Consider the following 121,896-nt stretch of genomic DNA (forward strand, 5'->3'; position numbering starts at 1 on the left):
TTGCCTTTCTTTGGGACTGGAATGAAAACTGACCTTTCCCAGTCCTGTGGCCACTGCTGAGTTTTCCAAATTTACTGGCCCAGTGAGTTTACTGTACAAAATCGACAGAAGCAGAGAAAGAATACACTGCTGTGGGAGGCAAGGCCAAGGACATCAGCTAGAGCAAGAGTCTTGCAGAACCGTTCTCGGCACTCAAGCTGGCCACCCTGGCCAGGAATTCCCAGGCTCTTCAGAAATCACTGGGCTCCACAGGGTAGGGGGCTGTGTGAGTTCTGCCTTCCTTTGGGGCCCATCTTTCATCTCCTAGATTTTACAAAAGAAACAAAGACCCACCACCACCACCACCACCACCACCACCAGTTCCCACCCTGGAAAAGCCTTGGGCAAGTCTGAGCACCGAGAGACCCCAGGAAAAGAGTCATTAGGGGGCAGCATCAGAGGGGGCTGGGCTGATAAACACATATAATCGGCTGATAAACGGCTCTGCAAGCGGGAGCAGGAGACGCCACACCAGCAAAGGAACTGATGATGCATGTGACGAGTGAACAGTCTTCCTTGGGCATTGAGTCATTTTATTAGTGTAAAACAGCAAGTGTACACACAGCAGTGGAAAAGAACCCACACAGGCAGGAAACGCCAAAATGACCCAAATTTGGGCCTGAATGGGTTGAAAGATTAAACAACACAATCAAATATCCTAGCGTTTATTTGTTAATGAGGGTTCTCTGTAAACTTGGGCTTCGCCCAGCTATCTTGTCATCAGTTCTTTGCAGTATATTTGTTTCCTGCCGTGATGTGTGGTTTGTGAGCAAAGGAAGATCTCAGAAGGACAAGGCATGGAGCACAGGAAGGAGAAGAAAAGCTGGTGATGGAGACTTTAGGGGAAAGAAATGGACCGAAGAGCGTGAAGTAGCCTCACCAGCAGGAGAGGGCACGCCCTCCACAGCTCCTGTGTGGAGCCGGGCGCTCACCTAGTGGCAGCATTGCTGCTGGCAGCAGCTCTTCTGCTGGCAACAGCCCTTCCCACACGAGTGGCAGCTGCAGGTGCGGCGGTGGCAGCAGACCACGGGGACGCTGCAGCAGCCCCCACAGCAGCCACGACAGCAGGGGCAGCAGCTGCTGCAGCAGCCCACCCGGTAGCATCTGCAGCTGTTGCAGCTGCCACAGCCACCACCACAGCCACCACCACAGCCGCCGCCGCAGCCGCCGCCGCAGCCGCCGCCGCAGCCGCCGCCACAGCCACCACAACTTCCACAACCACAGCAGCCCATGGTGTCAGTAGAGAGGACTCAGGAGAGGTGAGGAGGGAGACTCAGGAGGGCAGGGAGGTCAGATGTCACCTTCTGCCGGAGGGGACCCTTATATACCAGCCCTGGGACAGGAGAAGGCAGACACGTGACCACTTCCTTGCAATTGTTTGTTTCCTTTTCTCTAGGAAAACCTCTTGCTCCTCCTGCTCATTTTCCTTCTAGACACCATCTGTCTCATTAAGTCACATCTCTTCAGTTTAGTTAAATTTACCTTTGTTTCACCCAATGGGAGCATTTAGCAAAGGACCTGTCCCTGTTTTCAAATACAGCCAGTGTTAGCAAAGGTGAACTGGGAATACCTTCCTACTCACTAGCATTTTCCTAAGTCACTAATATTTTCCCAGGGGAACCATGTATTTCCCGTCACCTCTCCAGAGAAAACTCCTAGGGGTCTTTTCAGCAGGAGAAAGAGTGTACAGAACCTTAAATAAAGAAGGTAACTTTCAACATGGCTGTTGCCATCATCGGTCTGAAAGCCATAGATCCACACATATATAAACTAGCGGATATGTCTGTTTCTCTAACCTGGGACAGAAGCTCTGATTGCAAACGGTGAACTCGCTCAGCAAATTATAAAAATCACCCTCTCTGTGGGGAAGCCCAGATCCATCTACAGGACCTCCTAACCCTCACATTTCTGTCTTGTAATTAATACTTCTTGCATGAGTCACATATGTAGGTCCAGTCTTAATCATAGAGCAGGTGACAAGACAACCATGAGATGAGAGATCACAAGCCCTAGGAAACTCCTCTGTCCCCCAAAAGACCTCCTCCTCTGATGGCTGACTTCAGCAGTGTCAGCTCAGGACTCACATTAGATCCTTGGCTAGAGAAGGGCTATACTCAATGTTGAAATAAGAAAGTGAAAGTGTTAGTCGCTCAGTCCTGTCTGTCTCTTTGCGACCCTGTGGACTGTGGCCTGCCAGGCTCCTCTGTCCATGGGATTCTCCAGTCAAGAATACTGGAGTGGGTTGCCATTTCCTTCTCCAGGGGATCTTCCTGACCCTGGGATCCACCCTATGTCTCCTGCATTGCAGGCAGATTCTTTACGGTCTGAGACACCAGGGAAGATCCTATACTCAACACTGGATTTCCCAAAATGTGTCTGGTAGAACACTAGTTCCACAGGATGTTAAAACTTACAACAACACAAAAAAAGATTCAGTTATGTTTGAAAAGCAATCCTTTTAAATAAAGCTAACCAATGTTTTGACTGTAGATCTTCTCAGAGCTCCAATGGGTCCTGTGACTCTCAGCAGAGCAAACCTACTAGGCCACAGAGCCTTCTCTCAGCTAGAAAGCTCTGCTTTCCTTCACTCCTCAGGTGAGAGAGCTCCCAGGACAGGCCCAAGTTCAGATTCTTATGGTGAATTTAGAAAAACGCTGACCACAGGGAATGGAAAGGGTACAACAGCGGTTCTCAAACTTTTTGGTCTTGGGACCCATTACGCTGTTAAAAAGTACTTATGACCCCAAAGAGCTCTTGTTGTATGACTGGTTTCTATTGCTACTTACTATATTAGAAATTAATACTAAGACATTGTTAATACTGAATTCATTTTATTTTATTTTTTATTATTTTTTTTTATGAATTCATTTTAAAATAGCAATACAATCCCATTACTTGCTCACATAAAATAACACATTTTGGGGACAAAAACACTTTCCAAACAAAGAAAAGTATTTGTTGAGCACAGTGGCATTTGTTTTACATTTTTGCTGATCTCTTTTATGTCTGGCTTAAAAGATGGCTTAGAGTTGGCTGGGGGTCACATCTACTTCTGTGTTGACTCCATCGTACTATGTTGTTCTTGTTGAAGCAAATAAAGAAAACTCAGTCTCACACAGACAGGCAGTTGAAAAAGGAAGATAAGCCAAGGATCCTAGAATCACACTTCGAGGACTGCTAGAGCAAAGATTCAGAAACTTAGTTCCCTATGGAAACAACCTATGTAAAAATGTTCCCAACATTTCACTTCATCAAGGATACATCTTTATGCCACTTTATGGAATTTTAATGCTTCTATATTAAAATAGTTACCACATGCTGCCATATTTTCTAACAGCATTTCTAACAGTATTTTCTAATGCATTTCCCACTCAATAATCCTGTGACTGTCTTTGTCTTTAAAATAAAGCTGAAACTCACCAGCAGAGCATTCAATGCCCTCAACAATCTGGTTTCAATTGACCCTTACAGCCTAATCCTCTGTCCAGAGTTCCAGGGGCATCCAAGACTATCAAAAAAGAGAGGCTGGAAATTAATACCATTACTAACAGGCTTCCTCGGTAGCTCAGTTGGTAAAGAATCTGCCTGCAATGCAGGAGATCCTGGTTCGATTCCTAGGTCGGGAAGACCCGCTGGAGAAGGGATAGGCTACCCACTCCAGTATTTTTGGGCTTCCCTTGTAGCTCAGCTGGTAAAGAATCCACCACGATGTGGGAGACCTGGGTTTGCTCCCTGGGTTGGGAAGATCCCCTGGAAAAGGGAAAGGCTACCCACTCCAGTATTCTAACCTGGAGAATTCCATGGAGTACATGGGGTCGCAAAGAGTCAGACAAGACTAAGTGACTTTCATTCACTCACTCCCTGGAGTAATAGTTAATCTTCATGGTACAAGCACTAGGTACTGAACACAGTACTAAGCACTTATAAATGTAACTGAGCAGGTTCTTAAGGCTTCCTGGAACAGACCCCCACCCCATGTCCTCCACCTGTCTCTTGTATATAGAAAAGCTGTAGTCTCCCAGGCCTTCAGGAGTTAATGGGTCAGGAGAACTGGTGACAATTTGAACAGTAGATCAGCCATATCACAGAGTCACAGAATCTTTAGTTCCTACCTGAAGGACGTAGATAAGAGGGTCTGATGCACATACCTGAGTTCTGCAGACACTAAAACTACCACCAGAGGGAAAAGGCTAACTTCATGATGCCCAGACTGTAGCCATGACATAAGCTGCTCCATCTTGAGCAGTACGGAATCTGAGGCTTGCACAGTTCCAAGAACTGGCCTCAAGGAAATGGACACAGACCAACCTTGGAGTTAAAGATCAATTGCACTTAAAACAAGCAAGATGATGCTGACCATCACGCGAGTTTCAGGATGACTGTTGGAGCTGACCATGCTGTTCTGCATGTAGCTCCTCCCCACACTCCCCTGAAACTTCCTGATTTTCCCTTTTCCCCCTGATGGGGAATTTGAAGATGGTTTGGAGAACACTAGTGTGCTAGTCGGACACGACTGAGTGACTGAACTGAACTGAACTGAGTGCAACATCTCTCCAGGGTTGCCTACTTCCTAAATAAAGCATCTCTCTTTTTCCATCAATGCTTGTCTCTTGAACATTGAGTCTGGAGCAGAGCAGCCAAGCTTGAGTTTGATTCCAACTGCAGCCAGTGACGGAAATGAAACAGAGACAAAAGCAATGAAGCAGGCAGGACTCAGGCAGTAACACACATGAAGGAAAGTGTCAGCAGAGCAAAGACGGCGAAAGCAGGGCAACACTAGGTCACGCCTGTGATGCAGACCTTTCTTCTCCCATGAAAGCAACACCCCAGCCACATGGTCACACCTTGAACTTTTATACTCCTGTACCTCCCTTGCGGCTGTGCTTTTAGCTGAAAATGCCTTCCTCCACCATCAAAATTCTACTCATATTTAAAGATGCCCACTAAGATGGCGGAGGAATAGGACGGGACGACCACTTTCTCCCTCACAAATTCCTCAAAAGAACATTTCAACGCTGAGTAAACTCCACAAAACAACTTCTGTAGGCTGGCAGAGGACATCAGGCAACCAGAAAAGCAGACCATTGTCTTCAAAAACAGTGAACCTCTCTGGGTGTCCCTCAATGTGGAGAAACTTTTCATCTTTAACCTAGATGTTTTATCATCAGTGCTGTATAGATGGAGAAGTCTAGAGGCTACTGTAAAAATAAAACTGAAAACCAGAAGCAGGAGGCTTAAGTCCAAAGCCTGAAAACATCAGAGAACTCCTGAATTCAGGGAACATTAAGCAACAGGAACTCATCAAATGCCTCCATACCTACACTGAAACCAAGCTCCACCCAAAGGGCCAACAAGTTCCAGAACAAGACATACCATGCAAATTCTCCAGGAACACAGGAACACACCCCTGAGCTTCAATATACAGGCAGCTCAAAGTTACTCCAAAACCTTTGATGCCTCATAACCCATTACTGGTCACTCCACTGCACTCCAGAGAGAAGAAACCCAGCTCCACCCACCAGAACTCCAACACAAGCCTCCCTAACCAGGAAACCTTGACAAGCCACTGATACAACCCCACCCACAGTGAGGAAGCTCCATAATAAAGAGAACTCCACAAATTACCAGAACATAAAAAGGCCACCCCAAACGCAGCAATATAACCAAGATGAAGAGACAGAGGAATACTCAGCAGGTAAAGGAACAGGAGAGTTGCCCACCAAACCAAACAAAAGAGGAAGAGGTAGGGAATCTACCTGACAAAGAATTCCGAATATTGATAGCGAAAATGATCCAAAATCTTGAAATCAAAATGGAATCACAGATAAATAGCCTAGAGACAAGGATTGAGAAGATGCAAGAAAGGTTTAACAAGGACCTAGAAGAAATAAAAAAGAGTCAATATATAATGAATAACACAATAAATGAGATCAGAAACACTCTGGAGGCAACAAATAGTAGAATAATGGAGGCAGAAGATAGGATTAGTGAAATAGAAGATAGAATGGTAGAAATAAATGAATCAGAGAGGAAAAAAGAAAAACAAATTAAGAGAAATGAGGACAATCTCAGAGACCTCCAGGACAATATGAAATGCTCCAACATTCGAATTATAGGAGTCCCAGAAGAAGAAGACAAAAAGAAAGACCATGAGAAAATCCTTGAGGAGATAATAGTTGAAAACTTCCCTAAAATGGGGAAGGAAATAATCACCCAAGTCCAAGAAACACAGAGAGTTCCAAATAGGATAAACCCAAGGCAAAACACCCCAAGACACATATTAATCAAATTAACAAAGATCAAACACAAAGAACAAATATTAAAAGCAGCAAGGGAAAAACAACAAATAACACACAAGGGGATTCCCATAAGGATAACAGCTGATCTTTCAATAGAAACTCTTCAGGCCAGGAGGGAATGGCAAGACATACTTAAAGTGATGAAAGACAATAACCTACAGCCCAGATTACTATACCCAGCATGGATCTCATTCAAATACGAAGGAGAAATCAAAAGCTTTACAGACAAGCAAAAGCTGAGAGAATTCAGCACCACCAAACCAGCTCTCCAACAAATTCTAAAGGATCTTCTCTAGACAGGAAACACAAAAAGGGTGTATAAACCTGAACCCAAAACAATAAAGTAAATGGCAACGGGATCATACTTATCAATAATTACCTTAAACGTAAATGGGCTGAATGCCCCAACCAAAAGACAAAGACTGGCCAAATGGATACAAAAACAACACCCCTCTATATGCTGCTTACAAGAGACCCACCTCCAAACAAGGGACACATACAGACTGAAAGTGAAGGGCTGGAAAAAGATATACCACGCAAATAGAGACCAAAAGAAAGCAGGAGTGGCAATACTCATATCTGATAAAATAGACTTTAAAACAAAGGCTGTGAAAAGAGACAAAGAAGGCCACTACATAATGATCAAAGGATCAATCCGAGAAGAAGATATAACAATTATAAATATATATGCACCCAATATAGGAGCACCACAATATGTAAGACAAATGCTAACAAGTATTTGGGGAAATCAACAATAACACAATAATAGAGGGAGACTTTAATACCCCACTCACACCTATGGACAGATCAACTAAACAGAAAATTAACAAAGAAACGCAAACTTTAAATAATACATTAGACCAGTTAGACCTAATTGATATCTATAGGACATTTCACCCCAAAACAATGAATTTCACCTTTTTCTCAAGTGCTCATGGAACCTTCTCCAGGATAGATCACATCCTGGGCCATAAATCTAACCTTGATAAATTTAAAAAAATCAAAATCATTCCAAGCATCTTTTCTGACCATAATGCATTAAGATTAGATCTCAGTTACAGGAGAAAAATGATTAAAAATTCCAACATATGGAGGTTGAACAACACACTTCTGAATAACCAACAAATCACAGAAGAAATCAAAAAAGAAATAAAAATATGCATAAAAACTAATGAAAATGAAAACACAACAACCCAAAACCTGTGGGACACTATAAAAGCAGTGCTAAGAGGAAAGTTCATAGCAATACAGGCATACCTCAAGAAACAAGAAAAAAGTCAAATAAATAACCTAACTCTACATCTAAACCAACTAGAAAAGGAAGAATTGGAGAACCCCAGAGTTAGTAGAAGGAAAGAAATCTTAAAAATTAGGGCAGAAATAAATGCAAAAGAAACAAAAGAGACCATAGCAAAAATCAACAAAGCCAAAAGCTGGTTCTTTGAAAGGATAAATAAAATTGACAAACCATTAGCCAGACTCATCAAGAAGCAAAGAGAGAAAAATCAAATCAATAAAATTAGAAATGAAAATGGAGAGATCACAACAGACAACACAGAAATACAAAGGATCATAAGAGACTACTATCAGCAATTATATGCCAACAAAATGGACAACGTGGAAGAAATGGACAAATTCTTAGAAAAGTACAATTTTCCAAAACTGAACCAGGAAGAAATAGAAAATCTTAACAGACCCATCACAAGCACGGAAATTGAAACTGTAATCAGAAATCTCCCAGCAAACAAAAGCCCAGGTCCAGACAGCTTCACAGCTGAATTCTACCAAAAATTTCGAGAAGAGCTAACACCATACTACTCAAACTCTTCCAGAAAATTGCAGAGGAAGGTAAACTTCCAAACTCATTCTATGAGGCCACCATCACCCTAATACCAAAACCTGACAAAGATACTACAAAAAAAGAAAACTACAGGCCAATATCACTGATGAACATAGATACAAAAATCCTCAACAAAATTATAGCAATCAGAATCCAACAACACATTAAAAAGATCATACACCATGACCAAGTGGGCTTTATCCCAGGGATGCAAGGATTCTTCAATATCTGCCAATCAATCAATGCAATTCACCACATTAACAAATTGAAAAATAAAAACCATATGATTATCTCAATAGACGCAGAGAAGGCCTTTGACAAAATTCAACATCCATTTATGATAAAAACTCTCCAGAAAGCAGGACTAGAAGGAACATACCTCAACATAATAAAAGCTATATATGACAAACCCACATCACACATTATCCTCAATGGTGAAAAATTGAAAGCATTTCCCCTAAAGTCAGGAACAAGACAAGGGTGTCCACTTTCACCGCTACTATTCAACATAGTTCTGGAAGTTTTGGCCACAGCAATCAGAGCAGAAAAAGAATTAAAAGGAATCCAAATTGGAAAAGAAGAAGTAAAACTTTCACTGTTTGCAGATGACATGATCCTCTACATAGAAAACCCTAAAGACTCCACCAGAAAATTACTAGAGCTCATCAATGAATATAGTAAAGTTGCAGGATATAAAATTAACATTCAGAAACCCCTTGCATTCCTGTACACTAATAATGAGAAAGTAGAAAAAGAAATCAAGGAAACAATTCCATTCACCATTGCAACGAAAAGAATAAAATACTTAGGAATATATCTACCTAAAGAAACTAAAGACCTATATATAGAAAACTATAAAACACTGATGAAAGAAATCAAAGAGGACACTAATAGATGGAGAAATATACCATGTTCATGGATCGGAAGAATCAATATAGTGAAAATGAGTATACTACCCAAAGCAATTTCCAAATTCAATGCAATCCCTATCAAGCTACCAGCCATATTTTTCACAGAACTAGAACAAATAATTTCAAGATTTGTATGGAAATACAAAAAACCTCGAATAGCCAAAGCAATCTTGAGAAAGAAGAATGGAACTGGAGGAATCAACTTGCCTGACTTCAGGCTCTACTACGAAGCCACAGTCATCAAGACAGTATGGTACTGGCACAAAGACAGAAATATAGATCAATGGAACAAAATAGAAAGCCCAGAGATAAATCCACACACATATGGACACCTTATCTTTGACAAAGGAGGCAAGAATATACAATAAAGACAATCTCTTTAACAAGTGGTGCTGGGAAAACTGGTCAACCACTTGTAAAAGAATGAAACTAGATCACTTTCTAACACCGCACACAAAAATAAACTCAAAATGGATTAAAGATCTAAATGTAAGACCAGAAACTATAAAACTCCTAGAGGAGAACATAGGCAAAACACTCTCTGACATAAATCACAGCAGGATCCTCTATGATCCACCTCCCAGAATTCTGGAAATAAAAGCAAAAATGAACAAATGGGATCTAATTAAAATTAAAAGCTTCTGCACAACAAAGGAAAATATAAGCAAGGTGAAAAGACAGCCATCTGAATGGGAGAAAATAATAGCAAATGAAGCAACTGACAAACAACTAATCTCAAAAATATAAAAGCAACTTATGCAGCTCAATTCCAGAAAAATAAACGACCCAATCAAAAAATGGGCCAAAGAACTAAATAGACATTTCTCCAAAGAAAACATACGGATGGCTAACAAACACATGAAAAGATGCTCAACATCACTCATTATTAGAGAAATGCAAATCAAAACCACAATGAGGTACAACTTCACACCAGTCAGAATGGCTGCAATCCAAAAATCTGCAAGCAATAAATGCTGGAGAGGGTGTGGAGAAAAGGGAACCGTCTTACACTGTTGGTGGGAATGCAAACTAGTGCAGCCACTATGGAGAACAGTGTGGAGATTCCTTAAAAAACTGCAAATAGAACTGCCTTATGACCCAGCAATCCCACTGCTGGGCATACACACCGAGGAAACCAGAATTGAAAGAGACACATGTACCCCAATGTTCATCGCAGCACTGTTTATAATAGCCAGGACATGGAAACAACCTAGATGCCCGTCAGCAGATGAATGGATAAGAAAGCTGTGGTACATATACACAATGGAGTATTACTCAGCCGTTAAAAAGAATACATTTGAATCAGTTCTGATGAGATGGATGAAACTGGAGCCGATTATACAGAGTGAAGTAAGCCAGAAAGAAAAACACCAATACAGTATACTAACACATATATGGAATTTAGAAAGATGGCAATGATGACCCTGTATGCAAGACAACAAAAAAGACACAGATGTGTATAACGGATTTTTGGACTCAGAGGGAGAGGGAGAGGGTGGGATGATTTGGGAGAATGGCATTGAAACATGTATACTATCATGTAAGAATCGAATCGCCAGTCTATGTCCGACGCAGGATACAGCATGCTTGGGGCTGATGCACGGTGATGACCCAGAGAGATGTTATGGGGAGGGGAGTGGGAGGGGGATTCATGTTTGGGAACGCATGTACACCCGTGGTGGATTCAAGTCAATGTATGGCAAAACCAATACAGTATTGTAAAGTAAAATAAAGTAAATAAATAAATAAATAAAGATTCCCTTTTTGTCCCACCTGTTTTGGTTGTACCTCCATTATATTCTAATAAAGGAAGGGAAGAATGAGAGCAGGGAAAATAGGAGGAAATGCTGTTGCCACAGGAGATGAAGGAGAGACAGGAGTTAAGGCTATTAGTACCACTGCCACCATGAATGGCATTCACAATACACACGCACACAAGGTAACTATGCAAAGTGATGGATGTATTAATTAACTTAATTATGGTAATCATTCCATAATATATGCACATAGTAAATCATCACATCATATACCTTAACTATAAATAACAACTGATTTTTTAATTATACCTCAATAAAGCTAGAAAAAATATTTGTTCCAAGGAGATAGATATGTTAGGGAAAGATTTGAGTATAATGCAACTTTTACATTTATGTGGGATTCTGTGCCTGAAAAACACCAGGTAAATGCAAAAAGCTGCACTCAGCTAACACGTGTGCACACACACACTTCAAACAACCACCAGCTACCTGTGTGTCCTATGGGTTAAGAGCATCACTCATCCACACCTGCAAATACAACTTTCCCTCCCATTTAGGATACATCCTCTTGCACCACTTGACAACAACACAAGCTGCAACCTTTCTCAGGGCCATTTTCAAAACCAAACTTTAGGTCTTTTTCAAGGTAAAGTACCATATTTATTGTGCTTTCCTCGTGGCTCAGCAGTAAAGAATCTGCCTGCAATTCAGGAGATGTGGGCTTGATCCCTGAGTCGGGAAGATCCCCTGAAGAAGGGAATAGCAACCCACTCCAGTATTCTTGCCTGGAGAATCCTATGGAAAGAGAATCCTGGTGGGCTGCAATTCATGGGGTCACAAAAGAGTCAGACATGACTTACTGACTAAACAGACAAAAGACCAGTTTATTACAGGATTTATACTTTTTAAACATATAATGTGTAAAACTGTGCACAATTTTTATTGTTTCAACTCTAAACAAGTCACTGATGAAGTTTTTGTGTGCTCTTCCCCAATCCCATAGCCCTGTGGTTTTTACTGCATGATCTTGTAGAGTGCCATGTTGTGTAAGAACACCTATGTTGTGTTATAGCTGAACTGTGAGTACCAAAAACCATCTCAACAGTGAGCACACCTAGCACCTAGATCTTGGATTCTAAATACCAATCTCTAATAAAAGAGACAGATTTTTTGGAGAAATGACTGATTTCAGATCTGAGGCTGGGAAGGGATGAAACAAACTTTGAACATCTTGTGCCGGACCCTAAGTCAGTGCTCAAAAACTAGCGGAGATACTTTTAAAAGCTACAGGGGCCAGCTTGCAGGTATGGCCAGATACGCAGATGACACCACCCTTATGGGAGAAAGTGAAGAAGAACTAAAGAGCCTCTTGATGAAAGTGAAAGAGGAGAGTGAAAAAGTTGGCTTAAAGCTCAACATTCAGAAAGCTAAGATCATGGCATCTGGTCCGATCACTTCACAGCAAATAGATGGGGAAACGGTGGAAACAGTGACAGACTTTATTTTGGGGGGCTCCAAAATCACTTCAGATGGTGACCACAGCAATGAAATTAAAAGATGCTTGCTCCTTGAAAGAAAAGTTATGACCAACCTAGACAGTATATTAAAAAGCAGAGACATTACTTTGTCAACAAAGGTCTGTCTAGTCAAGGCTATGGTTTTTCCAGTGGTCATGTACGGATGTGAGTTCAACTAAAAAGAAAGCTGAGCGCCAAAGAATTGATGCTTTTGAACTGTGGTGTTGGAGAAGACTCTTGAGAGTCCCTTGGACTGCAAGGAGATCCAACCAGTACATCCTAAAGGAGATCAGTCCTGGGTGTTCACTGGAAGCACTGATGCTAAAGCTGAAATTCCAATACTTTGGCCACCTGATACGAACTGACTCAGTGGAAAAGACCCTGATGCTGGGAAAGATTGAAGATGGGAGGAGAAGGGGATGACAGAGAATGAGATGGTTGGATGGCATCACCGACTTGATGGACATGAGTTTGAGTAAACTCCGGGAGTTGGTGATGGACAGGGGTGCTTGGCGTGCTGCATTCCATGGTTTTGCAGAGTCAGACACGACTGAGTGACTGAATTGAATTGAACTGAACGGAGATGAGCTTCTATGTCAAGTTTTGTTCTCCTTGTACTTTATCTATACATCTGTTAACCTATCACTTCCCCTAAAATATCTGTATCTATATTTGTCTTTTCATCTCTCTCTCTGCATGTGTATACACACACACATATGCGCAGACACACATTATGAGGATGTGTGCATGCTCAGTCACTTAGTCATGTCTCACTCTGCAACCCCATGAGTCGTAGCCTGCCAGGCTCCTTTGTATAGGGGATTCTCCAGGCAAGAATACTGGAGTGGGCTGCCATTTCCTCCAGGGGATCTTCCCAACCTAGGGACCCAATCCACGCCTCCTGCATTGGCAGGTGGATTCTTTACCACTGAGCCACTGGCAAGCCCTAACCATGAGGATGGATCTTCTTTATTCAGTCTACTGATTCAAATACAATTCTTTTCTAGAAATTCCCTCACAAATATAGCCAGAAACAATGTTCTACCAGATATACGGGCATCCCTTAGACCAGGCAAGATGGTTAAAATGTCTTTTGTCTGTTGAGACTTTCCATTCATAAGCCTATTTTTCTCTTCATTTAATTTTTTGTGTGCTTCAACATTTAATAAATTCCTCCATAAAGACCCTTGCATATCATTAGATTTATTCACTGTTATATTACAATTTTTGTTGCTCTTCGGAAGGTGTTCATTTTTAAATTACATTTTCTATTCTATGAGTAAGAAATTTCTTTATTGCTGAATACTAATATTTTTAAGGGCTTTTTTCCCTCCAGGAGTTCTTATTACTTCTGGGATGCTTTGTCAATCTCCCAAATGGAGACATAATATATAGCATTTCCTAGGCTTATTTGACTAAAAACTCCATTTTAACTGACTCTATAGATCTAATTTACTGTTTGTTAAGGGTGAGTGGATGACATAATGTCCATAAAATGTATCTAAGTACAGCAGACTAAAAATGGATCAGATTAGAACCGATTTCTTTCCTCTGTACGGCTCTTACCATTTTGTGCAAGCAAAGGGAAAGCTTGGCTGGCCTTGACTTAGACCGTCTAACACTCAGCAGGAGAGCTGCATGCTCAGGCAGTCATACTGGGAAAACACAGTGTCTTATTAAATATTGCAGTGCTGATTCCATTTGTGAAGTAGAAGTAAATTTTGCTAAAACTGGAAAACAATCAAGTTCCATGTATCCACAGAGGTATTAACAGGAAATAAGCATCTGCCATAAAAACTGGTCAAAAGAACAAGGAAGTGACTGCATACCATGTGCCAAGCCCCCAGATGGACTCTTTAATGGCCCCTTAGCAGAGCCAAGCATGAGACCTCCCTCTTCTCTCGAGTCTTCTCTACTGATATCTGTGGTTGTAGAAGTTGTGGCCGGGATAGTGGCTGCAATGATGAGAAGGGCTGTTGCCAGCAGAAGCCAGAAACAATGCTGCTGCTAGGGGGACCAGCCCGGCTGCTGGTAGCATTTGCTGGAACTGGGCTTGTCTGTTGGTAAGTCTTTTCTACAACCCTCCTCGTCTCTTTCTGTGACCCAGAAGTCACTGGTGTGCACTCAAGGGCTGTAACTGGATCTTTTCCTTTCTATCACATCACAAACTGTTTAATTTCATAAGACCCTACAGCAGAGGTGAAAGAAAGAACTGAGCCAACAAGACACCCCAGCCACTGCAGACAATCCACATATTGAACAAACTTGAAAACTGAATCATGGTCACAAATGCTTCTGCTTTTCCGAAATTCTTTGACATAACTTCAGGGCCTGCCCCTGTTCTTTTTGTGCTCATACATGACATGCCATTTCTTCTGAATTCTTCTGCCCACCAGTGCTGTACTGCTGAAAATGAAACCATAAACAGAATAAGGCATTATATATTGATGTTTAAATATTTTTTTTAACTTTTATTAATTGTCTTGCTATGAAAGGACCTTCTCTAGTCTATAAATTCGGGCAAGCCAAATAAAGAAAGCCTTGTTGGGAAGAATTTCCCAGTTGTCAGATTCATTTCTTTTACAATCACAGTTACCCTGAGATGCACTATGGCAGAATCACAAGCAGGTCTCAGAGCAGCCTGACTTGTCCACATTCCGTCTCCTGATACCATCGTGACACCTCATTTCTTTGAAGTCAGTAAAAGTGAACGTGGCAGTCACTAAGTCATGTCTGACCCTCTGTGACCCCACAGACCGTAGCCCGCCAGGCTCCTCTGTCCATAGAATTCTCCAGGAAAGGATACTGGAGTGGGTAGCCTCTCCCTTCTCCAGGGGATCCTCCCAACCCAGGGATCCAACCCGGGTCTCCTGCTTTGCAGGCGGATTCTTTACCATCTGAGCCACCAGGGAACCCAGTCAAGTCCTTGGGGATGTTACTCTTCTTTCCAAGAATGCCTCCCTCTCACCTTGGTTTGAAGGAACATGAACCCACCTTGAGTTGCTGCCACTCCAGAAAAACAGATGTTTCACCTAAATCAGCCAACCCGATCCCTGAGGACATTCTTAAGACAAATGTCATACGTTTCCAAATCTGCCTTAAGTCTTTCCTTTTCAAATCTCAATTGGAAGTATATGGCTTTTGACATAAGAGGCTATCACAGAGAGTTGTTTTTGGAAGAGGTACTGAACAGCTCAGGCAGATAGCCAGGCATCTGGCTCTTAGGTGGCAACGGCCTGATGACAGGGTGTGTTGAGATGGATTAGGAGCAGGTGTTTTCAGATGCGTTCAAAGCTCACTGACCCCAGGTTAGGCCTCCCCCTGAAGATTTAGGTCCTACTCTGTTTTCATTCTGGTACTATTCTTGGGAATGGTGAACATGTTTTCATTTTGTATTTGACAGTTTCTGAAAGCGATTCTTCACCCCATTCTTATGAGAAGGATAAATACAGTCAGTGGGCCAGATAGAACCAAGATGTTGATTAAGGACCCACTCTCCTACTCTATGTCTGCACATTAATGTGCAAAAGGATGAAGATTTTTCAAATCTCTGTGTGATACAGGTGCAAAAAGTCCCTGCATGAGTCTTTGCCAAGCCACACCAGGAACATACTATGAGTACCTGACTGGCAAGACCCACGAAAATTCTCCTTGCGTGTAACTAAGGGAATGCAGGTCTAACAGAGACAGAAAATGTCTATAAAATCAAAGGATTCAATGACTATACTTAGGTTTAGAAATGGGGGAGAATTCATCTACACTGACTTTGTGCCAAATCCTAAATTTTTAGAAACTTAATCATCTACCTTGAAACAGGAAACTTTCAATTCAGAGCGAAGAATGTCCTTTGGTCTTTAGAAGGACTCCCAGTATAGAAAACCCATGCTCTCCACTGTTGGCTTATCCCACTGTAGCATCATCCTGGTTCTTCATGTCTCCCACATGTACAACTGGAATCTCCGCTGCTTTCTCTGCTTTTGTGTTTCTCCTTGTCCACTGTAGACCTAAAAGTAACATCCAGGAGTCTGCTCATCAAAACCCTTAATAGATCGGAGGACAGTCTTCAGTTGTTGTTGTTGTTGTTGTTGTTGTTGTTTGCAATAACCAACGACCTCAATTTTCTTAGCCTTCAGTAGAGTTACAATACACTGGTCTAGTTCAAGGTGTAACTCCTGAGTCAGCAGCATTGGAATCACATGGGAACTTGTTACAAGTTCAAATTCTCAAGACAATCAGAGGGTGAAGCCACTCATCTGTGTTCTAACAAATCCTCCAGGAGATCCTGGTGCAGGCATGAATTTGAGATCTTTGGACTGAATCAGTATAGGGGAAGATGATTTTTTCCACCTAGATTTGGAGAACTATCTCATATTAATTGGAATCTAGTCAACTATTTCTATCTCATTTTTCCAGTGAATATGTTTTTAATGCAGAAGAAAATCTTTGGAAACCAAGGCTTGATGAAGAGTTCTTAGACTGGACACAAAAAACAAGAACAGCAAAATTTTAAAAATTCAGTTCAGTTCAGTCGCTCAGTCGTGTCTGACTCTTTGTGACTCCATGAATCGCAGCACACCAGGCCTCCCTATCCATCACCAACTCCCAGAGTTCACCTAAACTCATGTGCATCGAGTCAGTGATGCCATCCAGCCACCTCATCCTCTGTCCCCTTCTCCTCCTTCTCCCAATCCCTCCCAGCATCAGAGTCTTTTCCAATGAGTCAACTCTTCGCATGAGGTGGCCAAAGTATTGGAGTTTCAGCTTTAGCATCATTCCTTCCAAAGAACACCCAGGACTGATCTCCTTCAGAATGGACTGGTTGGAACTCCTTGCAGTCCAAGGGACTTGCAAGAGTCTTCTCCAGCACCACAGTTCAAAAGCATCAATTCTTTGGCACTCAGCTTTCTCCACAGTTCAATTTTCACATTCATACATGACCACTGGAAAAACCATAGCCTTGAATAGACAGATCTTTGTTGGCAAAGTAGTATCTTTTCTTTTCAATATGCTATCTAGGTTGGTCATAAATTTCCTTCCAAGGAGTAAGCGTCTTTTAATTTCATGACTGCAGTCACCATCTGCAGTGATTTGGGAGCCCCCCAAAATAAAGTCTGACACTGTTTCTACTGTTTCCCCATCTATTTCCCATGAAGTGATGGGACCAGATGCCATGATCTTCGTTTTCTGAATGTTGAGCTTTAAGCCAACTTTTTCACTCTCCTCTTTCACTTTCAAGAGGCTTTTTAGCTCCTCTTCACTTTCTGCCATAAGGGTGGTGTCATCCCATATCTGAGGTTATTGATATTTCTCCCGGCAATCTTGATTCCAGCTTGTGCTTCTTCCAGCCTAGCATTTCTCATGATGTACTCTGCATAGAAGTTAAATAAGCAGGGTGACAATATACAGCCTTGATGTACTCCTTTTCCTATTTGGAACTAGTCTGTTGTTCCATGTCCAGTTCTGACTGTTACTTCCTGACCTGCATAGGTTTCTCAAGAGGCAGGTGAGGTGGTCTGGTATTCCCATCTCTTTCAGAATTTTCCACAGTTTATTGTGATCCACACAGTCAAAAGCTTTGGCATAGTCAATAAAGCAGAAATAGATATTTTTCTGGAACTCTCTTAGAGAAGTTCAAATCAAAACTGCAATGAGATATACTTACCAGAATGACCAAAATAAAGAATAGTGACAACCCCAAAGCTGGCAAGGAAACCAGTTCAGAGCAGAGAAACCAAGTCATTGGTAGCAATTATATAAAATAGTATAGGTATTCTGGAAAAGTATATGTTATAAAACCAAATATATGTTTACAATACAATTCAGCAATTGTACTCTCAGACATGTAGTACAGAAAAATGAAAACTTAAGGCTCACCAAAAAAACAAACAAACAAACAAACAAATCTATACATAAATGTTTATGGTAGCTTTATTCATAATAACCCAAAACTGAAAACAGCTCAAAAGTCTTTCAACAAGTCAAGGGTTAAACAAGCTATGGTAACAATACATCCATCCCCAGAACAGCACTCAGCCATAAAGGAGATTGATACATGTAAAACTTGGATGATCTCAGTGGAATAATGCTGTATGCAAAAGCCTATATCAAAAGGATGTATACTGTATAATTCCATTTATATAACATCCTTTTTATTGGTGTATAATTGCTCTACAATGTTGTGTTAGTTTCTGCTATATAACAAAGTGTTTCAGCTATATACATATATCTCCTCCCTTTTGTACCTCCCTCCTACACCCCATCCCACCCAACAAGGTCATTATAGAGCACTAAGCTGGCTAGCAGGAACCTGCTACATAACATTCTTGAGATAAGAAAAGTACAGCGATGGAGAACAGATTAGTGGTTACTAGGCGTCAGAGCGGAGAAGGCAATGGCAACCCACTCTAGTACTCTTGCTTGGAGAATCCCAGGGACGGGGGAGCCTGGTAGGCTACTGTCTATGAGGTCACACAGAGTTGGACACGACTGAAGTGACTTAGCAGCAGCAGCAGGAGTCAGAGAGGAAGAGTGGGAAGGGAGTGTGACTGTAAAAGGGTGATGTGAGGGGTCCTGGTGACAGGATTGTCGTGTCTTCACCGCTGTGGTCACACACATCTACCCATGCAATAACAAAGCATAGAAATAAGTGCATGCAAATAAGTGCCCGTAAAACTGGTGAAACCCAAACACAGCCAATGTCATGTTAGTTTCTCAGATGTGATTCTGTACTATGTAGCTATGCAAGATGTTCCTGTTGGGGAAAACTGGGTGAAGGCTGCTAGGACCTCTCCGCATTACTTCTTAAAACTGTGTGTGAACCTACAACTTTCTCCAAAAAAAAGCTTAAAAAATAAATATCACTCAGTTGTGTCCAACTCTTTGCAACCCTGTGGACTGCAGCACACCAAGCTTCCTTGCCCTTCACTATCTCCCAGAGTTTGCTATGTTCATGAGTCAGTAATGCCATCCAACCATCTCATCCTCTGCCATCCCCTTCTCCTCCTGCTCTTGATCTTTCCCAGCATCAGGGTCTTTTCCAGTGAATCAGTTCTTCACATGAGGTGGCCAAGTATTGGAGCTTCAGCTTCAGCATCAGTCTTTTCAATGAATATTCAGGACTGACTTCCTTTAGGTTGGACTGGTTGGATCTCCTTGCAGTCCAAGGGACTCTCAAGAGTCTTCTCCAACACCAGTTTGAAAACATCAATTCTTTGGTGCTCAGCTTTCTTTATGGTCCAACTCTCACATCCATACACAACTACTGGAAAAACCATAGCTTTAACTATATGGATCTTTGTCAGCAAAGCAAAATTAAGCTGCAAAGGACATGTCTAGATCAAAATGGCACCTGGTTTGAGACCCCCAAAGCTCTCCTTTCCAGCTTCTCCCTGGCAACTCCATTTGCTCATCCTCAGCCAGACTATGAAGATTATGATCTTTCCATACTCACCCCTGCGCCTGGATTGTCCTGTTTTCACCTTGTGTACTTGGTGAATTCCTCTGTCAACAACATCCAATTCTTTCTCCAGCACGATCAACCTTGGGACTAGCCACCATCTCTTTTCTGAACTACTGGTGTAAACTCCCTATTACTCTCCAAGTTTCACCCTTATCACCAGTAAATTGTTTTGCACGCTGCATCTAGGGTTCGAACCACATCATGCCAGAGCTGACAATCCACGAATGGCTCCCTTCATGCTCTGAATTTGTTTTAATCCCTTACCCCAGCCCACAGGCTCTACCTGATTGACCCCTAATCCACTTCCGTTATGCTCACCCACTTGCCACACTCGCTTTCTTTCCGTTTGTCAAACACATACAGCATATGCCAGTTTGCACACTTCTGTCCTAGCTGTCTTCTATGCCTGGAGAAAAGTTTTCCAAATCTTTGCATGATTGATTCCTGCTTAACTTTCAGGCCTAAAATTAAATCTCACCTCCACAGAGTGACCTTCTCTGATCACTCAATCTGAAGTAACCCTTAAGGTATGGTTTATAAACAAGAGCATTTTGCTTCTCCGTTGGCCCTTATTTATTGTTTTTCTCTCTCCCCCCATGACAGCTGAGTCTTATCTGCCTACCTACTCACACAGTGCTGTGTGCCTGGTGTCCGCAAAAATGCTGGGCACAACCTCAGTAAACACCCACTTAAAGAAACAAAGCTCTGGAGGCTTTTTATGCCTTCCTCTGATCACTCAGGGAGTCAATTACTCCCTCGCCTGTGCGAGCAGCTGCCTTTTACAGGATCCCACTGGAACACCGACACAATCGTGCACATGCCTGTTTACAAGACCTTGAAGTTCTATGAAGGCAGGAACCATGCATTTTGAAGTCCCAGGTACTTTCACAGTATAAGTCCTCAGTTAATATGTGATGAACAAATGACCTCACCCTCTTTTCAGGGGATGACAGCAGGTGGTCACATCCCCAAGAATACATTTAAAGCCATTTACAAGGCCAGTGATGATGGGTATTGAACAGAGTCTCACATGAGGCATGAGGGTCAGACCCAGATCGACACTTTCCTTCTCACTAAGTATGCAGTTCAGCCATGCCCTTAAGCTTCTGGCCAAAGACATTCTTCACAGAAAGCTCACAAACTAAAGCAGCAAAGCTGAAAACCAAAAGCACAAATGCATTTTCTAGAAAGATTTTGGGCTTCCCCGATAACTCAGTTGGTAAAGAATCCACCTGCAATGCAGGAGACCCCAGTTCGATTCCTGGGTTGGGACGATCTGCTGGAGAAGGGATAGGCTACCCACTCCAGTATTCTGGCCTCGGGAATTCCGTGGAATGTATAATCCATGGGGTTGCAAAGAGTCAGACACGACTGAGAGACTTTTACTTTTTTTAGAAAGATTTTAAATTGGAACGCTTTTTAAAAAAGCAAATTATCTAAACACCAGGGAAAGGAAAACTCCATAATAACAATACAACACAATTAAATCACTGATTTTCATAAGGGATGCCCTAGTGACCTTGCTTCTGGGGGGGTCACCAGAGAAGATGCTGGAAACTCAGAGGTTAAAGTCAACTTGGAAGCAAGTATTCCTTTTTTAATTCATGCTAATATAAGATCATGCTAAAGTCCTTTTTGTTGCCTGTACAAAGAAGTGTAGTAATTAGATACAAGCAAAACTGACCAATATATAGGCCCCATAGCTGGACAAGAAAAAACCTTTGGAATGAGGTACCTAAAGTGTCCAGTCTAGGTGGATACTTCATAACATCCACCATCTAAGTGTCTCAGTGGTTTTCCAACAGGCCAGAAACACAGCTTCCCTAGGGAAGACTTAACCTGGATGCCTCCCACTTGAGGACCATGCTGCACCCAGCTCCCCTCGCCCTAGCCCCCGGGGGTAGGGCCTTTGTTCAGTTTAATCACCAGCCTCTCAAGGTGGCTCAGATGGTAAAGAATCCGCTTGCAATGAAGGAGACCCAGGGTTGATCCCTGGGTTGGGAAGATCCCCTTGAGAAAGGAATGGCTGCCCACTCCAGTATTCTTGCCTGGAGAATTCCATGGACAGAGGAGACTGGTGAGCTACAGTCCATGGGGTCACAAAGAGTTGGACATGACCGAACAACTAACATTTTCACAATCTTGGAGTAAATCAAGGCAAGAACAGAGATACGCCTAATTCCCTGGGACCCACGATCTTCAAAATGGCCATTTTGACTGTTTATCAAGAAGGGTGTTCATGGATATTCCTTTCCCTATGAGCTATTCTGACACAGAAAAAAGAATTAGAAACTAAGAGCCACTGAGGGGAACATAAGAGGTGTCTGGAACACATCATTAACCCACCAGGAGCCAGCTGTTCTTGTTGTTCAGTCACTAAGTCATGTCTGACTCTTTGCGACCACATGGACTGCAGCACATCAGGCTTCCCTGTCCACTATCTCCTGGAGTTTGCTCAAACTCATGTCCATTCAGTTGGTGACGCCATCCAATCATCTCATGCTCTGCCGCCCCCTTCTCCTGCTCTGTCTTTTCCAATGAGTCAGCTCTTCACACCAGGTGGCCAAAGTATTGGAGCAGGAGGTAAGACTAAAATCTTCACCAAACACTTCTCAATAAAAGCCACAGAAATACGGGACTGAGTATTTTCACCCAGGAAATAATTTCACCCAGCTCTGTAATTGTTCATAAAACTCTGGGAATACAACGTGGGAGGCTGTTAATTACCACTGATGGCTCTGTGATGCCTTTTAAACTTGAGGTCAGAATACAGCCTGAGTGCTGTAAGGTTGATGGGCTAGGATGGGTTGGGAGGCTGTGAAAGATGGAAGATGTATATTGATTGAACTTGGTGAGCTCAAACAGGTAACTGAAGGGATAATACCAGGTAAGACCTGAAGGGCAAGTGACCAGCATCACTAGTCGTCTTTTTCTTAAAACAGGAATTGGTATCTTGGAATGAGCACTGACTGGGAAGGATGGGCAGTGCTATCTGGTTTTGTCCACATCACAAGGCAGCTGTTTGCCTGTCTACATAAGTAAGTCACTAAACCTCTCTAAACAACAGTTTTTTCCCTCTTGTAATCACTGAGCTCAGACCCTCCCAAGGGTCCTTCCAGCTCTTAATTCATCAATGAGTTTAATAAAACAGAATGATCCATTAAAACTAAAAGGTATTCTGTAAGTATATGCTCACAAAGGGAATTATTGATTTATCTAAAGAGGGCAGAAGTGATTTTTATTTGATGTGGGTTCAAAGTTTCATTTTTTAAACTTGTATACAACTAATTGTGAGGAGATTTCAGTCAAATTTACACGATGAGAGGTTAAACAGATAATGCTAGAACTGTGATTTAAATTAATACAAGCATATAAGCCCACATTTTCTTAAAAATTAAGCCTCACCTAAAAGAAATTTAGACTCTGAACAAATAAAAAACAGAAAACAAAACCCATGATGCTAACAAAGAAGATACAATAATCGTCACCACTTACAGATGGCTTACATACAGCCATCAGTCTAACTTAATTCTGGTGGTAATCCTGGAGGGTCAATACCTTGAACCACCTTTTCAAAGGGAAAAGTTAATGTTTCTCAGAAAGCTGCCCAAGGTGCAAGGCTTTCTAAGATGTAGAGCTGGAATCTGAATCCAGATTTGAGAGCTTCAATAGGTGGCTGCTAGACAAACTAGGGCAAATCATGACCAGATGCCTTCATGTATTTTAGCAGTAACTGCCAGCAATGTTCATTCTTTCTGGACAATTTATTGGGACAACTAAATTCTTTCTTGATGTGAGCTGTGCCTAATGCCCTGTCACATTAAAAGCAGCAGAGAAACCTAAATATCAGGTTCTTTCCAAGCTGAGGACAGGATGATTTTCCCTTTGTACCTTGGCCAGTCCACCCCTTGCTTTTCTCACCCACTCACAGCTTCGCTTTCACCTCCCATGCTGCCTTAACCCACTAGGGGCCTGGTAAAAGTCATCAGCTATTTCATCACAGACACAATCCACCTCGTCTTCATCCATGTTATCATAGAATCCTTTAAGAAATCTGAGAATACTCGTCAATACAGTGTGGAAACAATTATGACCAGACTGCTCATCACATCACTTGAGTAAGTGGATGATATTTGCTAAGTGGTTGATGGCAAAAATCATTCCAGGAAGGGAAGCAGTGGAACCATCAGCCACATCATCAGCAGGAAATGAGACACAGAGACACATTTCATCACTCCTAGGACATGAGTTGAAAGAATTCAATTTAGGATGACATATGTACTTAGTTCACTTGTTGAATTGCTCCAAAAAAAAAAACAAAAACAAAAAAAACACCCACAAAATCCTACCACTTGCTAGCACTGGTGGTTTGGTGCAAGAGATTCAGAGGAAGTCCCCATAGTCCAAGTAGGAGAGAGTAAATTTTTTAATAACTGATGCATACAGTCCTTTTATTCTCGCATTTTCAATTGTGATGTCATTCACAGAAACTATACATTTTTCCTTCTGTGTATAATTCAATAATTTTTGGTATATTCACAAAATTCTCTATTGTAGAACATTTTTTCACACCCCAAAGAAACCCTATGCCCATTAGCGGTCACTTATTCTTCCTCCATCCCAAGCCCTGGGAAGCACTCTTCTGTCTCAGTGGACCTGCCTGTTTTGAACACTTCATATAAATGGAATCATACATATATGGTCTTTCATATCTGGCTTATTTCATTTAGCATGTTTGCAAGGTTCATCCATGTTACAGCACGCATCAGTACTTCCCTCCCTTTTAATGGCTGAAAATTGCTCCTTTGTATGGTTATACCACATTCAATTCATCCATCTACCAGTTGATGGACATTTGGGTTGTTTCCACTTTTCTATTATGGAAATGCTGAAACGAACATTTATGTACAAGTTTTTGTGTAGACATGTTTTTATTTCTCTTGGGTATATAATGAACAGTAAAATTGCTGAGTCATATGGTAACTCTATGTTGAACTTTTTAAGGAACTGCCAAAGTGTTTTCCAAAGCAACTGCATCGTTTTAAATTCACAGCAGCAACGTATGAGGGTTCCAGCTACATCCTCACTAACACTTGTTATTGTCTGTCTTTTTTCTATAGCCATCCCAGTAGGTGTAAAGTGATATCCACTGCCTTTTTGATTTGTTTATCCTTAATGACTAATGATGCTGAACATTTTTCATTTGTTTATTGGTCATAAATTTTTTAACAGAAGAATGTCTACTCAGATCTTTTGCACACTTTCTGGTTGGGTCATTTGTCTTTTTATTACTTAGCTAAGAGTTGCTTCAAATAGTTAAGACTACAAAAAGGAATGTATTACACTCACGTTATGCCAAATTTGAAATACATGTTTAAACAAATTCATATGTAGTCATATTTTGCTTGCAATTTAAGTAATTTTTATGAATATTTAGAAAATTAAGTTCTATTGTTATAATAAAAAAGGAAAATGTAAGAAGTACCAAAAGCTCTACCAACTCTTAAACAGACAGTAACAAAAAGTACCAAGTAAATTTAGATTTTATTATAGGAAAATAATTTCAATACTTGATATATTAATATTATTAAGTCATATATTAAGCTCTTCTTTTGTAGACTGGCCACATAATTTTTTCCAATGACAAGAAAAATTATCAATAGTTGCCAGATGTCCATCAATAATTGTCTTCACGTAATCTGAACCACAGACTTGTTCCAAGTCAAATTTAGTAACACTTTGTTATGTCAAGATTCAAAGAGAAATGTCATGTGCATTTATTATATTTCTTACCATTAAAATGTCTCATCAGGAATGTGACAATTCCTAAAAAGATAGAAAGTCTTCCTTGCATATAATTTTCAACCTTTTATTATTTCAGAGATTGTCCTATCTTGGAATCTTAGCAGAAATCATTTCAAGGTTTTAAGATGGTACTTCTTTCTCAAGTACCTCAAATAGTATTTTTAAATGTTTTATTCTATAGATAATTCCTAATTCCCCATTATGGTTGAGTTTTATGCATCATATCCACTACCCAGGTCCTGGTTTCAAAGTGAGTCCAGACAAAATATAAGGCAGAGGCTACCCACTGGGTGAACACAGCGATTCTTTTCAGGGTCCAGTCAGATGCGACAAGAATTTGCTCCAAGAGTCCTTGGAGATGCACTAAACCAAAGACAACACATCTGGCAGGAAGCCAAGATCAAAGCCAAAACAGAACGCACAGTGTGCCCAACTAAGAGCGTCAGGTGAAGATGGAAAGTGGATGGAGAGCTTCACTCTCACTAGCGTAAATTCCACGAACACAGGGGTCTTACTTTTCATCTACCTCCACACATAGTATCATGTAGGCATGCTGCAAATAATCTACTATTTGCTAAACTTATGAGTGAAAGTAAAGTTTGGAGCTTTATGTTCAGGGGCTGAAAGAACACTGAGTTCTCCCCTGTGTGTGCTGAGGGCCCTGGGGAGGAGTGGCCAAGAGCCCAGTCCACATGTGCTGAGATCAGTACAAGCAAGAACACCAAAATGAGTGGAGAATAAACAATTCATCAATGAACATGAAGCTACGTCTGAAAGAACTGCCAGTCTTCCTCTGGTTGACATGCTGTCGACATTTCTCAAGCACAGTTCAAATTTTCGTACTTCTTTATGTATATCAGGGGTTGGCAAGCTATGAGCTGCTGGTCAGATCTGGGAGGTAGTCTGTTTAATCAAGTTGTATAGGAATATAACTATGTGTACAGTTTGCATATTATTTATGGCTGTTTTCATAATACAAGGGCTGCCCTCATCAGCCTTGCACATACATAATTCAATCAGATATATAATTATTTCTGAGTTGGTCACATAGGAATTATTAAAAATGGAAGTTCTTTCCCACATTTACTTCTAAATGCTATGAATGTTTGGACTCAAGGCTGTATCTCCAGCTGAGACCTTTCACTTGAGTCTCTGAAACAACCTATAGGTTTTATCTGCATATTGGACTCTCAGTTTATATAAACTGACCTCAACAACTTTTCATCCAACTACTTCAGCAAATGTCACTCCCATTCATCCAACTGTCTGAGCCAGAACAATCATCTGGGTTGTTCTCTTACCCCTAGAATTTATACCATCTCCCCATTATGCTGGCTCAGGTCACCATCACTTGTCACATAAATTACTAAAAACCTTTTGATTGTCTCCCTGCTTCTACTTCCATCTCTTCAATAAATTCATTCTTCACACTGCAGGCTAAGCAATATTTCTAAGCAAGTCTGATCACATCAATCATTTCCTTAAATCTCTTAACATCTAAACACTCTTGTCCTCAACTTCTAAAGTCAAAACCCCTAAGATGGCACGTTAGGTGTGTGCATACTCAGTTGTGACCCCATGGACTGTAGCCCACCAGGCTCTTCTCTCCATAGGATTTTCCAGGCAAGAATGCTGGAGTGGACTGGCATTTGCTCCTCCAGGGGATCTTCCCGACCCAGGGATCCAACCATTTCCTGTGCCTCCTGCATTAGAAGGCAGATTCGTTACCACTGAATCACCAGGGAAGCCAATCTAAAACAGCAGAAGCAGCTCTTCAAGACCTGGCTTCTGTCTTTGCCATCTGAGCTCTCATCATTTTGACTCATCTCTGTACTCCCTTTGAGATTCTCTAGCATTTCCCAAGATTTTTTGCACTAGATTATCTCAGTGCCTGCATTTCTCTAGGCAATAAGCTAGATGATTCTTCCTCTTCAAGTCTCTGTGGGTTATTTTCATAGAAAACCTTCCTCAGTGCTCTAGTTTGTTAGGTGTTTCTCCTATAACCACAGCACCTGACTCTATCTACTTATTTTATTGAGCATTTGTGTCTACATCCCCCACTGCACTGTAATTTTTATTACACTATAATTCTAAGTTTCCCTCTAAACTTCAGGACAAACACTGTTCCTTCCTGTTTAATCCCAGTATCTTACTTGGTTCCTGGTTCACAGTCCATACTTTATACATGTTGATGAATCCTCAAAAGGTATGGAGCAGAATTTTTTTAAAGCATTATTATCTTACCCGTGCCAACTCTTATCTTCTCAGAAGTTGATCCAAGAAACTCTCATTCATCCAAGCAACATTTATTGAATGCTTAGCATGTGCCCAGCCCAGCAGTGGTTATAGTTATTCAGAGGTAACTGAGACAGAGCTATTGCTAGCGAACAGTTCAGTGCCTAATAGGGACTCAAGTGAATAAAGGAGTGATAAACATCATGCTAAAGCAGAAGCACACGTTAGACACAGGAGAAACCTTGCTGATGGTAACAGAGACATCAGGCATCAGCTTTTGGAGGATGGTTTCCAAATAGCTAAAAAGTTTCATTTACTAACCAATTAAGAAAACAGGCTAAGGACACGTCTAGGCAACCTCCTCCCAGCACGACCCCTCCCTCCTGGCTGCAACGCCAAAACACTGACCAAGCAAGTAACTCCTGGGAAAAAGAGTCTGCTTCCACGGCAAGTTAACTATTTACAATGCAGAAAATGAGATACTGACTTTTTGCTTATGATAATAATGCCTAAGACTTCTCACAAGTCCCATATCAGTAAGGATCACGCAAAATAAACATTTACATCCTGATGATGGGAGTATGAACTTAGTAAAATTTCTTCAGAAGGCAATTTGGCAATGGAAATACTTAGAAAAGACCAATCCCCAAAAACCTACTCCTGGAAATTAAACTTTCAAATAGTAACATTATATAATATACAAACAGATATATGGATAAGAATTTTAAAAATATTATTTACCGTAATGCCAATGGAGTGTTGGGGCATTACTTCAGCCTACAGTACACCAGGTTTCCCTGTCCTTCCCGATCTCCCGGAGTTTGCTCAAATTCATGTCCTTTGAGTCAGGCAAGAGTGTAAGAAAACAATTTTAGACACGAGTTCTTTAAAATCACCATACACTATCCCTCTTCAGTCAGCTTCCTGCAACCTGGGCCATAACTCAGCCAGCAGGGGATGTAACATGCATGCATCTTCGTCCTCTGAGCCACTATCCTTCTGAGTCACACACTCAATCCAAACTGGACTGGCATAGTACAATTACTGGCACCAAGAGATACTCTGATGTCCCTGGGTGTCCCTGTTCTGTCTATAGAGCTGTCTCCTCTTTTCCAGTGATTGGTTTCATGGTGACAGTGAAACCTGTGCTCTTCAAATTCATCCTTCATCTTATAGCATCAACCAACGACTTTATGTGCTATGAGATCAATACTGGTATGTTTCTTTACTAATCCTTCTTCATGAATAGCCTCCACACTGACTCCTAACTCCTAAAAACATTTAACCTGAACATTCTTAAGAAGGAACTTAATTCAGAAGTGCTTCTACATAATTTCTTTTGATGAGCTTTTAGTGTACCTTTTAAGATTCTTTAGAGCAATTTTTCCAAAACAGATGGACTTTCGTAAAGATTTAAAAAGCTAAAACAAAAATAACTTATCTAACATAGCGTGCTGTGGTTCATGGGATTGGAAAGAGTTGGACACAACTGAGCGACTGGTCTGAACTGAACACAGTACCTAAACCAGTGCTTCTCGATCTTGAATATGCTTACAATTCACCTGAGGTTCATTAAAATGCAGATTGTGATTACTATCCTGGGATGAGAATTGACATGGCTAACAAGAGTCCAGGCAACGTCCAGGCTGTAGCTCCTCAGACCAAACTTTTGAGTAGCAAGTGATCATAATCATCTTTAATGGAAAAAAAGCTGAAATATATATGTTTCAGAGGATTCCAAACTAATACCATTTTACAATAACTTTAAATACAGTTACTGTTATTGACTCCTACTCTGCTTTCCATGTTCTTTCTGCCCTAGGAACCTGGAAGTATTTGCAACAAGTATTCTTACACACATACACACAATATTCTTTATTCAAATGTTGATGACAAACCTGTACAAAATACTGTAAATAGCTGCTTCTCCAATATGGAGTCCCCACAACACATGCTTATGAATTGTGGTGCTGGAGAAGACTCCTGAAAGTCCCTTGGACAGCAAGAACAAACCAGTCAATCCTAAAGGAAATTAACCCTGAATATTGACTGGAAGACTGATGCTGAAGCTCCAATACTTTGGCCACCTGATGCAAAGAGCTGACTCACTGGAAAAGATCCAGATGCAAGGAAAGATTGAGGGCAGGAGAAGGGGGTGAGAGAGGATGAGATGGTTGGATGGCATCACCGACTTGACAAACTTGAGTTTGTGCAAACTCCAGGAGATAGTGAAGGACAGGGAAGACTGGCGTGCTGCAGTGCATGGGGTTGCAAAGAGTCAGACATGACTGACTGACTGATCATTCAGGTATAACCTAAATCAAATCCCTTATGATTACAGAATGGAAGTGACCAACAGATTCAAAGGATTAGATTTGATAGAGTGCCTGAAAAACTATGGACAGGCGTTTGTACCACTGTATAGGAGGCAGTAACCAAAACCATTAGAAAGAAAAAGAAATGCAAGAAGGCAAAATGGTTGTCTGAGGAGGCCTTACAAATGGCTAAGAAAAGGAGACATGAAAAGCAAAGAAAGAACAGAAAGATAAACCCAACTGAATGTAAAGTTCCAGAGAATAGCAAAGAGAGATAAGAAATCCTTAAGTGAACAATGCAAAGAAATATTAGAGGAAAAAACAGAATGGGAAAGACTAGAGATCTCATGAAGAAAATCAGAGATACCAAGGGAACATTTCATGCAAAGATGGGCACAATAAAGGATAGAAACAGTAAAAGGACCTAACAGAAGCAGAAGAAATTAACAGGTGGCAAGAATACAAAGAAGTGTACAAAAAATGTCTAAATGGCCCGGATAACCATGATGGTGTGGTCACTCACCTAGAGTCAGACATCTGGAGTGTGAAGTCAAGTGGGCCTTAGGAAGCATTACTACAAACAAAGCTAGTGGAGCTGATGGAATTCCAGTTGAGCTATTTCAGTCCTAAAAGATGATGCTGTGAAAGTGCTGCACTCAATATGCCAGCAAATTAGGAAAACTCAGCAGTGGTCACAGGACTGGAAAAGGTCAGTTTTCACACCAATCCTAAAGGAAAGCGATGCCAAAGATGTTCAATCTACCATAAAATTGTGCCCATTTAACATGCTACCAAGGTAATGCTCAAAATTCTTCAAGCCAGGCTTCAATAGTATGTGAATTGAGAACATTTAGATGTTCAAGCTTGACTTAGAAAGGGCAGAGGAACCAGGGATCAAATTACCAACTTCCACTGGATCACAGAACAAGCAAGAGAATTTCAGACAAACATCTACTTCAGCTTTATTGACTACGCTAAAGCCTTTGACTGTGTGGATCACAAAAAAACTGGAAAATTCTTAGAGAGATGGGCATACCAAACCACCTTACCTGCCTCGTTAGAAACCTGTATGAAGGTCAAGAAGCAACAGTTAAAACGACAAAGAACAATGGACCAGTGTAAAATTGGGAAAGGAGAAAGTCAAGGCTGTATACTGACACTTTGCTTACTTAACTTATAACTTGGCCACCTGATGTGAAGAGCCTACTCACTGGAAAAGACCCTGATGCTGGCAAAGATTGAGGGCAAGAGGAGAAGGGGGCGACAGAAGATGAGATAGTTGGGTGGCATCACCGACTCAATGGATGTAAGTTTGAGCAAACTCCGGAAGATAGTGAAGGACAGGAAAGCCTGGTGTTCTGCAGTCCACAGGGTTGCAGAGTCGGATAAAACTTAGCGACTAAACAACAACACATAAAAGCAGGTCAGACAGCACAGTGGTAAAGAGTCCGCCCGCCAATCAAGAGACAAGGTCCAATCCTTGGGTCAGGAAGATCCCCTGGAGAAGGAAATGGCAACCCACTCCAGTATTCTTGCCTGGAAAACTTCACGGACAGAGACTGGTGGGCTACGGCCCATGGGGTCACAAAGAATCAACACCACTAAGCTTCTGAATAAACGTAAACTCCTCTCCCTCCCGTTTCAGTTCAGGTTTAGTCCTCAGTCTTAACATTTTATTCCTTCAAGGCTGACACTCCTTTATCAGTCTGTTGTACACAGGACTGAGATCTCTCCTAGTCTCCAGAGCCCTTTCCTCTGCCCTTGATTTGCAGATTATCACCCTTCCCCCATCAGTTGCTCCAAGGAACCAGGGTGGAGTGGTTCTGAATGTCCTTTGACAGCTGAGTTTAAAACTCAGTCCTGCTGCTTAAATTCCTTGAGCCAAGTAAAACACCACCTAGTCTGTTTCATCTGGTAAAATAAAAGTCATTTCTACATATAAGATTATGAGAATAACAGGAAATGTTTAAAAAATATTCAGCAATGTGGCACCAAATTAATACAGATTAAATGGAAGATATTACGACACTGATATACAGCATTCAGCACAATTTCCTTCACCTGAGAAATCCTCGACCATTACTTAAAAAGTCAAAATTTTCTGCATTTAAAAAGATAGCTCTGAATAATAGAAACTGAAAATAGTGGCCATAATATGAAACTATATGGTGGTGGTGTTACTATGAAACTATATGGTGGTGGTGTTACCTGTACTTTCAATCTAGAAAATACGATAGTTTATGCTCAACCTAACAGCTATTCTTATGAAATGTCCAATTCCAGTTTCCAAAGCTAATTATTCTCTAAACATATATTCCAAATGGCTGATGGGAATCATGTTTTACCATTTGGAAGAGATTTCTCTTTAAAGCTGGGGAACTGGCATCTAAATTACCTGCTCATTGAATGCCGGTTAACGCAGAATTTAAAACTGAAACATAGGACACTGGACTCTGGGTCAGTACCTTTCAATCCTCAAGTTCAGTTTTAATTTTAAAAACGTTAGCATATGACTTAAAAAAAAAAAAAGAATTTGAATCTTTCTTCGCCTAATAAGACTAAACTTTAGTCTCCCTCTAGATGGAGGGGAGGGGTGAGAAGAGTAGTGGTAGCTGCTGATTCAGAGGAAAATAAATTTTCTTCTGGGTTTTGATGATTACTGAAAGTAATTTAAACAACAAAAATGTACAGAATTGGGACACAAAAAATAATGTTACTACCAGGAAATAAAATTAGATGTATGAAGAACCAAAGATAGTTTACTATGTGCCTTTTAAATTTCAATAGGTAGTAGAGAAATTAAAATCTAATTGCAAAAACCATTATCTTAAAAATCAAGCTAGAACAATATGAATTTCAAGAAAAAAATGTCATCCTCTGGGGATGGGGAATCAGTACTGGAAACTCAGTAATAAATAAGTGCTTTTAAAAAACAGATGCTTTGTAATTTAAAAAGCAAAGAGAAACTGACAAAAGTTGCTCTTAATATACAACCAATGGAACAAAGAAATTAAGGTTGGAAGTAGATGCATCATGTGCTTGGCAGGAACAAACATGCATGACAAAAGGGAAAAAATGTTATTCTTCAGTGTTCCAGATGTCTTGTTATGTTCTGTGATCAAAGGAAAAAGGCTACTACTTTCAAATGGTACATAAATTCAGGAGTCTTTATTTTTAAAAATTTATTCCAACAAGGTTTCACAATGAACAGCAAATCAAATATATCTACCATATATTTGAAAGGAAAATTGAAATCAACCTGTTTTTGTCTAATACCTAAGACCACCTCTTGCAATTAAGACTGGTCTTCATAAATCTTGTCATATCAAAACATCTTCCAAAATATGCCCTGCTGACTAAAAGGGCCTCATTCTTTCTTTCAGATTTCTCAGTTATCTCATTCCCTATTCTTAAGCCTTAAGTGCTGATATCATTTCTCATGAACGATTCCAGAAACAAAGACTTGTCCTTGACTAACGATAAACACAAATAAAGAAATTCTCAACTCTATAATCTTGTGAGGAATGAGAACTGGAACTTTCAGTTATTACCCAAGTCTTTTCTAAGGCAAAGGGAGTTAACTTTGGAGAAGTAATAAATAAAACATGTGGTTGTGCCAAAAGATTTTGCCAAATTAAATTCTATGTTCTCATCTCAAAAATAAGGTATATTCTAAGCTAATGTAGATAAGGAAAGGCACAATACCAACAAGTAGTAATAGAAAATAGTTCCAAACCTTGAACGTTTAGAAACGTCAAGGGTCATGGAAAAATTAAAATTAAGGTGCTAAATAGATGTGAACTTGCACAATCTTCAATGAACTAACTGAAGGCCTTCACAGTTCAATTAAAAATATGAGATTTTTCAAACATATTATTTTAAGACAGTCATACTGAATCTGCAGGTGAGATTCAAAATTGAATGATGTCTATTTTATTGAGTTTAGAGTCAGGCAGATTCATGACTAACCTTCATATATGCATAAGGATATTCTCATTTTAACAATGTTTTTAAGTAGAAAAACTCTATAAACAAATATTCTTCAAAAGGGGCATCCACATAATGAAATCTTGGAGCTCCAAAGAGATAATGAATTAGAGTTGGATGTAGTAATATGGAAAAATAACCAAGTTAAACAAAGAGAATCAAGTTATAAAACCATACATTTAAAACAACAGAGGACAGCAAGAGGCATATATATATATAGAGAGAAAGAAGTATATAAAATAAATGATAACATTTCTGAAAGACTATACAAAAACACAAGTAACTGTATTTCTCTGGGATGTGGGAATAGAGTCACAGGAAGGAGACACACTTTTCCACTTTATACCTCTTTATATATTGCATAATTTTTAAACATCATAAACATGTATTATATTTTGGTAACATATAAAAAACCTTTAAAGTCTTTAAAAAACCTGATTGCACCCACGGCATTCTATGAAACACTGGGTAACATTAATTCACAATCCTTTCCTGCCTTTTACTTAATGATTATTTAGTCAAAATTAGAAGGCTTCTGGGTTGTTTGCTTTCTCTGTCCCTCAAGATTAAGGAAAAAAGGTGAGAATTCAAGTTTTAAGTCTCACTGGTTAAACTATAATTTGGATAATATCTATTTAAGATTCCAGAGAACCAATTAAGAAATTAACCAATGAACATCTGAATCACCAATTAAAATATTTTATCTAGGATCACTTTTCCTGGTTACAAAAGCCTGAATCTTTTAACTCCATAGCCCTGTGAGTTTAACGACCCTAGATTTCAAAAATACAGTTAAGTATGTTGAACTTTCCTCTATTAGCATAAAATAAGCAAAATACATAGAGGCTATCGAGTTTGAAAGGAAATACATTTTTGGCATGAGTCTTCACCAGAAAATAGCATCATAAATTCAAATCCTACAGAACTGACTCCAAAATCAGAACAGTTAAGAGCTGGCATAAGAGGATCCCTTTTATGTCTACTCAGAATTTGCCAATTCAAAGGCCTTAAAACGTTTTTGAACGTTTGAGGCCCAGAAAATTTATAGTAGGCTAGTGGCCACCTTGAGAGTACAAACACCCTTCAAACTACACAAAATTCAAGTTTTTAAAACACTGTGATGGTCAAACAAAACACAACTGCAGAGAAAATTCAGAGTAAATGCCATAAATGTGCAACCTCTACATTAGAACAATAATTGGACTTTTTAAACCAGGGTTTTCACAACACTTGGGGGTCTTTCCAGATTAAATACTTCAGTGCCCACTAGACTTCTAAGTAATTACTATGTTTAGTCATTCAGTCATGTCCAATTCTTTGTGACGCCATGGACTGTGGATGGCCAGACTCCTCTATCCACGGGATTCTCTAGGCAAGAATGCTGGAATGGGTTGCCATGCCCTTCTCCAGGGATCTTCCCAACCCAGGGATCAAACCCAGGTCTCCCACGTTGCAGGCAGATTCTTTACTGTCAGAGCTACCAGGAAAGCCCTAAGTAAACCAGTGTTCAAATGCTTACTGAATTAACAACACAAAAGGCTCTTCAAATACTACATACAATCACCTAATAGCCAATAAATTTAATGAACTGGGTTGTGGAATTACCCATCTGTGCCCTGCTGGAGCTGGCCTGCAAAGTGAGACCGGTGTGTCTAACTCCAAGTTTAATTTAATTAACATCAGACTAATAGCTGAAATCAGCCATGGTGAGAGTATTAATATCACATATATCAGTAAGTACTATAGAACAGGACACTTTTTCATGAGAGAAAAGCATTCACCAGCACAGCATATGACCAGCACATCTTGGTTGTATATTCATTTGTTCATAAATACCACATAAAATTTTTAATGAATGACATGTTTTAAAATACACAAGGAAAAAGTTAACTAATAAATATAAACTCAATACAATAACACATTTTAGTAACAGCACCCTTTCAAAAGTAATTTTACTACTGTTTAGGGCACAGACTTAACAGTTGGAATGTTTCACAAAATAGGAGTTACTGTGATACTTCAAATGTCTCTTTATTTTAAAACCGGACCCACTATTTACCCCCATGAATTTACTTGTAAAGTTTAAATAAAACCCTAGAGAATACACTACTAATTTCAGCAAATTCTGAATGGAATCCAAATTAAAAATGATTTTTATTAGGTATATAGGATATAGAAAGAGATTCTCTTAGAATTTCATGATTTTTAAAAAATCTGCTTACACATAAATGTGAGAGCATCTTAATCCAACAATAAAATAACTGCTCCCCAGAGCAAAAGCCCTGTCATTAGCCGAATGCCTTGCTTCTTTCATCCTTAGTATGAGCCCACTTTAAGGACCATATGAGATAATACATGAAAAGCATTTAGCAAGTCTCTGATACACTAAAAGAGCTTAATAAACCACACTCTGTAATACCGTCACCATTATTACTTTCAAGTCATATCTTTAAAGAAATACATCTTTACAGGGTCCCGCAGAGATTAACTTTCTGATATAAACCTGAGACTGCAAGTGGAGGCCAAAGATGAGATGAGTCATTCTGAATGTGAGTTTGGAGCAGGAGCACAAACATACGAACAAAGAGGCCCAAGAAGCAAGGCACAGGCCGGCCTGAGGACAGCAGCACGTTTTACTGTATGCCAAGCGCAGCATCGAGAGGTGAATGACTATGTATCATAAACTACCTTTTACAAAGTCACAATGTCTTCAAAAGAATTTTAAAACATTCTGTTTAAATGAGAAACAACAAGTGTTCTCTCTAAAAATGGACAAGGTATAAAAAACCACTGAGGGGAAAACCCAGAGCAAATTTCTTTCTTAAGAAGTAAACACACTCCTTTAACTGTAGCTGATGTCGTGGAAGGTTAGAGAAATCCTATTTTCATTCCCCCAATATATATATGCACATACATAGACAAAGTTAAAATTCTTTGTTAACTATAAACACAGGAGAGATAAGAAATTATTCTTCATCTTTGAACTTTCTTTAGCAAGGTGTAATTTTAAAATAGCTATCTGACACTCTCCCAAAAGAATACCACAATTTCAAAGTGGTCAAAAGAGTAAATGATTCTAAAACAATTACTAATATACAAGAGCCAGAACTTGGAATATTCCTTTTAAAAATGAGATATTCACCAATTTCATCATTACTGAAACACATTCACATAAAAATCAAAGGAAGAAAATCCAGAAAACAACATTTAAAAAGTTTGCCATTTCAACTGAAATTTAAATTTTTCTCATCAAGCCAACAAAAACACTCAGAAGTTCAGGGAGCAGTATATTTACACTACAACTAAACATCGTTGTCACAGAAAAATACAAATTTAAAGTGTTATGCAGTGGTTCTCAAACCACTGCAGTCTGAGAAACCCCGAGGGTCCCCCCTAAACCCAAAGTCAAAACTATTTTCAGCATACTAAAATGCTGTCTGTTTCACTCGTGGTTTCACAAGTGCATGGTAGAGTTTTCCAGTGCCTACACACTATGTCACTTAAAAGAACTGCAATGTGAAAGTAGTATGAGAATCCCACTGATTCTATTGGGCCAGATTTTCTAAGAGATGTGCAAAATGTAAAACAATGGTCTTCTGTTTGTGAAAAACAGTTATTTGCCATCAAAAATGGTATTTATGTTAATGTGTAATGAGTTTATTATTGTTACGTTTAAATGAATAAATATGTTTTAAAACTATCTCAGTACTAATTTCTAATACAGCAAATACTGATCAATACAAGCTACATAAACAAAAGCTTTTTGGAGATCTTCAATAACTAAAAAGAGTTAATAGTGCTGAGGACAAAATGTTTGGAAAGCAGCCAGTTAAGTTATTCTCTTCATTCTACCAATTTACAGGAACTGTACCAACCAGGATGTATGTTGGGAGCTGGGGCAACTCAAAAGTAAAGCAAGCACTGATGTGCTTCTTCAAATTTACAGAAAGAATTATTCTGCAGAAGCAAGTGACTACTTGATCTCTATCTTCACAAAAATAAGAGTAAAATATACCTTTAAAGTAATCAATAAAGCTTGTCACCCTAAAAGAAAATTTTCTTTCCTGAGCAAACACAAAAGGAGAGAAGATGACTCAACCAGTAAGTCAGGAAACTGCGTCTTCATGTTGCTACCACTGAGTATTTTCTCCTCTTCACTGTTCAACACAGTTCTGATAGTCCATGTAAAACCAGAAGCAAATCTGAATATGAAAGTGTGAGGATTCAAATCCACATTAAAGCTGGATCACTTCTTACACTAAGCATTTTGATTTTATAGCATTCAAAGTCAACAAGAGTTTCCACTTAATTACAAACCTCAAGGTTTACCCAGAAAAAAAATAGTCTTTAAAATTATTTTAATAACAACTGTTTAATTTACTTATTTCTTAGATGGAAAGCCTGGTAGGTTAACTGGGTAGTGGCTTTCAATGGTATAGCATAACTTGGTACAAGAGTTGATTGGGACCCAATACAATCTAAAACATAGGAATTCAAAGACATCTCTTAAGTATTCCCTCCATGAGGGGGCTGGAAGGTGACTCCAAAAATTTGGAGAAATTTCAAGTATACACCAACACACACCCAGACCTTTGCAGCATTCATTTAATTCTAAGAGAAGAGGCATACTGCTCAGAAAGGGGGCAGAGACTTCCCAGTCTGATCAAAGTAGTTCAGACAACTATACATTCAGCTAGATATGCATTGGACAGCAATGCTTCAAGAAGTTTAAAACTCAACACAGATTTTAATATACTATGAAAACAACTCCTGTAGTCACCATTTGAAAAGGTATTCAGCACGAATAATGTTTGAGGAAACTGATGTTCACCTCTTTTAATACCAAAGCTTTAAAAACAATTTTAAGTATTGTAAGAAAACTTTTCAAACATGTATTACATATTTACATATGTAATTTCACCTTTTCTTGATGACACAGAGTCACAGTAATAGGCAATTTTCAGAAGATGGTGTATATAGTGATGCCCTCTCAACTGGGCTGGCTGTCCCTACACTAACTAGTCTTGGATAGTGTATGCTTGTCATACATTCTATCTCCTTCATTTCAAGCCATAACTTCTGAACTGTTAATATGCCACGGTCTGGGAAATCTAATAATTAAAATTTCACATAAAAACATGAACTCTAACATATGGACTTTGTGACTTCTGTGGGGTGCTCAAAGGCATTAAAAAAAAACAACTATTACAAATTTTTCAGTTGTGTTCTGTTTTGATGAGATTGCCAGATTATCACTGGATGAATCAGGCATTATATAAATATTTAATTAAGTTCACTTGAATATTAACATAAAGATATAACTAAACATTAGTATCATTGCCTTTTTAAACAAAGTATTCTATAACTTTAAGGTAACATTGGGTTCCAGTTTCTTCCCCTAGAAATGAACATAAACAAATGTCCTATTAATATCAGTTTGTTCAAAGAAAAAAAACTGAGGTGCAATCATGTCACAGTTAATGCATGTCTGCTTCCAATACATTCAAAGACAATATTAAAAAAAAAAAATCAATAGTTAAAATAAGCCTTTTGCAGTCTGAGAATTCAAGATACTTAAAAAAATTTGTAAATACACATACATGCAAATTCTTCATATATACAAATTTTCACAAAATTAAGAAGTTGCAAAGAAATTAGAAGGATTACAGTGAATCTAACAAGCTACATTAAATGCTTTACCACTGACATATTCCTAAACATAGCAGTCATAGTAGTTTTAATAAATTTTCTACATGGCCTTTTTATAAAATTTGCTTTTAGACATAAAAGTTAGTCACTAGAAGTCTTCTGAAACTCTAATTTAAGAATTCAAGATGTTCTCAATTCACTACTGATATTTAAGGCCACTTTGGTAAAGGCATTGCAGCAAGAACACAAAACAATAGCATATTTTCTAGTATTTATTTTTTTCACCTGCAAACTGTTGCAAAACATGATCAGCTTTATTATGCAGACAGGTATCCCTCTACATTTTTAAAGAATTTAGGCATGTATAAACAGAAGAGCTCTTCAGAAAGGAAAAATTCAAGAATGACTAAAACCTTCCAATTTTGACTTTAACTTTCCAGTAGCAATGGTTAAAGTGATTTTAGGTCATTCATTTCCAGATATAAGACAGCACCTTAAAAGTGGCTGATCTATTTCCCCAGTAACATTTCTCACATAACAATGTGTTAAAGTTACAAATACTGATATGCACAAATAGCTAATTTCTAAGAAAAATATGTACAGTACTGCAGCATAATGAATGTGGCATCTGCAATAACTTAATATTAGCCAATTTTTAATATACATGATACCGCTACTTTTTTTTTTGCCAATTCACAGGTTAAAAGTTGTTACTGGAGCCCTCTGTTTCGCACATATTACCTGGTGTTTAATACACAATGCAGGCTTTTTAAAGACTTCTCTTGTGTTTAAAGCTAAGATCAGTGAAACAAGACAACAGTGCAAGAGGCGGAGAGATGTAATGTGACCATGTAAAAGTTCGTTCCAGTAAAGTGTCTATATAAGGCTATAAGAAAGGATTGGTTGATGAGCTTCCTGTTGGAAATTGTCCTGTTGGTGCACCAGTCTAAAGGAAAACATAAGACAAAATAAACAGACAGACAAGAGTGTGTGGGAAAATAAGAAAATAATAATATTTTTTAATTAATAGTATTTAGATTAAGTATTATTAAGTGAAGTCACTCAGTCATGTCTGACTCTTTGCAACCCCATGGACTGTAGCCTACCAGGCTCCTCCATCCATGGGATTTTCCAGGCAAGAGTAGTGGAGTGGGTCGCCATTGCCTTCTCCAATTTAGATTAGGGTTTTATAATTACTGGCAACCATATTTATTCATTCCTATTATTAAGGCAGGAGAAGGAGGCAACAAATGATGGGATGGTTGGATGGCATCACCGACTCAATGGACGGGAGTTTGAGCAAACTCCAAGAGACCATGAAGGTCAGGAAGCCTGACATGCTGCAGTCAGTGGGGTCACAAAGTTAGAACATGACTTACTGACTGAACAACAATTACTATTATTAGCAACATACTGTAACACAACTATAGGTTTCCAGGCACTGTGTTGTGTCTTTTATATCCATTACTTCACATAATTCTGTTAACAGATTCCAAGAAGGGATTGGTCCTAAAATATACATTTACAACTCAAACCAAATGACTCCAGGATTCCCTTTGCACATTGATCACTAATCGGCAGCCTCTCATAAAGCAGAATTTTGATAAGAAAGCATACAAGTTTCATGCCTACAATAGTTTACTGTCAATGTTTTGCTTTCAAGCTGATTAATGTGTTTTCTTAAATCAACAAACGATTGTGCACAATGGCTGCCTCGATTTGTACAATCTTGCATCTGGGAAGAATCACATCCTGCTTTTCCCTATTCTGAAAACAACGCAACGACTTACAAAGTGCTTAAAACTGCATCTCACTTACCATAAAAGGATTACTAGACACTCCAGCAGTTGCAACTTGACCAAAAGGGGTTACCACTGGCTTTGTTTGTCCAAATGCTGCAAAACCTGCACCTTGTTTAAAAAAAAAAAAAATTATAACCTATACCTTTGAGCAACAATCAAGGAGTTTCAGAAAAATCCCCACCAGAGCAACAATAATTTAAAAAATCAATGTTAACTTGTTGAGTCTCATGTTCTTCAAAGTAAGTTAAAAATTTCAGTGGCACGTCTTAAAGAGTTTACATCAACTCCCCAGAAATGGTTAATTCCAGTCTGTCCCAGCTATGTAAGTTGCTGACAAAGGATTTAATCAAAAGATGAGTTTGTTGACTATTTAAGAGGGGATGTGATCCAGGGATTTCAAACTTCAGCAAATGAACAGCCAAAAAACAAGCAAAATCCACCCAAAACAAAAAAGACTACAACAAAAACAGAAACAAAAACTGAAAACTTTCTCTAGTGAATCTTCCTGAAAACAAGTAACAAACTTGAACTACAATACAGTTACCTTTAGTCTATGTCATCACCACCACCAACAAACAACAAAATATATACAATAAATGGAACAAAATAAACAGTTCTCAAATGCAAAGCAAACACTCCAGGTCTATAAAGTTTCCTTTTAGAATCAAGAAGCATATTATAACACAGAACATACAAGAAAGATACTGGAGATCCTGAGAAAGAAGAGGTACTCTTTAGTCTCAGATTACTCCCAAATCTGTAATCTGATCATAAAGACTTACTAAATCACTCTATTTTCTGTGGCCTAACTCACCAAAGGCTTCTACATCTGTGTAATAAACACTCACCAGATAACACTAGAGCATTCTTTAGATAAATCTTTTTGTCCAAACATTCAAATTATGATAAATAAAGGATACATACGATGAACTTGGCACCAGCCAAATGTTAGCTCTTACCATTGGGCTGTTGAGAAAAAGCTGTCTGTTGAGGAAAAGCTGCTTGCGCTGGGAAGGCTGGCTGCTGGAAGCTGCCACTAAAGCTGGTGGGAAGACTATAGGGAGCTGGAGTCCCGAAGCCCGCAGGCATGCTCATGGATGCAGTGCCAAAGGTCGCCGCTGGCGGGAGAAGGAAAGGCTGATCACTTAACAAACAAAAAAGGAGGTTGTCTATACTCATACTCAGCAATGTAAAATAGACATCATTTACCTTAAAAACATGTATTTTAAATCCCCAAACCACAACAAACTTAATAGCAAGTTTTAGTGCCATATAGTTTAATGTAAGCTATAAAGCTAGCATTCGAAATCATAAGTAAACCTCTCAAAGTAATTATATAAATTTGAGTCTAAATAGCAGTCTACTTTTAAAGTCCATCATCATGCAATTCACATGTATACTAGTATATACATTTTAAGTTTTGCTTTGTTATACAGGGTAAAATAGTGAAACATTTATATCTAGTGAACTGTCTGCTATAATGTAGTACATGTATTCCTGGAAAAACCTCTGCAAAATAGTTCACTTAAAAATAAAACTTTCAAGAGAAATAGGGTCTGCGGCAGGCCACTCAAAACCTACGCAGCTTTGTAACCATAGTCAAAAAATGGATGGGGGATAATCCTAATAAAAACATTAACACAATTAAACTATATGGACTCCCATTCCTTTTTTAAAAAGTATAAATAAACAAAGACTTCTTTGCATAAGAGGTATAAGGAAGATAATATTAGGACCAAAGAGTTATAGAAACTGGGGCAAAGTACACAAAAACTGAACAGAAAGTGAAATAGGCATTCTTAAAAGAGGCAAAGAATGTAGGGATTAATGACACTGTACCCAATAACTACCATGGCCTGCCATATCTAGTCACTATAACTTCATGGAATGAAGCATTCATTCACAGGTTGGGGAAATCTGTGTGTGAACTACAGCTATATATATATACACATACACATACACACACACACATATGGTATGTTGCCATCACCCCCCACTTACAATGAGTTATGAATTCACATTATTATATTACTCATATAAAAACACACATAGTAACAGAACAATATAGTACTTTTTGCTAATGATTCAAAATAGAACCTTTCAACTATATGTTCTAGGAAAGAAGAGCCAACAATGTTGCTTTTAATACAGAACACTAGCAATTACATAGTGAAGCATTTTAGGCATTGTTATCAAACGTAATTCATTGCATTTTCTGATTCTAAGAAAAAAAATTACCAACTTGAATGCTGACTTAAGGCACTGAAATTAACACTACACGTGCTATATAGAATTATCTTTAATTAAAAAATTAAAAATCTGTTATGGATGTTGCTCAAAGTAATTCTCATAATCCTAATATTTGTTAACAGTGCAATTCTCCTCAGTGAACCTAACTAGATCATAAAATTTTAAATATTACTTTTTATTATTCATAAGAAAAAGGAAACTAAGCCACTGGGAAGCAAGTGAATTAAAGAATAATAAGCACACTGCAAGGGAAACAGAAGGGTTTCAGAACAGACAACAATACACTGACATAACTTTGACAGCTCACTTTTTAAGAAAGCAGTATAAAGCAAAAGTTGGCTACAGTTAAGCAAAGCCAAACTCCATGGAATAATGTGGTAAAATGGTTTGGTACATAGAAAAGGTGTGTCACTCAAAGTATTATGAATTCAAACTTAAGAAAAATAATCAAAAAAGCTATTAACATTCTAATGTGACCATGGAGGTAAGCAATATGCTTTTCAATATTAAAACAAATTACCACAGGAGATTTTCATGTAACTTTAAAATATAAGTTATTCCCAATGCCACACATCCATGCCCACTCCATTTTAAAACATGGAAAAAACTTAACTTCACATGCAGGGATCCAGAACACTAGCAGAAGCTTCCACAAGCAGGTAGACAAATTGCCACACAAACCTAGATATTAGCTGTGGCCACCTACCAAAATGAGCGTGAGGAAACACTTGAGAATGCATTGCTCCAGAAAGGCCTTATGGAAAGCCATAAAGAGACCAATGTCAATTAACTTATGAGTAACTATTGTCAAAATAAAAGTAAATTTGTTTCATTAAAAAATTCTAAAATTAGAATACACTTACAAAGGAGATAGCATAAGAATACATAATAAAAATGCACCCACAGTCTTTACTTCAACTATATTCATGATATTAGTATTTACAGTATTTGAAACAAAGAGATTAGAATAATACCAGAAAAACAAATATCAAACAAAGAAACATTTAGGAAATACAGCTTTTAAGTAAACACTAACACTTTTTTTTTTTCACGTGAAGATGGAACAATATACATAAAATGATTTTCTAGGCCTCAGTAGTTACACCCAAAAATGCTATTCATAGAATCATCTAAAATGATCTAGTATCTACATTTTAGCATTTAAAAAGTCAAATCTCAGAAAAAGCACCTGAATAATGTTTGTTTTATTTTCAACTCCATATATTAACTAGAAACTAGTAAAGATAACTCAAGGGAACAAATTATTCAGGGAAAATTAGTCAGTGGACTCCATTAGAAAGGTGAGCAGCACTTTCAGTTTACAATATGATGGCTAAAAAGAGAGAGAAAAGAGAAATTCATCCCATGCAGATCTTAACCTGTGTGACTGAGGTCAGACAGGGTTACACGTAAAGAAAAGTATTCAACAGAGATCAAATTTAGATTAAGTACTAGAACCACTGTTTGAACTATCCGGAGTAGGACTGTTTCTAAAAATACATGTCCATACATTTTAAATAAGCATACTTAACTAACTGAATTTTGGGGAAAACAACAACTGAGATGTGAAAGTGGTTCTGAGTCTTGGTTCTGTTGTTTTCTAATTACAGGACACCACAACTTCTTTAAGCCTCAGTTTCCTCCTTTGAAAACAAGGGATGGAGAGGCAGATACAGTAATACCTAATTTACAAAGCTGCTGTGATTAAAAGTACTACAGGGTAAATATTCAATGAATCTGTTCTTTTTTCTTGCTAACTTAAAAGATGCTGTTTATAGCTTCTTATAAATTCAACAAAAGGTTGACTGAGGTAGAAGGGTTCTGCGATAAACAAGCTTGGTCACTTTATGTTTAGCTCCTTTCTTAGAGCATGTTACAAGCTCTGAGAAATCGTGCATTAATAATACTGGTTCAATTCTGTGTTATTAACTCAGCACTTCCCATATGCTTTGGGGCACAGAACCCCTTCCCACGAAGCACTGTGTTAACATCACCTCAGGAGACATGTTCTACATAATACGCTTTGGTAAAACCTGACTTTTAGTCAACAATGACTGTTAACTAGTATTAACTACAATACTCAACCTGTAACACTGATGCCTAGTCCTGGGCTGCTATCAAAATATTTTAGACTTGTTTTTAACAAGCTTTTTGAGATATAATTCATATATCATACAATTTGTCAACTTAAAGGGTAAAATTCAGTGTTCTGTTCTTTTTTAAAAACACATTCACCAGGTGTACAACCATCATCACAATTTAATTTTAGAACATTTTCACATCCCCCTCACTAAAAGAAATTCCACACCTATCAGCTCTCCATTTTGCCCCATCTCTTTTCTGTCTCTATAGGTTTGTCCATTCTGGACAGATTATAAATAGAATCACACATTATATGACATTTTGTGACTAGTATCCTTTATTTTCCCTGCTGTTTTCTAGATTCATCCATGCTGCACCATATATCAGTACATATCATTACTTTTCACTTTTTATTATCAAAAAAACTCCACTGTACAGCTATACACATTTGCTTTATCCATTCATCAGTGGATGGTCACCTGCGATGTTTCCGTGTTCAGTTGTGTCCAACTCTTTTGAGACCCCCATGAACTGGAGCCTGCTAGGCTTCTCTGTCATTGGGATTTCCCAGACAAGAATACTGGAGTGGGTTGCCATTTCCAACTCCAGGGGATCTTCCTGACCCAGGGATCAAATCCTCGTCTCCTGCACTGCACTGCGGATTACACTGAGCCACCTCAGCTGAGCCAAGACTGTTTCCACCTTTGACTACCAGGAATAATGCTGCTGTAAATACTTGTATACAAGTTCTTGTGTAGACATATATTTCATTTACTTTCCTGTAAGTGAAATGAGTGGAACCAGTGGAAATAGTGCTGATTTAGAAGCACTCTGGGACTAATGCTGCTGCTGCTAAGTCGCTTCAGTCGTGTCTGACTCTGTGCGACCCCATAGACGGCAGCCCACCAGGCTCCCATGTCCCTGGGATTCTCCAGGCAAGAACGCTGGAGTGGGTTGCCATTTCCTTCTCCAGTGCATGAAAGTGAAACTGAAGTCGCTCAGTCGTGTCCGACTCTTGGTGACCCCATGGACTGCAGCCCACCAGGCTCCTCTGTCCGTGGGGTTTTCCAGGCCAAGAGTACTGGAGTGGGGTGCCATTGACTAATACTAGTCATTAGTTAATCAGGTAAATCCATCTAATTGGGCTCCACCTAAGTAATAAAATGATGATGCTTGGCTAGATACCACCATGATTCTTTTGGTTCTACATTTATACAAGTTTATTTCTTGGCTGGGGGAGGTTGGGGGTTTGGGGGTGGCGCGGGGAGACACGGGACACTTAAAATCATTCAATCATTCATTCATTCATTCATTCATTCAATGAATATCAGAAAATAAAGGGTACTCATTCAGGGGCAAAGGAGAGATTTAAGAGTTTTAAGAGAATGTCCTAATAACTGAAAACCATAAAATTATATTAACTTCATTAATTAAAGGGTTCAAGGGCTCTAGAAAAATAGAATGCTAAATATTATAGAATCCTAAAAAAAAAAGTCTTAGGCCACATTGGCCAGTCTTTTTGAAGGTTTCTATATAATGTGGTAAAACAAGGCCCCAAAGCTATTAAATGCAGGAAAAAAAATTATTATTAAAATGTGTATTTTAAGAATGAAATGTATCAGCAAAACTTTATAAATAGTTTGCACAGAACTATTATTTAATACCTCTTTCAAAAGCTACCTCAAATGGATTTAACAATACTAATATGAACTAATATTAAGTTTGATGATATAAAACACTGTTGTTTATATTTCAGCTTCAAGAGAAACATATTACATAGGTAACATTTACTTTGACTCAGTCAATTCAATAAGATGATCAATGTGATAAATCAAAATGGTTTACAACAGAAAAGATATTTTACCTTGAAATAAAAATTTGGGGACATACTAGATTCACCTTTCAATAAATTTTGCTTAGACTAATATTAAAACTACTTTATATTATCTGAACAAGCTTTTTGAGATATAATTTGTACACTTTACATTATTTCACATCTTATATAGAACCTTAACTTTAAGGACTTTTGTACTCTAAATAACAGTGGGGGTGGGGGTGATAATCCTTAACTCTAATAACAGAACCAGTCTGGAGGTACAATCACCAAAAAAAAATAATAATAACAGGAATGATTTACCAAGCATATGGGCTTCCCAAGTGGCACTAGTGGTAAAGAACCTGCCTGCCAACGCAAGAGATGTAAGAAATGCGGCTTCAATTCCTGGGTTGGGAAGATCCCCTGGAAGAGGCCATGATAACTATAGTATTCTTGCCTGGAGAATTCCATTGACAGAGGAGCCTGGCAGGCTACAGTCCATAGGGTCAAAAAGAGTCAGACACAATTGAACAACTAAACACACAAACACACCCCAACTCTATACAATAATGCAAAGACGATACAAGGTAATCTGCATCATCTAATTCTCACAATATCCCTGACAGAGAATACTGTTCACATTCTACAGAAAAAGATAATAAAGCTCAGAGGAGTTAGATCAACGTGATCTTGGTCAAGGTATAATATGTTTCCATCCTTCAGTTTAAATGGGGTTAAATAGCTTTAAACATCTCAACAGTTATTATTATTACTGCAAATAATGTATTTTCCTATCACTTTTTCTCCATTCATTAAAAAAATAATATACAGAAAGCATTTTTAGGATTACCTAGTAAGTAAATACTAAACCAGGATTTGAACACAAATCTGGCTGTATCCAAAACATATGCACTTAACTTCCCTGAGCCTCAGTCATCTCAGCTGTTAAGACTGATTAAAACATCTGATGAGAGTTAAGAGGACTAAATGAGACAATGTACAAAATACCACGTCATGAGACATTTTAAAAATTCATTCCATGAAGTCAAAATTCTATGCTCAGAAACAGAAATATTATATACATCATCAGTGATGAATAGTATATTTTGTCCGAAACACAACAGAAATCTGAAATAATCACTGATTATGTTTAAGCATAGTGCATTTATATGTTTTTGAATGAAAATAAATCATTAAAAATTATGTGCAAAATTCAAATACTTATACAACATGTATTCTGTGAGATAGCAACAGTTTATGAATGAAAACATTATATGAGAATGGAAGTTATGGTTTAAACTTCCAATATTACAGTTCTCAACCTTGCCAATGACAAAATGATGTGCTAGTAATTAGTAGTTCTTAATGGTGCAAATTTATTGTGATATTATAAGCACCTTACTCTCTCAAAATATCACATCAACATATGCTATAAGTCAAGTTTAAGGCTTTAGTTCTAAAGTTATTTAAATCTAAAAACCGACAAATTCAGCTTAATGGGTACTGGGTCATACCACATGCACCTGCCAACATTCCAAGGTACTGGCAAATATCTCTGGTGTTCAGGGTAATAAGACAAAAATCAAAGAGGCAAAATATAAGAAATATGTGGCTAGCTTACAATATGAATCAAAAAGAAAAAAGAGGGGGAGGGATAAAGAGGAGTTTTTTAAAAAATTATAAAAAGAGAAAATATTCAAATTATTATATCCCAAATTAAACCAGTTTCAACAACCCCTCAAAAAATGTTAACAACCCTAAAAGAGATACACATTGGAAAAATACCTCATTATCAAGATCTCATTTATCAATAATAAAATCCATCCATTCCTTGCAATCCCAAGCAAAGGAAAAAACATGACACATATTTTCAATTGAGTTATAATCAATAATTATGAAACCTGATCAACAAATAAGTCATAATTATAATGTTCAAGTACCACCTCTGTCATGAACCGGCAGTGGGGAGTTAAGGCTTTAACTCTCATCTCTATGCTTGATTCCACACCCAAAAAATGAAACCTTTCAGTGGTGAGTGCTAGGTAACTTCCATGGTCCATTTTCAACTATTAGGTTCCAGGATTCTATAAACTTTCAGCTAGCATTTGTTTTCATAGACGAAACTAATCCACTTCACAGGCAATTCAGTAAGAAGGGCACCTTATTTTCTAATGTTCTTCACATAGTGCCTTTGTGGTATATACCTTTCCCAAAGTTTACTGTTCTGTAATTTACATTTCTTACCTGTTGCTCCTCTGGCATTGGTCTGAAATGGATTTGTAGAAGATGCCACAGAAGGACCAGCAGCAGCAACAAATGGATTTGTGGAAGGTGTAGCTTTAAAAAATTATAAGATACACTATAAAATCCTAATGCATTTGTATTCAATTACTTAAAATATTTGTTCATATATTTATGAAGATAGAAAATTAGAGCTTTCTGACAATAAACTGGTGCTTTGATCGTCTTCTGGTATCCCTAAGAAAATGCAATACAATATATACATATATTTGGACTCCATATAAAAACCAATACATATACCAGAAACACATACCTCCAAATGGAGCAGGCACACTTGAAGACGCAGGCTGTGTCTGTGCAGAAGCACCCACTGGCACCGTTCCAAAAACATTACTGAAAACAAGTATTGAAAGAATTCATATTTTGAGAGGGGGAAAAGAGCAAAGGTAATCCAAGAGCAAAGGTAATCTAACAACAGGGTTGCCATAAAATGTGGAAAAAATAATACTGAACATATCATGCATCACATCAGCTTTCAAACTTTTAAGTCTTAGAATTCATTTACATTCTAAAAAAAACAAGAACCCCAAAGAGCTTCGATGCTATATCTACCAATATATAGTACATCAATTAAAACAGAAATTTAAGAATTTTTAATACATTTGAAAATAACAATATTATCTGATACTTTTACAAATCTCTTTAATGGCTGGCTTAATAGATGATCAATCTGTTGTGATAATGTTGTTTAGCTTGGTGCATATGAAGAAAAAACTGGCCTCATGTGGCATCACAGTTGAACAAAACAGAATTTTAACACCTTTTCCAGATAACTATGTATATCTTGCTTGATATCATTCCAGAAACAACAGTTACAGTTTCCTAAAGGTTAGCTGCAATATGGTCCAACTCTCATATCTGTATAGGAGGAGACGGGAAGGACAGAGGATGAGATGGTTGGATAGTATCATCAACGCAATGGACATGGGTTTGAGCAAACTCCTGGAGACGGTGAAGGACACGGAAGCCTGGCATGCTGCACTTCATGCGGTTTCAAAGGTGGACACAACTTTGCAACTCGACAACAGCTGTGATATGGAATCTGAAACCCTATCAATGAACTCTGATGCACTCTTAAAGTAACATCCAGTAGTCTATCTTACACTTTAAATGAATCTTTTACTACTTTCGTATCATTCGGAAAATACTTGACGCCAATCTTCAAAATGTCAATATATTTCCGTATGCAAAATAAAATAACAACCATTAATATCACCATCCATGTCATCAGAAAAGCAATAGGAAGCTTAATATTAAGCTCATGGTGGTTAATAAATTTTCCGAAATTCTACTTAGTTGCTTGAGACTGTGTATTTTAGCCATTGTTTTCCCTAAAGTGACAGACTTAAAAATTTCATTTTTGAGAAAATGTCTAACAAATATCCAAATCTCAATAACCATGGTTTGTTTAGCAATCATACTTCCAAGAAAAAAATGGTGTTCCATAAAACAAGTAGCTGGTTCATTCCACAACTCAAAAAACCACATAAGTTGATTTTCCTCAAGACAGCTTTATACTTCAGTATACGGCAGAACTACTCGATGCATACCATACTTCAATACAGAGAAAATTAAGACATGTTTCAGGGTCTAGACTTAATAAAATCAAATTCCTTTACACTGCTTCATCAAGCATATTCATAATAAAAACTGAATCAAAAATATTCCTAAGTAAAACAATGTGTGGTAGCAAGGAATGACTATTAGATGACTGCTGGTACAGCTTGGCACTGGAGCCATAATTCAATGCTAAGTCACCATCAAGTCTTAACCTATTAAAGAGTTTCTATACCATGAATACAAATGTCAATTAATGAAAACACAAACAACCACTCAGAATTATTATGAATTTAGTTTTAACCTCACAAACCTTTGGAATGGGTCTTAGGTACTTCAAATATTCCATGCATTATACTCTGGGGACCACTTATTATGAGTATAATGTAATATCAATAAACCATTTCATTACATATACCTCTGTTTCCAGACTTTATGGCCACCTTGCTATAGTTCACTATTTTATATGTCTAATGTAGTCAATATTAGTAAAGCAAAAATACAGAAATATTGTGAATTTTATTCTTTGGATTCAATCTTTCCCATCTGCCATACAGAAAATGTGTTACTGGAGAATAAGCCCAACTAACTAGTGTTGCAATCCTATCATTTTTTTCTGGAAAAGGTGCTAAAAGGAAAAAAAAAGTTACTCGGATAAAAGAGACAATCTGTAGGAATGGAAAATCAAGGGTAAGACATTGTACAGATAAGTCACCTATACTTCTGGGTCTGCTTCCTTGACCCAAAAAGAAGTCAAAAAACTAGAAGAGTTTTTAAAGATCAAATGTTTTTAAAATGTGGTAGACTCTCTTCTGCCAAGAATTCCTTACACCATACATACACAAACACTGTAACAGATACATCTATTTATAAATACCAGTGTGACAGAAAAGATACAGGACTAATCTTGGGTTCTGGTGCAAATCTTTCTAAAACTTTACTTACAACTCAGGCTACAACATGTTACTTTCAGTGTTTAATCTTCATGACTAAAAACTGTACCTTAAAAGTAAGTAATTCTGTAAACAGATTCTCTGAGTATAATTAAATTTGTATTTAACAATTTAACACATCCATTTCAAGATGCGTATATACTCTAAATTATATTTCAGCATTCAAGGAGAAAAAGTACTTTTGATTAAATAAAAAATATAAAACGATGGTAAATCCCCTATGGTAATTACTCAAAGAGTATATTTTAACTAAAAAATGTAAACTCGTAACTTTCTTCAAACTTAGGAAAATATTCAAGAATCTTTTAAATTAAGCCCCAAATAGTGATTACTTAACAACATAATTATTCAAAGTTGAAAAAAAGCTTAAATATAAAACACAAGACAATGACAAGCTACCTGCTAGCATTACTTGTGGAAGTATACGCGTTACTGGAGGTGGCAGCAGAGCTGAAAACACTGTCCAGTTCTGCCAGGGCTGCATACTTGTCTGAAGATGCACTTGACTGACTGGGAACTGAAACCACAGAACCAACAGGAGCTTTACCTGTGGTCCCAAACCCACTACCCTGATCACCACCTATGAACAAACAAAAACAAATTAAATCAAAGATTTTAACTTATGCTTATCCTTTCAACTTACCAACAGCATTTGCCATGATGTGTGAATTTAAAACTGATTTGGAGCTTAGCAAATAAATGGACATGATTCTAGAGTCTTACCTAATAAATAAATACTCCAGAAAATACTGGACAAGTTTGGTGCTATACATTCCACTCTGATAAAAATAAAATACTCTGTCTGAAATAAAAACTAAGACCTGGTACCAATGACATGTCTAGGTTACATATAAGAAGAAAATTCTCAAACTGCTACATTAAATCTGCAAGATGGGGACAACTCAATCAAGCACACATATACACTCATCTAATGCTGGACCTATGAGAACTCAATCTATTAATAGTATCATCTTCCCAGGGTTGTTTACCAAAAAATTAAGAGACAGTCATAAGATAAGTAAGTAATAAGATAAGTAATAAGTAACACTTACTATGCGCCAGACGCTGTTCTAAATACCTCTCACGCAGTAACACATACAACACAACTTTTTAAGTTGAATGCTATTTCTATTGCTCTTGGTGGGGAGATGAGAAATCATGCTCAGAGATCAGAATCCAGCCTGAAAGCAGACCCCAGCTGTTCTCCTTACTACACTATGCACTTTGAGAGGCAAAAATACTAGCCTTACGACCATAACTGGGTATAAAAATACACTGCAAATAGGCTTTATTTCTTTTTAAATAAATATTAAAATAGTCATAGGAAATAGTTCAAAATTAATACATCATAGAAACCACCAAATAATCCTGTAGTCATCTCTTGGCCCTTTTGGCCTTTAGAACAATAAAGCACACTAAGACAAAATTAAATTTTTGTCAATTATTTTCTTTTAAATCTAGAAGTTTACAAACTAGTTTCTAGGCTTTCTACCGTGTGGTTATTTCAGATCCAAAATGGGCTAAATAGTCACGAAAATTTAGTGTAGATAAAACCTATACACAATGAAGAAAAGCATCCTCAGAATTTAATAAATAGAACCAAATGTAGAAGACTGCTTAATACACAAATTTGTATTCTTTTCTTTAAAGCTTGATACCTTGCCCAGCACTGAAGATATTGTCTAAATTAGCAAGTGCCGCATATTTGTCTGTTGTCTGTAGACCAGCTTTGTTCGCTGAAACTTTACTAACAGCTGAAGCTGTTTGATGACTCTGGGATGTATTGAAGGTTCCAAAATCAGCACTGGAGGATTTGGGGAAGTTATCAAAATGAGCAAAATTAGCATTTACTGATCCAGCACTTCCACCTGTAATGGAATAGACAGAAAACTTGAAACTGCTAGACTTTCCCAATATCCTTTGATAGATTATATGATCATTTCTTCTTAAACTAAGGTTCCTATAAGCAATCCTAAAATCTTAAAAGTAAGAATTGGCAAATGGCATTCAACTTGAATCATCTACACATGACCATGCACAGTCTACAAAACTAGACTTTCAAAGCTCCTGACAACATATAGGGCAACAAGTTCCTATGGCGTAATTGTGTAATTACCTATCCCGGAATGAACAAAATAATTCACCGGAGAGTCTCCATGCTACTCAGTTTTATTGTACTTGAAGAGCTACTACTCAATTCCACATAATTTAATGTACACAGAACACTACAATGTCTTCAGTAAAATTATGCTAACATATTTCAAGGAAAAAATAAGAGCACTTAATAAATAAATAATATAAATGATACATCAATTTTATTCTACTAAGATTTTAAAGACTGTTCTATATTCTAGAATCTTCCCTAACGTACTACCAAAATATTAAAAACCAGTAAATATTCATTCTATGCTTCTGATGCAATACTTTTGATGTTTGTTCTTTATACTTACACATTAGTTTCAGCAATCAAGATAGTAGATATAGATACATGTATATACAGTTATAGATTAAACTGAGAGCAACACACACTTAAAGGTATTTCAGAAACAGAGACATTACACCCTATTTAAAAAAAAAAAAACACTTTCCATCAATCAGTTTTTTATACATTCTAAAACAAATACATGTCTTACAGAAATTAAACTCTGTTTTTGATTAAAACTAAATAATGTCTGTATTTAAAAGACTGTGATCTGTTACAAGGAACCGGTGAACAAAGCACATACTAAGTTTTTAAAATCTGTATGAAGAAAGTTATTTCAAATTAATAAAAACAATTATTAAAGAAACTGTTACTGTACACTATTGTGTTCTTCGAGTTTAGCAATAGTGAGAAGAGTAAAAGTGCGAATTTATGGAGAATTATCATGAAAGGATGATTAAAATTCTATAACTGAAACACCTATAAAATATACCATTAAACATACAAATTAGTAAAAGATGCCTACTTGACAACAGAACTTACTGTTGGAAGCCTGGAGAGGAAAAGCTGAAGTAAATTCACCAAAACTGCAGCTAGATGAAAGCATTCTAAATGCTGGACAGCCAGAAATTATGTAAATGATGAAATTTAAAGAAAAAAAAAGAAAGTTGAAGGAAAAGGCTTTAAGACAATACAGAGTTAAAAGTTGAAAGAAAAGCAATCAGCCAAAGATCTAAACAAAGGTTCAATGAGTTTCTGAAAATAATACAGTTTATGGGTAAGTATTCAATGTTTAAAGACCAATTCCTGCACAGAAAACTATTTGAAGTTTATCAAAGTGATTATTAAATAATCTACTCAACCAATTATTTTCTGAAGCTTGCTGCCCTGAAAAGTACTTACATTTTTAGTTCTATGGAAATAATTAACTAGCTTCTTTTATTTAGAGCCTAAATTAAATCAAAACGTATTTTGTGAACCTAAAACACTATTACTACTTCAATGTCTCCGTGCGTAAGAAATTTAAGAAAGATTCTTGTGCAGGAAAAGGAAAACAGATATGAATTAGACAAAACACTAGTGTCCAGAAAAACAAATAAAGAAAAATATAAAGATTTCAGGTTTCCCCAGAGCTTTGTAAAACAGAACTATTTTAAAACCAGATAATCACAGAATTTAAGTTTAGAATAAGTTTCCAAAACTATGTCTACAGAGTTGTATTCTATTTTTTAAAGTAAAAACATTTAATCATAATGCTGGAGAGGCTCTACCTGTGGTTTGGGGCTGAAAAGAAGAGTGACTTGCTGTGGGGAAACCTCCAAAATTACTCGAACCACTAGACTGTCCAAATGCATCAAAGTCTGCAAAATCTGCATTTGCAGAATTCTGAGCTGTAAATGGTAAGGAATAATACATGTTAATGAATATGAAAACTGTAAATAAAAAATATGATAAATGAGTTTAAGAATTTTATGAAAGTTTCCATGTTTCATAACTTAAAGAAAAATTCATTTAGAAATCAGATTTTAAGTTCTACAAATGTTTATTTCACCCAACCGCAAGCAATTCATCAAAGGGCATCCAGTACAATGATAAATTTGTACACAAATAGCCTTTGAGTGGCATCACGAATAGTACTATAAAGTGACTCTATTAAAGGAATCTCTGAATTAACAGCACTAAACATAAGTTTCAGTAAAGCAGAGAGATGTGGGATACAGGATACATTTGGAAAATTGAGATGAATCATATGAAAATGGCTTGATTACATTAAAAATTTTTGTTGTTTTTAACCTTGCAACTATGTTACATCATAGCATACTTTAAAAAAAGCAAAAAGTTGGACATGATCATCAAATAAACTGAAGAAACTCATATTTTATTAGGAGCTTATCATATTAAAACACATATTAACTTAAACAATAAAAACTAGTAAAAATTATACCATAAATACACCTCAAACCTACTGAAAAAGACCAACTGGCATTTCCCAACTGGTAACCAATCTAACAGCAAAGTCCTAAGCTTCTATAAAATCAATACGTAAGGTAAAACAAAAGATTTTTTAAAAGGCCAAAACAGATGCTGGATAAGATTTTTACAGAGGATAAGATAAGAATAAGAAGTGGTTGATATGCAGGAAAGTGAATGCTAAATGGTAAGAGTGAAAAGGATGTCCAACAAAGTGAGTGAGCCACTTTAAATTCCTTGGCAGGCAATTCTATTTCTAGACAGTTTTTGTAAGACTACTACAAATGAGCATACAGCTAATTCTAATAGCTAAACAATGTATTTTTTATAATAATGAAAAATCAGAAAATTACTTAATTAAAGAACATTACACGATGGAATATAATGTAGCCATTAAGAAATATATCATGTAAAGAGTATTTAGCTTTATACAAAAATACTTATAGCAAAGTAAACAAGATAAATAGGTTAATAAATTCCAGATATATCTTCATGTGGTAACTTCGTTAAACATGATATCATGTGCATACAAAATCTGCGTTTTAGTTAAATGGGAAGTAGTGAGATTTCAGGTAGGTATCATGTCCTGAGCTTGCCTTTTTCAGTGAGTCTGTACTCTACTTGGGCTTCCCTGGTGGCTCAGAGGTAACAAGCCAAAAGAAGTCACTAAGCAAAAAAAATTGTCCATTAAAGTAAAACATTATTCTAGGAAGAAAATCAGCAAAACTTACAGCATTTCCTGTAACTGCTCTTTTTTTTTTTAATCTAACTGGGTATGATAATGAGCAGGGGGACATGTACATAAAGAAGATCAGACCCCCTTTTCCTACACATCTGCGCCAACCTACCACTTCTGACATGTGGAGTGCTATCCCACTTTGCTCTTGAAAACCTTTTTAAAACCAATTGTCTTGGCCCTCAAATACCACACAGAAGTACCTAAATTAAAAGGCTGCTTACTGCTTAACAACATAAATTCTGTATTTTCTTGACTCCCTACATTATTTTGTCTGTTTTTATTTAATAGATAAAATTCAACTTTACAGGCTGAAACTTTACTTTCCCCAAAATACATATAATAGAAGAAATACTAATAGATTAAAAAATGTTTTAATTAATTTCTCAAAAAATATTTTGAAACAAGTATCTATACCAGTTTAAATTATATATAAGGTTAAACGCAGTTTACTGGCACATTGCTGACAACACCATAAGTGCAGTTTAATGAAAAGGGAATCTAAGATAAGAGTCAGACAACTCCATCTTAACATGAGAAACTGTAAACCCTTGGATTAGTCCCTCATTGTTCTTTCTTACTAACAATATGAGAAGATTCATTAGATGGCCTCTACTAATAAAACCAACACTATGATTCTACAACTTATAAAAAAATAGGAATAATTTCTTATCAGCTTTAAAATGCTAATCCAAAGAAAATTCTAAAAGACAAAGTAAGTTTCTTAAGGCGAAAACAGATAATACAACTGTAAACCAAATGAAAAGAGAGTATGATATATGAAGTTCTCAAATTCAGAGTAGATTATATTTCAAAAGGCAAGTTTCCAAGTTTTTGGAACCCTTAGCTGTACGGTTGAGAACAACAAATGAAATACATCTGTCCCTTGTAGAAACAGGAATGGGTCCCTAAGCTAGTCTGTGGCTTATAACCTGAAATATATATGACTATGTAGTCTATAATAATATATACTGAACATTTAACTTATATTTAGAACATCATATGGGAAAAACTTACATTTAACATGTTTTAAACATAAGGAAAAAAAATTAGTTCAATGCAATCCATTTTGCTTATCAAGTCTATTTTATCATATCTATAATTTTCCAACCAGAGCACCAAACAAACTAATCAAATACCTATTCATTACAACAAAACAGGATTTTGTAATACTTCTATCAGTTCTTATTTATAGATACTGAATCCACTCACTGTTTTCAACAACTTTTTACAGTACATTTTGAAAATTATACGTGCTATGGAATGAAACTCTGATAAACACAACTTTGGAATTAAACACTAATAATACATTTTAAAAAACCTACTATCTAGAACCTCAAACAACTTCTACACAAAGAAATCCAGACTAAAAAGAATGTGACAAAATAGTAAAGAATGCTCTTTATATAATCTTATTCAAAAAGTACAAAAGAGTCAACTCAGTTTAGAATTTAAGGTACCAAGTCAATGAGCCTGAATCTTGCCCTGAGCTGTCTTTACACTTCAGTGAGCAATAGATACTCATGTAAAAGGAAAAAAAAAAAAAAATGTAGAGACCAGAGGATAGCAGCCAGCAACTCTCATCAAATCCAGATAACAGACTTCATTCCATCTATACAATATTTTAGATTATTTTCATCAATTCCTAACATTTAAAGAGAGCATTTCAACAAGATTTCTTGCCTCTCTTAAAAGAATCAATATATTAGGAACCCTGAGCCCGCATTTCCATGTGGCAACAGGAGATTACAGAACATCTGCCTCTGAAAGGGGCACTGTGGTCCCTTCCACAGTGCATTACACCACTCATCTGTGTTAATTGGGTGGCAAGGCGATTGAGTTTGACATCCCTCATATAAGATGTGACAATAATCAATGACAGTTTACAGTTTTTGTGATATGTTTATTACCAGGTAAGATAACTATTACATTCCATAGTAAATTATGTTTCTAACGGCCATGTATATTTCTATAGAAGATGACTTTTCCTGAACATAATACTGACCCCATCATCGACACACATCTACACACACTAACTCGGCCAGAATGTTCAAACAAAGAAGGGTAAAGACTTCTGGTTTTTAAGCCATTAAATTGTCTGTGAAAGAACAGGTTTTCCTATAAAATAATGCTAGCCAGATTGGCTTATCTGAATAATTACTGTCTGCCATTAAAGGTTCCATTTGTCACATCAATCTGTTGAGGAGAAAGTTTTCACCCATTATTTTCTTTTGACATGAGAATTTCAGGGCAAGAATTCAGCCATCAATGACTTTAAATCTGCGAACCATGTATGAAAAAGTATAAATGTATAAAAAGTATAAATTCAGAGTGCGTCACAAAGGTTCTGGGAAAAGACATTTCAGATTGAACCAAGACATTGGCTTACACTTAAAAACTACATAAGGTAAAAAGTAAAAGATGGCATCAGCTATACTAGAAGGGAAAATAAATAAGTAATTTTATTAGCTTTTTCTTGCAATATCCGTATATATTTTTTATGCCCCTAGAATCAAATGAGGTAAGAAAAGAGTAATCTGAGTAGTCCTTTGTAAAAACAAAAGAACTTTAGGCTAAAAAATTATTACTCTCAGGCAACCTGACTTATTAAACTACTTCCTCACAGACATATCTGTCCTCTACTATATTTCTGTCATATGTGGAAAAGAGACAACAATATTTAATATCTTCAGTCAATCTGATAAAATCATACATTGCTATTTTTTAACATTTATATGTCACAATTAAATAATGACAATTATTTTCAAAAAGCATTTTAAGGGAGTTATTGAAAATATAAAGGTAATCATGGTACAAATCAGTCTGTGGAGCACACTGACTTGTCTATTTTTTTGCTAATATGGCTACATAGAAAAGTGTAACATTAATCCCCTGACCTGCAAATATTCACAAATTGCATTCAGAGACCAAACACACACACATGAAACATGAAATAAGCTAAAAATTTATAAGAGTTTGGCAGCTATTTATCTATCATTTCAAATTATATCTCAATAAGCCTAAAATTGAGATAAGTAGAATATTCATAAATTACAGAAGCTTCACTCTCTATTCATTGATTCTTCCACCAACTCTTTTGACCATCATTCAAAAAGCAAGAGGTGAGAACAGAGAGCTGGAGCTCCTGTCTGCTCAGAGAAGAAACAACTGGCTTCCCGCCTGGAAGATGAAGGGGAAAGATTTTATTCAGTCTCCTGGACTTCTGCTACTTGGCTAATGTAAGAATTGGAAAACCTACCACAGTCCCAACAACTTATGCTTCCTGATTTCTTACCCTTCTCCGTAAAATCTCTTGAAAGAAATCTTCACCCTAGGATCTCTTTTTAAAGTAAACACATACAGACACAAACATACATAAATCACACCACAACTTCATTCTGTAGCATAGTCTTAGAAAATGTTTTTATTGATATTCAAAACAAAAATTCCTTTAATACTTGATAGAAATGTGGCTGAAGGTTTTCTATAATTTTCCAAATTATCTCAAACAACATATTTTTTGATACATATACATAAAATAATTTGTACCATTATTATCCAACTATAAGCCAGGACATGAAACTGAAAGGAAAAAAAGGGCAGAGAGCATCACAATTTCACAGGTGAATAGAAGAAGGTAAAATAAGTCCCAAAATAAAACAGGAAACCAATTCAGTAAGTACTGGCTTTTGTCATATTTATAAAACAGTGAAATACATACAGGCAAAAATATGTCTCAAATTATCATATAAAACTGCTTCAAAATGACCAAATGAATTCTTAATTTAGTACTCCACATTTAATTTGATGATTATTCAAACACTGGCAAAAGCTGCTAGGAAAAAACACTTACCTGCATGACTGTTGAAATGTGCAAAATTAGCAAAATTGGCTGTAGCTGTTGACTGAGGTGCTGGAGCAGCAAAGATGTCTGAGCCAAGATCACTTAAAAGGTCAAACTGCTTCTTTTCCTGCTGCTGCCCTTGGGAGCGACCTACAACAGGGGACTATAATCCACATATTAACTACAAAGAGCTTCCAGTTAGATTTGCTAAACGTTTATAAAACTTCCAATTCACCAAGCTTAAAACAGTTTAAAGATTATATAATCTACTTGTAGAGTTTTGAATAAACAAAGGTAAAGTGAAGTAGCTCAGCTATGTCTGACTCTTTGCGATCCCATGGACTGTAGCCTACCAGGCTTCTTCGTCCATGGGATTTTCCAGGCAAGAGTACTGGAGTGGGTTGCCATTTCCTTCTCCAGATGATCTTCCCAACCCAGGGATCGAAGCCGGGTGTGCCACATTGCAGGCAGACGCTTTTACCATCTGAGCCATGTTTTCTGAAAAGCACAAATTTTCAACATCTATGCCCATAATTATCTTTTAAGTACAGAGTCAAAAGCAATGAAGTATAATTACAGCAGGTGTTATACCTCAAGACACAAAACAGACTTATTGCTAAGAGTATGATGATAAGGCTTTCACAGAACAAATCTTTTATCCAAGGGGAAGAGTTACAATATACTGACTTTACCCTTCTCTTCATTTTTTATTCAAAGCTTTGGTGAAAATGAGCAATTTATCTAGTTGCCCTAGTATATGCATTTTTTTTAAGGGTGGAATCCTAGTATATGCGTTTTTTAAAAGGGTGGAATTTAATTCAAATAATAACATGCTTCAGAATCATTCTTATGTAAGACAGACATAATGCCACACAGTAACAGATTTGTCATAACTCATCTGACTGTCATGAAGTATAGAAGCATAAACTCTAGACACCAACTGCTGAAAAGACTTCAGTCTACTCAGTTTTTTAGAATAAGTTATGTAATGCAAAGCTACCTGCGTTTCAATGATAAACATGTTTCACCATCAGGATGGGGAAAAAATTCTGTGCTTGAGAAATCCTTTCCTGTAAAAGTGTATCACAAAGGCTATACTGTTCTAAATAACTCTGATGGTCACCACAGATTCATGTTTTACCACTACATGTTACATCTATGACATTGCTCCTGAATACCTTTACAAACTCATATTCGCAATAGCAAAAACCACAAAAACAGACACACTGCAACCACTTAACCAAGTATCTTTTAAGGTATTATAAACCATTAGGACATAGTGGTACTGGTATACAAGTAGCATTATGCAACTGTCTTAATTCCCAAATTCATTGTACTCAATCCTCCTTACGTAGAAGCTTCTAAAAAGACTTAAAAATGACTCACCTGACTAGGCGTGCCCTTATTTAAGTGCAGTGCTGGTGCTGAATCTCCTAAAAGAGATTTCAGTGGTTTGACCTCAGGTGTGCTGCTCGTGCTACTGGCAGAGGACCCTGAAATAGATGCATGGACTGACGCCACCACTTTGGCTTGTTCTGGTGGGACATACCTAAAACATGTGAAAAGTTGAAGAGGCAGTTACCTAAGGAAGCGGTAGGGAATACTAAGCTCAAAAAGCTTAACTCTATAATTCTGTACAAGACTGCTTTGATATTAATCTTATGTCAAGAATTGATACCATAAGAGTACACTTAATTAAAATATTCAGAGAAAAGGTAATAAAACAGCAACCACAAAACTTGCTCCAATTATTTACTTACAGTCTTTCTAAGATAACAATATTAACTGCTTTTTTTTTAAAAAAGAAGACTTCTAGTTCATCAAGTACTGTAAGATCATAACATTTGAAAACTGAGCAAAAGGTAGGAAAAATATTTATGTTACAGTTAACAGCCCAAAATATAAAGGTCTATTACAAATCTATAAGAATAAGATTAACTATTCAATTTTTACATGGACAGAAGCAATTCACCGAGAGAGACACAGAAATGAAAACATTTTTATGTAAATTAAAATAACATACATTTGGTCTGAGTATAAACTTTACAAATTTTGTTCCTCTCTATTAAAATACTGTGCCCCAGAAGTACCATTTCCAGTCATCTACCCTTAGGCAATAATTGGGTTAAGTGTAAATAAATGTATGTTACCACAGCACTCTTTTAGATTTCAAAAAAAACAATAAACCAAAATCCATCAGGAGAAAAATGCTTGAAAGGGTTATGCTAGTCTCTATATTAATACACAGCTGCTCTGTCTTGACATGGAAAGATGTTCATAAGACTTCACAAGTCTTTTAGGTTTAACTCCAGTCATGTAAGGATTCATGGGGTGAAAGGAATAAAGAAAAGAGAGAGGGGAAGTGAGAACACAGTGCCCATATATTGGCAGTGCTATCTCCAGGGCTGGCATTCTTTGAGAGCTCTTGCTCACAGAATTTCTGGGTTTGGTTCTAACTACCCTCCTTCCCCACATCACACAGATGGGAGAAGCAGAAAAGCAGAGTTTCTCTACTGTGTTCCACATGTGTGTGCATTGTGCTCAGTTGTGTCTGACTCTTCGTGGCCCCATGGACTATAGCCTGCCAGGGTCCTCTGTCTATGCTCCAAAATCAGAGTTCTAATCCTAGCTCCATCACTCAACAGATGTGAAACCCAGGGCAAACAACTTCAGCACTTTGTGCCTCTGCATTTTCTTCTAAAACACTATGGTTACTATGAGGTATAAACAAATTAACATTTACAAAGTACTTATACAGTGTTCTGGTACACAAGCATTGGCTATTATCAAATTATATAATAATCACAAACAATAAAACTTTGGTTTTTTCAGTATATGGAAGAGATGAAAACAGGAAGTTACATTTTCCCAGTTTGGCTTATCAGTAGTGATGCCAATTTCTGAGAATAGCCAAGCCTTTTTAAAGCATAAAATCAGGTAAGAATCTTTGGCTCAAAGGCTTATGTAGCTACAAGTAAAAAAGCTAACTAAACATGTACAGCATAGGAAATGAGTTCAAAGCTTGTTAACAGAATAATTTCAGAAACCCTTTAGATGACAGCACCAGCCTCAATGTCTTAAGTGTAGCTGCCCACATTGAGGGTTTTTAGAGAGACTGCATTTGGATAATGCTTATGTTGCAGAGAAGGAAATGGCAATCTACTCCAGTACTCTTGCCCGGAAAATACCATGGAGCCTGGTAGGCTCCTCCGTCCATGGGGTCACAGAGAGTTGGACACGACTGAGCGACTTCGCTTTCACTTATGTCGCATCACAAACCCACTGCACCACCCACTATGTACATGTCACAGGTGTGCAGGAGCATGAGTTTAAAATGGAAAAGTCCCAGCCTACCTAAATGTTAGTCACTCCCTCTCCCCTACCCACCAATTGAAGTTTGTATTTGTCTTACTCTTATTAATATTCTGTTTTCTCAGGACAAAAAAGATAACACAAATTATAATTATTTGAGGTTTACAATTATTTGGTTACGGTTTGAATAAATAATTTTTATTATTTTATTTTGTGGCTATTATCACTAATGCAGGGAGAAGGGACTTCCGGTTTTAATTCTATCAACTCATTCACACATGCTTTCCTCTTATCAGCTGAAGCTAAAGCATTTGAAAACCCAGCTCAGTTCTATTTAAACTAACTCTGAGCTGGTAAAAGCGAAACTTTGGAAAATGAAAAATTAGGCCAAGGCTATCAAGGAGAAAGGTCTTAACTACAGGATAAAAGGCCTGGGAAATTTAGAACTAAAATGATAAAAAGATAATTATATACTTCATTTTAAGAGAATTATTTATGGCAGCATGTTTTTGCTATCACCTCATCTTGTAAAGTTTTTTTTTTTTTTCCTTTCCTGAACTAAAATCTTGCTGTTATTTTTTCTTCTATATTCATACCTAATGTTTCCAGTAATGCTGAATATGGCCCTGGCAAAAATTAGTCTCCTCCAGAGAACAGTAAGAATACAAAGTTCACAGAACATACAAATTAGAGCCACTTCTTTCTACTATGCTCACCCAGTGCAAGTGGAGATATCTCACTCATAACCACAGCAAGTATTCCCTCAACTAGAACAGTGTTTTGAAGATATTCTCTGGGTTAAAATACAGTTCCTCTGGCAAACAAGAGGCCATTTACTTCATTATCCCTCTATTTATGATTCTCTCTCATCTTTTTAACCTCTCAAGAAGGAAAATACACACTACTAAAACTAAAATACATACACTAAAGAAATAACCAAGAATTCATCACTAATGAGTCTTAGTAAGCTAATTTAAATTGTTCTCATACAGCTAAAATGAAGAGCTCAAAGTAGCTGAACATTAGTTCTACGAATATACCCTTGCTAAGTTGCTTCAGTTGTGTCCGACTCTGTGCGACCCCATGGACGGCAGCCCACCAGGCTCCCCCATCCCTGGGATTCTCCAAGCAAGAACACTGGAGTGGGCTGCCATTTCCTTCTCCAATGCATGAAAGTGAAAAGTGAAAGTGAAGCCGCTCAGTCGTGCCCGACTCTTGGCGACCCCATGACTGCAGCCCACCAGGCTCCTCTGTCCACGGGATTTTCCAGGCAAGAGTACTAGAGTGGGGTGCCATCGCCTTCTCCACAAATATACCTTTGCTCTGCTTTAGAACACTTCACTAGCCACACGTACATCTGTTTTAACTCCTTTTCAAAAATTAACATCTGACAGGTTTAGCTTTAAAAGTATAAACACTTCCTTCTTAACAAGGTAGAAAAATGACTTCTTGGGTGGGTAGTTTGAGCAAAGAGGGGTATTTTGAGCAAAAAATTATTGCAACCTGCAATTAAGTGAATAGACTGCTTCATGAGTGCTTTAGCGCAGTGCTTACTATATAAAAGAAACTAAAGAAACACTTGCTAAACAAAGATTTTTAAGAAAGGAGGTTTTACATGACTACAATGTCTAGAGAAGCTAACAGGGATAGTAAAGGTCTACAAGGAAGAATCCCCAACTTCCCAAAAAAGGGTAAGAGGCCTGGTGGTGACAAAAAGGCTACTGCCAGGCACAGATGAGTTAGGACAAAGCAGAAGTAAAGATTTTTGGAAATCAAATCCAATAAAAGCCAAAGTATAATGAGTTATCTATTTCCTTATTTCCTGTCTAGCTACTTATTTCCTTCCTTCCTGTTATACTAATCTTACCCGTAATTAATGCAATCTGGGGAGCCTTTGCTCTAAATAGAAACTATTCACTCACCATCTTTTCTTTTCATATTTTTCTTGTAGGAACTCTTTCACTTTTTGTGGATCCCTGAAGTCTGGAATTGCTGAAGATCTATCATCAAATAATCCTAGCCAAATCTGTTTACAGACCTTTGGAAAGAATTACAAAAACAAAAGTTGTTAAATTCAACATTTTAATGAAATTTTAAGATAATTAAGATTCATTTAGAAAGCTAACCTACTTTAATTTTAATAATATTGCTTTCAATAGGATATTAATCACAATGAGCAATGAAGAAGCAACAAATGAAGGAACTAAATTTATTTTACTGTTATAGCATGCAGTAAAGTCTTATCAATAGCATCACAAAGACCAGCTCCTCAAAGGGAAATAAGTAGTGAAACGGGATCTAAGAGGACCTCAGATTGTTTGATCTTAGAATAATCATAAACTGTAAACCATTAGCAAAGTCATGTAACCTTTATGAATCTCAGTTCCTTCACCCCATAAAACAAAGGAATTTGATCAGCAATCTCTTAATCCTTGACAGGTTTAAAAATCAACCAAAAAGAACAAATAAAAAGTACTAGAATCATACACAATTTGTTTTTAAAGTATAATATAAGAAAAATACAAGGCAGCTACAACTCTAGCTTTATAACTGCCTCCTATACTTTTTGCCCCCTAATGGCTAAAAAATGAGAGATTATCTAACTTTTTAGTAAAAATCAAAGAAACAAAATGATGCAGTACTCAAATAGGATACAAAGTATAAAGAGAACTGTACAGAAAAAGTTGATAAGGTGTGCTTCATCAAAATTTAAAACTGCTTCTCTTCAGATAAGGCAAGCCACCAACTGATAAAAGGAAGTTACAATATGTTGAAGAGTGGATAGAAAATTTGAACAAACACTTCATCAGAGAAGATACACAGACGGCAAATAAGCAGCCCAAGATCACAGTCCATGTAGAAAATGTAAATTAAAACAATATTGGGCCCCACTACACAGACACCCATACAAACCACCAGAATGGCCAAACAAAAAGACTAAAGCAAGGCAAAGCGAGGCTTTTTTCATGAACTGTATCAATCAGAAATGTAATGGAGCATAAGTTCCTGCATTTGGGACCCGCACCAAAAAAGTAGTAATGGAGAAAATGCTTTATGAAGCTTCCCCTAGAAGAATTTTCCTTTTCTCCTCTACAGACCATTGTTTAACTCTCTTGTGCCAGTAAGTTTTTTGATACAGAAGAGTTATTTCTGGACGTTCTTATAAATAAGTGTATTATTATTGAAATAGTTGGTGTTTTGACAAGTATTTATTATAATAATCCAGAAATAACTACTCTACCCACCTCAAGCTACAGAGAATGCTTATTTCTGAAATAACAAGGGTTCTAGCCACACAAACACACACACACACACACAAAAGACTGGCCATATCATATGCTGGTGAGATGTGGAACTAGAACGCTCAAGAATGTAAAAATGGTACAATCAGTTTGGGAGATAGTTGGCAGTTTCTTAAAAGTTAAACATATACCTACCATGTAACCCAACCATCCCATTTCTAAGTAAGTACTTAAGAAACATAAAGGTACATGTCCATGCTCAGATTTGTACATAAATGTTCACAGAAGCTTCATTAACCCCAAACAGAAAACAACCCCAATATCCATTAACAGGTAAGTGAATTAATAATTTTGGAATATTCGAGTTAGATACTATTTGGCAATAAAAATGAACAAATTATTGACACAAGATACTACGTGAATAAACCCTCAGTTATGCTGATTGAAAGACATCAGAACCCACCCCCCCCAACAAAGTATACATAGTTAGTATGTATACATGCATAGTATACATATTATGTAATTCCATTCATTTAAAATTTGAGGAAATGTAAACTTATCTATGGTGATGGAATGCAGATCAGGGGATGCACTACAAAGGAGCACAACAATATTTTGGGGGATGATGAAAATGTATGTTATCATGTTACTATAATGATGGTTCACATATGTCAAAGCTCATTAAATTGTACATTTTAAATATATACAATTATAATTACTTACTCTTTAGTAAAACTCTAAAAAACAAGTCCACAAGTTTCCAAAATTATATTACTTTAAAGAACAACACTGTAAAAAGAACACAGTATATAACTTCCAGAGCTTGACAAAATTTTGAGAAATCAGAGATGGAAAAGCAGTATCCTTCTCTAGCTTACCTGCATGCTCACTGAAGTAGATGCAGGACAAATAAGACAGGAAAAAAGGAGTCACCCTTCTCCTCTCCTCCCATGTACCCCAAACATGTTTCAGAACAGCATTTCTTGTGGTTCCTTACTACTCTGGTCTCAATACAAATACTATAAAGTCATTAATTAAGGCAGTACACAACAAACACAAAGGTAGTCTTATTATAAAAACATTTCAGTGGAAAAGCCCAAGAAGTGCAAGCACCCAGGAATGGTAATGCAACTTATAGCACAAATACTATATAAACCCTATTAGAGGACCAGCTTCTCTAATAAATACTTAGCTACTAAAAAAAAAAAAAAAAAACATGATCCAAAAGGGTACCTGCACCCCAACGTTCACTGCAGCAGTGTTTACAATAGCGAAGACATGGAAACAACCTCCACGCCCATCAACAGAGGAATGGATGAAGATGTGGTGCATATGTATAAAATGGGACACTATTCAGCCACACAAAGAATGAAATAATGCCATCTGCAGCAGTATCAATGGACCTAGAAATTATCATACTAAGTGAGGTAAGTCAGAGAAAGACAAATATGATATGATATCACTCATATGTACAATCTAATTTTTTTAAAAAAGACATAAATGAACTTTTTCACAAAATAGAAACAGACTTACAGATACTGAAAACAAATTTATGGTTACCAAAGGGGAAATTGTAGGGGAAGGAGGAAAAAATCAGGAGCTTGGGATGAAGACACACACACTACTATATACACGATAACCAACAAGGATCTACTGTATAGCACAGAGAACTCTACACAGTATTCTGTGACAACCTATGTGAGAAAATAAATGTGAGAATCTAAGAAAAGAAAAATACCTGTGTTTGTGTGTATAGAACTGAATCATTTTACTGTACACATGAAACTAACACTGTTGTAAGTCAAGTATACACCAAAAAAAGTTAATATTTTTTTAAAAAGTCCACACAAGACTCTTCTCAACCAGAAACCTATAATTCTCCGAAAATGTAATTTTAAAAAGATTCTATGGCTTTAAAATTATATTCATAAAGAAATAACTGGTAGCTCCTAATTCTTTTATTTAAAAAATTTCAAGTGAGAAAACAAGACATTTGCTCAAAGACTTATTAAAGTGTAATTGAAAGCATTAGCTTAGGATAATTTATGACATTTAGTCTTTGTATTCCAAAACACCTATTAACTAATGTATACAGTTTTTTAAACTAAAAACAATTAATGAATAGCAAATAATAAAAATACAAACAAAAAGGAGACGGGTTAAAGACAGATCATATAGTTACTGTCTTGGCACTCATCATGGTAATACAGAGCAAAGATGGATTGCCTAGTTCTATAGATACCTGAATTACCAGCCTGTCACTCAGGGCTTCCCAGGTGGCAATAGTGGTAAAGAATCAGCCTGCCAATGCAGGAGACATAAGAGATGAGAGGTTTGATCCTGGGCCAGGAAGATCCCCTGAAGGAGGGTATGGCAACCCACTCCAGTATTGCTGCCTGGGGAAACCCATGGACAGAGGAGCCTGGCGGGCTGTAATCCATAGGGTCGCAAAGAGTCAGACTCAACTAAAGTGCCTTAGCACACACGCATGCACAAGTTACTCAAAATTTCATACTAACTGCTGGAGGGTCTGTTCTTTCTCCCTGACAGGTCAAACTGGTAGGCAAAATCATGAAAACTCACTGCCTCAGTCCACCACAAACTCATGCTATCTTACTATCAAAGCTCCATGGTGGTGTTGTGTGTCACTCAGTCGTGTCCGACTCCTTGCAGTTCGGACAGGCTCCTCCGTCCACGGGATTTTCCAGACAAGAAAATGGGAGTGGGTTGCCATTTCCTTTTACAGGGGATCTTCCGGACCCAGGGAATGAACTTGGGCCTCCCGCATTACAGGCAGACTCTTAACCGTCTGAGCCACCAGGGAATCCCTTGACACTGATGATGTTGTTAGTCAGCTCTTATTTCTGACTCTGCTTCCCTGCAAAGGCTATTTCCTGTATTGCTCAAAATTCTAGCTATACCTGCCACTCATGGCAGTTGATTTCTTATTCAAGTGAAGTGACTCTCAAAATGGGATCCCCCAATCTCTTGGACTTGGCAGCATCAGCATCACCTAAAAACTCGTAAATGCAAATTTTTAGGAGCCACCCAAGACCTGTGAAATCAGAACCTCTGGAGGTGGTATGCAGCAATCTGTGTCTTAGCAAGCCCTTCCAGCGATTGTGAAATAGGCCAAAGTTTGAAAAACAACTCTTTAGCAAAATCTAGGCCAGCAGATGGAAACTTCCTTCCATACGAATACTATATATAGTTTTCAGCATTTCTCAAATTTACTTAGCCATTACATCTTTTCTTGGACAAGATTCATGAAACAAAGACAGTATTCCAGAGATACAACTGGGAAAATGTCACAGTCCTATCTCCTTTTGATCCATTCACATTTTAATCCCTGAAAAAGTGGCTTCTGCTCCTATCGTTCTCCTGGAAACTGCTATTTCAGGTTTGCAGATCTTCTAATCGTGAACCTACTGTTAAGTTGCTCAGTAGTGTCCGACTCTTTGTGACCCCATGGACTGTAGCCTACCAGGCTCCTCCATCCATGGAATTTTCTAGGCCAGAGTACTGGAGTGGGTTGCCATTTCCTTCTCCAGAGGATCTTCCCTACCCAGGGATCGAACCCGGGTCTCCCACATTGCAGGCAGACACTTTACCGTCTGAGCCACCAAGGAATCAAAACCCTGCACACAAAGTTCTCTTTTCTCCATGTTTGTTTTGGCTTTTTTTTTTTAAGAGTAAAATAATAAACACCATCAACTGAAAAGAGAGGGTTTCTGAGTTGAAGGAAAAATGAGAAAGAGTGAATAAACTAAAACTATCAGACGGTTAAGAGCACTAAGGTTTTAAGGTACGGGTATTTAAAGTGAAATTAGTCAAAACAATTTTGTGTTTTCCTCCAGGCTCATTTGGCTGTTTAGGTACAAAGTAGGTAGAGCGCTGGCTTTAACCAGGTGAAATACAACAGGTGTTAAGTGAGTGGTTATAACAATAGACCTATAGAGCATGGAATCAAAGCTAGATTAAGAAAAATGGAAACATGGTAAGAATGATGCACAACAAAGAAATTTAGCATCAGTGGACTGGAGGTCTTAATGGTTATCCCAGAACTGTTGGAGTCAGAAATTAGAGGGCATGAGATGGGAATAGAGGAGCAGTGGTGATCAGAAAACAGGGCACTTACACTTGAAATCTAAGAATACAGTTACTGATACCTAAACTAGAACAAAGGATTCCTGGACATAAATAGCCAAAGAATTCAGGAGGCTGAGGTATCTTATGTGGACACTGGGACTGCCAGAAACAATTAATAGAAAAAAAAAATTCCTCATGTGAAGTGGTAAAACATATTACTGAATGAGAGGGGCTGACTGATATGACAGAGCATGTGATATGACAATAACATGGGGCTGGGGGCCTTGAAACATCACTGAGGACAAGGAGGACACGTGAAAGCCATCATTTAAAAGGCTTCATGATGAAATTCGTTTTGATGATCTCTTTGGGGAGATGGATCATTAGTTTTAATTACAGAATAATATGGTAGGTGTGGCAGTTACGAGCCTAGTTGAGGAAACCAGACTGCCTTAATGTGAATTCCAACTCAGTTGGGTAAGAGAACCTGCTTCATTGAGATGCTGGAAGAGTTAAATGAGTTAATATGTTTTCCACTCAGAACAGGTATATACAAGTGGATTTTAAATGGCATTAGCTATTATTACTTTGGTGCCCAGTCTCTTATGTGGTTTGTAGTGGAGTGTTATGGAGTGACAAAGTAAGCAAGGATTGGAAAGCAGAGGTCTTACCAGAAACGCAGCAAACTGTGGGTCTCTCATTCCTGCTGCAGACAGAATCAAAGTGGTCTTAATGGAACAATCACCCTCTCTGAACTTCTAGAACACTTTATACCTCTCACATGAAACTTGCAACAAACTGCGCTATATTAGGATTACTATGTGTCTCATCTACTTTTGAATTCCCCATTATGCTGAAACAATGGGTTGTGCCATACTAAGGGTTCAGTAGCCAGGTTGATAATACTTAAAACCAGACCTTATGGAGGAATTAAAAATAAAATCACACATCAACCAACAGAATAAATTCGCGAAATTGTCAGAATAATTTTCCCCGTTATTCTACTGCTAATCCACTTTAGAATTGCAATCACGATAACCACTGAAAGAATCTAGAATATTTCAACATATATTTATCACTCAGGGTAGGCCTTAGGAAACAGATGACACACTCAATTTGGATAATCTGAGAACTGCAACAGAGACTGTTTAAAGCCGAGGTAGGCTGTAAGGAAATCACCAGTGACAATATAGTGTCTCAGGGTTATTAGCAATAGCAGGGCCTGCCTATCACCACCTACTGGCAGCAAAGCGAGGAGGAGAGGAAGTGGTCACAACCTTAACTTGATGGGAGCTTTGACCTTCAATGAAAGGAGGCAGCCAGGCTACAGAATTCCCACACTAAATAAGTTAAGAAAGTAAATCTCCTAACCTTTCCCTTCTTCCTTTCTTTTATCTGCTAACAATGTTCTCCATCAGTTAAACCCTTCCAGGAGGCAAGAAAACTCATTTGTGTACCCCGACAAACCAGGTGCCTGGAGACATAAAAGGGTGAAAAACTAAGGCTAGAAGGGCAAATGAAAGATATGCAGCACTGCACGTAAATCACGTAATAAATACATGCAGTGCAAGCAATTTAACAAACAATTCTGAAAATCAAAAATAGGGACCATCTATACTAATTCTCAATTACTCACATAAAAGAGTTAAGAAAACAGTGTTGCATCAGGCAAATAGATATGACATGTTATAGTTTTATAATCCCCTCAAGGACAACAAAATAGAGAAACCTGCTGCAATGGATACTGACCTTTATTCAGACAACCACAATATTTTCATAAAATAGATACAAAGAATAAACAATGTGACATGACTCTACCTGTAACCTCTAGGTCCAAAGATACAAAATAAGGAAAATACAGGAAGATGTTCTGGAATTACAGAAACTTTTGTCATTAAGCCAATCTACACTTATCAACTAGAGTTCAGATTTCTTTTTTTTTTTTTTTTTTACCTTTCTCTCCTCAGTAAAGAGAGGATTATTGCCTCCTTCTGTTAAGATCGGGCTTCCCTGGTGGCTCAGACAGTAAAGCATCTGTCTGCAATGCAGGAGACCCGGGTTCGATCCCTGGGTCAGGAAGATCCCCTGGAGAAGGAAATGCCAGCCCACTCCAGTACTCTTGCCTGGAAAATCCCATGGATGGAGGAGCCTGGTAGGCTACAGTCCATGGGGTCACAAAGAGTCGAACACGACTGAGCTGAGGGGGTGTCTATTAAGATACGACTACAGCAATTAACAATATTGCCTATAAAATACAGGAACAAATAATAGGAGACAAAGAATTGAAAAATTCATAAGCGTAATACCCACTTTTGAGGAGCAGAAAGAAAAGATTAACAGAAAAAATTATGAACAGGTAACATTAGAAACTCTCTAGTGAGTTATCATGGATCTACACAAATTCTGTCAGCAACACATCATTTTGCCCTAAAAGGGACAGACAATAAGGGTTTTGGGGGCCTTAGTTTGTCCTAAAAACTCACAATCAGAAAAAATATACTTCAAATATGTGTCATGACTTAAGTTAAATACTGGGGGAAAAAAGTACAGTATTAAAACTTCCTATACTCACCCATACTAAATGAGCATGACTATGCTAATATTTCTAGGCCATCAGCTAACGGGTATTTCTCAGTGATGGCCTATCTATAAAGGATTTATACAAACTAATAATGCTTAAAGAAATAACACTATCCATATGCCTTATGCAAAGATACAGATAGTCCTGCATTTATATACATCCTTTTAGGATCATGTGGTATATTCCATCTTAAAATTTGGTTTTAAAAAATCTTTTAGCAAGAATTAGAACATATATAGCTGAGTCGCTGAAAACAGGCACACACAAGCTCTATGTGCAGACCACCAGGACACGAGACTTCTGAACCAGATATCTAAATGGGTAGATTGAAGGAGTATCAGATTAAAGACATCAAACCCAATTTATTTAATCCCAGTTTGTTGCTATTTTTTAATTTAAGCAAAAACTACCTTATAATGGCTTCCTTAGCGTAGGAATCAAATTCATTACCACCTATTTATGTCCCAAAGGATCTAACCCCTGATTAACCCTCTAAACTCATCTTACATCATCACTCTCTCCAGCCATAAAGTCTTTCCTGACCACGAAAGGGGCAAATTCCCCACACCAAAACACATATAATAGTATCACAATGTATTATTTATTTCATACCCTTTATCTAACTTTTAAATGTAAATTTCACGTGGCAGGTGCCTTCTCTCCAATTCATCACTATTTGTTTGTACTATAAGTGACTGCCAAACACAGAGTAGCCACTGAATAAATATCTGGTGCATGAATGAAAGCAACCTCCTAAGAGCCATGAAATATATGTACAGTAGAATTCTTTTTCCCTTTGTTCCATCTGAAATACACATGCTGACCTAGAACATTTAGCTTACCAACATATGAATAAGTAATAAATTCACCAAACCAAATTCTCAAATCAAATTTAGGCTAGATGTTAACAAACTATACCTCTCTGGCTAAATCTGGCCTATAGCCTGCATTAACAGCTGAAGTTTCATTGGAACACAGACATATCTGCTTGTTTATCTATTGTCTAGGGCTGTTTTGCTCGGTAGTTGCAACAGGCACTGCATGATCCAAAAGCCTAACATTTACTATCTGGCTCTTTAAAGAAAACGTCTGCTGATCCCTGAACTACTTGCAAGACCCCTGGACTTACTTTGATACTACCCCCAGTATCCAAGAATAATAAAGATTTAAATAAGACAATAAATAAAAGCCTGTTTTTGAGGTATGAGTTAATGTACATGGGGAATAACAGAGATGAAAATAAAAGAAGTCTTTCCCTGGAGGAAGCACTTTCGAAGAGTGAGGACTATCTAAGGGCCAATTTATTATATACACCCATTCACTTGAGAATAACAGAGAGACTAATGGGTATTTCACACTTATTCTCAAAATAACTGAAAATCACAAAGAAACAGAAAAAAGAAGCAAATACTAGGACACTAGAGAGAAATCAGATGAAGTAGAAAGACCAATAAAACTTAATTCCAAGTGTCTGTGGGTTGTGAAGGAGACCAAGAGCTCTCATTCAGACACCTACAGTGGAGACTAAGTAAGTAAGTCAGTGTACAAACCTCAGAGCACAGTCCATGCCCTGTTTCATTTAATGTTTCAAATGTCAGAACCGCATTCCAGGTAGGCTGTGAAGAACCAAAACTCATCCACATTTGATCAGATAAAACAAGTTTACTCAAAGTGAACAGTCTCTCTTAAAAACTGTATGGGAGCCTGGGCTGCAAACAGGAAGTTATCTGGGGCCTAGGCAGTCTGATTACCTGTTTCCTAAGGAAAGTGAAAAAGTTGGCTTAAAACTCAACATTCAGGAAACTAAGATCATGGCATCCGGTCTCATCACTTCATGGCAAACAGATGGGGAAACAGTGGAAACAGTGTCAGATTTTATTTTGGGGGGCTCCAAAATCACTGCAGGTGGTGACTGCAGCTATGAAATTAAAAGATGTTTACTCCTGGAAAGGAAAGTTATGACCAACCTAGACAGCATATTAAAAAGCAGACAACAAAGGTCCATCTAGTCAAGTCTATGGTTTTTCCAGTAGTCATGTATGGATGTGAGAGTTGGACTGCAAAGAAAGCTGAGCACCGAAGAATTGATGCTTTTGAACTGTAGTGTTGGAGAAGACTCTTCAGAATCCCTGGGCTGCAAGGTGAGATCCACCCAGTCCATCCTAAAGGAGATCAGTCCTGGGTGTTCATTGGAAGGACTGATGTTGAAGCTGAAACTCTAATACTTTGGCCACCTGATGTGAAGAGTTGACTCATTTGAAAAGACCCTGATGCTGAGAAACATTAAGGGCAGTGGGGAAAGGGACGACACAGGATGAGATGATTGGATGGCATCACCGACTCAATGGACATGGGTTTGGATGGACTCCGGGAGTTGGTGATGGACAGGGAGGCCTGGCGTGCTGCAGTCCATGGGGTTGCAAAGAGTCGGACACAACTGAGTAACTAAACTGAACTGAAGCCCTTTTCCACTCTCCCACTCCCTACAAACACATAGTTTACACACACGTCTCTTCCCTGCTCCTGTTTAACTCAGTACAATTTTTTTTTCCTGTTTACTTGTTAAGATTGCACATGGCCCAAATACATACTGCCTTTTTGGTTAAGTGACTTATCTTTTCAGTCCAGCCTCTGTGAACCTTAATTCAATTTCATGAGAGGATCTGATTAGTCCCTAGTCCCTAGGCTTAGGCATCCAATCAGTTGTGTGTTTTGTGGCTTTCCCAGCAGAGGGAGCCTTCCCCCATTTCTTCATTCAGTAAGGGCAGTATGAGCTTGGTAAGCAGGCCCTACCTTCTAAACCCAAGTTTATTCATAAATGTAATTTGTAAACTATAAACAGCTTTATAAATGTAAGATTCACTATATTAGCCAAGGACAGTAGTCTGGAGAAAGATTATCAACTTCCCTATTTTATCAAACTAAGATGACATATGTAACTTATCCTGTATGTGTAACAAACACTCACCTGTCTTTTTTTATATGTGTTTAATAAGCTTCCATGTTTTAGCTAGTTAAATTTATCAATTTTACTTTTATTTCTTCCATTGCTTTTAGTCTATAAATTCCTCATACATTTAAATGTTAAAATATGTAGTCAGTTATTTTTTATTAACTTTACAGTAATAACTGCTTTTGTTTTTTGATGTTACCTACAAGTGTATACATCCTTAAACACTATCATTTAGTTTATTAGTTATGAAATAGTCTGTTCTACAGAGAAGTGGCAATTGTGGTAGAAAGAAATCCCATACATGCTATTTACCCAGAGTCTAACATCTGCTTTATCATTCCTCTCTCCGAAAAAATTTTTGAAGCCAATTAAATTATAGATGTAAACCTTTTACCTCGAAATGTGTATCTCCTTATAAAAAAAAAAAAAGGACATTCTTTTATATACCCATAACACAATTATCAAAATCAGGAAACCAACACTTCGTAATATTATCTAATCCACAGACTAACCAATTACCATGAAAGAGGAGAGCGAAAAAGTTGGCTTGAAGCTCAACATTCAGGAAACGAAGATCATGACACCCAGTCCCATCACTTCATGGGACACAGATGGGGAAACAGTGTCAGACTTTATTTTTGGGGGCTCCAAAATCACTGCAGATGGTGACTGCAGCCAGGAAATTAAAAGACGCTTACTCCTTGGAAGAAAAGTTATGACCAACCTAGATAGTATACTCAAAAGCAGAGACATTACTTTGCCGACTAAGGTCTGTCTAGTCAAGGCTATGGTTAAGCTGAGCACCGAAGAATTGATGCTTCTGAACTGTGGTGTTGGAGAAGACTCTTGAGAGTCCCTTGGACTGCAAGGAGATCCAACCAGTCCATTCTGAAGGAGATCAGCCCTGGGATTTCTTTGGAGGGAATGATGCTGAAGCCAGTACTTTGGCCACCTCATGCGAAGAGTTGACTCATTGGAAAAGACTCTGATGCTGAGAGGGATTGGGGGCAGGAGGAAAAGGGGACGACAGAAGATGAGATGGCTGGATGGCATCACCGACTCGATGGACGTGAGTCTGAGTGAACTCCGGGAGATGGTGATGGACAGGGAGGCCTGGTGTGCTGCGATTCATGGGGTTGCAAAGAGTCGGACATGACTGAGCGACTGAACTGAACTGAACTGAACTGATTCTTAATAGCAAATGGGAAAAGTTCTCCTAGTACAGTATCCGTAACTGTCTTGTTTCATTAGTCTCCTTTAATCAGGAACAGTTTCTTAGCCTGTTTTTGTCTTTAATGACCTTGACATCTGTGAACAGTATAAGCCAGTTATTTTATGTTTCATGTTATGCATTTTGGGAAGGAATACCACATCAGTGATGTTGTTTCCTTCCCAGTGCATCATATCAGGAAACATATGATTTGTCCCATTCCTGGTGACGCTAACTTTAACCATTTGCTTGAAATGATGCAGGCCATGGGACTTCCCTGGTGGTCCAGTGACTAAAACTGCACTCCCACTGCAGGGAGTGTAGAGTCCATCTCTGCTCAGGGAACTAAGACTCCACGTGCCACGCAGTGTGGCCAAAGAACAACTGCAAGACCAAAACAACAAAAAAAGATATAGCCTAGATTTTTCCACAGTAAAGTCACTAGTTTTCCCTTTAATAAGTATCTTGTAGGGAAATACTCTGAGACTACTATTTGCATTTTTATGGCTTGCTTTATGGCTTAACTAAAATTTTTCTGAAATTTATTTTGGCATACCATGTCAGTTAACATTTTAACTGACTCTGCATTAACTGAATAACCAACTCCTTTCACACAAGACTGAATTTTGTAACTTCATATACATATTTACTATATATTAAGACTATAGTATATCTCAGGATCTGTTTTTACAGGTCTAGTCTACCACGCCTTGCATTAGTTTCAGATTGCTGTAATTAATGATTTCGTTTTATATTGCAAATTACTTCCTATAAACAGAGCTATATCTAGTATCTACTAGAGCCAATCCTATTTACTCTTCACTTCATAAATTCTTTCCTGCTAGTTTTACTTTTTTGACATTTTGAATAAATTTTAGAATCATTTTCTTAAAAAGGTAAAAGAAAAAAAAATTCCCACCAATGTTTTGGTTCCATTTGTTCTAAACTTAATTTCTGAAGGCTCTTACAGCAAAGCATTCTTATTCCCTAAGACAGTATGAATCTGATAAGCAAGCTTGCCAAGAAGGAAAAATTACCAAAGGTTTATGTTTCTCTCTCTACAGAGCAAGTTTTACATTTTTTACATTCCTAAAATATAACAAGAACACAGAGGTAAGCAAGGGAGTAGAATGGGCAAGACGATCTGATATTTCATTTAAAACTGAATATTAAAGTTTTATTCACTTGTCCTATGAAGTAAGAACTCTTACAGCACCAGCACCAGAGGGCTACCTCCAGCATGAACACGACTCACCCATTGTTCAGCTTCATCTAAGGCTCAATGATAGCGATTGATTTAGATGGACACTCTATTGTCTGGTTGTCCTGGTGACTGAAGGCATGCATTTGCCAGGCAGCTGACTAAGGTTGGGAATGTAGCCGTTGGCAAAGGAACAGAGAGATGAACTGGGCCAAATGCAGAACAAGTCTCTGAAGTAAGCTTGATCTGTACCATATTCTACATAAATCAATCATGAGAAGAAGAAATATTTAGTTTTCTTGGAATATTTGCAAATAGATGGTTCACAGGTTAATTAATATAAAAAGAGGAAAAGGAATATTTAGACAAAGTCCTTCTAAGTAAAAATGGGATCTGCAGAAGTGGTATAAGTTATAAGTAGGTTTCCAAGAAGATTACCTAACTGTCCAAAGGGGACAACTGAACATCAAGAATAATTGCTACTGACCAAAATAAATAATTTCACAGTGATACACACACACAAACACCAGCTACTTATTGTTACAGATGTTACAGAACTAACTCATTTTGAAAACAGTTAAATATTGAGGGGGCTTCCCAGGTAGCGCAGTGGTAAAGAATTCGCCTGCCAATGCAGGAGACATAGGAGTCAGGGGTTCAATCCCTGGGTAAGAAAGATCCCCTGAAGTAAGAAATGGCAATGAACTCCACTATTCTTGCCTGGAAAATTCCACGGACAGAAGAGTCTGGTGGGCTACAATCCATGGAGTAGCAAAAAGTCAGACATGACTGAGCAACTAAGCACAAGCAAGCAAATACTGAGGACCACAAATGGCTTTATTTATGTGTACTGTATCTACTGATATTTGTAAGAAATAGTTTTAATGTATTTATTTTGACTCCTCAAAAGCTTTACTGAGATACCATATAATTCACCTATTTGTACCATTTAATGTTTTTAGTATACTCACAGGAGTTGTGACACTATCACAACCAAATTTTAGAACATTTACTATCACCGGAAGAAGCCCCACACCCATTAGCAGTTGTGCGATACTAACCCCATGTCTTAGGCAATATTATTTTTCAGACACTCAGTTGTGTCTGACTCCGTGACCCATGGACAGCAGCATGTCAAGTTTCCCAGTGCTTCACCACCTCCCAGAGCTTGCTCAAACTCATGTCCACTGAGTCAGTGATGCCATCCAACCATCTTGTTCCCTGTCACAATATTAATATACTTTTAATAACAATAAAACTACTGTATGCTAATGTAACCAACTTGTAATTGTAAAAATAGCTATATTTTCTAAAAAATAAGAGTGGCACTGCTATACATTTTTACAAATTTCATTAGTACCTGGTTAAACAGAAGGAAGTTGATTTCTCATCAGCTGCTGCATTTTCATGTTATGCAGCTTCTGGAAAACTCCACTGTATATTCAGACTGGGAGTAAACACCACAAATCAAGTCTGAGAATTATTATTTAAAAAATCTTGACCTTACAGAAACCCTGTAAAGGTCTCAAGGATTCCCCTCTCACAGGATCCTAGACTAAGTTATCACCATTTTACCATTCCTACTAAATGGATATAGACAGAGTATTAGTCACCCCACCCCAACATATACACAAGCACAAAAATGTCTCTACAAAAGAACACAACACCCAACCTATGAGACACCGAGTCTTCTCCCTTCCCTCATTAAATGTAAATCTTAGGAATCTACTAGATCTGACTATCAATTTACAGGTAACTGAGATGACAGAGGAACACTGACACATCATGGGTGGAATCAGCAAAATCCTGACAGTGGGAAACTACTGAACAAACTACTGAGCTGACGGGAGGAGAAGGCGGAGAGAAGAAAACAGAAGGCGGAGTGGAAAACAGAAACATATAGAATGGGGAAACCTACAGAATGAAGAAGACTTGAAAGACAAGCAGAGCCGATTCCACTTCCAATAATGTCAGAGTGGCTCATTAAAAAAAAAAAAAAACCTCCCAGAAATTAACAACTATAAATTCAGCAAACATTATACAATTTATCAGAAAACATTAGAAAACAACCACAAGTAAACAGAATCTGGAGAGGAGTCAACACCTGGAAGAAACAGCTCAAGGTATTTGCCTTTTTTAAGGATCATCATTTGAAAGCAGGCCTCTGCCAAGCAGAGCTGTCAAAACTCAAGGAGAAATCCCCAAACCTTAAAGCTTAAAGACAGAGTTCACAACCACAGCATCCAGAAAGTGGGGGTATGTCCAAAAAGACTAGAGCTACAAGATTTGCATAACGACGTTGCCCGAAACTCTGGCTCACCCTTGACCTTGGCATCCTCAAGAATGATTCAAAGCAGTTCAATTAAGGACTGAAAGAACTGAGCAGAGATTTCAACTGGCTCCCACCAGGAGAGGTAAAGTTTGCTAAAGCAAAATGCGAACAAAACTAACAAACAAACCAATACTTTCTGAACAAACAAAACAGAATCCAGAGGCTCTACAACCAACATTTCCAGTGGTCTACATATAATCCAAAACCACTACATATCCCAAAAGAAACAAGAGTGTGATCCATATTCAAAATAAAAGGCAATAAGTAGGTCTTTGTTGATTATCTATTTTAAATACTGTAGTGTATATACGTAAATCTCAAATTCTTAATTTGTCCCTCCCCACCACCTTTCCCCTTTGGTAACCATAAATTTGTTTTCCAAGGCCGTGAGTCTGGTTCTGCTTTGTAAAAAGTTCATTTGTATCATTTTTTTTTTTTAGATTCTACGTGTAAGTGATATCCCATGATAAACCTTTCCGATTTATTTCACTTAGCACTATAATCTCTAGGTCCATCCATGTTGCTACAAATGGCGTTATTTCCTTCTTTTTTATGGTGGAGTAGTATTCCACTGTGTATATGTACCAAATCTTCTTCATCCATTCATCTACCAATTGATACCTAGGCTGTTTCCATGTCTTCACTATTGTGAATAGTGCTGCTATGAGCAGAGGAGAGCTGTATCTTTTTGAATTATAGTTTTGTCAGAATATGTGTCTAGGAGAGAACTGCTGGATCATATGGCAACTCTACTTATAGGTTTCTGAGGACCTCCTACAGATTTCCAAAGTGACTGCACCAATTTACATTTCTACCAACAGTGTAGGAGGGTTCCCTTTTCTCCATACCCTTTTCAGTATTTGTTACTTGTAGAACAAAAAAAGCACATTCTAATTTTATTACATGAGTATGAACAAAAATCAAAACAGTGGTTGCCTCTGGAAAGGGGAGGGACTGAATAGGAAGAGATATCAGGAGAATTTTGGGGATAATGGTCATGTTCATATCTTCACAGGACTCTGGGTCACCAAACTGGATACTCTTTCAAAGTGACATGTAAGACTTTTACATTCACTGTAAGTCAATTATACCTCAAAAAAACCTTACTGAATTTTAATTAATGATATACAAAAGATTTTAAGAGTGATATGAACTAATTTTGCAACCTACTGTGAAATGCAAGAAAAATGTTAAGACAGGTGGACAAATGGAGATACAGATATATTTGCTAGTGCAAATATGGCAGTGTTCAATGTATCTGCACAATTTTAAGTTTTATGAATTTCTCATAATTAAACATTGGGAGGTGTGGGGCAGAAGACAGGCAAACACTGCCACTGTGCTATGGCTTGAAGCAGCCTCTGCTAGGGAAAAGACCTTGCTATGCCCACCCATGAGAGAGGGTTCTAAAGACAATGTAGCAGATAGGCAAGCAGCCCCCTACTAAACAGAGCAGTTGCTGCCCTCACACTGCCAGAAGACTTAGCTCACCCTCAGTAAGACTTAAAAGCTGCATTATGCGGCACAATGCAGGTCAAGTTCTGCCAGAGATGATGGCTCAGAGCCACCCCCACACTTGGAAAAATCCTAGCATCACAGGCCAGTATGAGGTCATCCTTAGGGAACTGGTGCAGTCCATGGTCCAAGAGAACACTGATGAAAGGTATTACCCTAAAGCTCCATTAAATTCCTACTGGGCATGACCTCTGGCTTCTTCTACAAAAGCTGATCTTGCCTGTTACAGGATGGCTTGAATTTCATAAAACAGAACCAAAAAAATCTTCAATGTCATCACCAATTCCTCAAAAATCTATGGCCCCAGAGTTTAAGATCCTTCTTATCAGCTTATAAGGCACCCCATATCCAGATGGCATCCTCTGTTGCCAAGATGAATGCCTAGCAACCAACTAGCATCCCTGCTCTCTAGCAAGAATTCAACATCAATTTTCAGGAGTCTGGTTAGCAGGTGATGCTGGAGCAATGGAAGATTCACATGAAAGACAACAACTCAATGTGAACTAAGGGAATGTATACTGCAAGTCTGACTGCAAGGCTTAGAACTCACCTCAACTGCTATGTTTCCCAGGGACTTGAGCTGGCAGGGCCCCTGGTTCAGGGTATCCGGCCCCAGAGTAACCACCTGGCCTGAGGTTCCCACTGTCCTGGCACAAACCTGGCTCTATCCCACAGACAGAGGCTGGATGGCATCACGGACTCGATGGACATGAGTCTGAGTGAACTCCGGGAGATGGTGATGGACAGGGAGGCCTGGCGTGCTGCAATTCATGGGGTCGCAAAGAGTCGGACATGACTGAGCGACTGAACTGAACTGAACTGATCCCAGAGACCAAGTGGTACAGGTCCCAGGAAGCTGCCTGGTTCCAGCCAGAACTATGCAAGCCCAACTCTGACCCATCTAGCCTCCAATACTTTGTCAGAGTTTCAAAAACCGTATTAACCACTCATTAACATGTGAGCGTTACTTGAACCTCTATTTAAACATACGTTTAAGGGAAGAGAAAAAATGAAAATTATGAAATAAAAGGAAATATGCACACTGGCTAGATAATTGAAAGTGAAAGCTGCTCAATAGTGTCTGACTCTTTGTAACCCCATGGACTATACAGTCCGTGGAATTCTCCAGGCCAGAATACTGGAGTGGGTAACCCTTTCCTTCTCCAGGGGATCTTCCCAACCCAGGGACTGAACCCAGGTCTCCCATGCTGCAGTCGGATTCTTTACCAGCTGAGCCACAAAGGAAGCCTAGATAATCAGATTACCATTAATTTTTACGGATGTGAAAACGGTATGGAGTTATATATTTTTTAAAGTCTTTCTTCAAAGATAACATCTAGTTTATGAATTTAGAGAGGAAATTGTACGTCTCAGACCTATTTCACATAATAAAAAAGGAACAGGAGTTTGTTGTATTATTTTGTCTACTTGTGTAGCTATATGGGAATCTCCCTAACAAAAGTTTTTTTTAAAAAAGGAATAATGTATATTTTTAATTGGATTCAAACAAATCTGTTTTCTTTTTTTAAGTAACATATTTATGGCAAAAAAGAAATTAACAAGAAAAGCTGGGAGACAGATGACAGGAAGCGAGAATGACTGAAGCAGTCAGAAGCAAATAAATAATATAACCTGGGATACCAAGGCAATAAAGAGCGAAATAAACAGTCAGAGTAGTTACATAAACTATCATCAATCTCCTTCTACAGTACCCTTTGGGCTTTCAGTAATCATTCAAAAAGATCCACATGTTACAGTACATACAAATATATCATTTCCTACATTCTTTTTGTTAATTAGCATTAGATATTTCTCTGAAAGCCAACAACTAATACCAAAGAATGCACTGTGACTATTTAAAGATTACTATGTCACTACCGATTTGATACAGAATTTTAAGAAACTCTTAACACCTCGCCTTTCTTTGAAAATAAAAGCTAGATTTAAAATGTTTCTTCACAAATATGTAGAAACTGAAAAAAATAGCCTATTAAATCATAGCATGTGTTTCAATATTTTAGCTGGATGGTTTTAAACCTCAAGTATCTCACTAGAAAGCCATTCTCCCAAATAATTCCATTTTTAGTCTAAAATTGTCTGAAATGTTACTATTATTACTGAATTAGCTTTCCATACTGATCAATACCATCATATTGACTACAGTTCTGCAAAAATCTGCCTACACTAAACTAACTGAATTCAGTTCAAAGCACATCATTTTTCTACATGGTACCCCCTACCACCTCACCCTGAGCTTAGAAATCAATGAGAAAGTGTATTTGCACTTAAACTGACATCTTTTATCTACATAGTACATTGGTTTTCAAAATGTTTTCACGTATACTACCTCCAAATCAACCTCATGCAATAGGCAGCACAGGTACTTCTCATGGAGTACAAAGGAAAATGAAACTCAGGGAAAAGCAGTTCCCAGTACTCTTGCCTGGAAAATCCCATGGACAGAGGAGCCTGGTGGGCTGCAGTCCATGGGTCGCTAAGAGTTGGACACGACTGAGAGACTTCACTTTCATGCACTGGAGAAGGAAATGGCAACCCACTCCAGTGTTCTTGCCTGGAGGATCCCAGGGACAGGGAGCCTGGTGGGCTGCCGTCTATGGGGTAGCGCAGAGTCGGACACGACTGAAGCGACTTAGCAGTAGCAGCAAGGTAACAAGGCTTATCAATTGGTGGTGCTGAAACTTGACTACAGATTATTTTGAGTCTAGACTCAATGGAACCTTCAGTTATTATACTGGTACTCTCAAAAGATGGTCTACAGCATCAACAACAGGATTACATGGGGCTTCTGGCTGAAAAAGCAGACACTCCTATATCCCACACCCAGGGTCAGAATCTCCAATGGACTAAAGCCCAGGAATTTTTATAAAAATTACATAATACATATACACACACACACACACAAAAAAAATACACACACATAAAATACACACACATACATACTCACAGCTCTAGATGTAATGATACAGTATTTAAGATTATGCCATGGAATTATCTTATGTTTTGAGGGTAGTAAGATCAATATAGAAGAAACTATGAGAGCAATAAAAAAACTGTGTAAAATCTTATAGTCAAATATATTTTTTAAAAAGTTTAAAGTATGAGGGGGTAGTTTGGTACCTGTGTGCTAAAATACTCCTGAAAGACTTGATGGAAGGGTAAAAACCAACAGGTCTTGGAACAAAGATGAATGACAAATGAACAACTTGAGCAAAATGTCAAGAAAACTGGGATATAAACAGCATATATAAGAAACAAACCAGAAATCACTGGGGTTTAAACATTTCTATTGTTAACGAAGAAAGTTAACTAGGAAAAGAAGCAAGGTTATAAAAGAATTTACAATGAGGACTGGAATTTCATAAATCAGGAGTCTTGAATCAACTACCTGCAGAACAAATTGGGCCATTGGCCTGTTTTTGTACTGCCCCTGATCATTTGGTTTATGTATGTTTAAAGGGCAACATTTTTAATTTTTTTTAGGGCTACATTTTTTTTTAAAGTTTTTTTTCAAATAAGAATATACTACAAGCAGTTGACCTATAAAACCTACAATATTTACTATCTGTGCCAACCTCTGCACAGGCAGTTAGGTAACTGTAAACCCTGGAGTAATGAGAATGTAACTAAACTCTGCCACTCAATAAAGACATTCAATATGTCATTATTAAAATAACTACCAAATTTTACTAATATTATTTAGGCTCAGCAAATAGTTAAAATGCTCCAAGAGTTTAAATACTCAACCTAAATATTAATGTAACTGATGAAAAGACTCTGATGCTGGGAGGGATTGGGGGCAGGAGGAGAAGGGGACAACAGAGGATGAGATGGTTGGATGGCATCACCGACTCGATGTATGTGAATTTGAGTGAACTCCAGGAGTTGGTGATGGACAGGGAGGCCTGGCATGCTGCAATTCACGAGGTTGCCAAGAGTTGGACACAACTGAGCAACTGAACTGAACTGATATACTACCATATTCTAAGAAAACTGAAAAATTCTCCAAAAAAAAACCACTTTGAGCAAGAAGTGAAAAAAAAAAATAGTTAATCTCCCTGTAACTTCTACTACCTCAAGTTCTGATTCAATAGACATTTGAATATCATTCTACAAGAAGTATGCTGGGAAATTTCATGGTTGCTTGAGCTCAAAGCATTCCACCCTTTCTATAGTAAGATACTGTCACTATTTTACACTTGTAGAAATTGAGGCTCAGAGGTAACCTGACCAATGTTCTCAACCTTCCAACTTCAAAACCAACCCTTTCTGCACAAGACCACTGAACATCAAGTAACATTTAACAAGTCTAGTCCAAATTTTATCAAGTTCTGTACAGAGTTGCAGTTTGGGATAGATTGGTTTTTAATCACACTTAATGTAACACTTTGAAGCTACATAATAGTTCCATGCCCTGGTTCAGGATTCATTCAAAAGTCCACTGTCTTTACTCTGACAATGGCCTACAGGTTCTTTCAGATACTGGCCTTCTACTTTACAGAGTCCACTATTCTGTACTGAGAGTGACCATCTCTTATTACAGTTTATAAGACAAGATGATTTAGGAAATAACCACTAGTGTCCTGTTTAACATTATAATAGATTGAGTCTAATACTATAAAATGATATCTGAATATTCCAGCAAAATTGTCACAGCATGTGAATTTGAAATTTAAAATGTTTTTAAGGTATCAGAATACTTTTCTTTGCAGCAGTGCTTATTTCTGATTATAAAATAGCTCCAATCTTTCCCAAAGATGCAATTCAACTACCCAAAAGGCCTGAAGTGCTGTCTCATAAAATAAGGCCTATTTAAGCCACAAGTATGTCTTAAAAAAAATACTGTCTCCATAATCCCAAGCATCTACAATTCCAAACTGAAGCCCTTTCTCACTCTTACCCAAGAATAGAACTGGGGGGAATAAAAAGATTTTTATTGTCTCTCTCTCTCCCCCACTAGACTGAAAACTTTACAGGAGGGCAGGAATCATAGGCAGTACCCCTAGTACTCAAAGACAATCCCAGACACAACAACAGGTGATTAATAAATCTCTGCTTCAGGAATGAAGAATGAGATGATCATGAATATTGACTAGGGAAAAGCACAACTTACCTTATGGGCCTACCACTTTAGAAGGATTTTTTTCAAAAGCTTTAGTTTCTGGTTTGAGGGTTATGTTTTGAATCTAACATAAAGATAACCAAATACTGTCAATCAACGCATGATTTTATTTCTACATGTGGAGTGCATGCCTGTGAAGCATCAGCAGTAACCCTTTTACTCAGTCCTGAAATCTAATTAGGAGGGTTAATTTATTACTAGGAAAAAAAAACTGTATGGCTCAAAATAAAATTATTCCTACATTTCCCTTTTACTGAGTTAGCTATATAGCACTGGTACCCAGTCTTCTTTCCATTAAGTCTGATAATCAGACGTTAACCCAATAGTGAAATTCCTTTGATTGACCCACAATACCATAAAAGAGGGCATATGAAGTAAATCACTAAAGACTTTTTTTAAAAATAACATATGATACAAAAGAAAGCATTATGTGATGTGCCAAAAACAGTGGACAATTCTTAAGTTCTGAATGAAAAGTAAAATCTTTCCCAGATATACAAATGCGTTAAGTCACTGCACTGATTGTGTCAATGAATGGCTTCCTCTGTCCAAGCCCTCTGCCCTATAACTTGTGGTCCTCTCCCACACTTGATTCTAGACTTGGCAGCATGACTTTCTCTGACAATAAGTTGTTCACAACTGTAATGAAAGCATGTAAAACAGATTTAAGTTCTACATGCAGACTGACTGTAAAAAGGTTTCTCCCACATATAAATGTCTGGAGGAAAATTCAAAGCATGTGGAATACAAGATGATTTAAAAATCAACACCTTGTGAGTCATCCACCATGGTGCTTGCCTGATGCAAATAATGACAACCAACAAGCCCCTCAGAACGTTAAAACTCTCTCATGGGGGTAGAAGACCCACAACTTCTGCCAGTTAATATACATTTTGATCTTTATGTTCAGACATGAACCACTCATTCACTAGGCATATGACAATACCTTCTTTTAACCCAACATTTACATGACTGAGTATGTTCCTTTCCAGACAATGGAGAGATTTAATGCACTGTTCAAATATGGCAACATCATTTGAAATAAAAAATAAACATCTGCAAATTTTCTCTATGCATGTTATACTTAGGATTTAAGTGTATAAGATAAACTGATAATTAGGCACTTGCACTTGAAGTCTATACAATTTTTTACCAAGCTGTATCAATCTTCCTGCATTTCATAGTATCAATCCTCACCTTCTACACACCTCATAAAACTTTTAAGAATGGAAATTCTGCTAATAGTGTAAGGAACTAAATATACCTACTCCAATATTTTGGTTATAAGATGTTTTTAGGGACACAAGAAAGTAAGTTTGTCTCCCTTAACAAGTAATTAGGTAGTTGGTAAACTTTCTAGCAGTAAGAACGGTTGGAAATTTCTCTGTATGCACTGTTTACTCTGCCTCTAGAATCTTTTCCTGTTAGCCTGAGTCCTGCTGCTGCTGCTGCTGCTGCTAAGTTGCTTCAGTCGTGTCTGACTCTGTGCAATCCATAGACGGTGGTACTCACCCTCAAAAGCCAGTAAATGCCTCCTCTATGAAATCTTCCCAATCCTCTCCTTTCCACATTACTTCTGAAAATTCTTATTCTTATCATTAATTATTAACAGTGTTACAATTATTTGTTATGTATCCACCTCCTACCTAGACCATGAGCTCTAAGTCTATTGTACCCAAGTACTAGCACAGTAACTGTAACAGTGAGGGTTTTAAATGGACTATTAATTTGCATGACTCTTCTTAGAATTTAAGATTCATAAATCCATTCCAGTCATCTCTATTGCTTATATTCTGTTTCCATTATTTGATATAAAGAGTTATCTAAGATTTCCTTTCATATATTCTAAATTTATCTTGATATTACAGTCATAAAAACTATTCCTTCAGAAATCCTATCATACGCAACATGGATGAACCTTGTGAACATTATGCCAAGTGAAATAAGCCAGTCACAGACCAGCAAATACTGTATGATTCCCCTTAAGATGAGATACTTCAAACAGTCAAACCCACCGAAGCAGAAAATATAATGGTGGCTGCTACGAAGTTCAGTTATGCAAGAAGAGTAAGTCCTAACACTTTGCCTATAGCTAACAATACCACATTTTACACTTTAAAATATTTTAAGAGAGTAAATCTCATGTTAAGTGTCCTCACCACAATTTCAGGAAAAATGTTTTTAAAAAGGGTCCTTCAACTGTATTACTTTGGGACCAATTTCCATTGACTCTTATCTACTGACAGGTTTGAATGTTTTTTTACTTACTTCTCCAATGGATTGTTACTTTTACAGTTCTACTACTATAATTTTATCTACAGTTATTAGATTTTTAACATAAGAATAGATGATATTCTTTCATTTCTGACTCCATTCTGATGTCCAAAATTTCCAAAATTCTAAGAAAATAATTTAAATTTGCACTGGTAGGCTAATCTCAAACTTTATACAAACTGTTCAAATTGTCTTTTAATCAAAATACATTTCTACACTTACTGTCATTACACACCTCTGCCTTTTCATCCTGCTTCAGATTTCCCTGTAATATAGAAGCTGATTACTCAAGATAATTTTTTATTGGCAAACTTTGGAAACTTAAAAATGTGTGCTTACTTCTCTAAATCATGTATTTTAAAAATTTCATAATCTTTACTACTTTAGAACCAAATACACACATGCATCAAAAGTTGGAAAGCAAGTTTAAGCCATTACTATAGAAGTGTTAGGGAAAAAAAGAAGCCATGTACGAAATGCTTGCATACATCTGAGGTGAAAAAGAAGGGTGAACTAATAAAATTTGAAGTCTTCTTTTCTATTATCAAAAACGTGCAAAAAAACAAAACAAAATATGCAACCACTGTAGTACAACTAAAGTAATACTTCCTTTCTAGGAAGTGATTAAACTGTCTTATTAAATAATGGCAATTACTAACCAACTGGGTTGACTGGTTCATCCATGCCCCAAGATTATAAAACATGCTGGCTTTCTGTTAATTTTACAGTTTTTTGTATTTGTTTTAAATAGCAGACCACCACTCTTAATAATAGCAAAATATGGAACTAAAACAAGATAGCAAGCCAAGAGAACAGAATTCCTGGAAGCCCATTGAAGCAGAGTAAAAAGAAAAGGTTCCCCTACAAATCTTGACTCTGTTGGGTTCCTCATGCTGCTAGGCTGCCCACTCAGAACTGATTATCTCCTCCCTACTGAGCACCTACTTAACACTGTTGTGCTGTGTGCTTATTCACTCAGTCGTGTTCAACTCTTTGCGACCCCATGGACTGCAGCCCGCCAGGCTCCTCTGTCCACAAGGATTCTCCAGGTAAAAACACTGGAGTAGGTTGCCATGCCCTCCTCCAGAGGATCTTCCCAACCCAGGGACTGAACTGGGGTCTCCTGCATTGCAGGCTGAGGTACCAGGGAAGCAGCTCAACATTAAGCATCACATATACATCTAAAGTTAAAAATGTAAAAAGGAAGGAGGGGACTGTCAAATGAAAGCTGATCATATAACAGCCTAACAAAAGTTTACTACACTACCACAATGATAATTCTCTTTCTCCCTTTTTTTGTCATTTAAAGCCAAAACTAAGTTACTCCAATAATGCTGCTGCTGCTGCTAAGTCGCTTCAATCATGTCCGACTCTACGCGACCCCATAGACGGCAGCCCACCAGGCTCCCCTGTCCCTGGGATTCTCCAGGCAAGGACACTGGAGTGGGTTGCCATTTCCTTCTCCAATGCATGAAAGTGAAAAGTGAAAGTGAAGTCGCTCAGTCGTGTCCAACTCTTAGCGACCCCATGGAATGCAGCCTACCAGGCTTCTCCGGCCATGGGATTTTCCAGGCAAAAGCACTGGAGTGGGGTGCCATTGCCTTCTCCAATACAAGATGTCCTCTAAAAATGCCTTTTACATTCAATACTGACAAAGCCTAAATACAGGTTTCATCCCAAGTTTAAGGGAAAATATTTATGTAGCAGACATTAATTCCAAACACTTTGCTAGATGAGTACATTCTGAAACACCTAAATACAGAATACAAAAATACCTTCATTACAATGAGAATTTCTTATCATTCTAAACAACTCAAAATTTTTAAAAGGACTAAAACACTTACTTCATTTCCATGTTTTTGAAGGAATTCAATTTCCTGTTGTGTGAATGTTGTCATGGAGATGGATTTCACCCTGTGTGGTGGATTTAACCCTCGCCTAAAAGATAAAAGAAAATACCATTACAAACTATAGTATTTCAAAAATTATGTCAATGAAAAACATTTTAATTAGCACATTTAAACTTAGAACTGTTTTTTATGCTATAAGCTAAATAAAAAAATATTTTAAACTATTAATCTCCACAATAGATATATCAAGGTGAGTTTGTTCAGACCAACACTAATTTATTTAAAGATAAATTTATCTAAACAGTTAGTTAGAAATACACAGTACCTGTAATACATTAGTTTATTGGGAATACAAATACTGCTTTAGTGTAAGTCTGATGGAAAGGGGATTCATCTATATATATATGATAGGCTCAATGGTAAAAGAAAGTTATTACTTAAACATTTTCATATTTTCTAAGAAAGTGATGATGATAAGTCAGGTATGGAAACATACAAATACTCAAATAGCTACCATCTTTAAGACTGACTTAGGAAACTGAAAACTAATCCAAGGAACCTTGAAGGTATTGATGGATGAGAAAAAAGTTCCATCTCTCCATCAATTCAAATAAGTGTTGATAATGAAGAACATCTTCAACCACCTCAGGAGGCCCTAAGTATTCAAGAAGAAATTAAAGGGACGTGACAGGATTCAAGAAATACCTGCATATATATGAATACTTTTAAGGTCCTTCACCACTTTGAATCTTTTCTGTTTCTTTATATTTTTTCATGCACGTGAAAAACTGAACAGAGATGCACTCAGAGAGAGTAAGAACTGCTGAGTTCTGTCCAGCTACCACTCAGTGGCCTACTCAACCACAAGAATGAGGAGTTAAATAATCTATGCAAAATAACAAGTTATCTATGCATTTTCATCAAATCAGTTTGCAGTCATATCCTCTGACAAAGACTTCATCTGAAATACAGGTTCTAGGACAGATCAATAGTTTTACAGAATTTGCCATACTCATTTTGCAACCAACCATGATAATTAAATAAGAGTTAACAATGACTCAAAGTAACAAAAAAAAACTTTCAAAAATATTCTAAAAACATTTCTGAATAATTAAATATGGTACGCAATGTTCTAGAAATATAAAATATTTTAACATAATAATTTAGAATTAACAGAAGCTCAATTGTTATACACTCCTGCTTCTTTCTCTACCTTCTGTCAGACATAGACGGCACATACTTCAGCTCACACTTTGAATTAAATCAAGTTGCACTTTATCTGCTTCACATTTCCAGGTGGAGAAACAATAAATCGATTTTGTTGTTTTGCTTTAAGTTTTAAACTAATAAATTATTTTTCTTTCAGCTCTTGGTAAGTCATGAAATACAGAAATGAAAATTGCACAGTAGGACAAATTGAAACACAGCCATTTCATCCTAGTAAAACTTTGAAACTTAACTATGAAGAAACAACCACCGTACGAATTACTTCAAGTATCTTTACAACTGGTGACCACAAATTAAATTATGCTTTAAAGATATCTAAATTCCCAAAAATGAAAATTTAGAAAAGTCATTATCACTCCTTTAAAGCAGGACATTTTATTTTTCAATTCACCTGTATTATGAAAATAAGACTAACTTCATCATTTTCACAGCTTATTCATTTATATTTATTTGTATTCTATCCTGTTCCAAACAATTTTAAAAGGTAACTTATTATTGTTCTCAAATTTCCCCCGGCTCTCCTCCTCACACTTAGCAACTCTGTCTCTCCTATTCCCTAATACTTCCTCCTTGTTCCAGACAACCCTCTCCATTCCCACCTCCCTTATAGTAAAGTAAGTTAAGGTGAAGTCGTTCAGTCGTGTCCGACTCTTTGCCACCCCGTGGATTGTAACCTACTAGGCTTCTCCATCCATGGGATTCTCCAGGCAAGAATACTGGAGTGGATTGCCATTTCCTTCTCCAGGGGATCTTCCCGACCCAGGGATCGAACCCGGGTCTCCCGCATTGGAGGCAGACGCTTTAACCTCTGAGCCTCCCTTATAGTACACTATCTAAAAAAAAAAAGCAAAGGCATAACTTCCTAACAAGGAAATGTCACAACACTGCTACAAGGGTGTGTATATTTTAGATAAGAAATTAGGGAGTAATGGATTATATCCCTATACTCTCGAATCATCAAATAAGGGAAGCCCCTGACTCTGCAATCTCATGAAAGCACTGTACTGTATAGCTTATTCCATCAATGCTCTACCACACCAGAGTCAATTTTTGCATAGAGAAGGTATTCATATTAATTAACTTAAAGTGAACAAAAATTTGCACTTACGAAACAAAACCATAATATTCAGTTCAGTTCAGTTCAGTTCAGTCCCTCAGTCATGACCGACTTTACAACCCCATGAACCACAGCACGGCAGGCCTCCCTGTCCATCACCAACACCCGGAGTTCACCAAAACCCATGTCCATTGAGTCGGTGATGCCATCCAACCATCTCATCTCTGTCATCCCCTTCTCCTGCCCTCAATCATTCCCAGCATCAGGGTCTTTTCCAATGAATCAACTCTTCGCATCAGGTGGCCAAAGTACTGGAGTTTCAGTTTCAGAATCAGTTCTTCCAATGAATATTCAGGACTGATTTCCTTTAGGATGGACTGGTTGGATCTCCTTGCAGTCCAAGGGACTCTCAAGAGTCTTCTCCAACACCACAGTTCAAAAGCATCAATTCTTCGGTGCTCAGCTTTCTTCACAGTCCAACTCTCATATCCATACATGACTACTGGACAAACCATAGTCTTGACTAGATGGACCTTTGTTGGCAAAGTGATGCTTTCTAAGGCCCACTTGACTTCACCTTCATCTTCCAGGATGTCTGGCTCTAAATGAGTGATCACACCATCATGACTATCTGGGTCGTGAAGATCTTTTTTGTGCAGTTCTTCTGTGTATTCTTGTCACCTCTTCTTAATATCTTCTGCTTCTGTTAGGTCCATACCATTCCTGTCCTTTATCGAGCCCATCTTTGCATGAAATGTTCCCTTGGTATCTCTAATTTTCTTGAAGAGATCTCTAGTCTTTCCCATTCTGTTCTTTTCCTCTATTTCTTTGCACTGATCACTGAGGAAGGCTTTCTTATCTCTTCTTGCTATTCTTTGCAACTCTGCATTCAGATGTTTGTATCTTTCCTTTTCTCCTTTGCTTTTTGCGTCTCTTCTTTTCACAGCTATTTGTAAGGCCTCCCCAGACAGCCATTTTGCTCTTTTGCATTCCCTTTCCATGGGGATGGTCTTGATCTTGAATGAGGTTCGGGGCCATGCTCAGTAAATCTTTAATCCAATTTTCTGTTGATGGGCAGAGCTGTGTTCCCACCCTGTTGTTTGGCCTGAGGCCAAACTATGGTTAGGGTAAAGCAGTCCATGGGGTCTCAAAGAGCTGGATAGGACTGAGCAACTGAATTGAAATGAAAGAAGGTAATGGCGACCTCTTTCAAAAGGACTTGTGCATGTACTGTTATATTCAGAGCCCCTGATCATGCAGCAGGCCACTGTCGACCCATGCCTCTGTCGGACACTCCTGGACACTCACAAGCAAGTCTGGCTCAGTCTCTTGTGGGGACACCGCTGCTCCTTTCTCCTGGCTCTTCGAGTGCACAAGGTTTTGTCTGTGTCCTCCAAGAGTCTGTTTCCCCAGTCCTGTGCAAGTCCTGTCATCAAATCCCACTGGCCTCCAAAGTCAAATTCCCCAAGGGTCCTCAATCTCTTTGATGAATCCCCAGGTTGGGAAATCTGTTGTGAGTTCCAGAACCTTCTTACAGTGTGAGAATTTCTTTGGTATAATTGTTCTGCAGTTTGTGGGTCATCTGCTCAGCGGCTCTTTGGTGGGGCTAATAGCACCTTCCTCCAAGAGGGCTTAATGTCACATGCTGCGTGACCCAGGTCTGTTGCAGCCAGAGCCCCAGTCCCCGCGGCAGGCCACTGCTGACCCGTGCCTCCACAGGAGACACTCAAACACTCATAGGCAGGTCTGGTTCAGTCTGTGTAGGGTCTGGCTCCTGGTGCACACAAGGTTTTGTTTGTGCCCTCCGAACGTCTCTGGTGGGTATGGGGTTTGGTTCTAAATGTGATTTCATCCCTCCTACCATCTTGTTGGGGCTTCTCCTTTGCCGATGGATGTGGGGTATCTTTTTTTGGTGCAATCCAACAGTCTCCTGTCAACGGTTATTCAGCAGCAAGTTGCAATTTTGGAGTTCTCGCAAGAGAAGATGAGCCTGTGTCCTTCTACTCCACCATCTTGTTAGAATGTAAGCAGCTTAGCATCATCAAAACAAACAACCCAATCAAAAAAGCGTAGAGGTAAATAGACATTTCTCCAAAGAGAACACACAGATGACCAAGACACACATGAAAAGATGTTGACACTGCTAATTATTAGAGAAATACAAATCAGAACTACAATGAGATATCACCTCACACCAGTCAAAATGGTTATCATCAAAGAAATCTGGAAATGACAAATGCTGGAGATGTTGTAGACAGAAAGGAACCCTTCTACACTACTGGTGGGAATGTAAATTGGTACAGCTACTGTGGAGAACAGTATGGAGGATCCTTAAAAATCTAAATATAGAACTACCATATAACCCTATACTCCCACTCTTGGGCATCTATCAGGAAAGAAAAATATGGTCTGAAAGGATACATGCACCCCAATGTTCACTGCAGCACTGTTTACAACAGCCAAGACCTGGAAGCTACCTACATGCCCATTGACTGAGGAATGGATGAAGATGATGTGGCATGCACAAGACAACACTTTACTCAGCCACTGAAAAGAATAATGTCATTTGCAGCAACATGGATGGATCTAAAGATTGTCATTCTGGGTGAAGTAAGTCAGAGGAAGATCATATGGTTATGCATATATGGAATCTATACAGAATCTAAACAGAAATGATACAAATGAACCTATTTACAAAACAGAATCAGACTCACAAATTTAGAGAAGAACCTATGCTGACCAAGGGGAAGGGTGGGTGGGAGGGAGAGTTAGGGAGTTTGGGACTGACATGTACACACTGCTACATTTAAAATGGATAACCAACATAGTCCTACTGTATATTGCAGGAAACTCTGCTCATTATTATGTAACAACCTAAATGGGAAGCTCTTGAACTGTGGTGTTGGAGAAGACTCTTGAGACTCCCTTGGACTGCAAGGAGATCCAACCAGTCCATCCTAAAGGAGATCAGTCCTGGGTGTTCACTGGAAGGACTGATGTTGAAGCTGAAACACCAATACTTTGGCCACCTGATGTGAAGAGCTGACTCATTGGAAAAGACCCTGATGCTGGGAATGACTGAGGGCAGGAGGGGAAGGGGACGACAGAGATGAGATGGTTGGATGACATCACCGACTCAATGGACATGGGTTTGGGTGAACTCCAGGAGTTGGTGATGGACAGGGAGGCCTGGCGTGCTGCAGTTCATGGGTCGCAAAGAGTTGCACACTGACCTGAACTGAAATGGGAAGAGAATTTGAAAAAGAATAGATACATGTATATGTATAACTGAATCACTTGCTGTATACCAGAAACTATCACAACATTATTAATTTACTTCAATATAAAATAAAGTTAAAAAAACACTTCATTATCAAAGGGGAAACGGTTAAGTGACAGTGTTGTTATTGTTTAGTTGCTAAGCTGTAGCTGACTCTTTTTGATACTATGGATTGTAGCCCAACAGGCTCCTCTCTCCATGGGATTTCCCAGGCAAGAATACTGGAGTGGGTTGCCATTTCTTACTCCAGGGGATCTTCTGGCCCCAGGGACAGAACCTGCATCTCCTGCATTGGCAGCGGGACTCTTTACTGCTGAACCACCAGGGAAGTCCTAAGTGGCAATAAAACTGTAGAACTATACAGTATTCTCAAAACTATATTAAAAACATCTACAAAGAAAACAAACTAAATACTCTAAAATATTAATATTCTTTGTTTATAGATTATGAAATTGAATGGGGTTTTTTCCCTATATATAATTTTCAATTCTCTCCAAGTTTTCCACAATGAATCTGTATTATTCTGTACTAGGGAAAAAAAAAAAAAAAACACAGCAGAAAATAGTAAACAATTCAATTAACTAGTAGTAGTCAAAATATTTGTACTTTTAGTATTGACTTTATGGATGTCAATGTCTGTGCTGAAGAATTACCGAAAAAAAAAAAAAAGGCAAGAACAGTTTTCCTTCTTAAGGCAATCTTTCAGTTTTTCTAAAATACCTGGAAAACTCTCCTCCCAAATACAGCTACGAGCATCAACAATTTATGTTCACCTCACTTCTCTGCAGCTGGTGTGAGCTGTAAAGAACCTACTTGCCTGCCAGTGCAGGAAATAAAAGAAATGTGGGTTTGATTCTTGGGTCAGGAAGATCCTCTGGAAAAAGGAATGGCAACCCACTCCAGTAGTCTTGTTTATGGACAGGGAAGCCTGGTGGGCTCAGTCCATGGGGTCGCAAAAGAGTTGAACATGACTGAAGCAACTGAGCATGCACTTCTCTAAATCAGGCACTATTGACATTTCAGGCCAGAGAACCATCACGAGGCACATAAGGCACATCACCCTGTGCCCTACAGGATGTAGGGGCAGTATCCCTGGCCTCTACCCACTATAGGCCAGTAGGACCCCCAACCCAGTAAGAGTAATGAAAAATGTTTCAGGATACTGCCAAATGTCCCCTGAGGGTGCAAGGGGTGGAACTGCAGAGTACTACTCAAGAACCACTACTCTAAATATACTAAATGTGCTAATCACCAAGTAAAGAAAGAAGTAGAGTTTCTTTGGATCACTACTGATATATAAATTATACCTAGGTTCAATCGTCTACAAAACATTCTACACATTCACCATTCATGTTGTTGCTGTTGTTTTAGTCACTGAGTCATGTTCAACTCCTTTGCAATACCACAGACTGTAGCCTGCCAGGCTCCTCTGTCTATGGAATTTTCCAGGCAAGAATATTGGAGTGGGTTGCCATTTCCTTCTTCAGTCACCTCATATTCAACAATAATTTTAATTTTCACATAAATTTACTATTTCCAGCATAACAAAAAATAAAATCCTTAAAAGATTAAGCGAAGTGTCCACAAAAATATATATATATTAAGTACATTTATACAAATTAAGAGGTGAAAAAAACTTAATAAAACAGAAGGAAATTAATATCTATAATGTTCCAAGACTGGCATGCACTTTGCACGTCTAATCTCATTAATTTCTATTTATAACAGTATGGCAGATATTTATGAAAAGGTTCCTCTGCTAAAATATGATAACTTTATACACTACTTAAAAAAAAGAAGAAAAACCCTAATTGCTAATATTTCTAGAAAAATCCTAATTGTTAACACTTTTAATAAATCTCAAGTACTCCCCCTTTACAAAAGAAAAAAACAAAGATAAAAAGTTAACTGAAATTAGAAGAGTGGCCTATGTTATACAAAAAATTCCGTATTGCTCAGAAGGCAAATATAACAATAGCTAAGACAATGTACTTTGGCCACCTCATGCGAAGAGTTGACTCATTGGAAAAGACTCTGATGCTGTGAGGGATTGGGGGCAGGAGGAAAAGGGGATGACAGAGGATGAGATGGCTGGATGGCATCACTGACTCGATGGATGTGAGTTTGAGTAAACTCCGGGAGATGGTGATGGACAGGGAGGCCTGGCGTGCTGCGATTCATGGGGTCACAAAGAGTTGACACAACTGAGCGACTGAACTGAACTGAACTGAAGACAATGTGAGAGGTAATCCTGAGCTATTCCTATTAAACCCAGGACTTTGGATGAAGAATTAAGCAGCTTCAGGGTGGCAATATCCCTAGATCCAAACAGTAGAATATGCAAATCCTCTCAAGAAAAATGCATTTATAATTTACAAATTATGCTATGAGGATTTGGAAATATTAAGTTCAATAAAAGATGAGACTACAATAAAAATCATTACATAAGAGCAAATCATTACTGAGCTTGAGACAGTAGAACACAGATTTATGCCATCTCTTCCCATGACTTTAGCTACGGGATTTATCAAATAAAAAATATAAAGTAAACATAGCATGTAGGAAATGTTAAGTGGTGGAATAAAAATGAACAGGAAATATGAAATTATCAAAATAAACTGGTAAATCTAAAAGTCAGAGCTTTTAGAAATGAAAATTTATAAATGTGGAAATTAAAAACTTAAGAAACTAGTTATTAAAGAGCAAATTAAACATACCAGAAGAGAGATTTGGGGAATGAGAAAACAGAAAAAATAGCCCAGAAGGCAGCACAGATGCATAAGGAGATAGAAAAGACAAGGATTTAAAAAAAAAAACAAAAAACAGGGTGGGGGACACTATTAAAAGGTGTCATCAGTATTCCTGCTTTCGCAAGAAAGAATTCAAAGAATGAAGGACAAGCAATATTAAAGAGCTAATAGCTGAGGTTTTTACAATCCAATGAAAGTCATGCATCTACAAATATAGGAAGCACAGCTTATGAAAATCAGCACAAATAAAATTCATACTTAGAAACATCTGGGTAAAACTTCAAAGATAAAGAGAACATCTTAAAATCAATCAGAAAGAAAAGACAAAGGAAATGAAATCTGACTGAAAAGACTTCTCACTGAAAACCAGAAAATAGTGGAATATTGTCTTTAGGAAGTTTTTTAAAAACTAAAAATTAACAGTTGTGAATCCAGCAAAAATATCTTTGAGGTGTAAGACAAAATAACAATTTCAGATTAAAAAACTGAAGTTTACCCCCAGGAGATCTTCACTAAAGAAACATACAGTTGGCCTTCTGTGTCCCTGGGTTCTACAACCAGGTACTCAACCAGCTGCAGATCAAAAATATGGAAAAAAAAATTCCACGAAGTTCCAAAAAGCAAAATTGGAATTTGCAATGTGCCCAGCAACTATTTGGGTGGTGCTAGTGTTAAGAATCTGCCTCCCAATGCAGGAGACCTAAGAGACATAGGTTTGATTCCTGAGTCAGGAAAATCCCCTGGAGGAGGGTATGGCAGCCCACTCTAGTATTCTTTCCTGGAGAATCCCACAGACAGAGGAATCTGGTGGGCTATAGTCCATAGGGTCACAACTGGGCATGCACACACCATTCCATGTTCTGCTTGTGGTGGCAGTCACATGCATCTATACAGATGTTAAGACGCCCAGAACTACACAACAAAAAAGTTGCTTTTAATGTACACCAACTTAAGATGCCATGTTCCTATTTACAGTAACCACAATTTTCACACAAACTAAAATTTTTCACTGGCAGACCACCTTTCCTTCTCCATCTACCAAATCTGATTATTTATTTAAATGAATGAAATCCTCAAGTAACCAAAACTGAATTATTCATTTATCTAGTTATTTTCAGGATACACTCCTGAAAGCTGGTGCCATTTCCCCATTTTTTGCTACGCCAAGTCTAGCTATCATGTGAATCCAGAGTTTATAAAACACTTTACTGTAATGACATTTGTCATAACTATTAGATCAAAGTGTTACGCAAATAAACCACATCATTTTTACAGTGCCAATACTGAAGTACTACCCATTCTGGATCCTAAAATACACATTTTTAAGTCTCCAGTTTAGTGCCCCCCCCCAAAAAAGATTAAATAGTGACTCATTTAATAATAGCAGTATTGATATTTTGAAAGCATGTTTGCCACTTAACTGGCTTCAAGAAGTTTCAAAGTCATCTTCTGGTGGAGCCCAATATGTTTTTGCAGCATAATTAAGTCATATGCAGATCCCCAGGAGTTTCAGTTTTAAGGACCACCACCCAGGTATGACTGCAACCAGATGGTGTGACTCATTCCATATGTCCACCAGTATGTTACTCTTAACTATGCCTCAAACAATCTTGCAAATAGCCATTTGTTCAACTCAAAAAACAATGTGTGCTGGCTGAATAAGTAAGAAAGCTTATTTAGCTAGTTTTATTCACTGCTTTTCTCCTGCTGGAGGAAAAGCTGGTTCAAATATTTCATTAGGCTGTGGAAATTTAAGTGGTTTGCTAATGCTGGCATTAAGTAAGAACGCCAATTTGACATTTAAATCTATCCCAATCTTATGGAGTAAAAATATTGTATATAAATGTTCTGTATTATGTAAATTATACATTTAAAATCTACAACAAATAGAAGATGCCTTTAACAGGTTACCAAAAATCTACAGATTTCTGATACCAAGATCTGTATTTATTAGATAGTCCAGATATTAGTTTATCCAGAACTCAACTTTAAAACACTGAAAATACATACACACACACACCCATGGTGTGAACCATTATTTCTATTTGGGGTTTTTATTTTTAAAAGCCAGCAACACTACACTGAAAGGTCCTTGTAACATTTAGGGCAAGAACCTAAAAAAATAGTACTCGGGTAACAATTTAAACCTAATTAATGCATTCCTGTTAAAAGTGGACAAAACCCAAGAATGTCTTTACTACCTCTCTAAACCCTAATGAAAAGATAGCAAAGGAATAAAAAGTCATTAATCCACAAAGAGAGGAATAGAGAACAAGGAGGGAACCCAAAGGCATAGCAAAAATATAGAAAATACAATACCAGCAGTAATCGACTATGCAGAGTAAAGAAAGAAACGAAGCTCCTGTAGAGGTGGGAGAAGCCAACCAGAAGATGACTCCTACCACAGAACCCTAAAAGAGTCACAAAAGCAATCAAGCCACAAGTTGGGGGATTTATGCAGGCTCAAAATTAGATTTCCAATTTCCCTACTTCGAAAAGACTACTCCCCAGTGGCTCAGCAGGTAAGAATCTGCCTGCAATGCAAGAGATCCAGGTTTGATGCCTGGGTCAGGAAGATCCCCTGGAGAAGGGAATGGCAACCCACTCCAGGATACTTGCCTGGAGAACCCCATGGACAGAGAAGCCTGGCAAGCTACAGTCTATAAGGTTTCAAAGAGTCAGACACGACTGAAGCAACTGAGCACACACATGTACCAAATCCTAGGTAGGAAAATTTAATCTGCAATGGTGGTTGTTGTAGTTCAGTCGTTAAATTGTTTGACTCTTCGCAACCCCGTAGTCTGCAGCAGTAACCAGTAACGCTGAAGAAGCTGAAGTTGAACAGTTCTGTGAAGACTTACAAGACCTTTTAGAAGTAACACCCAAAAAAGATGTCCTTTTCATTATAGGGGACTGGAATGCAAATGTAGGAAGTCAAGAAACACCTGGAGTAACAGGCAGATTTGGCCTGGGAATGCGGAATGAAGCAGGGCAAAGACTAATAGAGTTTTGCCAAGAAAATGCACTGGTCATAGCAAACACCCTCTTCCAACAACACAAAAGAAGACTCTACACATGGACATCACCAGATGGTCAACACCGAAATCAGATTGATTATATTCTTTGCAGACAAAGATGGAGAAGCTCTATACAGTCAACAAAAACAAGACCGGGAGCTGACTGTGGCTCAGATCATGAACTCCTTATTACCAAATTCAGACTTAAATTGAAGAAAGGAGGGAAAACCGCTAGACCATTCGGGTATGACCTAAATCAAATCCCTTATGATTATACAGTGGAAGTGAGAAATAAATTTAACGACCTAGATCTGATAGATAGAGTGCCTGATGAACTATGGAACAAGGTTAGTGACATTGTACAGGAGGCAGGGATCAAGACCATCCCCATGGAAAAGAAATGCAAAAAAGCAAAATGGCTGTCTGGGGAGGCCTTACAAACAGCTGCGAAAAGAAGAGAGGCGAAAAACAAAGGAGAAAAGGAAAGATATAAGCATCTGAATGCAGAGTTGCAAAGAATAGCAAGAAGAGATAAGAAAGCCTTCTTCAGCGATCAATGCAAAGAAATAGAGGGAAAGAACAGAATGGGAAAGACTAGAGATCTCTTCAAGAAAATTAGAGATACCAAGGGAACATTTCATGCAAAGATGGGCTCGATAAAGGACAGAAATGGTATGGACCTAACAGAAGCAGAAGATATTAAGAAGAGGTGGCAAGAATACACAGAAGAACTGTACAAAAAAGATCTTCACGATCCAGATAATCACGATGGTGTGATCACTCATCTAGAGCCAGACATTCTGGAAGGTGAAGGTGAAGTCAAGTGGGCCTCAGAAAGCATCACTACGGACAAAGCTAGTGGAGGTGATGGGAATTCCAGTAGAGCTATTTCAAATCCTGAAAGATGACGTGGTGAAAGTGCTGCACTCAAGATGCCAGCAAATTTGGAAAATTCAGCAGTGGCCACAGGACTGGAAAAGGTCAGTTTTCATTCCAATCCCAAAGAAAGGCAATGCAAAAGAATGCTCAAACTACCGCACAATTGCACTCACCTCACATGCTAGTAAAGTAATGCTCAAAATTCTCCAAACCAGGCTTCAGCAATACGTGAACCGTGAACTTCCTGATGTTCAAGCTCGTTTTAGAAAAGGCAGAGGAACCAGAGATCAAATTGCCAACATTTGCTGGATCATGGAAAAAGCAAGAGAGTTCCAGAAAAACATCTATATCTGCTTTCTTAACTATGCCAAAGCCTTTGACTGTGTGGATCACAATAAACTGTGGAAAATTCTGAAAGAGATGGGAATACCAGACCATCTGACCTGCCTCTTGAGAAATCTGTACACAGGTGAGGTAGCAACAGTTAGAACTGGACATGGAACAACAGACTGGTTCCAAATAGGAAAAGGAGTACGTCAAGGCTGTATATTGTCACCCTACTTATTTAACTTCTACGCAGAGTACATCATGAGAAACGCTGGACTGGAACAAACATTTACAAGCTGGAAACAAGATTGCTGGGAGAAATATCAATAACCTCAGATATGCAGATGACACCACCCTTATGGCAAAAAGTGAAGAGAAACTAAAAAGCCTCTTGATGAAAGTGAATGTGGAGAGTGAAAAAGTTGGCTTAAAGCTCAACATTCAGAAAACAAAGATTATGGCATCTGGTCCCATCACTTCATGGGGAAATAGGGAAACAGTGTCAGACTATTTTTGGGGGTTCCAAAATCACTGCAGATGGTGACTGCAGCCATGAAATTAAAAGATGCTTACTCCTTGGAAGAAAAGTTATGACCAACCTAGATAGCATATTGAAAAGCAGAGACATTACTTTGCCAACTAAGGTCCGTCTAGTCAAGGCTATGGTTTTTCCCGTGGTCATGTACGGATATGAGAGTTGGACTGTGAAGAAGGCTGAGCGCCGAAGAATTGATGCTTTTGAACCGTGGTGTTGGAGAAGACTCTTGAGAGTCCCTTGGACTGCAAGGAGATCCAACCAGTGCAATTTGAAGGAGATCAGCCCCAGGATTTCTTTGGAAGGAATGATGCTAAAGCTGAAACTCCAGTACTTTGGCTACCTCACGTGAAGAGTTGACTCATTGGAAAAGACTCTGATGCTGGGAGGTATTGGGGGCAGGAGGAGAAGGGGACGACAGAGGATGAGATGGCTGGATGGCATCACTGACTCAATGGACGCGAGTCTGAGTGAACTCCGGGAGTTGGTGATGGACAGGGAGGCCTGGTGTGCTGCGATTCATGGGGTCGCAAAGAGTCGGACACGACTGAGCGACTGAACTGAACTGAGTCTGCAGCACACCAGGTTCCTCCATCCTCCCCTACCTCTCGGAGTTTGCTCAAATTTCATGTCCATTGAGTCAGTAATGCTTTCTAACTGCTTATTTAATCTGGAGAGCCTATACCAAATACACTCTGGCACAGCTGAGGACTGCCACTTGGTATTATGCCAAAACTTGGAGGCTTATCTGAGACTCTACACACTAAACAATAATAGATTCTATGTCCCCATCCCTTCCCTCAACCTGGCACTTAGAATGACAGTCAGACTTTTTTATTCCCCAAAAAGACTGGAGAAAAAAAAAATCTATGAACTAGAAAAAAGCATGGATAGAAAGATCATATATACTCCCAAAGAGGGAGTAGAAAATGGGGCACAGAGAATGACTAGTAAGAACAGCATCAAACTTCTCAACAGCAATACTGAAGGTTTAAAGACAATGAAGCAATGTCTTAAAAACTGCAAGGGTATTTTCACCTTCGGGAATGTACACAAAGTATTAATTTTAACATGAGAGCAGATCAGCAACGCAGATCTCAAAAATTATCTCCCATTAACCTTTAATCAAGAGGTTAATGGAAATGTGGGTATGCTGGAAAAAGAGGTTTCAATACAGGTTAGGCTAAGGTAGAAGAAGAAAGTCCAAACACAACAGCTGCACAGCAGGCCTAGAGCGCATTATCTCCAGACCGAAATGACAGAAGCACCCAGCATCTGACACATCTGATCATCCTATAAAAAGGTGCATACCGTAGCCAGAGATAATTTCACGTGGGGAAATATTAATGAAATCCACATGGAAAACAAAGCAAATGAAGAAACCTAGACAATTATAAACTTCAGGGAGTAAAGTTTATAAAAGAAAGAAAATGTAGTAGTAACATATTATAGGACTTAGCTGAGACAGTATGTAGGAGAAGGCAATGGCACCCCACTCCAGTACTCTTGCCTGGAGAATCCCATGGATGGAGGAGCCTGGTGCGCTACAGTCCATGGGGTCGCTAAGGTCGGACACAACTGAGCGACTTCACTTTCATTCACTGGAGAAGGAAATGGCAACCCACTCCAGTGTTCTTGCGTAGAGTATCCAAGGGACGGCGGAGCCTGGTGGGCTGCCATCTATGGGGTCGCAAAGAGTCAGACATGACTGAAGTGACTTAGCAGCAGCAGCAGAGACAGTATGTACATAATAGTAACATACTGTAGGACTTAGCTGAGACAGTATGTATGTAATAGTAACAAACTGTATGACTTAGTTGAGACAGTATGCACATAATGCAATAAGATAAATACTTAGTGATTTAACCAAAACTGTGATAGTCTATTGAAGGAGTAGCTGCAGAGTACACATGGAAAGTGAGAGGAGTGTTAAGAGGGCCAAAGCCTTATCTTCACTCTTGCACAGAGAAGCCAAATTTGAAAAAAAAAGCTATATGCATGTTAGTTAGAAATACAAAGGTAAAAAAGAGAAGGAAACAGACTGTCCATGATAAACAGAAATGGGGAAAGGGAAGAGGTGACTGCTGTTGCTCATTATAAGCCTTTTTAAACTATGTGCAAGTATTTTTTTAATTAAAATTAAATTTAAAAATAAACATAAAATATGGAAAATAAATGATTCTTTCCCTTCAAAATGAAATTTGACACATACACACGCTGTATTCTTTAACTGCTGTATTCTTTAACTGAAGAAAAAACATTTCCGGAAAATATGAGGAATTTTTTAAAATTTCAAATTTCTCATATTTCAAAAATATCAAGACTCTACTACACATCAGCAATTTCTTTTATAGAAGTACCTCTGAACACAAATGTTCCAAGTCAGAGCCACCAAGATTCATTAAGAGATAAAGACTTGAAGAGAGAAATGAGGAAGTTTTCCCATCTTCCCACATTATTAGTTCTGCTGACTTTCTTACTTTCCCCATCAAAGATGTTGCAAAATTTAACACAGAAATGGGTCAAGAATAAGAATTTCTAGAACCTAACACTACAAGAAAAATCCCTCTTCTTTTCCTAAACATGTATGTTTCACTATGACTTCCATACCTGGTCTTGTATCTCCCTCTACAGAACCTAGACAGCATATTAAAAAGCAGAGACATTACTTTGGCAACAAAGGTCTGTCTAGTCAAGGCTATGGTTTTCCCAGTAATCACGTATGGATGTGAGAGTTGGACTATAAAGAAAGCTGAGCACCGAAGAATTGACGCTTTGTGGTGTTGGAGACGACTCTTGAGACTCCCTTAGACTGCAAGGAGATCCAACCAGTCCATCCTAAAGGAAATCAGTCCTGGGTGTTCACTGGAAGGACTGATGTTGAAGCTGAAACTCCAATACTTTGACCATGTGATGTGAAGAGCTGACTCATTTGAAAAGCTCCTGATGCTGGGAAAGATTGACGACAGGAGGAGAAGGGGACGACAGAGGATGAGATGGTTGGATGGCATCACGGACTCAAGGGACATGAGTTTGAGTTGAGTAAACTCCAGGAGTTGGTGATGGACAGGGAGGCCTGGCATGCTGTGGTTCATGGGGTCGCAAAGAGTCGGACACAACTGAATGACTGAACTGAACTGAACTGAACTACAGAATAAAACCTATTACCTTTTCTGCACAAAAAGTGAAAGTGGCTCAGCCCTGTTCAACTCTTTGCAACCCCATGGACTATACAGTCCATGGAATTCTCCAAGTCAGGATACTGGAATGGGTAGCTTTTCCCTTCTCCAGGGGATCCTTCCAACCCAGGGATTGAACCCAGGTGTCCAGCATTGCAGGATTCTTTATCAGCTGAGTAACAACAGAAGCCCAAGAATATTAGAGTGGGTAGCCTATCCCTTCTCCAGCAGATATTCCCAACCCAGGAATCGAACCGGGGTCTCCTGCATTGCAGGCAGATTCTTTACCAACTGAGGTATCAGGGAAGCTCTTCTGCATAAAGGTCTTAAATTACTCAAAGATAGTGACCTCATGTACAGCTCCATACCCCCACTGCCTAGTTTTTTCTTCTTTAAGCTAATATACTTCTGGTCCCTGGAGATATTCCGCTCATTCAGAATTTCAAATCTCCTTATCATCCTAACCAATTTTCTTACACCATGCTCCAATTTGTTAATTCATCTCTTAAGCTAAGTAACTAGAATAAAAGCAAAGAGTAATTATGACTTCCTTCCCTGTAAAAGACAGTTATGATACCAATCAAAAGGAGACCATGTCTTACGCAGGATTCTTTGGAAAAACACATTCTAACTTAAAAACAAACAAAAAATTCATTCCCCATATATAGAACAATTCAAATAAGGTCCCACCCCTCCTCTAAGTTAATAAATTTCATTCTCGTCATGTCCAAGCAGGTGTTTTTAGGGCAACAGCTCTCATAAGTGAGGCTGAAAAGGATGTCTGGAGGAACCTATTCAACAAAGTACCCAAAGTTATGAACGATTTATCTTTTTTATATACAGTAGAGGAATCCAAGGTGTGTATTCCTAGACAACCATCAATTTGATCAGGTGGACCTGGGAAATGCATTACTGAGTGGGGAAAAAAAACAAAATAATGGCACCTAGTACTGAATAGCTCCACAGAAGCTTCTTAAGGATGCAAGCATTATACATGTTGTACAGAAAAGACAGAAAATTATCACTTTCAGTATCTGCTTATTTTCCAAAGAGTGTACTGAAACTAGATACACAAGTTTCTAAAGAGGCAAAATATTTAAATTGAGGTCCAGAAGTCCGCAAGTTCCTTAAAAGAATGCTTTAATTCTTTTTATTTGTAATACAACTCACTAATAATATTTAAAATTTTAATATAAATTTACTTAGATAAATGATACAATCACTACTTCAAAACTGATTAAAGGTCAAGGTGCTTACAAGCACACTGAACCAAATTCACAGACTAATGAAAGAAGAACATAGACAAACAATATAAAAATGCTGTGGTAGCAAGTTAAGGTCAAATGATGTCACCATCCCTTGGGTGCCAAAGGACACCAAGACAGGAGGTGCTCACAACACTTAAGAAGGGTCTCTCTCAATCAGTTTGCTGAATGAATCCACGTTTATCTTTCCTGCTAAAAAACCTACAGCAAACGTCTATTCCACAATGAACATTCATGCTAGAAGGTCCTATCTCTTGCTCCTTTCAACTGAGTCTTATGCTTATCTAGAGTTGTTTCATATACTACTAAACTATATTTACTTGGTATAGTATTTGGCAGGTTTTTGTTGTTGTTCAGTTGCTAAGTCATCTCCAACTCTGAGAACCCATGGACCTTCCATTCAGGCTCTTCTGCCAGGCTCCTTCTCTGCACTGATTTCTCAGGCAAGAATATATGGAATAGGTTGCCATTTCCTTCTCCAAGAGATCTTCCCACCCAGGGAAAGAATCTGAATCTCCTGCATTGGCAGGTGGTTGGTCTAACAGGGAAGCTTTATTTGATAGATATACAGTTTAATTAAACATTATATAAAACAATCACACGAGTAAGAACTGTTTCCATGAAAATGAAGTATTTTAAAAACTCCACCAAATAGTCACTATGAAAAGCTGTTACTCAACTGTAGACAAGAAATGTAAAACATCTAAACTGAAAAGAGATCTAGAGCAATTCAGCACTCAAACTGCTTTAAAAGCAGCTCAAAATTCTAAAAATCTTTTATAACACAAAGTGAGTCTAAGTTATATCAAAGGGACAAAAATCTCATCAGTGAAACCATATTCAAGGAAAAGCCCTAGGTGTTACATAATGCTCTGGCAAATCAACAATTACATGCTAAAATTCAAAACCTAAATTTTACCTGTGTGTATGTTTTTTAATGATTGTCTTTTTTGATAAACCTAAAGACTATCACTGTCCTTTTTCACTGCCTTTTTGGATAAAGCTAACCACTATCAATCCTGAACACATGGGATGAGGGGTTTTAATTACAGTTCAAACACAGAAAATAGCAGAATAATTAATTCCTGACAGGACAGACATGCCAAATTGAAAAGAATCAATATCAGAACCAATCACACCAGAACTCATCACACTCACAACACATAACAATAGTTTCTGAAGAAATTCAAAGAGCAGACATTCGAAGCTAGCTAAAACTACTAAAGAAAAGCATGACATAAGTCTAAAACACAAAAATACACAATACATTAATAAACTACCTGTCCTGCCCTTTAATATCCAATGAAGTAAAATCCACCATTTAAATCCCCCAAATACAGAATTCACAACAATTTATAATAAGCATTAGAGGATAAGCTAACTTTACAATTTAAAGTTGTTAAGGATTACACTACTTTTCTTTATGACTGTTACTAGAATAACGCCTGACACAAGAGTACTTAGTAATTCTAGCTAGTAATTATTATCGTATTTTTCATTAAAATACTTTAATTTTTGTATCCCCTGGATACATGTACTAGTGCCTGGACTTAATATTTACTTAAAAAAAAACTCTGCCCTTCACAATTGAAAAAGTTATCAAAATAGCTTTCCCACTTTAACTGAAATTGTACTACACTGTCAAAATATTTCACTGAATGTACCCATGCTGCTGCTGCTGCTGCTAAGTCGCCTCAGTCGTGTCCGACTCTGTGCGACCCCACAGACGGCAGCCCACCAGGCTCCCCCGTCCAGGCAAGAACACTGGAGTGGGTTGCCATTTCCTTCTCCAATGCATGCAAGTGAAAAGTGAAACTGAAGCCGCTCAGCCGTGTCCGACTCTTATCGACCCCATGGACTGCAGCCCACCAGGCTCCTCCGTCCATGGGAGTTTCCAGGCAAGAAAATGGTACACATTTTGCTAGTGTACCAAAAACCATGGAAAGGGAATTAGGGATGTGAACTGCCACTTGTGACATCCACGAGGTTCTGAATATTATACATAGAGGTCCAAAATGGTATTTGAGTCAATCTACTCAAACGCTAGTGAATATATAAAAACAAATGCCTGTTTTCAATTGCCCAACTTTAATTTTAAAGTAAAAGCTCTTATTAATAAAGATTTATCATAAGACTCAAAATGCACACAAAATTGAGTATAAGTTACTATCCGTTTACATTTATCCACCTGTGAAATTCCAAGTTTAAATGCACTGTCTACATAAATGGGCTGGTATTAAGCAGCTGGCCTAGATGTTTCTCAAATGTTATTTGTTATTTTTATCTAAACTCTCTCTGCAAACTAAATGAATCATTTTTTAAGTACAGAACAATTATTATATTATTTACCAATTAATTAATGCTAACAATCAGCAAAATAAATAATTTGGTCTAAACCTAGTCTTTTCATCAACTATAAGTTCATTAACATGAAGGCAATATTTTACGTTGGCTACAATGGAATGCCATTTATAAGTCTGAATAGTTCCATAGATAGAAGCAGCAAGAATGACAAATCAATCTGTTAGAACACTCCCTTTCTACCTCAGTGACAGTTTAATATACCTAAATCTGAAGTCTATTTTAAAGTTTCACAATCATAATTCAGTTACATATTTTAAATAAGCATCATACTAGCACAGAGTGCAATCATCTGAAAAAAAAGAAAAACAGGAAATAAAAGATCAACTCTGAGTCTAGTAATATTAACAAGATACTCATTCAATTTATTTAACAAAGATACTGCTAAATAATAAAAAGGCATGTGACTATCTTAAAATTCATAATAGCAGATATCATTTATTATGTATCAGCATTTTCTAGGCACATCAAGGTTCCTAAAAGGCAGCTAACATGCCTCAATTCATGTATGTATATTCCCTGCTTAGCCCCATGCTCAAAAATAATATATACTCAGTTAATATTCAGTGAAGTGTACCATTTAATCCTCTGAACAAACAATCTATATCTTATCAGCCTCTTCTCACAAATAAAGAAGCTGAGGGGATGGATCCAGGCCAACCCACACATAGTGGTCTTGCTCAATACTTTGCCTTTGCTTAATACTTTGCCCTAAGTCACAAAGCTGGGCTTTCCTAATAGCTCAGTTGGTAAAGAATCCACATGCAATGCAGGAGACCCCAGTTCAATTCTTGGGTCAGGAAGATCCCCTGGAGAAGGGATAGGCTACCCACTCCAGTATTCTTGGGCTTCCCTTGTGGCTCAGCTGATAAAGAATCCACCTACAATGCAGGACACCTGGGTTCAATCCCTGGGTTGGGAAGACCCCCTGGAGAAGGGAAAGGTTACCCACTCCAGTATTCTGGCCTGGAGAATTCCATGGACTGTATAGTCAGTCCATGGGGTCGCAAAGAGTTGGACACAACTGAGCAACTTTCACTTTCAAGTCACCAAGCTAGTGGTAGAGTCAAAATCTGACTTCATAATTCATATTCTTTCAATTACAGCACATCATCTAAATATCAAAGACATAATTATCATTAAACTCAATAGCTATTATTCCTGAAGTATTTTCCTATATTACTGCTTTTCAAAGAAAAAAATCCTCAGGAATTATTGTTATTTCAGAATTTCTGAGTAGACATTTGATCTGGGATCCAGTCTTTACAAGGATCCCACATTTCTGATTTGGGAATTCTATTTGGGATCCTTGTTATTCCAATAATATCATCGTACAACATATCCAATGAAGGTACTGGTTCTATGCAATCATATGACCTAACCTAATCCAGGATGAGTTGTAGAATTTCTGGAAGAGTTGTAGTAATAATATAAATTTAGGCAGCTGGGAGCAGCCATCTTTGAATGAGGGAAATCTAGGCAACACCATTAAATCAGAGCATAAAGTCTCATTTTAAGACAAACAATACATTCCCCTCATATTTTTAAACCAACTTCAGTCACACTGAGTTAAATCTAAAGAATCCAAATTGATTAAAGGTGCTTCTCATTTTATCATCTTTCATATATTGTTCCCTACTCATGGAATGTCCTGTTCCCTTTGGTAATAATGTCTCTCACCTACTGGGCAGCTATTATTAATATATATCCCAGGAGTCATGTGAGATGTCAGACACACAATATCTCTAATATTGAAAATTAACCTACATCCAAAATGCATAAGGTAAACCTCATCCTTGCCTTTCAAACTAGAGAAGAGTCACACTCATAGAGGCTGAGGGATATTCTCAACACTACACAGATAATAAGTGGAGCCAGGATTCAAAACCAAGTTTATCCAGTTCATAAGCATTAGTATTTGTTCTTTCACTACATGAAGCCACTGCCATGTGGCTCTTATCTTTAAAGGTCTTCGATCAGCCATTAAGTCTTCTGTGAAGCTTTCCCTATTTATTTACATATTTCATGGATAGCTCATTCAAAGAAATGAAGTGTTACAATATATTGTAACTGTTTCCATACTGAGAATGCAAGCACCTGAAATACAGTGGGATCCCAACAGGACCAGTGCCTGCCTCCCATAGTACACGAAACAGGCCAAGCAATAAATATTTGCAGATTTACAACTGAACAGAGATGGAGTCCTATCTGTTACACATTAGATTTCATTAAAGTGAACAATTGGCATGTATAATGAGATAGCCTCTCATATACAATGTTTCTGAAATGCCAACACTCTAGGAAGAAACTTGTAAATAATTCTTCGTATTACACATTTGCAGCAATAAATTCATACTTATAAACAGATACACAGAAAAGTCAGATATCCAGAAGAGTAAATATATACACATTGTTGTTGTTCAGTCCCTAAGTCATGTCTGACTCTGTGATCCTGTGGACTGCAGCACACCAGGCTTCCCTGTCCTTTACTATCTCCTGGAGTTTGCTCAAACTCATGTTCATTGAGGTGATGACGCCATCCAACCTCACATTCTCTGTTGCCCCCTTCTCCTGTGGCCCTCAATCTTTCCCAGCATCAGGGTCTTTTCCAATGAGTTGGCTCTTTGCATCAGGCGGCCAAAGTTATTAGGGCTTCAGCAACAGTCCTTCCAATGAATATTCAGGGTTGATATCCTTTAGGGTGGACTAGTTTGATCTCCCTGCTGTCCAAGGGGCTCTCAAGAGTCTTCTCCAGCACCACAATTTGAAAGCATCAAGTCTTCATCAATGCTTCATAAAGCATCAGTTCTTTATGGTCCAGCTCTCACATGCCAATGCCTACTGGGAAAACCATAGCTTTGACTATACGGACCTTGGTCTGCAAAGAGATGTCTCTGCTTTTTTATACGCTGTCTAGGTTTGTCACAGCTTTTCTTCCAAGGAGCAAACATCTTTTAATTTTACGGCTGCAGTCACTGTCCGCAGTGATTTTGGAGTCCAAGAAAATAAAATCTGCCACTGTTTCCTGTTTTTCCCCATTTATTTGCCATGAAGTGATGAGACTGGACATTTTTTCAAATCAAATACTTTAAATGTATTAAAGGACCTTGTGTTAAGTAAAAACACAGCATACTTACTATGCAAAAAGTCACATACTACCCTCAAAACAAACTGGACTATATAGCCTTCGTTGTTTTAAAACCAAAGTTGCCCACAAAGTTTTTTTTGTAAATGAAAAGAATGAACCAGACTATCTCCTAAACACTACCCAGCTCTAGGATTCTGTTGTAATTCAGTAACATCACTAATTATCAACTTCTCAGAGTGCTTTCTTGATCCTACAATCTAAAAGTGACTTCTCAGAGAAGGTCTCTCCTCCTTAGTATTTCAGTGCACTCTTGCCCCTGACATTTTTCTCATTTGATGACTTACTATGTTACCATCTCCCCAACAAGAATGTAAGCACCAAGAGAACAAAAGACCTTGCTCGATTGATCAGCACTCCCCAAGGCTTTACAGAGAACCTAGTAGGCACCCAATAAACATGTTAAAGAAATAATCATCATGGGAGACTAATGATGCATCTTTGCCCAACTTAGGAAGACGAAAAATCGTACATTACTGGGCATGTCTTACATTTTCAAAAAAAAAAAAAACCCTCAAGTTTTCTCACATATTATACACTTTGCCTCAAGATTAATGTTACAAAGTTTCTGAAGGAACGGGGAGATCAAATAATTGATTTCAAACAATGACAAAAAAAAGAATTTATGTAGATGTTTGATACAACAAAGGTTTTAAGACCATTCGGTAATTACCTCTTCGTTGGTAACTTACAAGATAATTTAGTGTATAAAACAACTTAGTTCCAAAATCAACTGCAAACTCAAAAAAAAAAAAAGACCTTCAATCTCAGCAACAAACATCTTAATAGAAAAAAGCAGCTTAATGAAGAAAAGAGGAACCAATACAAACCACCCCAGTAATTCAAGACGGCAGTCTCCCTTTTCCTGAAACAATACTGTCTTTCCATCTCTTCTCGTTTCTGTGTACAGCCAGGACACTTGGGTATTGACGGAGAAATCTTACAGATAACACCACCACCATATGGACAATGACACAGCTCCTAGTCGGCCCTTACTTCCATTTAAAACTTTACCCCAACTCTTCAAGACTCTCTTTGGGTCATAAAGCTGAAGTCCCACAATCTCACTCCTGCTTTCTCTGCCTCCCTCTCCCGCAATTAAACGCGGACACCCTCCCCTCCACTCAACTTTTCCCCTGGGATTCCCATCTCTGCCATCAAAACATTTTAACCCCGCTACTATTTCTAAGTGCTGGCTTTCTCAGTGTCCTAGAACTCCGGAACCGAGAGAAGGAAAAAAAAAAACAAAAAACAAAAACGGCTAAGCGTCCCTGCTCTCTCTCCCACCCCAGCCTTACCCACCACCCCTCTACCGGGGGCCCAGCAGGTGCCTCGCTAGGGACCGCCGCGCCCCGGTAGAGAGGCGGGGCACACAAAGGACCCGCGAGGCCCTCCCAGCCTCCTCCCGTCCTCCCACTGCAGCTCCATCGGGTCAGCGCGCCCGGGCTAGCGGAGGCCCGAGGGAGGCGGGCAGGCGCCGGCTCCGCGGGGACCAGAGATGCTCACCCCGGGCGCCCTTCTCCCAACCCCGACCCCGCCCACGCCCCAGCCACCAACGTTACCCACCCCGCCCCGCAACGCCGGGCCTGGACCCTCGCCCGGCGAAAACCGAAAGCGCATCCCCGGCCCCGCGGGCCCAGCGCATCCCGGCCCACGGCCCCGAGCCCCGTGAGGCCCCCCGCCCGGCCAACCGCCCCCCGCGCCCGAGGACGGGCCGGCCGCCCGCCCGGCCGCCCCGCACTCACAGGCTGCCGGAGCAGGAGGTACAGACGAAGGAGCCGACCGTCATGTTCACGTAGGTGGGGCCGCGCTGGTCGCAGTCGAAGCACTTTCGGTTGTGCGGGAGGCTGGTCATGTCCCGCAGCATCTTCAGGTGCTTCTCCTCCTGCTTCCGCTTCGCGCTGGCCGCCATGGCCGCGGCGCCGAGCGAGGAGGCCGGCAGGGCCGGGAGCCGGGCGGCGCTGCGCCGGGGACCCCGCGGTCCCACCGGCCGCCCTGGCCGCGGCCGCCGCCCTCCGTCAGCGCGCGCCGCCCGCGCCGGACCCGGGCCGCTGCGGCTCGACTCGACCGGGCTGAGCGCGAGGACACGCTGCGGAGCGCGGGCTGACGGGCCACGCGAACCGGCCCGACAGTCGTGGGACAACCGCCGCCGCCGCCTTCCCGACTTCTCCTGAGGGGAAAAGACGAAGAAGGGGGACGGCAAGAAGAGGCCCGCCCCGGGCGGCCTGAGGCCAAGTGTCGGCTGGCGCCCTCTGCTGGCCGGGAGGAGTTACTGCGGCCCCACTTGCAGGCGAAGCGCATTACTTGGGTTGCCTTCCTCCCCTTGCCTGAAGGGGTTCAAGGGCTGCCCACTGCTTTGGGGATAATTCAGAGTTCATCACCCTGTGTCCTAAACAGCTCTCCATCCGTCTAGCCCAGGCTACCTCTCTCACTTCATCCTAATCTACTCGGCCACACGGGATTTCCATTTGGATCCCAAACACAGTAAGCTCCCTCTTGAGTCAGGAACCCTTACCTGGGCTGTACACTCTATAGCAGGGGTTCTCCGCTATGCCTCCGTTGGCATTTTGGACTAGATAATTTCTTGGTGTGGAGGCTGTCCTGTGCCGTGTAGGATATTGAACATCATCTCTAGCCTTGACCCACTAGATGCCAGAATGACCTCCCCACCCCATGCCGTGTTGTTGTGGCAAGCGAAAATTCCCTGACGTTGCTCAATGTGGAGTCATGGTAGAGGGAGGTGCAATCCACCTGGCTAAGAACCACTGCTACACGTGGGAGGCCATGTCATCCATGCACCCACTGCAGGCAACTTCTCTAAGCCCAATCAACCTACTTAATATTTGCAGCCCGAGGATCTGCAACATTTCCGTGTGAATATTCCACGTTCAGGAAAGTCACCCTCGGTGAAATGGCTGTGCTGTGTTTTCCTCAGTTCTGGCTATTTAAAATCCTGTTCCTGCTACTCTAGAAGAGATTAAGGGCGTTCAAGCCCTGCTCACTCCCTTAATCTTATCGGAGACCCCCACCTTTGACCCACTGTTATAAAGTAAATAAAATCCAATTCCTTCTTTAGTGTTTTCTGTGTTTTCCCTGGGATCTCCCTTTAGGCTCCAAACGACCTGGACCCCAGTGTTTTCTTCTCTGCTCCACCCCCTGCCCCTCCCAGACCTGCAGGCTGGATGCTGAGTGTTTATGGAATGAGTGCGTTTGTATCTCACTTAATCTTCACAAGATCCCTTAAGGGTAAGCCTTATGGTTCTTACAATCGGGAAACCAACACTGGAGGATTAAGTAAATTTACCCTTGGATATACATGGGTTGGCCCAGACAGTCAGACTGCAGAACTCAAATCTCTTAATCACTGCAGGAATCCACAGCCAGCAGGATGTTAAAAATCATTCTTGCCCCTCGTTTCCCCAAGGAGTATCCAGGGAGACCCAGAGAGTCCAGAGTCCCTCAGCCAGCGAATAGGAAAGTAAGATTAGAATCCAGGTTTCCTATTGCCGAGGCTAGCCTCCAGATCTCCAGTCAAAGTGACTGGACACGTCGGCCAAATGAGACTTCATATTACTAGTAAGAATAACGTGCTTAATAGTAAGAGAAAAGGATTCACAGATTTTGGCTTGGCCAATGAATGTTTAACTTGGGCTCCCCTCGTGACTCAGACAGTGAAGAATCCACTTGCAGGGCAGGAGACCCAGGTTCGATCCATGGGTCGGGAAGATCCCCTGGAGAAGGGAATGGTTACCCACTCGAGTATTCTTGCCTGGAGAATCCCATGGACAGAGGAGCCTGGTGGGCTACAGTCCATGGGCTCGAAAAAACCATTAGCACATGTAAAAAATTAATAATTCCTTAAAATCCTCATATATCCCATCAGAGTTCAAAGTTCCAATTGTCAATGTTTAAAAAAAAATTTTTTTATAGTTTATTTGAATACCCACCTTGCAATTGAGTAATGTGTCTCATATTGTAAAATCTCTTAGTCTATGGTTACCCTTCTATCTCCTCTTTTTTTTTTAATTTTATGTTATTTTATTGGCTGCACCATGCAGAATCCTACTTTCCTGACCTTTGATTGGACCCTTGACCCCTGCAGTGGAGGCTTAGAGTCTGAACCACTGGACCCACAAAGAAGTCCCCACCATCTCCTTTTTTCCTTTCAATTAATTTCTTTTAGCAACTGGGCCCTTGGTCATGTCATTTACCATTGTCTACATCATTTAACATTTTTCTCTATCCTCTGTTTCCTAAAAAATGCATTGTTGGGTCTAATTCACTTGTATCCAGTTCCATTTTCTTTTTTAATTTTGGCCAAATTTTATCTTTGTGTTCTTCCATATAATGGGTGGGGGAGGAGGAGGGGAATATCTTTCTGTGTTTTTATGACATTGCTAGCCCTTGATGATTAGTGTCTAGATTTATTAATCCGTTACAGTTTACAAAATGGTGACAGTCTAACTCTGTTCTTCCTTCTTCACGTATCGGCTGGAAGAAAATGTTTTTTATAAAGAAAAACTTGCCCTCAGCCACTGTTTAGCACAGTTCATGTCAGAAAGGCAGAGTGACTATTTGATTCCTTCTGTTTATTCACAAACTTTCAAAATAATATATTGGTTTCCTAACACCTTGCAACGGTGAGCAAGGTTTTTTTCCATGTCATTACAAACTCAAGAATTTTTAAATGTATTTGATATATTTCACATCCTCCTTGGAGTTCATATTGTCTCTTCATGAATGAGTGGGAGCCTTAGAAAGTTGACTTCCGAGTCTTTTTGACAAGACCGTTGACTTAACATCAGCAGGAACGCCAAGGCAACTGGATCCTTGGCTGTTTAGGAGAGGAGAGTACTGAAATGTCCCCTCCTGGAATGACCAAGACAGAAGGCTTCACAACCCCACTGTGACCAAGTGTGACACCCAGCCATCTCTTACTCATCACTAACAAATGCATTCAACCCACAGCCAATGGCTTCCTCATTTGTTTCTGTGTTTGTAATGCTCACTTGTTTGTGTGTTTTCTGATTGTTCATCTCTCCACGGTCTAGCATCTAATAAATGCCAAAATCAGAAGGCGTGACTGCAGCCCCTTGTACAAACAGTTTAATTAGTGGTTGTTGTGTTGTTGTTGTTTAAAGAATCAGGAGTCGGTATTGCCAGACTGTCATTCTATAGGAAGGTGAAGTTCAGGTGACATCCAAAGTGTTTTCTCCAAATGAAGCTAAAAGTCCGTATAACCTGCTGAATTCTAGCTTTTTTAATCTCCCATATAATATCAAAGTAGGTTTCTACTCTCTCAGATCCCAAGGAGAATTTGTGGTGTGTCAGGCAAGGCTACTTATTTACTTGTCTTGACCCTCACAACAAAAGGAGGTATTTTTGTCCCTATTTCATATATGAGGAAGCTTAAGCTATGAAGTGGTGGCGTATCCAAGGCCAGAAATGAAACATGAAGCTGAATTCAAACCCAGATCCAGAGGTAAGGTGCCAGCTTCTACTTCTAGTGGCTGAATACTGATCCTGCTTATTCGATTTGCACAGAAGTTACCTTCAGAAAAGTTAGCTCTGCAGCCAGTGATCTTTCCCAATGCAAAAATGATTCTGGCATTCTCAGTCTCCTCTCCC

General features: G+C 38.4%; 2 protein-coding genes across 8 annotated transcripts in view; both read right to left on the bottom strand.

Annotated features, from left to right (window-relative positions):
• LOC108638522 (antifreeze protein Maxi-like) overlaps positions 1 to 2,756 on the bottom strand; it is a 14,813-nt gene extending 12,057 nt beyond the window's left edge. The window contains exons 1-2 of the mRNA XM_018066417.1: positions 2,720 to 2,756; positions 972 to 1,248 (exon numbers count right to left, since the gene is read on the bottom strand). Of these exons, the coding sequence (XP_017921906.1) occupies positions 972 to 1,248; positions 2,720 to 2,756 (314 nt within the window). The remainder of the gene's footprint in view (positions 1 to 971; positions 1,249 to 2,719) is intronic.
• On the bottom strand, positions 38,579 to 118,590 carry AGFG1 (ArfGAP with FG repeats 1). Of its 7 annotated transcripts, none has more exons than XM_018058744.1 (15): positions 118,014 to 118,590; positions 93,241 to 93,334; positions 66,782 to 66,897; positions 62,934 to 63,096; positions 61,557 to 61,710; positions 56,268 to 56,387; positions 55,540 to 55,611; positions 54,233 to 54,442; positions 52,974 to 53,091; positions 50,318 to 50,397; positions 50,008 to 50,100; positions 44,572 to 44,619; positions 42,575 to 42,733; positions 41,632 to 41,723; positions 38,752 to 40,759 (listed from the first exon to the last, which is right to left on the bottom strand). In XM_018058744.1, exons 1-15 carry the CDS (start codon positions 118,178 to 118,180, stop codon positions 40,700 to 40,702), a joined length of 1,746 nt encoding a protein of 581 aa, XP_017914233.1. In that variant the 5' UTR covers positions 118,181 to 118,590; the 3' UTR covers positions 38,752 to 40,699. The 7 variants fall into 7 exon arrangements, with proteins under 7 accessions (XP_017914252.1, XP_017914233.1, XP_017914216.1 ...); XM_018058727.1 differs by having other exon boundaries at positions 52,974 to 53,154; XM_018058754.1 differs by lacking the exon at positions 55,540 to 55,611 and having other exon boundaries at positions 52,974 to 53,154.

The sequence above is a fragment of the Capra hircus genome, chromosome 2 (genome assembly GCF_001704415.2).
Source record: "Capra hircus breed San Clemente chromosome 2, ASM170441v1, whole genome shotgun sequence".
NCBI lineage: Eukaryota > Metazoa > Chordata > Mammalia > Artiodactyla > Bovidae > Capra > Capra hircus.

Bases quoted from the DNA above. Each gene is read 5' to 3' on its own strand.
- AGFG1 (XM_018058727.1), bottom strand. From the start codon at position 118,180: ATGGCGGCCAGCGCGAAGCGGAAGCAGGAGGAGAAGCACCTGAAGATG. The intron at 50,101-50,317 runs GTATGTGTTTCT...AATTTTTTAAAG, and splicing joins TGTGCCTGCTCCATTTGGAG to CTACACCTTCCACAAATCCA. The intron at 44,620-50,007 runs GTAAGAAATGTA...GCTTTCCATAAG, and splicing joins CAATGCCAGAGGAGCAACAG to GCCTTTCTGGAGCAATGCAT.